Source organism: Nomascus leucogenys, chromosome 19 (genome assembly GCF_006542625.1).
Source record: "Nomascus leucogenys isolate Asia chromosome 19, Asia_NLE_v1, whole genome shotgun sequence".
NCBI lineage: Eukaryota > Metazoa > Chordata > Mammalia > Primates > Hylobatidae > Nomascus > Nomascus leucogenys.
Window position 1 is genome coordinate 36280108 of NC_044399.1, and position 123288 is coordinate 36403395.

At 41.4% G+C, this 123288-nt stretch overlaps 2 protein-coding genes across 4 annotated transcripts; one reads left to right on the forward strand and one right to left on the reverse strand.

The window, feature by feature from the left end:
• Positions 1-6031: 6031 nt before the first annotated feature.
• SLC6A4 (solute carrier family 6 member 4) lies at positions 6032-36259 on the forward strand. Its single transcript, XM_030799808.1, has 14 exons — positions 6032-6129; positions 6866-7332; positions 10007-10141; positions 10600-10819; positions 11628-11766; positions 12760-12894; positions 13262-13365; positions 16140-16267; positions 17558-17670; positions 18331-18462; positions 19753-19852; positions 21143-21243; positions 25595-25762; positions 30635-36259. Exons 2-14 carry the CDS (start codon positions 6990-6992, stop codon positions 30707-30709), a joined length of 1893 nt encoding a protein of 630 aa, XP_030655668.1. The 5' UTR covers positions 6032-6129; positions 6866-6989; the 3' UTR covers positions 30710-36259.
• Positions 36260-42356: 6097 nt separating this feature from the next.
• NSRP1 (nuclear speckle splicing regulatory protein 1) lies at positions 42357-115219 on the reverse strand. Of its 3 annotated transcripts, XM_012503543.2 has the most exons (8): positions 115169-115203; positions 114701-114731; positions 113873-113966; positions 57138-57194; positions 51230-51358; positions 50130-50337; positions 48408-48516; positions 43396-44525 (listed from the first exon to the last, which is right to left on the reverse strand). In XM_012503543.2, exons 4-8 carry the CDS (start codon positions 57144-57146, stop codon positions 43466-43468), a joined length of 1515 nt encoding a protein of 504 aa, XP_012358997.1. In that variant the 5' UTR covers positions 57147-57194; positions 113873-113966; positions 114701-114731; positions 115169-115203; the 3' UTR covers positions 43396-43465. The 3 variants fall into 3 exon arrangements, with proteins under 3 accessions (XP_003277127.1, XP_030655975.1, XP_012358997.1); XM_003277079.4 differs by lacking the exon at positions 114701-114731 and having other exon boundaries at positions 42357-44525; positions 115169-115212; XM_030800115.1 differs by lacking the exons at positions 113873-113966; positions 114701-114731 and having other exon boundaries at positions 42670-44525; positions 115169-115219.
• Between the last annotated feature and the right edge of the window lie 8069 nt (positions 115220-123288).

Genomic DNA, 123288 nt, shown 5'->3' on the forward strand with positions numbered 1-123288 from the left:
CCCTGAGTGCCCACGTGGATCTCTTGAATTAGAATCTCTGGGAGAGCAGCCCAGGAGTCTGTTTCCCAGGTGACCCCAAGCACTGATTGAGAGGAACAAGCATGACCCAGTGAGGCCCGTGCTGGGAGCCACAGATCACTTAAGTCCCAAGTCTTGTGGGCCTCAGTTTCCCTGGCTAGGGTGTGAAGTAGAAAGGTAGAATGGGTTGCGGATGTGTGGTGGTGACAGTGACATCAACTCACTGTCATTTATTGATGCTTCCCTGTGCTAGACACTGAGTTAAGCATGTGTCATACTTTAATTCCCACAACAGCCTTTAGGAAGTAGCCGTTTTAACAGTCTGCTTTTACACAGGAGGAAATGGAAGCTAAGAGAGGTTAAGTGACCTACTCAAAGTCACACAGCCAGTAAGTGGTGGACCATGGATTCCAGTGCAAACCTGAAACAGAAAGGAGAGCTATGGGTTGTGAACACAGGAACTAATGAAGGATGACTCTGGAAGGAAGTTAGTCTGGGCTTGGCTGTTTATGTTCACTGGAGGAGGGCTGTTCATGTCTGCTGTGCTAAATTCATTTCTTTCTAGTAAAGTCAAAATGAATAATCCAGTATCCTTTTGGCCAGTCTCTCGGGGGGACCTTGACCCCATCACAAGGGGCATATCCTCTAGATTTTATACTCTGTGTAGAGAGAAGCCCAGGACTAGCCTCTCCCAGGCAGGGAAAGTTAGGGACAGAAATTCTTTTTTTTTTTTTTTTTTGAGACAGAGTCTCGCTCTGTCACCCAGGCTGGAGTGCAGTGGCGCAATCTCGGCTCACTGCAAGCTCCGCCTCCCGGGTTCACGCCATTCTCCTGCCTCAGCCTCTCCGAGTAGCTGGGACTACAGGCGCCCGCCACCACGCCCGGCTAATTTTTTTTTGTATTTTTAGTAGAGACGGGGTTTCACCGTGGTCTCGATCTCCTGACCTCATGATCCACCCGCCTCGGCCTCCCAAAGTGCTGGGATTACAAGCGTGAGCCACCGCGCCCGGCCTATGGACAGAAATTCTTTTCCTTTCTCATGATAACTGGCCCAAATGGCCCTGAGGATTTTATTCTATTTAACTCCTCTCCAAAAAATTAAACCAGGCTGGGTGCAGTGGATCATGCCTGTAATCCCAGCACTTTGGGAGGCCAAGGCGGGAGGACTGCTCATAGGCCAGGAGTTCAAGACCAACCTGGGCAACATGGTGAAATCCCATCTCTGAAAAAAAATACAAAAGATTAGCTGGGTGTGGTGGTGCACACCTGTAATCTCAGCTATTCGGGAGCCTGAGGTGGGAGGATTCCTTGAGCCCGGGAGGTTGAGGCTGCAGAGAGCCGTGATCATGCTACTGCACTCCAACCTGGATGACAGTGCAAGACTCTGTCTCTTAAGAAAACAACACACACACACACACACACACACAAAGAAACAGAAAAAACACTAAACTGTTTGACTCTGTCATATAAGGAATCCTTTGGATAAGGAGATGGCTGTGATAGTGGATTTCATTTCTACCCTTTTTGTCCAAAGAAAAACAAGCAGAGTTTCTCTATTCTCTTCATTTCTATCATGAAATCTCTTCAATTCATTGGAAAGGCAAGCCAGTAGTCCCTATGGCTTCCGACCTCTGCCCCCATGACCCTGCACACTTCGAGAACACAGCAGTGCCTTCAGCAGATGCAAACGTGAGCCCCCATTTTACACTGCAGAGCCTGCAAGGAAGGATCAGCCAACAGCCAAGGTCCTGTGACAGAAACTGTGCAACAGCAGCAAAGGAAGACTTGAAGCCTGGGGGCAACTGTGGTGCAAAACATGTGAGCTATCTAAACACGCCGCGGCAAGCCAGCGGCAGCCTCCGTTCACCACGGGATGTGCGGCAGCACCAGCCTCTCCAGAAGCATCGTGTTTTTCCTAGCAGTTGGTCTTCTTTTTCAGATTTTAGGCTTGGCCCGTGAACTCCATGACTCCATGCAGGCAGGGCTGTGCCTGCCTTGTTTCTTTTTTCTTTCTTTCTTTCTTTCTTTTTTTTGAGACAGAGTCTCACTCTATTGCCCAGGCTGGAGCACAGTTTGGCTGACTGTAACCTCTGCTTCCAGGGTTCAGGCGATTCTCATGCATCAGTCTTCTGAGTAGCTGGGATTACAGACATGCACCACCACGCCTGGCTAATTTTTTGTATTTTTATTTATTTGAGACAGAGTTTCACTCTTGTCACTCAGGCTGGAGTGTAGTGGCTCGATCTCGGCTTACTGCAACCTCCGCTTCCTGGGTTCAAGCAATTCTCCTGCCTCAGCCTCACAAGTAGCTGAGATTACAGGCACCCACCACCACACCCAGCTACTTTTTGTATTTTTAGTAGAGACAGGATTTCACCATGCTGGCCAGGCTGTTCTCAAACTCCTGACCTCAGGTGATCCACCCGCCTTGGCTTCCCAAAGTGCTGGGATTACAGGCGTGAGCCAGCTGGCCCGGCCTGCCTGCCTTGTTTCTGAGGAGCCTAGCACATGTGGGCCTACGCACATCTTTGCTGAGGGAGTGCTTCTCCATGGAGAGGGCCAGATTCCATGTTTACTGCTTCGGACGGCACCAGCGTTCCATAATTCCCATCACTCATGGGAGATGCCCTGGGAACTTCAGCCTCCCTCTGAATAGAGAATACGAACTGCCAGTTGGCTCCATGACCTGTAACTAATCCTATCTCAGCGTTAAACCCACAGTTCATTTGTTTTTGTTTGTTTTGAAAAAGAAAGTTGAGTTTCCTGAGAAATGAACTCACTTTGATCTTGACACATGAGGTCAAAGTTCAACATTTCTGTGGTGTCTTTCTGCTTAGAAGGCACTGATAGGCACCAAGTAGATGGAGCGTCACAGGCATTGCCAAAGGGCTGGGTGTTTATGACCAATCGTGATAATTACATGCTTGTTCAGGTAAGGGTTGCTCCTGGCTATAGAGACAGAGCGTGTGGAAAGAGGAATGGAGATTTGATCAGGAGAAGTTTAAATAGAAACAGTCCTTTTTTACTTGGAGTCAGGGATTGGGGGAATGGAGTGCATTAGCTTCAGGAGAGTTAAGAGAAAGTCAGCCACTCCCATTGGCTGGTCAACCGCACCCCTCATGTGCAGAGACCTAGGGGGACGAGGCTCCTGTCTACCAGCTGTCATCCCACAGCAGAGATGGGGTCCGTGGCACCACCCTCAGCCTGTCACCAGCTCAGCCTGGAACAATAGCACACATCCAAGATGCAAAGGAAGGCTTCCTTCTGGGGCTTTTTCTGGCCATGGAGAAACTCAAAGGCTGCCTGGAGAAGGTCACAGCTGTAATATTGACCTCGTTTGTAATCTTTCCACCCAGCAGGATAAAAATACCTTTTAAAAAAAGAAAGCTTAGAAGAGGGCATTCTCAGAAACCAACCTTCTTAACAACTCACACTTCTCTATTCCTGGGCCAGCTTGTTTTCAGCCATTGTTATGTGCAAGTCTTGATAGAAAAAGCCAGCCAGCACTCTGCAGAATCAGAAGAAATAGGAAGAGAGTCTGGGGCTCCACAGGCAGGAGCTTGCAGGCAGAAAGGGCCCCGGGCACATGGCATCTGCTCCTGGCAGACCTGATTAGTCACCAAGAGGAGTTTTCCTCTACCTGGCAGAGGCAGAGGAGTAAGTTAAGAAAAGATGTGTGTCTCCTTTGAGTGGCTGTAACTTTCTGTTTGCACCCCAGATTCTATGATGAGGGGCGGGGGCTCAGTAGGAGAACCCCAGAAAGCACAGCTGGATAGACAGAGACAGCCTGTGGGGAGAGGCTGCCCGGTCATGAGTTGTCTGAGGAATGCTCTGGGTTTTCTTGCACTGGGGCCATTTCAGCCTGTTGATATAAAATTTTTTAATTAAAAAAATTAGAAAGAACTAGGGGATATTTCAGGAAACAAGACCTCTGTAATGGCTCAGAACACAAATAGAAACAGCGTATTACTCTTCCAGGAGCTGCTCACCATAGTTGCCAGGAATTCAGGACTGGATGCCTTTGGGGCTGAACCCCTGAGGGCTCCCGAGAACACACGTTGCCCCCAGAAATCTACCTACCTGCACACACTTTCTACCCGCTCTGCAGGACGCCTCAAGGGAGAAAGTAAACAAGATCCAGAACAAATCATTTGGCCCCTGAGGCAGGAGGGTAACTGCTCACTGCTGCGGCTAAGTGTCTATTTCCTCTCCCCAAAGTACTGCTTCTGAGATGGACCGTGTTTCCCTTCCGTAGACCCTCTGGGCCTGGGTAGAGAGGCCAGGGAAGGATTGGGTGATGCAACTGGAGCTTCTATTTAAGTGAGAGGAAAGTGGCAGTACTGAAAATAGAAGAGGTTCTTGCAGAAAACTGTGGGGCCAGGCTGGGCATGGTGTCTCACACCTGTGATCCCAGCTCTTTGGGAGGCCAAGGCGGGTGGATCATGTGAGGTCAGGAGTTTGAGACCATCCTGGCCAACATAGTGAAACCCCATCTCTACTAAAAATATGAAAATTAGCCGGGCATGATGGAGCGCGCCTGTAGTCCCAGCTACTCGGAGGCTGAGGCACGAGAATCGCTTGAACCCAGGAGGCGGAGGTTGCAGTGAGCCAAAATTGTGCCACTGCACACCAGCCTGGGTGACAGAGCAAGACTCTGTCTAAAACAAACAAACAAACAAACAAACAAACAAAAACTGTGGGGCCAGTGGGAGGAAGAGCAAGGGAAGGAGCAGCTCTGTCAACTCGGTGCCCTCCAGCCGCACAGGGAAAAGCTCTTCCTCCCTGCCATTTGGCCTTCAAGTCCGTCAGTTGTTTAACGTACAAAACATGTCATCGATATAGGCCGGAGGGAAGTACAGAGGCCTTCTTAAACAACACAACCATTGACCACCAAGTTCAGGTTTAATTTAGCTGAATATTTAAATATGTTGACATCTCATCATGTAATAAAATAATAATAATATCCCTTGGCCTGGTAAATGGTTACCTATGGTGGGTGAGAGGATGTGTGGTTATTTTAAAAGCCTATCAAGCCTAGTTGAGGGCCCAAGGAAGGGGGAAGTGGGGGGAGGCCAAGGCCAGGCAGTAGCATAAATGGTGAGCAGGGTGAGGTTATGGAGATGGCTCTTGTCAGAATTCATCTCCTCTGAGTGGTGTTTGCATCCTTGAGCCTGGGGTGGGTGGCGGAGGGCCCAACCAGTGCAGTACAGCCCAAGACATCTACCTCCCCTTACACACACACACACCCTAGCTACATGGAGCTGATTTATCTCTTGTTGCTGTAGATATTTTTGGCAACAGTCGATCCCTTTAAAATTTTTATTTTCCACTTTACAGAAAAAATGCAGCAAACGCAGAACCCTAGTGACTGACATTCCCTGGCGTTCATGTCTAATCCTTGCTTGTGTTTATAGATATAGTCATCCATGTGAAGCTACTATTTTGTGTCCTGATTTTTCACTTACTGTGTTTTTGTCTTCACATGTGTAGATACCTAAGTTGCAGTCACCGAAAACCCCAAATAGGTAGGAGACATCCATGTGCCATTTCTATTAGCCAGTTCCTAGCCATCCTCCTAACTGTTGGATCTGGAGAGTTGGCCTCAGATCATTGCAGTTATAAATAGTCCATTCCTGGCTATCTTTTCCAGAAGGGTCCAATGTCATCCTAGCTAGGCAGAAATTTCAACTCAGCTAGTATTTCAACTCCCAAACTGTTTCAAGAATTTGAAAAGCTCAGGCCCAGAAGAAACAGAGTGAGCAGTTGAACAGTCTTACAACTGCTGCTTACAACTTTATAACAGGCCATAGGTTTAAAGTCCAAAAGGGCTCAAATTTCTACCCCATGTTTGACGACTCAGACCTCAATCCAGAGCTGAGCTGACTTCCCTGCACCCAGGCCACGGCGGTGAAATGAAGGCACAGCAGCCCCGGCCGGGCCCTCCCAAGGGAGGCGCAGGGGGACAGTGACACCAACCACCCCAGCATCAGCAACCTGCACGCTCTTCTCCCTGGGTCTCCTGGAGGCAAGGTGACCTTGCTTGCCTGCGATTGCAGAATAACAAGGGGTTTAGCCACAGGAGTTGCTGGCAAGTGGAAACAAGAACAAATGGTGAGCAGCAGTGCCGTGTAAGGACCAGTCGGGCTTGCAAATGCATAATGGGAACGCAGAAAGGCTATGTGCAGATAGACTGGACGCAGCCAGAGGCAGCTCAAATCTGCCCCAACTTTCTTAGGGGCTAAAAGACGAGTGACAGAGTCCGTAGCTAAGGAGCTGGGGTGCCTCACGAAGGGTGGCCTTTTTACCTCTGTCCTTTGCTTTTTTCCTTTTAAAATCATATCTGTAGTTGATATAAAATATAACTTCGGGTGTGCAGCTTAAATGATGGCGAGGACTGTCTTGCCTGCTAAAAGGCAGAAACGCCTTTGCTTGTCATTGTTTCCCCAACATAGCATCCAAGACAAAGGGGGTGCTCTGTGACGCTTTGGAGCCTCTCTCACGTTCTTCTGAGCTCTGGCAAACCACAAGATGAGAGTCCAGTGGCTCAAAGGGAAGCGAGTGCTTTGCTCTCCAGTCCAGCCTGTGCAAACCTTGGTGATTTGCAATCTATTTTTGTTGGTTTTATTGTTTCCTTTTGAAATTACTTGATTGTAATTTGATGCCCTGTACAGGTTGAGAAATTTAGTTGAATTTATGGACTGCCATGTAGCAAATAGGATGTCTCACATTTAACAGATGCATTTGTAATCCCGTTAACTAATGTAGTTTAAGATGTATGATGAGTTAATACCAAAGACGAGTAAAATGTCTAACTTTATTCTCCTTCCTCTGTGTGTCTTTCCAACAGAGTCAATCCTGCACGTGTCAATCGTGACGATTGAGAGCTCGGAGGTGATCCACAAATCCAAGCACCCAGAGTTCAGTTGGGATCCTTGGCAGATGGACATCAGTGTCGTTTACTAACCAGCAGGATGGAGACCACGCCCTTAAATTCTCAGAAGCAGCTGTCAGCGTGTGAGGATGGAGAAGATTGTCAGGAAAACGGAGTTCTACAGCAGGTTGTTCCCACCCCAGGGGACAAAGTGGAGTCGGGGCAAATATCCAATGGGTACTCAGCAGTTCCAAGTCCTGGTGCGGGAGATGACACGCGGCACTCTATCCCAGCGGCCACCACCACCCTAGTGGCTGAGCTTCATCAAGGGGAACGGGAGACCTGGGGCAAGAAGGTGGATTTCCTCCTGTCGGTGATTGGCTATGCTGTGGACCTGGGCAATGTCTGGCGCTTCCCCTACATATGTTACCAGAATGGAGGGGGTCAGTATCACAGGCTGCAAGTAGAGGCTGTGACCCAGGGTGGGCTGTGACCTGGGGTGGGCTGTGACCCGGGTGGGCTGTGACCTGGGTGGGCTGTGACCCAGGGTGGGCTGTGACCTGGGGTGGGCTGTGACCCGGGTGGGCTGTGACCTGGGGTGGGCTGTGACCCGGGTGGGCTGTGACCTGGGGTGGGCTGTGACCTGGGGTGGGCTATAGGTCCCCTTGAGAGGCCAGAAGACAGATCATGTCTTTTCAGCCTTCACTGGTGTAAGTCTAGGAACATGATGACTTAGACTTTCGAGCTGGCCGAAAAGTCAAATCTCGCCACACGTGGTGGCTCATACCTGTAATCCCAGCACTTTGGGAGGCTGAGGCAGGCGGATCACCTGAGGTCAGGAGTTCAAGACCAGCCTGGCCAACATGGCAAAACCCCGTCTCCACTAAAAATATAAAAATTAGCTGGGTATGGTGGCGGACACCTGTAGTCCCAGCTACTTGGGAGGCTGAGGCAGGAGAATCACTTGAACCTGGGAGGTGGAGGTTGCAGTGAGCCGAGATGGTGCCACTGCACTCCAGCCTGGGTGACAGAGGGAGACTCTGTCTCAAAAAAAAAAAAAAAAAAAAAAAAAAAAGTCAGCTCTCCAGCAAGCCAAAAGCTGAAGGCAGCGTGTCTGAGGCTCTCCGGGTTGTGAGGCTGGGTGAAGCCCCCCCAAACCTGACCTCACAGATCTCCAGCATCATTAGCGCTCCATTTATTGAAGGGCCTCCTTCTCATCCCGCATTCTCCAGGCTCTGTCCTCCCGCAGCCAGAAGTGAGGGAATGGCCATCAGCCCTGTGCTGAGTCCCTTCACTCCTGCTGGCAAGTTGTGCTGGGAAGAGTCCAGGAGGGTAGGCCTGCGTAAGGGAAAATTCGAAGGTGGCTTCGGAGTCCCAGATGCTTCTGATCCTTTGGACCTGTGTGAGGTCAGAGAAGGGCATCAACGTAAGTCCTGAGTCTTAATTACCAGTCTGGGCAGAATTTAAGCTGGATTAGATTCACAGCATGACATTAATGCCATCCTCAAACCACGCATGGCTGGCCCTCCTATCTCTTCCTGGGATGTTAGATTTTTGAGGCCAGAGGCCCTATCTTGTTCCTTGTACCCCTAAAGCCTCTCAAGTAGTTGACTTGTAGATTATAAAAAATAGTAGCTGACTGTAGGCATGAAGATGGGAACCTGGGGGAGAGCAGAACAGTGGGGAAAAGTGAATGGGTTTGGGGCCTCTGGACTTGTTTTCAGCACAGGAAAATAACAAGAAGTGGGTGTCAAATGAGTCAAGCTTGATTTTCATGGGAGCTCTGACAACAGATTTGGGAGGGCAGCTACAAAGAGGTTTGGGGATCATCCATTTATGTCACCCTCACTTCTCCCGTGACCTAACAGAGAGTGGCCTGGATTTACTCTCTTTTAAAGATTTCTGTCCATGCAGCTGCAAAGGTAGTTCCAGGGGGCCCCTGGGAAGCTCAGCGCTTCCTGCCTAGGAGGAGCAAAAGTCATAATCACCTTATCTCCTGCTCCAGAGGACTCACCTTTAACCTGAGTGTTATGTAAGGGGCTGGGTCACTGGTGACGTTTCCCCGACACTCATTCCCCAGTGTAAAGCTGATCAAGCAAACTCTTTGGAGGAAGGCCATCACGAGAACACATGGTTTTATTCTTGAGCCGGGTTTACCCAGTGTGACTGTAAATTACGTGGACCTTTCTGACTTGCACAGACCTCAGGTTTCTGGGTTCAGAGCATTTTACAGCAGGGAAAATTAGGGAAAATCACAGCTGATCCACCCTTTAGGCTAAAAACTCAGGCTGCAGCTTAGCATCCCCAACTTGGTATTTTTAAATTCAGCCTCAGCCACAAGATCCAGGAGACACCAGCATCTCCAGTTAGGTAGCAGCTCTGTGCTTTCTTGTTCTGTGAAAAACTACCCTGTCCAGCCACTTCTGCAAACGGCGCTTGTCAGGGAGCATTCTGGCTCAGTGGAATTATGGAAGTGTAGCCAAATATCAATAATCATGTGTCTGGAGCCATGGATAATACTGATGAACAAAGATACTGATTTGGTGACTCACAGAGGGTTGCAGCTGTTGCTACAGATTGTCACAGGTGATCTGTTCCAAGGGTCCCAGGTACTGGCTGCATCGGAATCACCTAGGGAGCTTGAACACAATTTTTGTGTTGTGCCCATTGCTTGGAGATTCTGCTTCAGGAGGTCTGGGGTAGACCCAGGAATCTAGGTGACTATGATGTGTGGCTACATTTGGGAAACTCAGCTCTCCTCAACTGTGTTCTTTTATAGGGAGGAAATTGGGGCTCAGAGAGGGGAAGTGGCCCAGGGTTCTCCAGGTAGTCAGAAGTGGACGTGATCCTGCCTGTTCTGTTCACTCCCAAACCTGGCTTTCTTCCCAATTGCTCTCTTGGCCTCCTCTGAAACCTCATTTTAGTCATGGTGCTCCCCCTACGACTGCTTCTAGCAAAGCACTGAGACCAGAGGAGCACAGCATGAGGCCACTCAGCGCAGGGTGGCCCCGTGACACTCACATCATCTGGCGAATGTGATTCTCAGAGTCACAGATTGGTTGGGCTATCCTGGGACAGATGTGGGCAGGGAGTGAAATTGTCTTTCATCTGCCTCAGGGGCATTCCTCCTCCCCTACACCATCATGGCCATTTTTGGGGGAATCCCACTCTTTTACATGGAGCTCGCACTGGGACAGTACCACCGAAATGGATGCATTTCAATATGGAGGAAAATCTGCCCGATTTTCAAAGGTAACCGAAGGGCTCGGTGGGGTGGGTAAGTGGAGCCTCTCAGGAAGGGATTCCCATCCATGGGTGGGAGCTGGGGACCTTCTTCTGGAATCAGTCAGGCCTTAGGCATCCCTGGGAGATGGCTTGAGTAATTAAGTTTTGACTGCGTAAGTGGTGTGAAATTGTTAAAGAGAAACAGAATAAACGGCAATGAGAAGTAAACTAATGTAAACGTTTTAAAGCATTAACAGGACACGTACACATTTTCTAAAACATGTTACCTTGCAAATACATATGAGTGACTTACGGCAGGGCCGCTTTTCCCACGGTGGCCTGGAGTCCTTGGAATGGAATGGAGGGCAGCACCCACCTGTACCCCTCTGCTGGGCTGTGGGGCTCTCCGGTGCCCCGTTTCAGCCTTTTGTCATTGGGCCACCCTTAAACTCGGCCTCTGTCTCCCCGTCTCACCCACTGCCCAGGGATTGGTTATGCCATCTGCATCATTGCCTTTTACATTGCCTCCTACTACAACACCATCATGGCCTGGGCGCTATACTACCTCATCTCCTCCTTCACGGACCAGCTGCCCTGGACCAGCTGCAAGAACTCCTGGAACACTGGCAACTGCACCAATTACTTCTCCGAGGACAACGTCACCTGGACCCTCCATTCCACGTCCCCTGCTGAAGAATTTTACACGTAAGTGCATGTAAGTGAGGTGTTGGCCTGTTAGGGGCAGGCCACACCCCTGGGGTTTGGCTTCTTAAAAAGAAGGCCAGGGCCAAGGGCTCCTCACCCCTTTCTGAGAGATGAAGCCATCAGGGGTGGGAGTAGCAGAATTCAGAGTTGGGAAACTCTACCTCAAATGCTCCACGGCCCAGCCCTGCTGTGCCTCCTCGCACTTTCTCACGCGCCCAGCCAGGTTGCTCCAACGTGCCCAAGCCCGTCCCTCCCTTCACATTCCAAAATTACTCTCCTTCCAGGGTCCTCCTCTCAGCCAAATGTCATGGAGGCAAAACATCCTAGTACTTTGATAGTTCAAAACTATTCAAATGGTTTAATGTGTCAACTTCGTAAGTGGGATCTACCCTTTGGAAGAAGACGCTTGAGGAAGGTAGTATTCTTTAATGCTGGAATTTCAGGCAATGCAGCCCAAAGAGAGAGCTACTTTGGGGTAGGGAAGGGAGCCGACTCCCCACACTTACACATCCCTCATGTTCCCAAAAGCCAGTCACAGTTGTCAAAGGAGTTCAGGTCCCAGCCAGCAAAGGAGAATCCAGGAAGTCTGCCTTTAGGTTGAACACTCTTCCCAGGGTGTTGGCCAAATGTGCTTTGTGGTCCTTCAGGACAGGCAGGGCCAATCCCAGCTCTTCCTGGGCCTCAGTGACCACTTGGTCCTAGCAGCACAGTGTCCATTTGTCCTGGGCACCCTCAAAGGAGCAGCACAGATGTGTGCCCAGGTCACTCTACAGAGCCTCTCAGGGGCCTTCCTTCTCCTTCACCCCAGGCGCCACGTCCTGCAGATCCATCGGTCTAAGGGTCTCCAGGACCTGGGGGGCATCAGCTGGCAGCTGGCCCTCTGCATCATGCTGATCTTCACTGTTATCTACTTCAGCATCTGGAAAGGCGTCAAGACCTCCGGCAAGGTGAGGAAGGCTCTGGCTGCTGATCCAGGCCTGCCCAGGGGCCCACAAGCTCTCAAACTCAAAACCCAGTAGCCTGGACAGACAGCACTGTTTCCTTCCACACCAAACACATTCCATGATGCACCCTCTCTCTCTTCACCACATTTGTTAGAAAATTCTAGAAGTGGGTTGGGCGTGGTGGCTCACACCTCTAATCCCAGCACTTTGGGAGGCTGAGGTGGGTGGATCATTTGAGGCCAGGAGTTCAAGACCAGCCTGGCCAACATGTCGAAGCCCCATCTCTACTAAAAAAAAAAAAAAAAAAAAAATAGCCAGGCATGGTGGCAGGCGCCTGTAATCCCAGCTACTGGGGAGGCTGAGGCAAGAGAATCACTTGAACCTGGGAGGTGGAGGTTTCCGTCAGCCAAGATCATGCCATTACACTCCTGGGCAACAGAGCGAGATTCTGTCTCACAAAAAAAAAAAAAAATGAAAAGAAAAAAGAATATTTTCTAGAAATGGGCCAATGCCAAGAACCATTACATGATTTTTTTTTTTCAAGATTCCTTTAACCCACTGGTAGTACCACAATTAATAATCGTGGCAATAATTTACTGGAAACCCATCATGGACCATGTTCAGTGCTTTTTATACACTGGCCAGTGCTATTGTTTATTGCTAGATACTCCCTCAACCTTACAGATGCGTAGTGGGCTCAGAGGTAGTTCTACTGGACAACCTGAATCCGATCCCTGTGTGATTCCAAGGGCTGTGATCTTTCTGCCACACCACCTCGCCCTCCTTTCTCAAGGTCTTCAAGAATAAAAGACACTGACATCCATCCATCCACCCACCTCCCTCCCCTCCCCTCCCCTCCTCTCCTCTCCCCTCCCCTCCCCTCCCTCCCCTCCCCTCCTCCACTCCCCTCCTCCACTCCCCTCTTCTTCTCCCCTCCCCCACTCCCCTCCCCTCCCCTCCCTGGAACAGCATGGTGACAACCCTTCTTCCTTACAGGTGGTGTGGGTGACAGCCACCTTTCCTTATATCATCCTTTCTGTCCTGCTGGTGAGGGGTGCCACCCTCCCTGGAGCCTGGAGGGGTGTTCTCTTTTACTTGAAACCCAATTGGCAGAAACTCCTGGAGACAGGGGTAAGATAATGAGGGAAATATGTGTACCTGTCTGTCATTTTACTAAACGAAGCCGGTCCTCCTCCAAATAGGACAGTAGGGACAACTGAAATGTGGCTTCAGTGTGCAAGTCTGCAATGATACTTTAACCAAGAAATACAAGCATTAAAGTACAGTTGAGGCCACTGGATGGGCTTATGCCTGAATGATAGGAAGAGAAATCACATTTGTTGGCACTTGATTTATGACTATGCCTGGAATGAGCCTTAAAAGCTGTTTTTCTGCCTCTGCATTTAGCCACATGGAGGCAGGAGAGGTGACCCTGTTGGTGCCAGGGTCAGCCTGTGTCTCCCCCTCACCCCATGCCCTTACCCCTGCTGTGTTCCAGGTGTGGATAGATGCAGCCGCTCAGATCTTCTTCTCTCTTGGTCCAGGCTTTGGGGTCCTGCTGGCTTTTGCTAGCTACAACAAGTTCAACAACAACTGCTACCAGTGAGTATCTGGGGTCCCCAAGCAAAGCTTGAAAGTGGCGTGAGTGAAAGTCAGCTAGTGTGGAGGAAGGTGATTGGACTGACGGCCTCGAATCTGGCCAGGCTTAGGCCTTGATGCCACTGCCCCTCAGGTGTGCTGCAGGCCCCTGACCAGCTCACCCATGGCCAGAGCACTCATCGAGGCCGTGGCTTCACCTAGGCCACTCAGAGGCTGAGAGGGGCCCCAGGCCCTTCGGTTTTGTCAGCGCTCCTGTATATAAAAATAATAAGAGGCTGGATGTGGTGGCTCACGCCTGTAATCCCAGCACTTTGGGAGGCCAAGGCGGATGGATCACCTGAGGTCAGGAGTTCTAGGCTAACCTGGCCAACATGGCGAAACCCTGTCTGTACTAAAAATACAAAGATTAGCCAGGCATGGTGGTGGTGCACACCTGTAAGCATAGCCACTTGGGAGGCTGAGGTACGAGAGGCTGCAGTGAGCTGAGATCTTGCCACTGCACTCCAGCCTGAGTGACAGAGCAAGATTCCAGAAAGAAAGAAAGAGAGAGAGGGAAAGAGAGAGAGAGAAAGAAAGAGAAAGAAGAGAGAAAGAAAGAGAAAGAAGAAAGAAAGAAAAGAAAGAAAAGAAAGAAAGAAAGAAAGAAAGAAAGAGAGAGAGAGAAAGAAAGGAAAGAGAGAGAGAGAGATGGGGCACGGTGGCTCATACCTGTAATCCCAACACTTTGGGAGGCCAAAGTGGGTGGATCACAAGGTCAGGAGATGGATACCATCCTGGCTAACACGGTGAAACCCCATCTCTACTAAAAATACAAAAAAATTAGCTGGGCGTGGTGGCGGGCACCTGTAGTCCCAGCTACTCAGGAGGCTGAGACAGGAGAATGGCGTGAACCCAGGAGGTGGAGATTGCGGTGAACCCAGATCGCGCCACTGCACTCTAGCCTGGGCGACAGGGCGAGACTCCATCAAAAAAAAAAAAAAAAAGAAGAAAGAAAGAAAGAGAAATTACAAAGCAAGTTTACAAAAAGCTGCAACATACAATTACGTAGTTAGGTTTAACTAGTCAATGTGTTTAACAACAAAAATTGTAATGTGATTATTTGTATTATGTATAAACAAAAAGTATGATGATCACATTATTTTGACTAACACAAAATACCATAATTTTTCTTTTCTTTTCTTTCTTTCTTTCTTTTTTTTTTTTTTTGAGATGGAGTTTCACTCTTGTTGTCCAGGCTGGAGTGCAATGGCACAATCTCAGCTCACCACAACCTCCACCTCCCGGGTTCAAGCGATTCTCCTGCCTCAGACTCCTGAGTAGCTGGGATGACAGGCATGCGCCACCACGCCTGGCTAAATTTGTATTTTTAGTAGAGATGGGGTTTCTCCATGTTGGTCAGGCTGGTCTCCAACTCCTGACCTCAGGTGATCTGCCTGCCTCGGCCTCCCAAAGTGCTGGGATTACAGGCGTGAGCCACTGTGCCCAGCCAAAATGCCATAATTTTTACAACAAAATCCTATTTCAGAAATTTTAATAAAACAGGAAGTGTTACACCAATTATGGTTTTAAATATCACCCACTGGGCCAGGTGCAGTGGCTCACACCTGTAATCTTAGCCCTTTGGGAGGCTGAGGCAGGAGGATCACTTGAGCCTAAGAGTTTGAGTCCAGCCTGGGCAACATAGTGAGATCCCATCTCTACAAAAAATTTAAAAATTAGCTGAGTGTGGTGGTGCATGCCTATGGTCCCAGCTCTTCAGGAGGCCCAAGCAGGAGGATTGCTTGAGCCCAGGAGGTTAAGGCTGCAGTGAGCTGTGTTCATGCCACTGCACTTCAGCCTGTGCAACAGAGGGAGACCCTATCTCAAAAATAAATACATAAATAAATATCACCCATCATCTTTAGACTTAATTTTGATTGATCACAGATGGCAGCATCCAGCAATCTCTTTGTGCTATGCATAAGATAAATGCAGAACTGATTTTTTTAAAGGTGGGAGGGAGATTCACATGTACCCTAAGCAATGTGGCCTTGCACTGGGACACCACCCTGCAGTTGTATGATGAGGCTGTCATTTAAAAGTGTGAGGTCAGGAGTTTGAGACCAGCCTGGCCAACATGGGGAAACCCCATCTCTACTAAAAATATAAGAATTAGCCAGGCGTGGTCGTGGGCGCCTGTAATCCCAGCTACCTGGGAGGCTGAAGCAGGAGAATCACCTGAACCCGGGAGGCAGAGGGTACAATGAGCTGAGATAGAGCCATTGCACTCCAGCCTGGGCAATAGAGCAAGGCTCTGTGTCAAAAAAAAAAAAAAAAAAAAAAAAAAAAAAAAAAAAAAAGAAAAGAAAAATATGAGGGTATCGCTCTGGCTGGCAGTCTGTGACTTAGTTTGAAGTCAAAGTTTAAATCTGAGGATCTCACAAATGTGAGGCTCAGGCCCTGTGCTGGCTCCTACTCCAACCCGGGCCCTGCTCCAGAATAAGGCTGGTTTGAAATGGAGAGGTCTGTGCTGGCAGGATCGCCTTTTACAGCACCCCTGACTGCTCTTCTCCCTCCACCACGTGTGGTGGTCATGGCAGTCAGAGCTTCAGGCCTCGGCAGCTGGGTTCTGGGAGAAGGCGAAGGGACTCCGGGACAGGCTTGAGGTTCCTTGAGTTCAGCCTGCTTGTCCTTGCTGTGGCCGCCCTATCTAAGGCAGGGCAGGCACACGGACAGATGCTCCTTAGACCCCTGATCTTGGAACTGTCTCAGGCGGCCCCTTGGGTTTTCCCCTCCAGAGATGCCCTGGTGACCAGCGTGGTGAACTGCATGACGAGCTTCGTTTCGGGATTTGTCATCTTCACAGTGCTCGGTTACATGGCTGAGATGAGGAATGAAGATGTGTCTGAGGTGGCCAAAGATGCGGGTATGACCTCAGGTTCTGGGCAGGTCCCTTGCTCCTACTGAGTTGCTTTGCTTTGAATCTTTTAAAGATCTAACTTTTGATTTATTTCTAAATGTTCCTGACATTTTCCAAAGAAGGCTGGGCATGGTGGAGTTCAAGACCAGCCTGGGCAACATAGTGAGACCCTGCCTCTATAAAAAAATAAATGAGCTGGGCGTGGTAGTGCACACCTGTAGTCCCAGCTACTCAGGAGGCCGAGGTGGGAGGATCGCTTGAGCCTGGGAGGTCAAGGCTACAGTGAGCCATGATCACACCACTGTACTTCAGCCTGAGTGACAGAATAAGACCCTGTCTCCAAAACATTTTTTATTCAAAGATTTGAGAGAAGCTCGATGCCTTGGAGATCTTTCCATGTGTTCAGGCCATGCAGGGACAGGGCAACTCCCTTGACACCCAGTTCTGGGGTCTCTGAAATCTATGGGGTTGAAATGATGACTCTGATGATGGCTTTAAAACCAGTGGGTTTGCTTCCTGTGATGGCTCAGTCTAGTAAGCAAATAATCATTTATCCTTAGAACTGCCCCTTGCAGAAAAAGAAAATCTAGCCAATATGACCACTCTATTTTACCGTGAAGTTTTTGTGGAAAAAGAAAAGAGCGACAGAGGTAGAAAAAACAGGGGATGGCATCTAGTGGGCGAGGTCCCAGGGCCTTCTTGCCAACACGCTTGTATCTTTGTCCTGATTCGGTGCTTTGACCAACCCCATACCCCAAACGACGGCACCCCTAGCTAACCCATGAGAGGCTGAAGACATGTCCCTCACACTATCAAAAGAGACTTTAAAATAGAAAGAGGTCTTTATTCCAAGGCCTCTGTGACTCTACGGAAATCAATTTAACATTTCCTACCGTTCTGCAGCTGAAGACATCAGAGGGGCTAACTGCCATGGACTTCAGAAATATCAGTCCTGGTCCTGAAAAATCCCATGGAATTGTTACATGGTGGCAACTCTTATTCTCGTGTGCAGCTTTGCCAGTCTCTGGGTCTTGGGTCTGTTACCTACCCCCAGGGTTAATGGAGGGCACACAGTTTTCAGGATGGAAGCCCCACCCTTCCTGCCTCCCAGGAACTGGGGTGTCCACGTCAGACGGAGTAGAGTGTGAGGAAGCACTTGGTGTGTGTCAAAACCTGATTCACGCATAAGGTCTTGTGATGAGAATTGTAACTGTTGCTGTGGCTGAGTTTTCCTCTGTGACATCTTTGTAGGACAGGTCTTGTCAACCACCTTCTCCTCTCTCCCCTCTGTCTCAGGTCCCAGCCTCCTCTTCATCACATATGCAGAAGCGATAGCCAACATGCCAGCGTCCACTTTCTTTGCCATCATCTTCTTTCTGATGTTAATCACGCTGGGCTTGGACAGCACGGTGAGGAAATGGGAAGGGGAAATGGGCTGTGGGAGGATGAAGAGGAAAGGAGGAGGACACAGCTGGACTCAATTCCCTCCCATCCCTGGCCATCCCAGGCAGCTTTGGCTACTCCCTTCTGGTGCTCCAGACCCCCGGCTGACTCCTCGGCATTTACCACCCTCTGGTACATTCGAGTCATTAATGGGATAATGTGGGTCAAGCGCCTGGCACAGGCCCAAGGCTCACATATGTGAACTGTTATTAAGCACTGTCCCTTGGCCCAATTATGGCGCCTACAGGCCAGGGCGAGGTCTCTCCTGGGTCTCTGCTTTGCCAAGGGTTCAGTTCAGGGCCTGGAATTATTAGTGTGGAGTGAGTCTCAGCTTTGAGTTGGCCTTTCTGGTGCAAACAGAGTCTCCCTGAGAGACCTCATATATTGAAGTTCTGTCCACGTGTGCTATTTTGTTTCCTGGCTCTCCTTAGTGATGGCCTTTAAATGACAGTGTAAAACAGGGAAATACTCATTGAGATGCTTACATGGTCCAGTGAGTCGGGGAACTGGTGATGATCAGCTTGACCAGTCACTTAGCAACCTTACCCTTCCCTCCCGTTCACTGTCCTGAAGGCCACAGCCTTGTCCCAAAGTCTCCACCGTGACTGCTTGCCTGTACCTCTCAGTTTGCAGGCTTGGAGGGGGTGATCACAGCTGTGCTGGATGAGTTCCCACACATCTGGGCCAAGCGCCGGGAGTGGTTTGTGCTCGCCGTGGTCATCACCTGCTTCTTCGGATCCCTGGTCACCCTGACTTTCGTGAGTATCACGCCCCTCAGCTTTGAGTTGGCCTCCCCTAGGGCAACAGAACGCTGCAGGAAGCTGTTCCCCTCTTTCCATCTCACATGGTGCCCTGGCTTTGGGACCAAAGGAGGGGAGGTTGTTACTCCCATTAAAAAGTTTGTCATCAAGGAGAAGAAAAGTTGTTTCTTGCACATCTACTTGTAGACTCCATGCATAGTATCCAGGGGCTGTCAGCATTTTACAGTAGATCCCACTAGATTTCAGGCTTCAAAAACTATCTGGAGAAAATTAGGATTTGCTTTTCCAGCCTATTTCCACTCTTTAGAGCTGCTTTCATGGGGTTACTGCCCTGATGTTCTGCACGTCATGTGTGTAATGCCGCTTGGTCTCCTCCAGAATTTGCAATGGTAAAGAAGTCACACCCTCTCTAGAGATCCTTTTTTTTTTTTTTGGTAGCTGAAGCAAATACTCTAAGGCAGATTTTGCAGATGTGCATCTTTAAGCCCTGACCCCGATGGCCCTGGAGTGGGGGTCAAGGGGACTGAGTGGAACCCCAGTGAGTCATGATTTAGGACAGAAAAGCAAAACTGTGTCCAAGGCCCTTAATGTGTCTAGTATCCTGGGCCCTTCTGGATTCAGTCTTTAGAGGCAGGGATTCTCCAGGGTCGTGTCCATAGCAGGTGTTCAATGAGTTGAAGAAAGTTTAAAATAGATCCCAAGGCCGTTTGGAGTTTGTCTCTTAAAATTTAGTGGGGAGAGGAAATGAGAAGAATGAACTACATAGGATGGGAAGAGGCGTCTGAGTGGGTAAAACCTGCCCAAACTGCCACTGCAAAGGCCAGTCCAAGAAGCAGTTTCTTTTCTTTTTTTTTTTTAGATGGAGTCTTGCTCTGTCCCCCAGGCTGGAGTGCAATGGTGCTATCTCAGCTCACTGCAACCTCCGCCTCTCATGTTCAAGCGATTCTCCCACCCCAGCCTCCTGAGTAGCTGGGATTAAAGGCGCGTGCCACCACGCCTGGGTAAATTTTTTGTATTTTTAGTAGAGATGGAGTTTCACCATGTTGGCCAGGCTGATCTCAAACTCCTGACCTCAGGTGATCCGCCCGCCTCAGCCTCCCAAAATGCTGGGATGACAGTCATGAGCCACTGCACCTGGCCTAAGAGGCAGTTTCTGGGGTACTCACGTTCGGTCCCAGGTGGGATTTTTCCAGAATGATTCTAAGTGAGGAAGCCCCTGCAGGTCTCTGTAGTTGGAAGGGGTGGCTCCTTGGAGGGCCCTCACCCAGGCTCTGCTCTCCCCTCCAGGGAGGGGCCTATGTGGTGAAGCTGCTGGAGGAGTATGCCACGGGACCCGCAGTGCTCACTGTCGCGCTGATCGAAGCAGTCGCTGTGTCTTGGTTCTATGGTAAGATGCTTCCTTCAGCCAGCTGGATCCCTGCTACACCATCAGCCAGCACAATAGCAAAGGGCTGATTTCACCAAAAAAGGCTGTGAGGGGCAGTTTACAAGATGTGACCTCCCGATGATGGGTCTGTAAAAGAGTCTCGGCCAGGCGTGGTGGCTCACGCCTGTAATCCCAGCACTTTGGGAGGCTGAGGCAGGTGGATCACCTGAGATCAGGAGTTCGAGACTAGCCTGGCCAACATGGTGAAACTCCATCTCTACTAAAAATACAAAAAAAAAAAAAAAAAAAATTAGCCAGACATGATAGCTCAGGCCTGTAATCTCAGCTACTCAGGAGGCTGAGGCAGGAGAATTGCTTGAATCTGGGAGGCAGAGGTTGCAGTGAGCCAAGATCGTGCCACTGCACTCCAGTCTGGACAACAGAGTGAGAGTCTCAAAACAAACACAAAACCCAAAAACAAACAAAAATAAACCACTTTTGCACGTTATTTGTTACATATATTATCAAGCAGGGGGCACATTTTGGGTTGCACACAGGCCCGGTTTTTTGTTTGTTTGTTTTTAAAGAAGAAATCATTCAGCAATTCGGAGGACCAAGTTCAAGTGTGTGAATCTCCACAGACCTGCCCTAGGAACTGCTGGAACCTCTCGGGGAAGCAACCACAGAGCACCTTCCCCTTCTCAATTTCTCACTCTTCTTTGGGAGTTTTCAGTTCTCACTTCCTTACCAGTTACTTTTTAAAGAAGAACCTTGATCTTGATCTGGCATATGAATGGGCAATATTGTGGTTAAAAATTTCCCTTGAAAGTTTCCAGTGTCATGGTCAAAGTCAGTGTCTGTTAGGCGGGTTCACCATTCCTGGACAAAATTCAACTTTTTAATAATAACAATGAAATCAGATACACACTCAGCTCTCAGGAAGGTGGTGCGGCACCAAGAAGGGGGTGTGCATCTCTTCCCAGATGCCCATCCATCCTCCCAGATGTCCGTCCATCCTTCCAGATGCCCATCCGTCCTCCCACCCTATGTAGAAAGAGTCTTGCTTGCTATAAAAATGGAGTTTTGTGACAAGTCCCCCAGCCCCACTTTCGGACCAGATTGTCGCTGCACTCCTAGAGAGAAATTCCAGAGCTACCCTGTGTGTCTGGGGCAGGAATTCTGGCTTGTCATTTCCCCTTGTCATTCCCAGTGCTGATCCTGTGACTCTGACTCTCCCAGAGAATCAGGGCACAGCAGCACAGCCCGTGTCCTTTCTCAGTCTCTGCCTCTCTTCCTCTTGGGCGGTTCCAGGCATCACTCAGTTCTGCAGGGACGTGAAGGAAATGCTTGGCTTCAGCCCAGGGTGGTTCTGGAGGATCTGCTGGGTGGCCATCAGCCCTCTGTTTCTCCTGGTGAGTTGCCATTTCCCTTCTCCTCCTTGCCCTGGCGAAAGACTTGCTCCCAGACACATAAAAAATGAGTTGTAACGGCTGGGCACGGTGGCTCATCCTTGTAATCCCAACACTTTGGGAGTCTGAGGCAGGCGGCCAACATGGCAAAACCCCGTCTCTACTTAAAAAAATACAAAAATTAGCCGGGTGTGGTGATGGGCACCTGTAATCCCAGCTACTCAGGAGGCTGAGGCAGGAGAATCGCTTGAACCCAGGAGGCGGAGGTTGCAGTGAGCTGAACTCTCACCACGGCACTCCAGCCTGGGTGACAAAGCGAGACTCTATTTCAGAAAATAAATAAATAGTATTGAAGAATAACATATACAGAAAAGTATTAATATACAGCTCGTAAGTGTACATCTCAAAGAAATGTTATAAATGGAGCACAACTATGTAGCCAAAACCATACCAGGAGACAAAAACATGACCAGCACTTCAGAAGCCCCTCTTGTGCCCCGTCCCAGCCACTATGCCCACCATGGTTCCGCACCCTTCTGACTCCTAACACCATGGAGTAGTCTGGGCTTCAGTCACTCTGGCAGTGATAGTAGCGCATAACATTTATGGAGCACTAAATGCCAGGCCAGACTTCAGGCTCAACTTACACTCACTGTTCTACACATCCTCACAATAGTTCTATGAAGTGGTTATAGTCCTGGCACTCCCATTTTACATTTCAGGAGATTGAGGCTGGGTGCAGTGGCTCATGCCTGTTATCCCAGCACTTTGGGAGGCTGAGGTGGGCGGATCACCTGAGGTCAGGAGTTCAAGACCAGCCTGGCCAACATGGTGAAACCCCGTCTCTACTAAAAATACAAAAATTAGCTGGGCGTGGTACTGGGTGCTACTCGGGAGGCTGAGGCAGGAGAATTGCTTGAACCTGGGAGGCGGAGGTTGCAGTGAGCTGAGATCGCACCATTGCACTCCAGCCTGGGCGATAGAGCAAGACTCTGTCTCAAAAAACAAAAAAGAAAAGAAAAGAAAAAAGGAGATTGAGGCTTAGCAATGTAAAGTGAAGGGTCCAAAGTCACATAACCAAAAGAACTGTTCAAGACCAGGGAAGGATCTGCTATGCTCTTCATGGGGGCCCTGGGTGGGGTACTAGTACTTTTGTGTTTACAATTTTGTATGCATCTTCTTGAAGATGATACAAAGCTCTCTAAGCAAAAATCCACGTCAGAAGTAGAATCCATTTATTACCAAAGGACCTGGGTGAGAAAGTTGAGTCCCAAGGGTTGTCCACGTGTTGAGATGTGTTCACATGTGTCCTTGGTTCACATGCCCCTGTCCAAGATGGATGACAGCCTGCTGGCCTCCCAAGTGTGTGCTGAGGTAGCCTTGGGTAAACTGATGTCATGCACGCCAGCAGGCACTATTCTTCAGTTCTTTCATTTATCTGTAACTTTGTTTTTGTTTTTGCTTTTTTATCTTTTAGAGCCAGAAATGTTGTTAGATTGTTCCTTCAGTCCACCTGCAGCTTATTAGGAGTATATGGGCTATCCCATTTTGTTTTAGGACATCTCTTTGGCATCCAGCTGTTCTGTGTCCCCTTTCAAAACAGCTGGGTGCAGTGGTTCACACCTGTAATCCCAGCATTTTGGGAGGCCGAGGCAGGTGGATCCCTTGAGGTCAGGAGCTCAAGACCAGCCTGGGCAACATGGCAAAACCCTGTCTTTACTAAAAATACAAAAATTAGCAGGACGTGAACAAGACTCAGTCTAAAAAAACAAACAAAAAAAACAAACACGAAAACAACCCTTTTTGTATTCTGTGTGCTGACTTTCTTGGGGTAGCCCTTTATTTTTTGTACTTCTTTTGTACCCACACATCTTGACGTTAACTTATCTATGATGGACAACATGCTTGTTCTTGCTTCTGTGACACTGCATGTGTCTCTCTGTACCCCAGAATTCCTCTTTGACTTCCTTTCCCCCGGACCCTGGAGGTTTCCAAAATCAAAGCCAGTGTTTGCACCAAGCAGCACATGTTCCCAGGCTGCAGTGACTCTGGTGCAAGCTCTGGGCTCCTGAGATGTTGGCCTCAGAGCTCCTTATGACCTTATCCACTTGCTGATGCATTTAGGCACATTTAAAGTGCATGTGTTTTTAAATCCAGAAGTTTTAGTTGTTTTCAGTGAGAGGGTTGTTGGAAATCGCCTAGCCCATCCTACCAGAAGCAGAAGCCCTGACATAAATGGGTTATTAATTTATATTATTACCAGTACTTCTCAATAATCTACTTAAATATTTTTATTTGTTTTTCAAAGGAAGAAGAGTCATTGGATTAATTCCTTGAGGGCAGAAAGATGTTTGTTTGTTTGTTTGTTTACTTCCATATTTATTCCCCACACAGTGAGGTAATGATGTCTAGGGGAGACTTGAAGGCAAGTGAAACATTCACTGTGGGTATAAAATTTAAGAAGGCACCAAAGAGCTCAGGACTCAGGATAAATATTATTTTCACACAATATTTTTTAAAAATAAAAATTAATTCAAAAAGATCCATGATTAACAAAATATCAACATTTTCAATAAACACAGGAGTCAGCCCTGTGCTTGTACGTCTTACTTCACTCGCTTTACCCTAATCTGGCCCTGTTGGATCCTGTCTTTTAAAAAATTGTAATAAAATATTATTCATTTTGATTTTGGCTCCTGCTTAAATGTTGTGCCTGAGGTGAGTGCCTCCACGTGCCCTGGAGCTTGGGTCTGTTCGTTTCTGTCAATTTCTTGCTGTCAGACTGGGTAAACTCTTGGTGCACAGTCACTGAGTTTCTTTGCCCAGGAAAATCCACGTGCAGCTTTGGATGTGGGCGCACTACTCCTAATTCCCATGATGTTTGCCATACTCACCCCTCTACAGCCAAGTGCCCTAGTGCCTGAGAGAGGCAAATCTATCTTCCACTTCTACGTTTACTTAACAGATCCCCTGCCCTGGGCTTCTTAAGGCTGCTTTAGGTAAGCAACAAGCAGCTTACTAAAAATATTCTTTTTCACTGCAGCCAAGTTAAAAAAAAGAAAGTACTGTGTATGAGTAGAGGCCAGGATGTGTGAGGGGGTTTCTGAAGTAGCACTTGTCCCAACCGGAGGTTGAGCCCCCCGATGACTGAGTGGGAGTTCACACACCTGACATTAAGACACAAGCGGCCGGGATGGCTCCTAACCAGATCCTCTTTCCCTGTTCCCAAACCATCTTTCTTCATAGCTGCCTCTGGGGATGAGGAGCCTGGGTTAGGAGGAAGGTTTGCAATTGACCAGGCTCCTGTTTTGAAGGCTTCCTCCTAGACTTAAGATAGCACCGCTCAGAAGACGGATGCGTGTTTAGCAATTTCCCATTTTATTACCTGCAGACAAAGAAAAAACAGATATAAATAGATGTTTAACCACACAAATAATTCACATTACTGTCTTCTTTATGACTATGAAATAATAAAATAAAATTAAATCAAGAGCAATAACAATTTCAGCACAGTGGTTACTAGGCAAAATCTGGAAACCAAATTGAAATAAGAAAACTCATAAACTGGATGTTGGGAGCACACTGTGGAATTTTTCTTGGTCAAAATTCTCACAGAGTGTTTGAGTGAAAGGTGTTTAAGCTGCTTTTTTTCCTTCCGTAATTCCCTTCATGATGAGGACCTGTGGCAGGCAGTCATTCATTGTCGAGATGCCCAGTGGCAGAGCCATCCTTGTTGAAACTCCAGGCGATGCAGCTTAATGCAGAAGGCAGAGAGCTCAGGAAAATGGGAGAAGGGCACACCACCAGGAGCCTGAGTCCTCTCTGGGTCTTGAGAACCTTCTTATCTTTCCTGGATGTCGGGCACCTTCCGTCTGACCAAAAACAACCACAGCCAGAAACGCAAGGCAATGAAAACAAACCAGAGAAATATGAAGCCTGGGGCCTGGCGGGGGCTGCGGAGACATCACCCAGTTTATTCCTCTGCCTTCTGGCAAGACAAGGCCCAAATCGCTCTCAATGTTGCCAGTCTCTTCGCCTGGGCAGAGGCCTGTGCTGAAGCGGGAGCTGCAGGCTTCAGCCCCGACTGTAGGGGCAGCTGTAGGGCTGCTGCAACATTCCCCTATAGGAAGTGAAGGCTGGGGAGGAAAATCAGGGACGGCACCTGGCTGGTGTAGTCTTGCAGCTTGGGTACAGAAGTTGGTTATTCTGTGTGTCAGAGTTCAATCCAGGATATATCACATCTTGGGAATTTCCTGAAAGTAGCTTTAGCATTTGGTGTTTGTGGTATCGGAAACGTCTCTATCTGAGTGGATATTGTTAAGGTTTTTAATGTTTCTTGGAATTTCTGTTTTAGTTCATCATTTGCAGTTTTCTGATGAGCCCGCCACAACTACGACTTTTCCAATATAATTATCCCTACTGGAGTATCATCTTGGGTTACTGCATAGGAACCTCATCTTTCATTTGCATCCCCACATATATAGCTTATCGGTTGATCATCACTCCAGGGACATTTAAGGAGGTACGTGCTAGTTAGTGTGTATATGTGTGTGTTCAGACTACTAATTGTTTTGGGAGAAAAGGATTATCTTGTTATGCTCTATTCAAAATGAGATTCACCAGGAGGCACGCAACCCTATATATGTATGTACCTGCGCCATGGCGAAGACCTCTAATGGCTGTCACTGTTATCTTAAGGCATCTCCCAAAGCCTCAAATGGCAAAAGAGTGAGCTGATCATTTGGGTGCACCAGAGCCTTCAGCTTGGGCTGTGCATAGGTTTTCAAACTTATCAGACAACTACCCTGCCTCCTGCTTGCCACTGGGCATGGACATCAGATCTGTGATGTCTGGAGCAATATGCAAATTTTCAGTGGCGATTATGGTGGGAAATGTCCATGGTCACTTTTCTAACAGCAATGTGACAAGTACTATTTTGAAAATCATCACAAAATAAGGATGTTGCAACAGTATCATAGTTTTAGATCAAAATTGTTAGCTTTCTAACAATAGCATGATTTTAGCTCAAGCCATTGGAGTAAAAATGTTTTGCCAGGATGGCAAGATTCATTTCAGTAATGAATGTGCTGTAGAAACGTTAATACCCGTACCTTACAGTTTGTATGAATGCCATTTTCAAAGCATCTGCATGTCGATTATCCTATTCTGTTATCAAAGTACCTTGGGAGGTAAATGGGCAGGCATTATTACCAGACAAGGACACTGAGGTGGGGAATAATCCTGCTCGAAGTTTCCTTATTTCCGGCTGGGCACGGTGGCTCATGCCTGTAATCTCAGCATTTTAGGAGGCCAAGGCAGGCAGATCACTTGAGGTCAGGAGTTCAAGACCAGCCTGGCCAACATGGTGAAACCCTGTCTCCACTAAAATTACAAAAAGTAGCCGGGCATGGTGGCACGTGCCTGTAGTCCCAGCTACTCAGCATAATCTATAATAGCCTGAGAATGGAGGTGGGCTAATTTGAGATCTTACAGCAAAATTTAGACATGAGACCATCACAGTAGTCATCCTAAGACATTTCATAAGAAATGAGAAGCAAGAGATCATAGGCAATTACACATCAGCACTTTCTTTTTTTCAGACAAGGTCTCACTCTGTACCCCAGGCTGGAGTGCAGTGGTGTGATCATGGCTCACTGTAGCCTCAAACTTCTGGGCTCAGGCGATCCTTTCACTTCAGCCTCCTGAGTAGCTGGGACTACAGGCACCTGGCTAAATTTTTAAATTTTTAATAGAAACAAGGTCTCACTATGTTGCCCAGGCTGGTCTCAAACTCCTGAGCTCAATCCTCCTGCCTCGGCTTCCCAAAGTGCTGGGGTTGCCGGCATGAGCCACTGCACCCAGCCAAATACCAGCCCTTTCTGAGAACAACTGGTTTCATTTCTTTTTTGAAACAGGAAGACTGAATTCTGGGTGAACAGAACTCTGAGCTCTGTAGTTACGAATTTCCTACAGCCAAACCAGCCCTCTCATGACCGCACTCCCCCTAAAGAGCCTTGGGTCCCGTGCTGCTTCCTGCACACTCTCCTACCCAGAGTCATTGAACGCATTCCTTCCAGTCGTCCGTCTTGGCAGTTGTGATGATCCATGAGCTCTGTTGCTTCAAATGCAGAGGCCAAGGTTGGAGGTGGGAACTGTGTTAGGTTAATAAATGTCATTCTTCAGTCACAGGCTACACCTCAGATCCTGGCCATCTTTCTCACAAATTCCCCCAGTTAGTCACAAGGGAATGCCACCCAAAAGTGTGTCACAGAGCTCAGGTCTGTTAGCAATAGAGGTAAGACTAATTGTAGGCAGGGCATCTTCACGAGGGGCCACCAGACAGGGAGCAGCGGGTTACCCGGAAGCAGTGTGATACACCCCTGTCGGTGAGGACCATGGAAAAGGCCCTAGTCGGCTCTGGCAGATACTCATCTTATCTGGGCCTCGGTTTCCTCCCTTTCAAATGTGCTCATTTGACTATATTAACATTTCCCAAAGTGTGTTCCAGGGGCTGTCACAGGTATTACTGCTGGAGAAAAAGTTTACGTAGTCAGGTAATTTTTGGAGACTGCAGGACTAAGGCAAGTTAAACAGGTTTCTTGGCTGGGCACAGTGGGTCACACCTGTAATCCCAGCACTTTGGCAGGCCGAGGTGGACAGATCACCTGAGGTCAGGAGTTCGAGACTAGCCTGGCCAACACGGTGAAACCCCCGTCTCTACTAAAAGTGCAAAAATTAGCCGGGTGTGGTGGCGGGGGCACCTGTAGTTCCAGCTACTCGGGAGGCCGAGGCATGGAAATTGCTTGAGCCTGGGAGGCACAGATTGCAGTGAGCTGAGATCCTGGGCAACAGAGCGAGACTCTGTCTCAAAAAAATTAAATAAATAAATAAACAGGTTTGTTTACCTCAGGACTTCTCAAAAAAACTTTAATATGCCCATGTGCATGTTTAATCTCTGAGAAGAATAAAGCATGCTGTGTTTTTTTGCCAAAGGTCTAGAATTCTTCACAATTCTTTATGAATACCACACTTGCTAGTCTGTAACTTTCTGTGTGTGAGGGAGGGAAGCCTCATATGAAATCCTTTTGGGCCCTGGCCATATGCAAGGTTGGAGTTTGTGGAGTGAGCCACCGCTTACTGGTGTAATTTGAAGGGTACCACACACACCCACAGTCTGGAAGTCTTGCGGTTGGAGTCATCCACTGGCTTAGGTCATTTTTGCAGAAACTACTAATAATCCATCCAAAGATACTGGAAAATGGTTCCTAATGAGTACACGTTTATGAAGATATCAAGAGGAATCCATTTCTTAGATTAACATGTTATCATCTTGCAGAAGGCCAGGGCCTGGCAAATTTTGAGAGCAACAGTAGCCTGGCAACTAGAATGCTGGCAAAGCACGGAAAACAGACGTGGGCCTGGCATCCTGGGTGGTCAGTCACCAACAGGGCGGCAGCCCATGTGGGTAGGTTAGGGCACAAAAAGCAAGTGTTTGACTTCATGAGGTTGTTCATTGCGGGCCTTGCCCCACCAAACACCTCGGTGATCTCTTCTCTCTCTGAGCTATGGTGATAGCTCCACTTAAGACAAGTTCTTTTTTTTTTTTTTTTTGAGACAGAGTCTCGCTCTGTCACCCAGGCTGGAGTGCAGTGGCGCGATCTCGGCTCACTGCAAGCTCCGCCTCCCGGGTTCACGCCATTCTCCTGCCTCAGCCTCTCCGGGTAGCTGGGACTACAGGTGCCCGCCACCACGCCTGGCTAATTTTTTGTATTTTTAGTAGAGACGGGGTTTCACCGTGGTCTCGATCTCCTGACCTCGTGATCCGCCCGCCTCGGCCTCCCAAAGTGCTGGGATTACAAGCGTGAGCCACCGCGCCCGGCCTAAGACAAGTTCTAATAGTCGAGCATTGTACCATGCACCTGTAGTTCCAGCTACTTGGGAGGCTGAGGCAGGAGGATCCCTCGAGCCCAGGGATTCAAGACTGCAGTGAGGCATGATTGTGCCACTGCACTCCAGCCTGGGCAACAGAGCAAGACCCTGACTCTTAAAAAAAAAAAAAAAAGGACTCATTATAGTGATCTCTGTCTAGTTCTCAACTAACAAGCCATAATTCTGTTTAATCAGGTATAGTTCACATGTTAATCTGTGGGAATGTGTGGTTTCTGACAGGTTGCTTTCCATGACTCAGCATGCTCTGGTAGCTGATGAGCCCTGCAATGACTCCTTTTTAAACGGATTTCTAGTGTGAGAGTTCAGTTCACAGATACTAAGGTCATGAGGAGCACAAAATGTGCAATTTTGTGCATTTTGCCCTATAGTGCATTTCATTAACTGTAGGACTGGAACTTTTTGAATTCTACAGGCCCTATTCCTTAAAGAACAAACTCCCAGAATGAGAAAATAGAAAAGCTTGAAGGCAACTCCAGACGTTTTCAGTCCAAAATAAAAATGACAGGAGCAGAACTTCGCCTAAAGATCAGTAAATGAAAGGATGCTTTCAGATCCAAATTGTCTGCTTATGATACACACAGACTTTTGGCCAACAAAGATTTTATTAAGCAACTTAATAAAGATTTTTCGAAGCCTCTGCAGTGCGGCTGTTTTTTTTTCTCTCCATATCCCTGAGCTGCTTTTTGCCACTCTGATGCTGAGTTTTACAAGGCCGGTTGTATATTTCATACCTAAGCCCAAGTATATTTCAGATCCATCTTAAAGCTTCTGTGTACCTCAGCTGTTTCTATAGTAGACCTTCTCCGCCACTTCTCTGTGATGAGTACTACATCAACAAAATGTTGCATTAGAAGTGATGATTTCAATAATCGCGTCTTTTACAATTTAACTATGTGATAATTTACACTCTTGTATGAACTAACCAGTATTGCTTTACAGGTGAATTCATTAAATTAGTAACATCCTGGCTGTTACAGTGGCTGATAGCACTGGGCAGTATGGCTGCAGTGTGTCTGCAGGGGACAAGGAGCCTGGGTGAGGGGATAGGGGCCAAAACCCAGCAATTACTCTGCTCCCCAAGCCCTGTGTGGCTGCAGAAGTCTCCTCTGTCCAGAGAAAAGGGTACCCTTTCCCAAGTCCTTCAAAAGCATGTTATTGGCCAGCAGAGATTCTATTGAAGGCTCATCATTTTCTTCCATTAGTGTTACAATGATTTTCTTAGTTTACAGATGTGTATAGTTTCTGAATATACCATTTTAATTCATATTTGAGAATAAATAAATCGGGAAATCTTTTCCTAAGGAATGTCAATGAGACTATTCCAACTTGCTCTTAGATGTTATTAAAGTGTTATTTAAGCTTTGTTTTAATATTCATGTTGACTATTTTTGCAAGTTTTAAAAATTACAAGGATGATTATAACATTGTATTTTCTTCCCAATAGCGTATTATTAAAAGTATTACCCCAGAAACACCAACAGAAATTCCTTGTGGGGGCATCCACTTGAATGCTGTGTAACACACTCACTGAGAGGAAAAAGGCTTCTTCACAACCTCCTCCTCCAGTTCTGACGAGCCACGCCGGCCTTCTCCCCTCCAAGTGAATGAGTTTCCAGCTAAGCCTGATGATGGAAGGGCCTTCTCCACAGGGACACAGTCCCAAGAGACGATGGTGCCCAGACTCAAGGCCTCCAGCCACTTATTTCCATGGACTCCCCTGGACATATCCCCACGGTAGACTGTGACGCAGCTGAGCTGGCCTATTTTGGACGTGTGAGGATGTGAATGGAGGTGATGAAAACCACCCTATCATCAGTTAGGATTAGGTTTAGAATCAAGTCTGTGAAAGTCTCCTGTATCATTTCTTGGTATGATCATTGGTATCTGATATCTGTTTGCTTCTAAAGGTTTCACTGTTCATGAATACGTAAACTGCGTAGGAGAGAACAGGGATGCTATCTCGCTAGCCATATATTTTCTGAGTAGCATATAGAATTTTATTGCTGGAATCTACTAGAACCTTCTAATCCATGTGCTGCTGTGGCATCAGGAAAGGAAGATGTAAGAAGCTAAAATGAAAAATAATGTGTCCATGTAACCTTGTGAGTCTGTGTATATTGTTGTTTCAGTGTATTCTTATCTCTAGTCCAATATTTTGGGCCCATTACAAATATATGAATCTCCCCAAATTTTTCTTACATTAACAAATTCTACCGACTCAATTGTGTATGGAGGTTATTATTTGAAGGGTACAATCACTACGACATGCTCTGCCACCACTCCTTTTCCAGCAACACTACTTGAGCCACACACTTTCCTTTACAGGCCAGCCTCTGGCGTTTGCTGCACCTCATTGCCACCTTCCTGTCTCTCTGTGCTAAACATTCAGGACAGTGTTCCACAGGCAGATTTGGCCTATTTCATTAGTCACCGTGGCTTGGCTGTGAAGTACGTTGAAGGTGGATCTTGTCGCATGCCCCTGCAGTGTTCACCTGGCCCTCTGGTTTAAGCTCTGTCTGCCTCACGTGACTGAGTTTGACTGTCCAGGTTGTTTTGCTCGGTGAAGAGAGGGTAAATCGGATTCTCGCTTAGCCCTGGGGTATACAGATCTGGCACCCTAACCTAAACCAAGGCATTTTCACTCCAAGAGCAGTTGGAGAGTCTGGGTTAGCCTTACGTGGACCTCGCCGCTTACTGGTGGTCACGATTGTGAGCCCTCCAGATAATTTTTAAGATTGAGTCTAAGTAAGGCTGCTTGGGAAATGGTCAGCTAAGTAAATCACCTTTCATTTCACATAAAGCCCTTAATATAGATAAGTAAACTGGCCTTTGGTGTCTCGTGACTCTCAGAGGCATAGGTAGAGGAGCAAATTAATATTTGTAGCATGGGAATTCCTTATCAGAATTTCGAGGGGAATAAATCCTCATCAGAGACAAAAGGACTTTATCATCTGGCCACCTATCACTTCAGTTCTCTGTATAAATGAAATTTAATTCTAACAACCTTATAAAAAGAAGGTCCAGACAGCAGAGGAAACGTCCTGTCCAATTCTAGGTATCCCCCCGCTTGGCCTCCTTTCCCCAGCATTGTCTACCCCGGCCCACTTCCTGCATTCTCCCCACACCCTGCTATTTCTGATTCTTTGCTTCTCCTAGCGAGATACTTTCCTTATATGATAGCTGCTGAGAAGTTTCCCAGAATTGCTAGAGGAAAAGAAGCGGGGAATTTAGAAATATCCCTCACTGATCTAACTCCATTATCTTCACTCTTTCATTCTTCCTGCCGCCTCATGCCCATTCTCTTTACTGTCTAGCATGCTGAAAGAAGGAAGTGATCTAAATGCCAGCGTATTCAGTGGTAAATACTAGTTGGTGCAAAAGAAAAACCATGATTACTTTTGCACCAACCTAATAGCTTTGCAAATTTTAAGAACTTGCTTTATGAAGATATTTGGATATGGATTCTCCCCGCCCCACATACTTAGACATTGTTCAAATATACTACTTTTAAAAAAACACCTTTTCAAACAGAATTAGAGTTTGCCAAGCCTGATATTAATGGAATTGTACAGGAGCTTTGAAAATTTTCAAACTTTATTAAACTAAAAAAAAAAAATTGAAAATCTCTGTCTGTTCCGCATAGTATGCATTTATTTGACCCCTATTTATCAATACTACTATGGGTTTTTTTAAAAAAGAAAATTTAAGAGTAGGTAGGTGGATTTTAAAATAATATTTTAAAGATCTTTTACATCTGTATGTAGCATTTATAGAAAAATAAAAACTAAAAATAGAATTGAATTGTAACATTATTTAAGGACTGAAGTTAATTTTTTTTCTTGTAATTGTATCAGTAAGAAATACCCAAGAGGCCGGGTGCGGTGGCTCACACCTGTAATCCTAGCACTTCGGGAGGCTGAGGTGGGAGGATCACCTGACATCAGGAGTTCGAGACCAGCTTGGCCAACATGGCGAAACCCTGTCTCTATTAAAAATACAAAAAATTAGCTGAGTGTGGTGGCAAGCGCCTATAATTCCAGCTACTTGGGAGGCTGAGGCAGGAGAATCGCTTGAACCCAGGAGGCAGAGGTTGCAGTGAGCCAAATGTTCCATTGCACTCCAGCCTGGATGACAAGAGCGAAACTCCGTCTCAAAAACAAAAAAAAAATTGCTATGCTTAGTTCCATGGAAAGCATCTTCTGAAGCTTTAAGTCTTCATTTTCTATTTTCTGTAGTATTGCCCTTTCCCTGCTTCATTGCTTAACTGTCTCTAAATTTTAATGATACAATATTTTAAAGGTCAGATAATGCCATTAGAGGCAGAGACGAACCTGGGGACCAAGTTAATTTCTCTGTTATTGAGAGCGCTAGAGACAGGTGAACTGGAGTTTTATTTCCCCTGCTAGAATGAAACAATACCCTCTCCACCAGGCGCAATGGCTCACACCTGTAATTCTAGCACTTTGGGAGGCCAAGGCGGGCAGATCACTTGAGGTCAGGAGTTCGAGACCAGCCTGGCCAACATGGTGAAACCCCATCTCTACTAAAAATACAAAAATTAGCCGGCCATAGTGGCATGCTCCTGTAATCCCAGCTACTTGGGAGACTGAGGTGGGATAATCACTTGAACCCGGGAGGCGGAGGTTGCAGTGAGCTGAGATTGTGCCGCTGCACTCCAGCCTGGGTGACAGAGCAAGACTCCATCTAAAAAACAAAAACAAAAAAACCCCTCTCAATTGGTTTAATACCACGATAGAAAAGATAAATATTTTAGGATGGAATCTTAAATATGACTGTCCTTTTGTTTCATATAGTTGAAATCAATTCAGTATTGTTTCTACATTGGGTGTTTCAAAAACAGTCACCTTTGCAACAGAAAAGCTCTTTTGTTGAAAATGATTCACAATATATTTCAGTTGGAATGTCAGGTGGTATTTCCCTTACCAACACCTCACAGAATCTATGTCAAGCTGCTCTACCACCAATGCAAATATTTTTTTAAAGCTACTAAAATAAACTTTCTTCACCAGCCAACTCTAATTTGGAGACAGTGTGCACTGGTGAAGGACTTCATCAGAATAAGTTTGAATGTCTACTGAACTAAGAAGAACTTTGTCATTTGGGGGAGAGAATAGATGGCATCAGTCCTTCAATTCTGTAACTGAAGACCCCAGTTATAGTAGATAGGAATTGTGTCTAGCAATTTTTAAACACTGACAGTCCAAACAAAAATATTTGGTGAGGAAGGATGTCCCATATTTTTGCTTAAATATCATAAACAAATATGAGCATTTACTAATTTTTTAAACCGCATTTTGAAAGATTACTCTTATTTACACTCTAAAATTAAAAGTGTACTTTATTTTAAGAAAATGATATATGAAAAATTCATATTTTAAAAGATAAAATTGGGGAATTTACAGTTATTTTGTGAATGTCATTTAAACTATGATTTGATTTATATACAACTTTTCAGAATACTTTTGATTGTGTGCTGGACATATCGAAAGTTAATTTTATCTGGCAGAATTAAACCTAAATTTATTTGTATAAAAGAGTCCCCTTTCTAAAATTCATATAGTGCCCTTGTATTCATTTATGCAGTGTTTATACATATTTCAAGTTAGATTGTGAGATATTAATAAATGATTTATGCTGTGAACTGTTACTATAATAACTCTTAATATCATGATTTGTTGTATCATTAAAAAAACACAAAATTCTAAACTCTTAAGGTTAAAAATCTTAACCATATAGTCAAAATATTTAAACATCTCCCTAAACATCACTGCACAGCTCTTACAAAAACTACATTTAATTAGATGTATTCAACTTCCGTAAAGTTAAATAAGTTAATATAATTCTTTGTAATTTGTGAAGAACTTTAGTTTATAATGTTCTTCCCCATATATTTCATGGGATCACCAGAGGTCTAGGTGACAGATGTATTTTCCCAGGTGAGGATGGGGGTGGGATGAGGAGCCTGAGGCTCAAAGAGGCTGATTGATTTGCCCAAGTTCACACACTTGGAACGTTCCAGGACAGGCTTTATGCCTATAGGTTTTCTAATTCCAACCCAAAGGTTATTTACATGTTTAGCTTTAAAATTAGCATCCATAGAAGCTTGAGAAATCCAAAGAGTATTCAACTGCAGAATGGGTTTTTTTCTAAACTGCAAGGATGTTCTATCTCATTTTAAAGTGTGATAGGGAAGAATAATTAACACAGGGGAAGAAACTGTTACTGATCTATCGTTACATGTGCGCGTATCCTACAGCAGCAGTCCCCAGCCTTTTTGGCACCAGGGACCGGTTTCATGGAAGATAATTTTTCCATGGATAGTGGGGAGCAGAGGGGTATTTCAGGATGAAACTATCCCACCTCAGTTCATCAGACATTAGATTCTCCTAAGAAGCACACAACCTAGATCCCTCGCATGCATAATTCACGACAGGGTTCACACTCTTGTGAGAATCTAATGCTGCCACTGATGGGACAGGAGGTAAAGTTCAGGTGGTAATGAGCTGTGTGGCCCAGTTCCTAACAGACCTCCTGCCCTACAGTTAGACTCTCCGGTTACCATCACCACACTAAATCTAATCCTTGTACTAGATTCAAATTAATTGATTTACATTGACTTGTTTAAAGACGTATTAAGGTAGGGATTCCCAAAATAAAGGATAACATAAGCCAAAGACGGGTGACAAAAAGAAAGAAAAATAAGAGTGAGAAAATAAAATGGGACCAGAAATGAGGCTACATGTCACACCAGAATGACTTTCACATGTGCTGTTGGTATGCCACAAATCTGATCCTAGGCTTCGTTAGAGATAACTGTTTCATCCAGATGTGAGATGCCATTTATTATCACTAAGGCTTAGTGGTCACTCTGGGTGCTGCTGCTTTTCCAGGGATATTGTTATTATTTAAAATAAATGCTAATGTTGTCAATGCTTTATAGAGAGTTAGGGCAACTCCAGTATTAAAGGGTAATATTTCAATTACAGGATTCTCTTTGGAATCTCAGCTCCAGTTTTGGAACATATCACTAAGTAATAACTGAAGATCTCAAAATGATTACCAGTATTTTTTTTACACATTTTTTTCTTTCTTTCTTTTTTTTAGACAAAGTGTCCTGTCACCCAGGCTGGAGTGCAGTGGCGTGATCTTAGCTCACTGTAGCCTTGACTTCCTGGACTCAAGTGATCCTCCCACCTCAGCCTCCTGAGTAGCTGGGACTACAGGCATGCACCACCATGACTGGCTAATTCTTTGCATTTTTAATAGAGACCGAGTTTTACCATGTTGCTCAGGCTGGTCTCATACTCCTGGGCTCAAGCAATCTGCCTGCCACGGCCTCCCAAAGTACTGGGATTACAGGCATAAGCCACTGCACCCAGTGACATGGTTTTTATAAACTAAAAAATTCAATATGTAAAATGATGGAAAGGATAGTTAATGCTGAGATCTGAATAAACGGACTTGAATAAAGAGTAGAATATATCTTAAAGTATAGATTCTAACTACAAAAATGAAAATGAGGGATGTGTTTCTGACAAATGAAGACATTCTCTTACGTAACCACAATTAAACCATCATAGTTAGGAAAGTAACACTGCTACATGACTGTCAACTCATCTTTAGACCCTGTTCAATGATCTTTAGGAAAAAGGATCTAGTCCAGAATCATTGTCATTTAATTTCATGTCTCTTTTGTTTTCTTCAGTCTAGAACCATTTTCCAGTCTTTCCTTTACTTTCACGACCTTGAAGGCTTTGACGTTAATAGGCAAGTTATTCTGTAGAATGTCCCTCAATTTGATTTGTTTGAAGATCAATTCCTGCTGATTAAATCCAGGCTATGTATTTCTGGCAGGACTATCACTGGAATGGTGCTGTGTTGTTTTCCCTGCATCCTACCAGGTGGAGCGTGATTTTGATTTGTCCCCTCACTGGTGATGTTAACTTCAATCACTTGGTTAAGGTGGTGTCTACCGGGCTTTCCACTGTAAAGTTCCTTTTCTGTCATTAATATTTTGGGGGATGGAGTTATTCTGACACTGTGCAAATATCCTGTCCTCATCAATCCATTTATTTTTAAAAATAGATTCCTGTTTTATCCAATGGATTATAATCAATTTTATTCATTTATTCATTCATTCATTTTTTTGAGACAGGGTCTCGCTGTGTCGCCCAGGCTGGAGTACAGCGGTGCAATCAGAGCTCACTACAGCCTTGACCGGGCTCAACTGATTCTCCTGCCTCAGCCTCCTGAGTATCTGGGACCACAGGCGCATACCACCATGCCTGGCTAACTTTCGTATTTTGTGTAGAGACAGGGTTTCACCATGTTGCCCAGGCAGTTCTCCTGTGCTCAAGCAATCCTCCAACTCTGGCCTCCCAAAGTGCTGGGACTACAGGCGTGAACCACAGCACCTGCCCCCATTATTAATTTTGATGCTCAATTTGTCCTATATTTAGCCAGTGAGAGAGTCCCTTCAAGCTGGTTTCTGTGTGCTTTTGACATGTCCCCATCATTCTTGGAACAGTTCCTTGTTTTCCAGAGTGAGATGTTTCAGGACCAGCTTGTACTTTCTCTGCCACAGCTCTGAAATCAGCTATATCTCCAAGAAGCCCTGGTTCCTTTCAGTCAAGAGCATATTTAGAAACCACGATCTAGGTGTTAGGTATTCTATGGCTACTGAGTTGTCACTGATCCTCAGCCCTCTCACTGGACAGAAGTGTGTGTATACATAATTTGCATTTAGTAGTTATTTCTCTATCTTAAAAACCATGAGGTCACACCAATATCTCCAATTCCAACCCAACACTACAAAGTTCATTCTGATTTTCTTCCTTTCCATATTTATAACCCCTTTTACCACCTACCCATGTATTTTTAATATAGTTTCGCCTTTTTTCCCCTATATATATATTACCTCTTCTCACAAGACTGAAATTCACCCAAGTTGGGTATAGCTCTAGTGTATTCATTTAACTGTTGTATTGCCTGTGCGTGTATATATATAAATAATATAGATATATCTATATCATATATTATATATATATATATATTTTGAGACAGTCTCCGTCGCCCAGGCTGGAGTGCAATGGCGTGATCTCAGCTCACTGCAACCTCCGCCTCCTGGGTTCAAGTGATTCGCATGCCTCAGCCTCCTAGTAGCTGGGATTGCAGGCATGCACCACCATGTCTGGCTAATTTCTATTTCTTGTATTTTTAGTAGAGACAGGGTTTCGCCATGTTGGCCAGGCTGGTCTCGAACTCCTGAGCTCAGGCAATCTGCCCACCTTGGCCTCCCAAAGTGCTAGGATTACAGGCGTGAGGCACCACGCCTAGCTATATATTCTTTACTACTGATGGAGATTTAGGTTGTGTCATTTATGAAAAATGTATTATAGATATTCCTGGTGCAACTGTGGAACACGAGTTACAGGAAACATGCAGTGTCAGTTACTAGGTAAAGCCAAACTTTTCCCAAAAGGGTTGTGCCAGTTCACCTATTACTAGCAGCACACAAAAATTACTGTTGCTGCTGGGTGCAGTGGCTGACGCCTGTAATCCCAGCACTTTGGGAGGTTAAGACAGGCAGATCATATGAGGCCAGGAGTTCAAGATCAGCCTGGCCAACATGGCAAAACCCCGTTTCTACTAAAAATACAAAAATTAGCCGGGCGTGGTGGTGTACGTCCATAATCCCAGCTACTCGGGAGGCTAAGGCAGGAGAACTGCTTGAATTCGGGAGGCAAAGGTTGCAGTGAGCTGAAATTGCATCACTGCACTGTAGCCTAGGCGACAGAACAAGACTATCTTAAAAAAAAAAAGAGAGAGCCGGGCATGGTGGCTCACGCCTATAATCCCAGCACTTTGGGAGGCTGAAGAGGGCAGATCACGAGGTCAGGAAATCGAGACTATCCTGGCCAACACGGTGAAACCCCGTCTCTACTAAAAATAGAAAAAATTAGCTGGGCGTGGTGGCGGGCGCCTGTAGTCCCAGCTACTTGGGAGGTTGAGGCAGGAGAATGGCGTGAACCCGGGAGGCGGAGCTTGCAGTGGGCTGAGACTGCGCCACTGCACCCCAGCCTGGGCGTCAGAGCGAGACTCCAACTCAAAAAAAAAAAAACTGTTGCTTCGTGTCCTCATCAACACTTCGTATTATGACTCTTAACATTTTGCCATCCTTGTGGATGTGTAATGGTATTCACTGTGGTTTTAATCTGAACAAATTGTCATTTGCTGCTGAGTCCATTTGATATCCATATGGAAAAAAAGTCTTAACCCCTATCTTACACCACAAACAAAAATTAATTCCAAGTGCATTGTAGATCTAAATGGGAAATGTAGGCAATAATGCTTTTAGAAAATGTTGTCCAGTATAACTTTCTGCAGTAGAAATGTTCTATAAACCTGCACTGTCCTATGTGGCAGCCACCAGCCACATGTTGAGCATTCGAAATGTGTAATGCAACTGAAGAACTGTATTTTAAATTTTATTAATTTTAATTAACTTTGTAAAATTAGAGATAGCTGTTCATTAAAAATACCATTAAGAGAGTGAAAAGGTAAAGCCACAGAGCAGAGGGAGAAGTTCCTTACAAACAACTCATACCTAGAATATCTGAAGAACCTGTACTGGGGCCAGGCGAGGTGGCTCATGCCTGTAATCCCAGCATTTTGGGAGGCCGTGGCAGGCAGATCACCTGAGATCGGGAGTTCAAGACCAGCCTGACTAACATGGAGAAACCCCATCTCTACTAAAAATACAAAATTAGCCAGGTGTGGTGGCAGGCGCCTGTAATCCCAGCTACTTGGGAGGCTGAGGCAGGAGAATCGCTTGAACCTGGGAAGTGTAAGTTGCTGTGAGCCTGTGAGCCGAGATCGTGCCATTGCACTCCAGCCTGGGCAACAAGAGCGAAACTCCGTCTCAAAAACAAAACATGTACTGGATTAAGGAAAAGGCAGATAAGTTCCCCTCCACCCCCCGCCCCCCAAAAAAGCAGGGAGTGGAAAGGTAGTTAATGCCTGTAATCCCAGTACTTTGAAAAGCTGAGGCAGGCGAAATCGCTTGAGCCTAGGAGTTTGAGACCAGCCTAGACAACACAGTAAAACCTCGTCTCTACAAAAAATTAGCCAGGTGTGGTGGCATGCAGCTGTAGTCCCAGCTACTTGGGAGGCTGAGGTGGGAGGCTCACTTCACCCTGGGAGGTCAAGGCTGCAGTGAGCCATGATTGCATCACTGCACTCTAGCCTGGGTGACTGAGAAAGACCCTGTCTCAAAAACAAATACCACCCCCCGCCAAGATACTCAAATGTTAAATGTTAATAAAGATGTTAAGAGCCATCAGGGAATCACAAAATAAAACCATGAGACACCACAACACCTACCAGAGTAGCTAAAAGCCAAAAAGCCAAAAGACAAATACCAAGTGTGAGCAAGATGTGGGGCAACTGGAACTCACACACATTGATGGAGGGAGTGCCTTTTAGTTCAAATATTTTGAAAAACTGATTGGTAGTTAACTACTAAAGCTGAACGTGAGCACACCCTATGAATCAGCAATTCCATTCCTCAGAATTACCCAACCAAAACATACATGTACGTACTAGAAGACAAGCGCAAGAATGTACCTAGAAAATACATTACCTAGAAGATATTATTATTCATAACCCCCAAAAGAAATAACCAATGTCCATCAACAGAATGTAGTAGTAAAGAATCTAGAAAACAAGCAAAACTACTCTTTGGTGCTAAAAATCAGAAAGAGTAGGCTGGGAGAGGAGTTTAAGGAGAGCTTCTATGGCACAGGTAATGTCTTTTTAAACTACGTGTACTGTGTGAATCCATTAAGCTTAAACTCCATGTGCAATTTAAACGTTATACTACAATTAAAAAAATTTACTGAGTGTTCTGGTAACTTTTGGCACAGAGCTATCAGGAAAGGAACCTTGTATCAAATAGGACTTTTTGGGTTGTGACAGCAGAAATCCAATTCAAACTAACCTAACAGAAAAAGGGAAAAGTATTGGTTTAAATGTCTTTAAAAAAACAAAGCTACACTACAGCCAGAGATGCAAAAGCCATCATCAGGTTTTTTGTTCTTCTCTGTCTGGCTTTCTTGTTGTGGGCTTTTTTTTCTGCCAGGCAGCAAGGCACTCTCCATGAAACTCCAGACTTACCTCATCGCCATAATCAGCAATGACAACAGAAAACATCTTTCTGTAAATTCTGACAACAGGACCAGCATCAGCCTAGCTCGAGTCACGTACCTTTCCTGTAGGCTATTCTGCCCCATTTGAACCCGTGGACTAAGAGTAGTAAAGGTGTTTTCTCAAGGGAAAATCCTGCTGTTACCAGGAAAAGAGGGAATGAATGCCAGAGAGGCAAAACCAACATTCTGTATATTTGGAGAAGGAGACAGAAGAAAACTCTTCATTTGCAGTCTCTCATCCTGATTTATGTCAAATTAAGTAGGTTAATAAAAGTAATTTATAGCTTTCCTATCTAAGGATCCAAGCTGCTTTGTAAAAGTCTCTGAGCTTTTCCCTCTGGGAGAGGGAAACTGAGCTTATCATCAGATGTCTCTGACATCAGTCTCTCCTCCTAGACTACTTTGCACACTATGATCAAATTAATCTTCCCAATGCATGGCTCTAGTTATAAAACAATCCTAAGAAAGAAACCATATTCCCCACCAAAGTTAAAGACTTTGTCTGTCACTCATGGTCCTTCCATGATGTCACCCTTTTACCTTTCCATACTGATGTTATGTTGCTCCCTTTTTGTACACCAAGTCAGTGATTTTGGGGGTTTGTCACTGTCACTGATTGACTTCAGAGTATTAGGATGTAACTGACATTTAATGTATCAGTCAGAGATTTGGGCGTTAACTTTCCTGTGACTTTTCCCTTCTGGTTTTAAAGGTACAATAAAATGGTTTACAAATTCTAAATCTGACCCTTAATATATGTTTTTCATCTAGTCAGCATTCTTATTAAACCAAGTTTATCCTTCTAAAAATAAGAAAGTGCTCTTTATGATAAAGTATTGTGAGATATATGAACAGCATTTTCTTAATGGGAAGACCTAATAGAGAACTATTTTCTCCACAGCATTCATCTTTCCCCATAAATAAAATATTTACAGTGTATAATTATTTCTCCTGCATTTCAAAGACTCAGAAGATACTAGTTTTATTTTTATACACAAGTGGAACTTGTAATAAACTGCACTATCTTTTTCAGAGTATGTGAAACAAGACATGTTTAGAAATAGGCCACCTGGATCTTTAGCTAATTTCATTTAGGCTAATGTATCCACAGCTTCACTTTTAACTAAAAGTGATTTACATACATAACCAATTTACTAACTTGTCAAGGTTTCAGAATTACAAATTAATTTCTACTAAAAGCAAAAAGATGAATTATGACATGAGTAAAATTACTTTAAAATAAATGCATAAATAAAATGTATAAGCATATCATTTTATTTTCATTTAAGCCAACTATGCTGTAAGCTATTTAGACAAGATGATTCACATTTTATACTTTAATACAAATTTCAGAACATAAAGTATATTTTCTATTTTTCAAATCCATATTTTATCTGAAATACAGCTCCTGCAACAAAACATTATTAGAAGAGTTAAATTATTAAAAAAAATTTTTTTAGAGACAGGGTCTCATTCTGTTGCCCAGGTTGGAGTGCAGTGGTATGATCATAGCCCACTGTAATATCAAATTCCTAGGCTCAAGTGATCTTCCTGCCTCAGCCTCCCGAACAGCTGGGACTACAGGCATGCACTACCACGCTAGGCTTTTTTAAATAGAGACAAGGTCTCATTATCCTGCCTAGGCTGGTCTTGAATGCCTGGCCTCAATATCCTTCTGCCTTGGCCTCCCAAAATGTTGGTATTACAGGCATGAACTACCACATCTGGCCAAAATTATTTTTTAATGGTTGTAGTGGAGCCAATTTTCCTCATTATGTACCTACAGGGAATTAGCACACTCTTACGGTTCTTGAATACAATAAAGAATGTGATATTGGTGAGTACATACTATATATAAATTCAGCCAAACATCCACATCCAAACATCCAAGCTGTGAGACTGACTTTTGATTTTAGCTTAAAATTTTGAAAATAACTTTAAAAATGCCCTCCAAACTACTGGTAACACACTCCTTTATGGTTTTACACAGCAGGTTCCAGGAATTACAGTTTTCTGTGCTTCCTTAAATCTTTCTCTTGGGGTAGCCATCAATCATCTTCTTTCTCAATATAGGTCTTTGCATTAACCCGCGCCATCTGCCTGGCCAAGTACCTGTCTCTAGCTGACATTACAGTTTCTTCGTTGTTCCGCTTTGCAAACTTGCTCACTGCCTCAGGTGGTCTCTCTTGTTCTTTACCCTTCTCTTGCCTTTCCTCTGTGAGTCTGTGTTTTGCTCCCAGTGATGATTCAGAATTAGAGGGTTTCTCCTGGTTTCTTTCTTTGTCCTTTGCCATGTTTCTCATTTTGTTGGATCTTTCTTGGTCAAGAAATTTATCCTTTGCCCTAGAATCTGGGCTGCTTTCCTTTCTGTCTCGATTTCTTTCTGAAGATTGAACACTTACTTCTCGTTTTTCTCTATCTCTGTATTTATCATTATTTTCATATCTTTCCTTCCTTACTTTCATATGCTCTTCCTTTGCTTTGCTTTTCTCTTCCTTCTCTCCTTTCTCACTGTGTCGGTTCTGATCATTTTGTTGTCTATCTCTTTCTTGTTCTCTTTGGGAATATTTCTCCCTCTCTTTCTCCCTTTTCCATACTCTGTCACTTCTTTCTCTTTGGTCCCTCGCCCTTGGTTTATCTTCCTGTTCATGCCTCTTCCAATAGGAATCTCTATGACTGGCCTCTCTGTGCCTATGAGAATCCCTTTCTTTCCGGTAATCACGGTCAGTGTAATGGTTCTCTTGGTCTCTGGACTGCTTCTGTTGGTGCTGATCTTCCCTTTTCTCGTGTCCTCTCGACGTTCGTGATCCTTTCGTGTGGTGTCTGGTACTGTGCCCTCTTTCTTCACTAGGTGACCGAGAGTGGTTTTGATTCCTGTGGTGCTTGGAGTCATTCTCAGGGGTCTCTATGACCTTTTCCCTTCTGCAGTTCACTCTAGTTTCTTCTATTTCGTCATCCTCACTGCTCTTAGCATCGAAGTCACTGTCTGCATCTGGGTTTTCCTCTACTTTCACATCAGTTTGAAGAATGCATTTCTCTTGTGGTATTCTGTTTTTTGAACTTACTTCATTGGAGTAGCCCCTTGATTTTTCTTCCTTTATACCAGATCTTAGAAACAAAAAACAAAAAAGGGCAGAAAAAAATGCCACATTATCAGTTGTAATAAGCAAATGAAGCGTTCATATAATTTTTATCAATACTCAAATCAATACACCTATAGTGATATATATTGTCTGATTATCCAAATGCGAAAAGGTCCTGATATCTATGCAAACTAGTATTTTCAAATTCATACCATTCAGAATATTTTCAATATTTGTAGAAGTGAAAAAAGAAAATTAGCCCTTGTCTACTATACTACTAGAACCTACAGGCAAGGGTCTGTACAGGTCTTCATTTTTTGGTAAGCCTAAGACAAAGAATAATTGGGAAAAGTAATATATGTTCTGAATCTAAGTTCTATTTTCACAACATGAAGCTTAAGTTGTGACTCTTGGATTTTTTGCTTCCTTTCTTATTTATTTATTTTGAGACATTCTGTCACCCAGGCTGGAGTGCAGTGGCACAATCTCGGTTCACTGCGACCTCCGCCTCCCAGGCTCAAGTGATCCTCTCACCTTAGCTTCCCGAGTAGCTGGGATTACAGGCCCGCACCACCATGCCCAGCTAATTTTTGTATTTTTAGTAGAGACGGGGTTTTGCCATGTTGGCCAAGCTGGTCTCAAATTCTTGACCTCAGGTGATCCAACCACCTTGGCCTCCCAAAGTGCGGGGATTACAGGTGTGAGCCACCATGCTTGGCCTTTTTCTTTTTAAAAAATTATAAAAATAGTCCTAGAAATACATGAAGATAATCTTTGCACAGCAAAACAGTGGCAAATATAATCTTAAATATTTACTCTCTCTCATGAGTGTATCCTGATACACTCCTTGGCACCTATCACAACAAAATGGAAATATATTAATTTGTCCATTAGAATCAACAATACTAAAATTATATTACCTTCATTGTTCCAGCTGGCAAGTACAGTTAACTTTATACTATGAGTATAATGTAAATAAGAATCACTCAGTGATTCTTACTAATCACTTACTAATCACACTAATGGTGCAACAACTTTGGTTCTCCAGGAATTACTGGCAGAACTATCTTGGCTAAAGGACCCACTAACAGGAATTCGATTATTAGACTCTGAGAAGTACAACTATGTCAACGACATTACAGAGTTTTATGGCAGCCTGATAAATATTCCAGATGAAACTCTAATACAAAGATATAATGTATTATAATTTCCATTCAAAACCTGAATCTTCAAATACATTTTCTTAGGTTCATACATCTCACCAATTTTATAATCAAAGCCTAGCAGCATAGGGAGGGAGCGGGGCATATAGGGAGTAGGGCACATAGGGAGGGAGTGGGGCATAAACCTCCTCTCCTCACCTTAATTCTATTCTCCTACCTCTTCCCTTCCTTAGCAACACAGACTCAGATCTACCCAGAGCATTCCTGTTAAAAATTTTTTTTTGGCCGGGCGCGGTGGCTCACGCTTGTAATCCCAGCACTTTGGGAGGCTGAGGCGGGCGGATCACGAGGTCAGGAGATCGAGACCACGGTGAAACCCCGTCTCTACCAAAAATACAAAAAATTAGCCAGGCGTGGTGGCGGCCACCTGTAGTCCCAGCTACCCGGAGAGGCTGAGGCAGGAGAATGGCGTGAACCCGGGAGGTGGAGCTTGTAGTGAGCCGAGATCGCGCCACTGCACTCCAGCCTGGGTGACAGAGCGAGACTGTCTCAAAAAAAAAAAAAAAAAGTTTTTTTTTTTTTTTTGCTTAGGACACACTCTTTTACCTTCAACTACGTAATTATGGCATAATCATCTCACCATTCCTATAATACCTTATAACTGTATTCAAAAATCCTCTAATCCTTTACCTTCTAGATCAGCATTAATAGAAATGCCTCAAGAAATGGTAATGTTCATATGTGAGCTGTCCCAGTATGGCAACCACCAGCCAAATATGGCAATTGAGTATATGAAATGTGGCCATTGTGATTAAAACTTTAATTTTTATTTACTTTCTTATTATTATTTTTTGAGACAGAGTCTTGCACTGTCACCCAGGCTGGAATGCAGTGACGCAATCTCAGCTCACTGCAACCTCCGCCCCCTGGGTTCACGCCATTCTCCTGCCTCAGCCTCCCAAGTAGCTGGCACTACAGGCGCCTGCCACCACGCCTGGCTAATTTTTTGTATTTTTAGTAGAGACAGGATTTCACCGTGTTAGCCAGGATGGTCTCGATCTCCTGACCTCGTCATCCGCCCACCTCGGCCTCCCAAAGTGCTAGGATTATAGGCGTGAGCCACCGTGCCTGGTCATTTTATTTTTTGAGATGGAGTCTGGCTCTGTCACCAGGTTGGAGTGCAGTGGCGCTATCACAGCTCACTGCAATCTCTGCCTCCTGGGTTTAAGCCATTCTCCTGCCTCAACCTCCCGAGTAGCTGGGATTACAGGCATGTGCCACCATGCCGAGCTAATTTTTGTATTTTTAGTAGAGACAGGGGTTCACCATGTTGGCCAGGATGGTCTCGATCTCCTGATCTCATGATCCGCCTGCCTCAGCCTCCCAAAGTGCTGGGATTACAGGCATGAGCCACTGTGCCCAACCTACTTTATTTATTTTAAATTAATTTAAGTAGCTACACATGACTAGTGCCTACATACTGAACAGTGCAGTTCTAGCCCCGATATGTAAGTCTTACATTTTATGAAGGCTGGGTCTTATTTATGAAAATAAACCACTTTCCTTTTAATATACTATCTGAACACGTATATAAGACTTACATTGTAGACACCTAATTCTTTCCAACTTTCTCCTTAATTCTGACAGCAAAATCATTTTAAGGTACCAGGCAACAATCATTTTAAGGATCATGAGGAATACCTACATTCCTATTTAAAAAAAAAAAAAGCAGCCAGGTGCAGTGGCTCATACCTGTAATCCCAGCACTTTGGGAGGGTGAGATGGGGGGATCCCTCAAGCCCAGGAGTTCGAGACCAGCCTGGGCAACATAAAACCCCATCTCTACAACAAAAATACAAAAAGAGGCTGGGCGTGGTGGCTCACGCATATAATCCCAGCATTTTGGGAGGCCGAGGTGGGTGGATCACCTGAGGTCAGGAATTCGAGACTAGTCTGGCCAACATGGTGAAACACCATCTCTACTAAAAATACAAAGATTAGCCGGGCATAGTGCATGCGCCTATAGTCCCAGCTACTCAGGAAGCTGAGGCAGGAGAATCGCTTGAACCTGGGAGGCAGAGGTTGCAATAAGCAGAGATCGTGCCATTGCACTCCAGCCTGGGTGACAGAGCAAGACTCCATTCCATCTTAAAAAAAAACAAACACACACACACACACACAACAACAACAAAAAAAAACACAAAAAGAAAATTGGCTGGGCATGATGGCTTGCACCTGTAGTCCCAGCTACTTGGGAGGATCATTTGAGCCCATGAGGCAAAGACTGCAGGGAGCTATGATTGAACCACTGTACTCCATCCACCCTAGGCAACAGAGTGAGACTCTGTCTCAAAAAAAAAAAAAAAACAACCACAATTTGATTTTGCTTTCCCTTGAAGATTTTGCTCTCCCTTGTTAAGACCCGTAAATCACTTAAAAATTCAGAAACTTTATATATTAAAAGTCTGTTTTTGGTTTTACAATAATATTAAACTCAATCACTAACTATGTTTTAATGTAACAATTTCTGTGAAATGCAGAATAAAAATGATCTTAAACTAAATCTGTAGGTTTTAAAATCAAGAAACTGCAAATTTCTAGCCATTCATTCAATTAGGTAAGGCTGGCTGACAACACAATATGCAATGCTGTAATCTTCCATCTTTCAGAGGGTTAAAATGACCCCACAACCACAGATTATTAACAGTATCTTTCTTCAAAATATTTGATACACGTCTCCTCACCTGGCTTCACGAAAGCTGCATTTAGGTACTTCCTCTTCACCAACTGCTTGATTTAATAGGTGCCTATAAAATCCACTGAGATCTTTCTGCTTGGTTACATCCAAACATGCTAACACAGGGAAAGCAAAAATTAGAATATATTCAATAAGGCACGGTGCAGTTTCATTTTACAGACGTACAGTATATAACATACAGTGTGTAAACTATTCACTGGATCAGGAGTTGGCAAACTATATCCTGCAGGCCAAATTTGGCCTGTTGCCTGTTTTCGTAAATAAATTTTTATTGAAACAAAGCTCTGTTCATTTATGTAATGTCCAAAACTGCTTTTGTACTACAAAGGCAGAGCTCAGTAACTGTGACAGAGATCATATATACAAAAAGCCCTAAAGTATGAATATGATCCGGCATTCATAAATATGAATTTATAAATTTAAAGTCTTAAAATATGAATACTAAAATACTATCTGGTCCTTTACAGAAATTTTGCCGACTGGCACTCTAAACACATAGTACAAGCTTAGACAGAATGTTATAGACTTGGTTTTCTTCTACTTAAAAGCTGAAGAGGACGGGCACAGTGGCTCATGCCTGTAATCCTACAACTTTGGGAGGCTGAGGTAGGTGGATCACCTGAGCTCAGGAATTCGAGACCAACCTGGCCAACATGGTAAAATTCTGTCTCTATAAAAATATAAAAATTATCCAGGTGTGGTGGTGCATGCCTGTAATCCCAGCTACTTGGGAGGCTGAGGCATAAGAATCACTTGAACTTGGGAGGCAGAGGTTGCAGTGAGCCAAGATCATAAGACTGCACTCCAGCCTGAGCGACAGAGCGAGACTCTGTCCAAAAAGCTGATGAGCATTTGTCAATTAAAGTATTTACAGGGCTGGACATGGTGGCTCACACCTGTAATGCCAACACTTTGGGAGGCTGAGGCAGGAAGATTGCTTGAGCCCAGGAGTTCCAGACCAGACCTGGCAACATAGTGAGACCCCGTTTCTACAAAAAATACAAAAATTAACCAGACATAGTGGTATGTTCCTGTAGTCCCAGCTACTCAAGAGGCTGAGGTGGGAGGATCACTGGAGCCTGGGAGGTCAGGGCCGCAGTGAGCCATGGCTGAGCCACTGCACTCCAGCCTGGGTGACAGAGACCCAGTCTCAAAATAAAAGTATTTTATAAATACATATTCTACTTAGATCTTGAGAAATAATCATGAGTAGAAAGCTCTAAAGTATTAAGATATTCTTAATTCATCCAATTTTTATTCTTTCTTCAATTAATGTTATTCTTTTTCTAATTGCCTCATTGATCCTCCTTGAGTGGTGTTACTCTAGTTATTTTCTCATCCCAGAAAAATATAACTAGGGCTTAAAATTATATTTATATTTTTTCTGACAAATGCTATGGTGTTATACTTTGTAATAAATGTTTTTACATTTCAGATCATGTTCTAAGGCAAAAGCCACAAAATGAGAACTAAGAGAAAAGTCTAGTAGAAATAATAGTTACTGAAGAGTTCAACTGTGTTTTTAGTTAAACTTTCCTTTCTGTTTTATACTACTATATAATACCATATTCCTTGTGTCTTGAATTCCTATATATAAATTATGATCACAAACTCATAACCCAAAAGTTCAGTGACAGAGCAAACAGCTAACCACAGGGGAGAGATTCTGCTACTGTTTCCTTGTGCCTTTCCCACTCTTTCATTTTACCTTCCAGTGCAGCAGCCCTCTTTTCTTTTTCTTCTTCTTCAGCTCTCTCTTGCAGTTTTTTCTTATATGCAGATGTCACAAATGCTTCTTTATCATCAAACTCCCCCTTTTCCATTTCTCGTTCTCTCTGTATTTTCTTTTCCATTCTTTTTTCCTGTTCCTTTTTTCTGATCTCAACTGCTTTTAGCAAGTTGTGAATATACTTGGGCTAAGGAAATAAAAAAGATTTAGGAAAAGAGTAAAAAAATAGTAATTGTTAATATTATAATTTTTATAATGAATTCATTAAGATAGAAATGATCGGCCCAAATAAGATTGTCTTCCCTACATTCAATATAATCTTACTAGCAAGATTAATATTGAAACTGTATTCAATAAAAATTTAGGTGTAGCAGAGACAGAAATTGTTTATAATGCGATTTAACTTTAATAAAACATCAAACTAAATATAAATTTTTTTCTCTTTTTTCTGGTATTCTCTTAATTTAAAAAAAAATCAGAAAAGTTCCTGCTAGTTTTTCACATTTAGTAGAAATATGACTATTTAAAATAGTAGCTTTAATATAATTTTATACCATCACTCTACTAGTACATAACTGTCAGATGCAAATGCTCTTAAAAATCAGCCTGTGCTTGTGAAAGAACAAGAGTTGATAGAAAGAAAATCTGAACTTATTTCAGTTTTTACCCCTCCCAAATTTTTTTCTCACTGAAAATAAAATCGTAATAGGTGCAGGCAGATGATTCAGTTACCAGCTAGGAAGAAATAAAAAAATGAGAGGGTAATAAAACACAAATAAACATGCACAGGGCAGGAGCAGTACAAATTTGGTACATTAGAATTCTAAGGAAAAGTTTTCAAAAAACTATTTGCAAAGGTTTCAAAGCAAAAAACAAAATCGTTAGATAATTCACTTGGCCTATTAGGACAATATGTAGTGTTTCTTGAGTCCTACAATCAAATTTGTAATATCTGGAATTAGGGACTCTTCACACCTCACATACCTAAAAGCTTTTTCTCAGATCATTCTCATGTTAAAATAAGATTAAGACACAAAATGTAGGTCAAGGTCAAAGAAAGTTTATTTCAGCTTACAAACCTTTCTGTCTTTCCCCAAAAGCAATCTGGGATTATTTTCCTCCTTTTTTTTCTGCATTTCATCATAAATACTGTCATATTCATACACAGTAGCATCTTCTGCAAGGGCCTTCTGGATTTCCAGTTTGGTCTTAAAAAATAATTAAACATGTTTCAAAAATATGAGCCAGCCAATAGATACAACAAAGTCTATGTTTTTTTGAGAATGGTTCATAAATTGAAAATATATCATAAAAATTGCAATCACATTTTTAGATAGGAAATACGAATAAACTCTGGAGCCAGGCTGCCTGGGTATGAATCCTGGCTCTACACTTACTAATTACTCTGGGCAAGTTTGTTTATAATCTTTTGGTACCTTAATTTCCTCATCTAGAAGAGAAAGAATAATGATTATATTTACATTCTAAGCTGTTATAATTAAATGACTAAACTTAAAACACTTAGAGCCTGATAGAGAATAAGTATTCAATAAACATCAACTATTATTATCATCTATTCATTTGTATATAATTATCCCCATCAAAAGGCCAAAAGGTACGATGGAAACACCTAACCTTGGTTTTGAGAGGCCTGTATTATATATTAAACTTTCATTATCATTTTTAGAGTTGTTAAACATAAAGTCTCTGCCTTTATCATGTTCCTTCCATCTTAAATGATGCTTTTTTCTCCTCTTTCAAGCTATCAAAATCTTATCCAGTGTTTCAGGGCCAGCCCAACTTCTTCTATGAGCCCATTTCTGAGGCCTCTAACTACCCCAATGATCTTTCTTCTAAACTCTGAGGAACATTCTATTCTGCAATATTGACACTAGTTTTTTTTTGTTTTTTTTTTTTAAAGGGACGGGGTCTCGCTCTGTCGCCCAGGCTGGAGTGCAGTAGTGTGATCTTGGCTAACTGCAACCTTTGCCTCCCAGGCTTCAAGTGATCCTCCCACTTCAGCCGCCCAAGTAGCTGGGACTACAGGCGTGTGCCACTATGCCTGGCTAATTTTTATATGTTCTGTAGAGACAGAGTTTCACCATGTTGCTCAGGCTGGTCTTGAACTCCTGGGCTCAAATGATCCACCCACCTCAGTGCACCCCAAAGTGCTGGAATTACATGCATGAGCCACCATGCCAGGCATGGGCGTTTTTACTTCCTGTTTTACAAATCTTAGACTTTTGCCCCCGGTTGTAAATTCCTGAGGTACAGAGTCTACACACTTTGATTTTTTTCTGAATTGCTAGATTGGCTAATGTAGAACCCAAGAGGGATCCTTTTTAAGTGATAGGATGATATAATTATTCAAAAGAATCTATCTGATAGATTAGGGTTTTTACATACCAACATTTAAACTCTGAATAATGCACATGCTAACTGAAAAAAACTTTTTTTCTCGAATATTGTTTAAAATACTAAGAAATTCATTTTTTTCACTTCTCAACCTTTAGAAAGTGAAAGATTCTCCTGCCTAGATGTTGAATTGGCACTCCTGCTCCTTCCCCAAAACCAGCCTGGATAACACAAAGAGGAAAACATGGAATCTAAGAAATAATCACCACTACAATAATAAAAAGCAAGGGAAAAGGGAGACCGAGGGCTGTTTTTCTGGGGGGCGGCGGGGGGACGAAATCTTGCACTGTTGCCCTGGCTGGTGTGCAGTGGTGAGATCTTGGCTCGCTGCAACCTCCGCCTCCTGGGTTCAAGCGATTCCCCTGCCTCAACCTCCTGAGTAGCCAGGATTACAGGCACCTGCTACAATGCCTGGCTAATTTTTTGTATTTTTAGTAGAGACGGGGTTTCACTATGTTGGTCAAGCTGTTCTCGAATTCCTGACCTTGTGATCTACCCACTTCGGCCTCCTGAAGTACAGGGATTACATGCATGAGCCACTGCACCCGGCCAGGGCTGTTTTAAACTGATGACATGCCTTTGTATATGTTGGGAGGAGAGCTGTAGAGGAGCACTTGAGTAGATATGTTACTATTAAATATGTTGCAACATAAATAAAGCAAAAATTGAACAGATATCCAAGGAAAAATGGACAAATCCACAATCACAGTGGGAGATTTTAACATGCCTCTCAGTAACAGAATAGACAAAACAAAACAAACAAACAAACAACAACAAAAAAACCAGTATGGATATATATGGATTAACACAACTGTCCCAATGGACACATACAGAACATTTTCTTTTTTCTTTTTTTTTTTTTTTGGGTTCGGAGTCTTGCTCTGTTGCCTAGGCTGGAGTGCAGTGGCACCATCTTGGCTCATGCAACCTCCACCTCCTGTGTTCAAGTAATTCTCCTGCCTCAGCCTCCTGAGTAGCTGGGACTACAGTTGCACACCACCATGCACGGCTAATTTTTGTATCAATACAGAACATTTTCAAACACAGAGGAAATATTTATAAAAACTGACTATATACTGGACCATAAAGTAAACCTCTACATGTTTTAAAGGCATGAAACAATACAGTGCAGTGTCTTGGAATCCAAAATAATCATGTTAGGGACTGGGTGTGGTGGCTCATGCCTGTAATCCCAACACTTTGGGGGGCCAAGACGGGTGGATCTCCTGAGGTCAGGAAAGCAGCCTGGCCATCTAAAAATATAAAAATTAGCCAGGTGTGGTGATGCACACCTGTAATCCCAGCTATCAGGAGGCTGAGGCAGAAAAATCGCTTGAATCCAGGAGGTGGATGTTGCAGTGAGCCGAGATTGTGCCACTGCACTCCAGCCTAGGCACAGAGCAAGACTCCATCTCAAAAACAAAAACAAAACAAAACAAAAAACCCCAAAAAACAAACAAGCAAAAAACCAAAGTAATCACATTAGGAATGAATAACAAAAAGGTAATCAAAAACCTCTGTTATGTTCAGAAATTAATAATACATGGGTCAAACAAGAAATCATAATGCAAACCAGAAAATGTTTTGCATGAAACAACAAAAATACTGCCTATCAAAATCTGTAAGATGCAGCTACAGAAGTACTTAGAGGGAAACATATAGCCTTAAATGTGTATATTAGAAAAGAGAAAGAACAGAAAACAGAGAGCTAGGCACCAATCTCAAAAAGTTAGAAAAATAACAAAATAAACCCAAAGAAAACAGAATGAAGAAAACACTGATCTGTCAGGACAGAAAACGAAGTCGAAACAAACAAAATGTATACAGTATCATATTAGCTTATTGTATAAGGCTCGCCAAACCTTGTTATCATCAGACTTTTTCAATCTGGATAATTACAGCGAAAGAAAAGGAAACCATCCTATTCTGCCCAGTCTCACTTATGACGCAAAAATCTTCAATACTTAAAAACTCTTAATGAAACCTGAGTAAGCCAAATGCAACAATATATGAAAAGGGTAACATTTTATGCTTATGTTAGGTTTATACCACTTATGTGAAGTTACAAGGATTGATTTTCTAAAGTTAAGCTGACTTTACATTATTGGTATAAAACCAATATGGTCATGAAGCAGTATCCTTTTTGCATATAGTCACCACTTAAACAAATAAACAAACAACAAAACCCTCAAACTAAGAAAATAATTTCCTTAGATTAGCAACAAATATCTACCAGAGACCTACAGCAAATGTTTTATTTACTGATGACATACTGAAAGTTTTCCCAATGAAACAGGGAATATGACAATAATGTTGCCATCATCAGTTCTGTAAACTTGAGGCCCAGATAGAAGAAAAAAATAGTTTAAAGTACCCCATTTTGAAAACATTTTCTCTAAGATTTAGTAAATGCAATCAAGCTAGTATTCTTCATAGTAAAATGAAAGACAGTTTCAATTCGTATGGATAAAGACATTCGACGAGCTGAATCAATCAAGTGGGGAACAAAGGGAAAAGTATGTAATATAGGTGCGAGAAAAACTCAGCAGAAAGCAGGTGAAAGGTATAAGAGTTGTAGCAGCATTCCTAATTTCCAAGCAAACTATGAAAAAGTCCCACTAAACAGATAAAGTGGCTTGAACAAGACAGAGTTAAGAATAAAATCAGATTTGGGATTCATGCTTTAAGTGAAGAAAAAAGGCAGCACAAAAATGTTAAAATAATCCTGGAAAACAAGGTACCTGTATTACCTTGGATAAGTTACCCAACTCTCCAGAACTAAGTCTCCCATTTATATAGTGAGGAAGTTGAACTTAATGGTCTCTCCAAAATTCTGACTCAAAGCACTCCAGTATTTATGTTAAATAATCACTGTCTCTTTTATGTTTTTTTCTTTTGTTTTTTTTTTTTTTTTTTGAGACGGAGTCTCGCTCTGTCACCCAGGCTGGAGAGCAGTAGCGCAATCTCGGCTCACTGCAAGCTCCCCCTCCCGGGTTCACGCCATTCTCCTGACTCAGCCTCTCTGAGTAGCTGGGACTACAGGCGCCCGCCACCACGCCTGGCTAATTTTTTGTATTTTTTAGTAGAGACGGGGTTTCACCGTGGTCTCGATCTCCTGACCTCATGATCCGCCTGCCTCGGCCTCCCAAAGTGCTGGGATTACAAGCGTGAGCCACCGCGCCCGGCTCTTTTATGTTTTATGTGTATATTAAATCATTCTGAGGCTGCTGAGTTACACATTATATTTCACTGTGAAAATCTGACATTATCTTAAAATGACTAAATATATCCTTCTGTGCCAATTCCTCCGAGAGGGTGTGAAACACAGTGGTTAAAAGCCTAGGTTCTGAGGTTTCACGGTCTAGTTTTGAACACAGCCCTACCATTTATGAACTATGTGGTCTCATGCAAGTCACATAAATTCTTCTTGCCTTCATTTCCTTAACTATAAAATAAGGATTATAAAAGCATCTATCTCATAGAATTATTGTAAGAATTAAAGATCATTCTTAAAACAGTTGTCATGATGCCTGGCACGTAGAAAGTGCTTAATAAACTCATCTTTATGCAGGTTTCCAGTTAGACCAAGAGGAAATAGGACCAAAAGTTATAAAGCTAATGGGGAGGATAAATAATTCAAAATGAAAAAGAAAGGCACCTTGCTATTGTTTAATTTCATTACATTCTATAGCAGAAAATCTAAGGTATACTAGTCTATAACAGTAGAAAAGTTAGTAAACCTTCAGGCCTAGTTCGATAATTAGTAGTATGATCTTAAGGAGCACTTTATCCTTTCTGAGTTTCAGATTCTTAATCAGAACTATGGGCAAGTTTGTGAGAACTGTAAAAGATAAATGTATGTAAAAAGCACTTGGAAACACTAAGGTACTAGCAAGTCTTTTAAAAATTATCGGGCCGGGCACGGTGGCTCACGCCTGTAATCCCAGCACTTTGGGAAGCTGAGGCGGGTGGATCACTTGAGGTCAGGGGTTCCAGACCAGCCTGACCAACATGGTGAAACCCCGTCTCTACTAAAAATACAAAAATTAGCTGGGCGTGGTGGCATGCGCCTTTAGTCCCAGCTACTCGGGAGGCTGAGACAGGAGAATTGCTTGAACCCAGGAGATGGAGACTGCAGTGAGCTGAGAGTGCACCACAGCACTCCAGCCTGGGCAACAGAGCAAGACTCCATCTCAAAAAAAAAAAAAAAATCTATATATCTATATATTTATATCTATCTCTGATATTCTTCTTTCTTGGCAGATGAGTTTCAAATAATTATAAGTTTGTGAAACCATTTTGGTTGTGAAAAGGTTTTTTTTTTCCCCCAAGTAAGCTCACTAGCAAGAATTTAATAATAAATAACAATAGGCCAAACAATCCATTATTAGACTAATGAGTCATCTACAAGAACTGGTTTCATCTATAGCACAGCAATAAGGAGCTAATTCTTCATTATGTTTTTCCTTAAATCTATTCTGTTATAGTCTCAGCACCTAGATACCAAAACTGATGCTTAAAAATGAGCCAGAATGCTTCACTGAATGCACTTATCCCACTCTTCTACCTTACCTGTTTCATGGCCTGCTTCTTAGCAGCTTCTCTCTGAAGGCTTTCACTCACAGAGGTCTGTAAAACAGAAATATATTGTCACTTTTTAAACAAATTTAAAATTTCTTTTCCAGTACGAGTGTCCCCTATCTAAAATACATGGGACCAGAAGTGTTTTGTATTTCAGATTTTTAAAATACTTACTGGTTCAGCATCCCAAATCTGAAGATCTGATATCTGATGCTCCAATGAGCATTTCATTTGAGCTTCATATTAGTGCTCAAAAAAGTTTTAGATTTTAGAACATTTAGGATTTTCGATTTTCAGATTTGGGATGCTCAACCTGTTTTCTGGTTGGCAATGGTGCCTTACTTATAGTTAAAAGTAAAAAGATAATAATATGAATTAAACTAACATTTTCAGGGTTTGTTCCCTAAACTTCAGAAAATAAATGAATTTGCATTGTAAATCCTCAGAATAGATTATAAGGTATCAGAGAAAATAGAATGGTACAGGAAAAAATGAGGAAACATGAATTTTTAGTCCTAAATTCACTACTGTCATTCAACCTTTACGGATTTCAATTTGCTTCATGCGAACATGTGAGAGAGAAAGAGAGAGAGACAGTGTGTGTGTGTGTGTGTGTGTGTGTGTGTGTGTGTGTGTGTGTGAGAGAGAGAGAGAGAGAGAGAGAGAGAAATGGGGAAAGACTGGTCTAGATAATATTTCAGGTACCTTCCAACACTAAAATGGTATGATTCCCAGCTTACAAAAAGCAAATTATTTTAATATTCACCACTCAATATAGTGTATCAAGCTCTCAGTTTATGTTTAAGGCTTAGGGACAGCAGTAACTATTCATGGCAATAATCAAAAACTACGTACCGAAAAGCATGTTTAAGTCCTGAGGATAGTGAAAAAGCAAGAACAGTCTCTGTCTTAGGACACAGACTGAAACAAGATGTTGTTTCAGATAAACAGTCTGAAAGGGAAGACAATTAAAGAGATATTACAATATATGGCCAGGCATGGTGGCTCACGCCTGTAAATCCCAGCACTTTGGGAGGCTGAGGCGGGCGGATCACTTAAGGCCAGGAGTTTTGAGACCAGCCTGGCCAAAATGGTGAAACCCCGTCTCTACTGAAAATACAAAAATGAGCCGGGAGTGTTGGAACACACTTGTAATCCCAGCTACTTGAAAGGCTGAGACACGAGAATCACTTGCACCCGGGAGGCAGATGTCGCAGTGAGCCTAAATTGTGCCACTGCACTCCGGCCTGGGCAACAGAACCAGGCTCCATCTCCAAAGAAAAAAAAAAAAAGACAATTACAATATAAATGTGATAAGCAATATAATAAAGGAATAAACAAAGGGCTGTGGGAGCCCAGGGCAGAGAAGACAACTAAATGTATATGAGGAATCAAGAATCCCTTTCCAAAAGAGATATGACATTAGACCAGAACCAAAGAGAATAAAAATGTAAAAGAATGCAAGAGGAAGATAGGAAGTAGTCATCACATGGGCAAAAGTAAAGATTACATACAGCTAAGAAAAAAAAAAAACTTAAGCAAAATATGTTTCCTTAAAAGTACAGGCTTTAATCATCAGGCAAATGTAAATCAGAACCACTAAGAGATAACACCTCACACCTGTTAGAATGGCTATTATAAAAAAGTCAAAAAATAATAAAGGTTAGCATGTGTGTCAGAAAAGGGAATTCTTATATACTGCTGGTGCAGATGTAGGCTGGTACAGTCAACATTGAGAACAGTATGGAGGTTTATAAACAAATTAAAAATACAACTACCATACAGCCTAGCAATCCCTCTTGGCATATAGCCAAAGGAAATGAACTCACCACCTGGTAAAGGTAGCTTCACTCCCATGTTTATTGCAGCATTATTTGCAATAGCCAGGTATGGAAACAACCTACGTGTTCATGGACAAATGAATGGATAAAGAAACTGTGGTAAATACGTATGATGGAGTATTATTCAGCCTTTAAAAAGGAGATCCTGCCATTTGCCACAACATGAATGAGCCTGGAGGACACATGGTAAGCCAGATACAAAAAGAAAAATAGTACCTGACATCACTTGTAAGTGGAATCTCTCACAGAGATAAAGAACTTAAAAACAATGGTTACTAGGGGTGGGGTGAGAGGAAATGGGGAGGGGTAGGTATGTAACAAGATGAACAAGTCTAGAGATCTAATGTACCACATGAGGGCAATAGGTAACAAAATTGTGCTATATATGGTATTCATGCTAAACGAGTAAATTGTAGCTGCTCTTGCCACAGAAACAAAAAAAGTATGTAAGATAATGGACATGTTAATTTGCTTTACTGTAGTAAACTTTTTACCATCTACATCCCATAATTGTTATATACCTTAATATACACAATAATTTTTTTTTCAAGTATCAGGATTTGCAAATATACTGACACTGAATTGTATAAAAGGGTGAATTTTATGCTATGTGAATTACATCTTTTTAAAAAAGCCAAAATAAAGCTACTAATGAATTTTTAATTCTTTCATTTGTGGGGGCAAGGGCTACATGGGTTATCTCTGTCCGTCTCAATTTTGCTGTCAGTCTAAAACTGCTGTTTAAAAAAAAAAACGAAGTCTTAAATATACATAAAAACATATGTGTAAGTTTTAAACATATATATGTACATAAAATCCTCAGCTCTAGAATTATAGTAGTCCAGCCTATTAACACTTGCTATCTTCAGTTGTATTGTATCAGCAATTGGTGCTTTTTTTTTTCATGGTAATAACCAGAACATTGGGAGGCCGAGGTGGGCGGATCCCGAGGTCAGGAGATCGAGACCACGGTGAAACCCCGTCTCTACTAAAAATACAAAAAATTAGCCGGGCGTGGTGGCGGGCTACTCGGAGAGGCTGAGGCAGGAGAATGGCGTGAACCCTGGAGGCGGAGCTTGCAGTGAGCCGAGATTGTGCCACTGCACTCCAGCCTGGGCGACAGAGTGAGACTCCATCTCAAAAAAATAAAATAAAATAACCAGAACAAAATAGTTCTCTATGACCACAGACAAATCCATTTAATACACAAAGGTCATATAATACATATTCAATAAATTAAATAAGTATGCAAAGAACTAAAGACATTTTAGATGATGGTAAACTGACTCTAACTGGGGGAAAGATGTTGATAACAAAAACAGTAATAGCTGTTAACATTATTGAGCTAGGTGCTATGCTAAGTATACTAGTTGTGTATTACATGTATTACTAATTTAATCCAAATTTGTTACATGTAATATGAAACTTTCATTCACTAGAATATCAATTTTAAATACCAAAACTGAAAGTAATAGTAAATATTTCCAATGTATTTTCATGTCTGTATTTCTAATTAGTATAAATGAAAAATATTTTTCTTGACCACTGAGTTAATGATGTCTTCAGGACTGACTGAGAAGAATACATCTCCAAATGCTGGATGTTTTCCTTTTTTACTTGCTTTTATTATTTTTTCCTATCTCCTCCTTTAGTCTGTCAGAGTTTACCTGCTGCCTTTCAAACTGGATGCTTCAATCTAAACTATGTAACTTGGTTGTTATGGAAGATACTCAGAGAAATAAAATAACTTTTAAAAAGAAAACTTGGGAAAGAAAAACACAAGGCTATACCTTTTCAGGCTTTTATAAAGTATAGAATAAGCAGACTGGGAAAGGCCTTTCCAATGTAAACTATATCTATTTTGAGACATCTCAAAAGATTTTGTTTCTATGTTTATAGCTGTTTAGAAGAATGAAGTATGACCGTTGAAAAAACAAGCTGTTACTACTTACACAGGAAGGTAACATAATGGAAGGAGTGCAATAGTTTTACAAATTCTATTCACAAACTTATATCCCTAGAATTCAACAGCATCCGTGGATAACTCTGAACCTAACCTGAAAAAGTCAGCAAAGATTGATGATCTCCTTTTGAAGGTCATTTGATTCTCAATTTTCTAAATAAAGGTACTTTAACAATGACTACTAAGGATGACGATTAAAATGCCAAAAACCTGTTTAAACAAATACAAAAAGCTTAAAAGAGTAGCAGTAAAACCTTTACTTTTTTCTATAATAGTAACCCTACATAAAAATATATAAAATGATCTTCTATATAACATGAAAAAACTCATCTAGATTCAGATCAGACAGAAAAACAACTACTACAATTAAAAACAATTTCCTCTTATAAAAGAGCAGATACTTCTTTTTATTTTTATTTTTTTATTATTATTATACTTTAAGTTTTAGGGTACATATGCACAACGTGATTGTTTTCAGATAACCATAATAATTATACTATGTAATTTTAAGACTGAGAACAAAAATTGGCACATGTATTGTGGCCTATTCTGTGTCTTTTTGAATCTATAATTCTGCTAAGAACTGTGCAGAATATAAAAGGATGTTGCTTGTGTTTAATTTTTATGATTCTTTAAATATATTTTAAATGGAAATCTAGAAAGGAAATATATTAATCTAAAAATAGTAACAACAACAGTAGTTACAATAATCCTAACAACTTCAGAAATAATGGATGCCAAGTAAGCTAAATGACATACAGAAGTCACCTTTAATTGTTAAGGCTACAGATTACCTGAGAGAATTTAAGGACAAACAGCTGGTGAATGGCAAAGCAAGATTCCAATTCAGGTACTCTTATTCCAAACTTTAATAACTTTCCTTTAAACACCAGTACTGAATATACACTGAAATGCCTCAAGACAACACAGAATTAAAAGGCATGGAAAGGTACAAATAGCCTATAGCATAAATCTGATTTAAACTTTATAATATTGAGCGGTGTCCTATGTTGCTATTATTGGAAATTCACCAACTGAGATGATTCCTCTGAAAACATAAAGCTGAGGTATGATTGCATCTACTAGAGTAACAAAAGTATTATTATAACTCTACATATACTATTGACCATCAGAGTGGAAAGTCACATAAAATGAAAACACAGAATGTTATTAACATTAAAGGAAAAACGAGTCTATTTAGTATTTGATATTTTAAGTATTGTTTCTACATCTACCCCACAACATCAATGAAAAACAGATTCCTAGCTGGGCGCGGAGGCTCACATCTGTAATCCCAGCACTTTGGAAGGCCGAGGCGGGCGGATCACGAGGTCAGGAGATCGAGACCACGGTGAAACCTCGTCTCCACTAAAAATACAAAATATTAGCCAGGTGCGGTGGCGGGCGCCTGTAGTCCCAGCTACTCAGGAGGCTGAGGCAGGAGAATGGCGTGAACCCGGGAAGCAGAGCTTGCAGTGAGCTGAGATGGCGCCACTGCACTCCAGCCTGGGCGACAGTGAGACTCTGTCTCAAAAAAAAAAAACCAGATTCCTTCAGATACATTGTAGTCCTATCATGAATGGGAAAATATTTTTCTTTTTAACAAATATCTTAAAATAAATACATATATTTATGTGTGAGAAAAAACAAACTACTACAATTAAAAGCAGATCAGTAAGATCTTATTTTTTTTTTTTTTTTTTTGAGACAGAGTCTCACTCTGTTGCCCAGGCTGGAGTGCAGTGGCGCCATCTCGGCTCACTGCAACCTCCGCCCCCTGGGTTCAAGAGATTCTCCTGCCTCAGCCTCCTGAGTAGCTGGGATTACAGGCGTGTACCACCATGCCCAGCTAATTTTTGTATTTTTAGTAGAGACAAGGTTTCATCATGTTGGTCAGGCTGGTCTCAAACTCCTGACCTCATGATCCACCTGCCTTGGCCTCCCAAAGTGCTGGGATTACAGATGTGAGCCACCACGCCCGGCCAGATCTTATGTTTTTAAAGGTCAAGGCTTTTTATGTTTTTAGTGGTATCCTTAAAATACTAATACAGTATACATACACAACAGAATAGTATTTGGCCATAAAAAGAATGAAATCATGTCATTTACAGCAACATGGAAGGAACTGGAGGTCATTATCTTAAGTAAAATAAGCCACACACAAAAAGATAAATATCGTATGTTCTCACTTCCATGTGGGAGCTAAAATAAAAAATTTGATCACATGGAGGTAGAGTGAAAAGGTAGATAACAGAGACTGGGAAGGGTAAGTGAGGGAAGTGGGGAGGATGAAGAGAAGCTGGTTAAAGGGTACAAACATACAGTAAGACAGAAGGAATATATTCAGTGTTTGACAGAAGAGTAAGGTGACTATCCTTTTTGTTTGTTTAAGATGGAGTCTTGCTCTGCTGCCCAGGTTGGAGTGCAGTGGTGTGATTTCAGCTCACTGAAACCTCTGCCTCTCGGGTTCAAGCGATTCTCCTGCCTCAGCCTCCCAAGTAGCTGGGATTACAAGTGTGCACCACACGCGTGGCTAATTTTTTTTGTATTTTTAGTAGAGATGGGGTTCTGCCATGATGGCTAGGCTGGTCTCGAACTCCTGGCCTCAAGTGATCTGCCTACCTCGGCCTCCCAAAGTGCTTGGATTATAGGCATGAGCCACTGCGCCTGGCCAGGGTGACTATCCTTAACAAAAACGTGTTGTACTTGGGTAACAGACACTAATTGCCGACTTGATCACTAAGCATTACATTCATGTAACAAAATCTCACAGGTATTCCATAAATTTGTATAAAATTTTTTCAAATACTAACACAAATTTTAAGAGAACTTTTAATTTAGTCTGGTTTTCATAAAAAGAAAGGATATTCAAGAAGGTAAACATGACAAAAGCAGATCCTCTTGCCATAAATCAGGGAAGGGTTGATCTTATTGAACTCAGCAAGAGAAAAAATAGATTTCATATGTGCCCTGTGAATAAAACAAAACTTATATAATAACTGCAAAGATTATTAATCTCTAACTTCAGAGTTCCTATACTGTATAGCATAAGGAGAACTTACAAAATAACGTTCACAAGTGTAGACTCAGAAACAGTCTACAACTGTTCTCTCTCTTGCTAGCTTGTTATTCTAGGTATGTTAATTTCTTCCTGTTTCAGTTTCCTCCTCCATATATTAGTACCTACCTCACAAAGGTTAGCTACCATTTTTGTTATTATTATGTTCCTGTGTTAAAAATATATGGCTGAAGAAATGCTTATATTTAAACAAATCAAAACTAAGTTATGAGAACACAGTAGCTGTACTTTTTTTTTCTTGGAGTATTATAGTTAAAATTATTCACCAGAAAAGCATGCAAACAATATTCCTCTTTATAGTATATTTATCAGTGTGCTTAATAAAATGTAAGGTTGGTATTTATTTGAAGTGACATTAATATAATATTTCCATCCACTGAATTAGAAAAATCTATTCGCTGAATATTTAAAAGGCTGTATATGTTTTCTTTTGTGTTGATTCCTTAAGGTTTTATATTCAGTATGTCCATAAACAGGAAAATGTAGGATGCATACATTTCAATCCTTAATTAGCCATGGGAGCTATAGCATAACTAGAAATGGGTTTTCTAGAACTGATAGTGGCTTTAGTAGGAACTATTCATGAACAAAAATACACTGCCCCCAAAACATGAGTAGATTAGAGAGTATCCTCCTTTGAGGGTATCCTCTGTTGTGCGCTATAATCAAATAGCAAGATACCAGGGACACACCAAATGAACAGATGTTTGTCTTTAATAATTGTCCTGGTTTGGGGTGAGAAGGGGAAGTGCTTGTTTAAAAAAGCGTATTTTTAAACTTCAAAGAAATGTACAGTTAAGTACTGTGTACCCTTTACCTAACCTCTCCCAATGTTAGTAAGTTGCATAGAGTACAATATCAACACCAGGGAACTCACACTGGTACACCCACACTGCTTATTCAGATTTCACAATTTTTACACATACACATCTGTGCATGTGTGTGCATAGTCCTATGCCATTTTATAACATAGAGCTTCAAGTAACTATCACCGCAATCAAGATACTTAATTGTACTAGTCACCACAATACTTCTTGCACTACTCCTTTATAAGCCATACTCATCCTTCCTCCTCCATCTCTAATCCCTGGCAACCATTATCTTTGTGTTCGATGAATGTTAAATAAATTGAATTATGCAGTATACCGTTTTGAGACTGGCTCTTTTCTATCAGCATTACTTTCAAGGATATTTTGTGTTTTGCTTAGTATAAATATTGCAAAAACATTTCGTTCTTGCCACAAAAATCTTAGCTTACAAGTTACCTAGGGAAAAACAGCTGTTTAAAAAAAGATTAAGGCTGAATGTGACCAAACCACACAATAAAGTCATTGACTCATTTCAAAATTAGTAGGTAGACAATTATTCTAATTCTATGCCTGAGGACCAGTTTGCAGTGTAACACAGGAGAATATTCCTTAAAACTGGCTTCTTTTTTCTTTTTTTTGAGACAGGGTCTTGCTCTGTTGTCCAGGCTGGAGTGCAGTGACATGATCACAGCACACTGCAGCTTCGACCTCCTGGGCTCAAGCAATCCTCCTGCCTCAGCTTCTGGAGTAGCTGGGACTACAGATGTGTGTCACCACATCCAGCTAATTTTTTTATTTTTTTGTAGAGACAGGGTCTTACTTTGTTGCCCAGGCTGGTCTCAAACCCCTGGGCTCAAGCAATCCTCCCGTCTTTGCCTCCTAAAGTGCTGGGATTATAGGCATAAGCCCCATGCTCAGCCAGTGGTGCCTTCTAATAAAATCGTTAGTTTTAAATTTAGGGAGACAAAATTTACTTCCTATAAGGGACTTTATCTCGAAGGAAAAAAAAAATCAACTTATAAACAAACAGGTTCAAATGCAAACATTAGAATTGTTCTAAAAGTACAAAAAACACACTAATATTTCAAGATAGGTTCTTTATCAAAATCTCAGGAAAATACCTTTTCAAAAACCTGAAGTAGTAGCTCCTTCCAAATATTTTAACTTAATTCAGTAAACATGCTGACAGCCTAATATGTGTACAGCATTTAGGCTAGGTGCTACAAAAAGATTATAATCTAGTAGGAAAGCAGCCTTATTTGGTCAACATATGTCTGAGAGTTGGTAGGTTCCAGTTAGCTTTAATTCCAAATAAGAAAGGAACCCACAAAAAAGGTAAGAAAGTGGCTGGTCTATTTTACAAACACAAATAACATAAAAGAATACTTCGCACACACGCACATATACGCACACACACATACACATTATAAGGGGTAAAAATGTGGTCATTGGCCGGGTGCGGTGGCTCATGCCTGTAATCCCAGCACTTTGGGAGGTCGAGGAGGGCAGATCACCTGAGGTCAAGAGTTCAAGACCAGCCTTGCCAACATGGTGAAACCTCGCCTCTACTAAAAATACAAAAAAAATTAGTTGGGCATGGTGGCGCATGCCTGTAGTCCCAGCCACTCGGGGAGGCTGAGGCAGGAAAATTGCTTGCACCCAGGAGGTGGAGGTTGCAGTGAGCGGAGATCGCGCCACTGCACTCTAGCCTGGGTGACAGAGGGAGACTCTAACTCAAAAAAAAAAAAAAGTGGTCAAAGTATAGGCACCATAAACTGTAGAATTAAGAAAAACATTGCAACTAGATTTCTTAGTTTTTTTCTCCCTCCATTGTTCCGTGTAGAGAATAAAAATTATTTAATCAATCTAATATTTGCTTCTTTTTTTTTTTTTTGAGACTGAGTCTTGCTCTGTCACCCAGGCTGGAATGCAGTGGCACTATCTCAGCTCACTGCAAGTTCCGCCTCCTGGGTTCACGCCATTCTCCAGCCTCAGCCTCCTGAGTAGCTGGGACTACAGGTGCTCACCACCACACCCGGCTAATATTTTGTATTTTTAGTAGAGACAGGGTTTCACCATGTTAGCCAGGATGGTCTCGATCTCCTGACCTCGTGATCCGCCCGCCTCGGCCTCCCAAAGTGCTGGGATTACAGGCGTGAGCCACTGCGCCCGGCCATATTTGCTTCATTTTGAATAGCAGTCAGATATGACCTAAAAGGGAGACATACAAAAAAATAAAAAATCTTTACGGTTAGCTCAGATAAATCGAAGAGAAAATACATGACTATGTACCTTTGTTGCATCACTATACAAGTTTAAATCGATTACCTCCTGGGCAGTAGTAACCATCAGAAAAGAATTAGGACCAGGCACAGTGGCTCATGCCTGTAATCCCAGCACTTTGGGAGGCCGAGGAGGGTGGACTGCTTGAGCTCAGGAGTTCGAGACCAGGCTGGCTAACATGGTGAAACCCCGTCTCCACTAAAAATACAACAACAACAAAAAAAAATTAGCCGGATGTGGTGGTACATGCCTGTAATCCCAGCACTTTGGGAGGCCAAGGCAGCCGGATCACTTGAGCTCAGGAGTTCGAGACCAGCCTGGCCAACCTGGTGAAGTCCCGTTTCTACTAAAAATACAAAAAAAAATTAGCCAGGCATGGTGGCATGTGCCTGTAATCCCAGCTACTCAGGAGGCTGAGGCAGGAGAATCGCTTGAACCTGGGAGGTGGAGGTTGCAGTGAGCTGAGATCGTGCCACTGCACTCCAGTCTGGATGACAGAGTGAGACTCCATCTCAAAAAAAAAAAAAAAAAGGAATTACGTCTGTATTATTGGTACTCCTTCACCAGGAAACAAAATATAGTCTAATGACATTGAAAAAAGTATAGGTACTAGACCATTATTTATATTATTAAATTACCTTCCTTCAATCATAAATTTATTTTAATATAAAAATTTAGTAAAGGGTTCTGAATTTTTTCTTTTTGCAGAAATAATTATTCCATAACTAATAAAGCACAATGGGACATATGAGATTCCTTCTTAAATAAAAGTTGCACCTACCCAATTATCCAAAATGGCTCTTAGCTAAACAAAAACAGTTCAAGAACCAATCTTTCTTTCAAATGGCTCACAGCTAAAATTTTCTGTCGTGCTCTGAGAACTTCCTGTTCTTTTTTTCTTTTTTAAACTTAGCAACAGATCATTTATTAAAAGTCTTACAACTCAGCAATCTCTATTCGGGGCTTTATTTGTCCACATTCTCACAACTCTTGTAAGTACAAAGTTTAAGGGCTGTGATGAGTACCTCACATTTTCATTATATAATATAAGCTCAGACCTAAGACAAACACTACAACAGAAAAAAATAGACATGGCTGGCTGGGTGCAGTGGCTCATGCCTGTAATCCCAGCACTTTGGGAGGCCGAGGCGGGTGGATCACGAGGTCGGGAGATCAAGACCATCCTGGCTAAAACGGTGAAACCCCATCTCTACTAAAAATAATAAAAAAAAAAAATTAGCCGGGCATGGTGGCACGCGCCTGTAGTCCCAGCTACTCGGGAGGCTGAGGCAGGAGAATCACCTGAACCTGGGAGATGGAGGTTGTAGTGAGCTGAGATTGCACCACTGCGCTCCAGCCTGGGTGACAGAGCAAGACTCCGTCTCAAAATAAAAAAAAAAAAAGAGGCTATGAAGAGAAAATTTAGAAAAGAGAAAATATACATGACTCTTAACTATATTAAAAATGTTCAATCTTAGCAATAACTAGAGGTGAAAATAAAAATGTTAACTTTTATCACCTATCATGTTGGTAAAGATCTTAAAAATGGTATTACTCAACCCTGGCAAGGTATACTGGCAAGCAAAGACATACTCTTACAACATAAAAATGTGACAGAGAAAATGTTAGAGAGATCATTTCATCCATAGCTGTTTTTTTAGAATGGTTCTAAATATGAACAAAAGAAAAATTATACTTCCTATCCAAAAGGATCTGAATGTATCATTTTTGACAAGTCTTATTTCAACAGTTCACCACTGATGACTCAAATCCCATACACAGGACAAGATTCTCATAATCTAATTGTCTTACAATACTGTATCTCATCATAAAAGGAAAATTTTCTGTTTTCCACATTTTTCTTTAATATTCAAACATTTAGGTTTTGAGGAATATGCAAATAAACTAAAAATGTGTTTATTTGAAACAATTCCATAGGAAAGCAACAGCATAAAAATTTTCCCAAAATATGCATTAGATATATTATAAAGCCACAGAAATTAAAACAGCATATATAATAGTGCTAATACAGTGCAAAGCAGATCCACAGACAAGAGCCAAAAATGAACACAAGCATATATAGAAAACTAGTATAAGAAAGAAGTGACATTTATAATAATTAGAAAAATGACTATTTAAACAGATACCTTAAGCGACCCAGCCATTCCATGCATAGGTATTTACCTAAGAGAAATGAAAGCCTATGTACACATAAAGAATTGTATACAAATGTTTATAGCCAGTTTACTTGTAATAGCCAAAACCCAGAAACATATATACTTTGTATGGGGGGGTTATCTACTTCTTTCAGCATAATTAGCTTGAGATTAATTCACATCATGTATCAAGTCTGTTCTTTCTTGCTAAGTAGTGTTTCCACTGTATAAACATGGCACAAATTGTTTATCCATTCACCTGTTTATGGTCTTCTCAAAGTAAGGCTGTCTTTTATTCCTGGTTATGCAATGAGAAAAGGCCCTAATCCTAACAAAGCCCCTTAGTAGCTTCTGAAATTTTAGCTTCTCTCAGAAGTGAAGATATTTTAGTTTTAACTTGAATTATCTATAAATTCATTTTCATAATGTATAATAAATCTCCTTGAGAGCACAGATCTGTCTTATTCAGCCTTCTACTTATTACCAGTAGTATCCAGTACAGTGTCTTCTACACACCAGATGATCAAGAATGATGGTTCAAGTGTTTAACAAGAAAACCATTTTACAAAATTATGTTTCTAGACCAACCAAGAACTCAAACAAAAGCAGAAATGAAAAAGGAGACATTACAAGTGATACTACAGAAATACAAAAGATCATCAGAGACTACTATGAACAACTATACACCAACAAACTGGAAAACCTAAAGGACATGGACAAATTCTTGGACACATAAAACCTACCAAGATTGAATCAGGAAGAAACAGAAAACCTGAACAAATAACGAGTAATGAGATTGAATCAGTAATAAAGTCTCCTAAAAAAGAAAAGCTGAGAATCTGATGGCTTCACTGCCAAAGTCTACCAAACTTACAAAGAATACCAATTCTCCTCAAACTATTCCAAAAAATAAAAGAGGAGGGAATTCTTCCTAACTCATTCTGTGAAGCCCTGAAACCAAAACCAGACAAGGGCACAACATTAAAAAACAAAACAAAACAAAACAAAAAAACTACAGGCCATAGTTGAACACAGATACAAAAGTCTTCAACAAAATACTACCAAACCAAATCCAACAGTACATCAAAAGGACAATATACCACAATCAAGTGGGATTTATCCCTGAGTTGTAAAGATAATTTACCATATGCAAATCAATAAATATGATATATCACATCAACATAATGAAAGACAAAAACCATATGATCATCTCAATAGGGGCAGAAAAAGCATTCAATAAAACTCAACATCCCTTCATGATAAAAATGCTCAACAAACTAGGCACAGAAAAAACATACCTTGGCCGGGCACGATGGCTTACACATATAATCCCAGCACTTTGGGAGGCCAAGGCGGGCAGATCACTTGAGGTCAGGAATCTGAGGGCAGCCTGGCCAACGTGGTGAAACGCCATCGCTACTAAAAATACAAAAAACGTTAGCTGGACATGGTGGCGCATGCCTGTAGTCCCAGCTACTTGGGAGGCTGAGGCAGGAGAGTCACTTGAACCCAGAGGGCAGAGGCTGCAGTGAGTTGAGGTTGTGACACTGCATTCCAGCCTGGGCAACAGAGCGAGACTCCATCTCAAAAAAATAAATAAATAAATAAAAATAAAAAGAAAGAACATACCTCAACATAATAAAGGCCATATATGACAAACCCATAGCTAACATTATACTGAACAGAGAAAAGCTGAAAGCTTTTCCTCTAAGAACTGGAACTAGACAAGGATGCCCACTTTCACCACTCTTATTCAATACAATACTGGAAGTCCTAGCCAAAGCAATCAGGTAAGAGAGGGAAATTAAAAGCATCCAAACTGGAAAAGAAGAAGTCAAACTGTCCCTCTCTGCAGATGACATGATCTTATATTTAGAAAAACCAAATGACTCCACACTCCACACACACACACACACACACACACACACACACACACACAAAACCTCTTAAAACTAATGAACAAATTCAGTAAAGCTGCAAGACACAAAATCAACATGAAAAATTAGTATAACTTTCAATATACTAGCAACAAACTAGAGGAAAAAGAAATCAAGAAAGCAATCATATTTCCAAAAACTAAAAACAAAACCCAAAACCCTAGGAATAAATTTTACCAAGGTGAAAGACCTCTACAAGGAAAACTATAAAACATTGATGAAACAAATTAAAGAGCACACAAAAAAATGGAAAGACATCCCATGTTCATGGATCGGAAGAATTAATATGGTGAAAATGACCATTCTACCAAAAGCAATCTACAGATTCAATGCAATCTCTACCAAAATACCAATAATACTTTTCACAGAAGTAGAACAAACAATTCTAAAATTTGCATGAAACTACAAAGAGCCTGAATAACCAAAGCAATCCTGAGCAAAAAGAACAGCTGGAGGCATCACACTACCTGACTTCAAAATATACCACAAGGCTATCATAACCAAACTAGCATAGTATTAATGTAAAAACAGACACATAGACCAAAATGCAACAGAATAGAGAATCCAGAAATAAATCCACATATTTATATCCAACTGATTTTCGACAAAGGTGCAAAGAATGTATACCGGGTAAAGGACACCCTCTTCAATAAATGCTGCTGGGAGAACTAAATATCCACATGGAGAAGAATAAAACTAGACCCCTGTCTCTCACCATATAAAAAATCAAAACAAAATGGATTACAGATTTAACATAAGGCCCCAAACTATAAAACTACTAGAAGAAAACATAGGAGAAATGCTCCAGGGACATTGGTTGAGGCAAAGAGTTTATGGCCAAGATCCCAAAAGCACAGGAAACAAAAACAAAGATAGATAAATGGGACCATATTAAACCAAAACACTTCCGTACAGCAAAGAAAACCCTCAGCAGAAGAGACAACCTGATGAATGAGAGAAAACATTTACAAAATATTCATCTGACAAGTGACTAATATCCAGAATATAGAAGGAACTCAAACAACTCAATAGCAAAAAAAAAAAAAAAAAAAAATGCCATTAAATGTGGGCAAAGGACATGAAATAAACATTTCTCAAAAGACATACAAATGGCCAACAGGTATATGAAAAAATGCTAATCACTAATCATCAGTGAAATGCAAATCCAAACCATAGTAAGATATCTTACCCAGCTGGAACCTCTATTATTAAAAAGACAGGAAATAACAGATGCTGGTGAGAAAAGGGAACTCTTATACACTGCTGGTGGGAATGTAAATTAGTACAACAACCCTAAAGAAACCAGTATGGAGATTTCTCAAAAAGTAAAATTAGAACTACCATTAAGACCCAGCAATCTCACTATTGGGTATCTATCCAAAGAAGAAATCAGTGTATCAAAAGGACACTGTCACTCATATGTTCACCACAGTATTATTCACAATAGCAAAGATATGGAATCAACCTAAATGCCCAGCAACAGATAAACGGATAAAGTGTGTTAAACAATAGAATACTATTTGGCCATAATGAAATAATGTCATTTGCAGCAACATGGATAGAAATGGAGATCATTATTTTAAGTGAAATAGGCCAGGCATAGAAAGACAAATACTGCATGTCCTCACTCATATGTGGGAGCTAAAAAACTTGATCTCATGGACAGAGTATAGAATAATAGATAACAGAGACTGGGAAGGGGAGGAGAGAGGGGATAAAGAGGGGAGAGAGACAAAGACTATAAGAAGTATAGTCACCCTAGTCTGCTATCCAACACTGGAACTTATTTCTTATGTACCCAAACACAGTTATATAGAAGAAATAAGTTCCAATGTTTGACAGCAGACTAAGGTGACTATACTTAGCAACAATAATATGTACATTTCAAAGTAATTAGAAGAGAGGGCTTGAAATGATACCAACATACATAAATGATAAAACATTCTAGGTGATGGATACCCCAATTACCCTGACTTGATCATTACATATTCTTTGCATGTAACAAACACTCACATGTACACCATAAATATGTAAATTATATATCAATAAAAGGGGAGAAAAGTGGGCAATAGAGATTTCTCAAAATACATATAAGTAGCCAACAGGTATATAAAAAAATGCCCAACACCACTAATTATCAGGGAAATGCAAATCAAAATCACAATGATATCATCTTACCCAGTTAGAATAGCTATTATCAAAAAGACAAAAACTAACAGATGCTGGCAAGGATGCAGAGTAAAAGGAGCTCTCATACACTGTAGGTGGGAATGTAACTTAGTATAGCCATTATGGAAAACAGTATGGAGATTTTTCAAAAAATTAAACACAGAACTACCGTAAGATCCAGCAATATCACTACTGGGTATTTACTCAAAGGACAGAAAATCAGTATATCAAAAGGATACATGCACTTTCATGTTTACTGTAGCACTACTCACAACAGCCAAAATATGGAATCAACCTAAGTCTCCATCACATATGAATTGACAAAGAAAATGTGGCATATTTACACAGTGGAGTACTATTTGGCCATAAAAAAGAATGGAATCAGCCGGGCACAGTGGCTCACACCTGTAATCTCAGCACTTTGGGAGGCCGAGGCAGGCAGATCACATGAGGTCGGGAGTTCGAGACCAGCCTGATCAACAAGGAGAAACCCCATCTCTACTAAAAATACAAAATTAGCTGGGCACGGTGGTGCATACCTGTAATTGCAGCTATTTGGGAGGCTGAGGCAGGAAAATCGCTTGAACCCAGGAGGCGGAGGTTGCGGTGAGCCGAGATTGCATCATTGCACTCCGGCCTGGGCAACAAGAGTGAAACCCCGCCTCAAAAAAAAAAAAAAAAAAAAAAGAATGGAATCATGTCACTTACAGCAACATGGATGAAACTGAAGGTCATTATCTTAAGTAACATAAGCCAGACACAGAAAGACAACTATCTCATGTACTCACTCATATGTATGAACTAAAAAAAAGTATTTCATAGAGGTAGAGAGTAGAATGATAGTGAACAGAGGCTGGGAAGGACTTGGGGGAGGGGAGAGATAAAGAGAGGTTGGTTAATGGGTACTAATAGGTACGAACATAGTTAGAGAAGTAAGTTCTAATGTCCAATAGTAGAGTAGGGTATAGCTAACAACAATGTACTGTACACTTCAAAATAGCTACAAGTGAGGAGTTGAAATGTTCTCAACACATAGAAATGATAAATGCTAGTGATGACAGATAGCCTAAATACTTTGACTTGGTCATTACACATTCTATGCATGTAAAAACATCACATGTATCCTGTAAATATGTACAAATAGTATGTATCAATAACAAAATTTGTTTACTGAAACCCGAATTCTCCACTTTTTGAATTATCACATTTCTAGACCAGTTTACTTCCATTGCCCAGGGACTCTCTTGTGTTCCTCTCCCACTAATAAGAGAACATGTGATGACTAAATACAAAACAACTAGTAAAAGTTTAAATATAATTAGTAAATTTGTGGAAATAAATCTTATGTACTCAAAGGCCAAATATATATAAAAAATTAGTTATACTCAGCTTCCAATTCCTCTTAAGTCAGGCTCCCTCCCTCTGAAGTGGTTCTACAAGTCAGGGAGGCTGGATTTGAGAAGTAAACATAAAACTGTAAAAACCCCTGGGGAGGCAGAAGCTCACTTGTGTAAGTGGATGTAGGGTAGCGTAGCAACCCAGGGTTGAAAAGTACAGGGCACACCACTTGAGGCAGGGGTGAGGTGGGCAGGATGAAAGAGAGCTTTTCAGAAATGTTCTTGTCTCTCCTTAGTCTCCTCTGAGGCAAAAAAGCAACACCAACCTAGTGCTGAAGGTAACATCAGAGCAGCAGTCTAGCCAGGTTGAGGTGGCAGCCCTCATCTGTTTGCTCAATGAACTTCCATGAGGGTCTGTGCTTGATAAACAGCAACTTCCTGATGGATTTATTGCAAGGTGTCCTGATAGACAAGGTAAACAGAAACTATTTGAAATAATGTACATGGAAAATATAGTCAAAATAAAAATATTAAGAGATGGGCTGGGCGCGGTGGCTCCCAGCACTTTGGCAGGCCGAGGCGGGCAGATCGCTTGAGGTTAGCAGTTTGAGACCAGCCTGGGCAACATGGTGAAATCCTGTCTCTACTAAAAGTATAAAAATTAGCCGGGTTTGGTGGTGGGTGCCTGTAATCCCAGCTACTAGGGAGGCTGAGGCACGAGAACTGCTTGAACCTGGGAGGTGGAGGTTGCAGTGAGCCAAGATCGTGCCACTGCACTCCAGCCTGGGTGACAGACTGAGACTCCATCTCAAAAAAATAAAAATAAATAAAATAAAATTAAGAGATGGGTAAACGAATGCATGGATATAGCTGAAAAAAATGTTTTAATAAGTTAGAATACTAGGCTAAGAAACTCCTAGAACACACATGGAAAGGGTAAAAAGCTTAAAAAAAGAAAAAAGCCATATGATGGTGTATGTCTGTACTCCTAGCTAGAGCCAGAAGGCTGAGGCAAGAGGATCACTTGAGCCCAGCAGTTTGAGGCATAGTGCACTATGATCATGTCTGTGAATAGCCACTGCATTTCAGCCTGGGCAATATAGTGAGACCCCATCTCTTAAAAACAAAACAAAAAAAGGTACAGTGATATGAAAGATATTTATGTAACAGAAGACCCAGAGGAAGACATATAAACTAAACAGATTCAAAGAAATATTTGAAAAACTGGTAATTTTCCAGAATTGGAGAAAAATATCATATTGAACAGGTTTTGAATGCAAAAGAGGACAGAAGATAAATAAAACACACACACCTGCATATACAACAACTAGATACATGATAATGAAATTTAAGAAAATCAAAGACAAAAAGAAAATTCTGAGTTTCCAACAAGGAAGAGTAGGTCACCTATAAAGGAGTACAATCAGAATGTCATCAAATACCTCATCAGCAACTTGGGATTTAAGAACAAGTAATCCATATTATGCACCACATGCCTGTACCAAAATATCTCACATATTCCATAAATATATACATCTACTTCACACTCACAAAAAAGAAAAAAAAAGGTAGTAAATCTTAATTAACATTACCCAGATGGAGTAACTTTAAAGTGCTGATGGAAAGCACTTTGAACTAAAAAGTATATATCCAGAAAAACTATCATCAAAACTAAAGATGTTTTAAGCACATAAAATCTCAGGTCTGCCTCATAAAAGCTCTCTTTGAAAATAAAGGAAGTACAGGTTGAATATCCCTAATCCAACAATCCCAAATCAAAAACTTTTCCAGTGTCAACAGTATGCTCAGAGAAGCATTTTGGATTTTCGGATTAGGAATGTTCAGCTGTTAAGTATAACACAAATATTCCCAAATCTGAAAAAATCTGAAATCTGAAACACTTCTGGTCCCAAGCATTCATTTCTTTCTTTTTTTTTTTTTTTGAGACAGGGTCTCACTCTGTTGCCCAGGCTGGAGTTTAGTGGCACGATCATGGCTCACTGGAACTTTGACTTCCCAGGCTCAAGCGATCCTCCCACCTTGGCCTCTGAGTAGCTGGGACTACGGGTATGTACCACTACACACGGTAATTTTTTAATGTTTTGTAGAGACAGGGTATCACTGTGTTGCCCAGCTGTTCTTGAACTCCAGGGCTGAAGCAATCCTCTCGCCTCAGCCTCAGAAAGTGCTGGGATTACAGGTGCCAGCCACCACACCTGGCCCCAAGCATTTCAGAAAGGGATACTCAACCTGTACTCCCAATAATAATATTATGAGATACATGAAAGGTAAATATATAACTTAGTAAAACTTATCTTTTTTTTTTTTTTTGAGACAGGGTCTCACTGTGTTGCCCAGGCTGGAGCGCAGTGGTACAATCACGACTGACTACAGCCTCAAGCTCCCAGGCTCAAGCAATTCTCCCGCCTCAGCCTCCCGAGCAGCTGGGACCACAGGAACCTGCCACTACACCTGGCTTATTTTTTTACTTTTTGTAGAGATGGGTCTCAGTATGTTGCCCAGGCTGGTCTTGAACTCCTTCCTGGCAATCCTCCTGCCTTGGCCTCCCAAAGTGCTGAGATTACACACACCTGGCCCTAATATTATCTTTTAAAATGAGACAAAAAACAACCATAAAAATCCAGGACAAAATCTAGAGCAGGGCTATACAACTTTCTGAAATGACTAAAATATTTTTTACCTATGTTGTCCAATATGTTAGCCACCAGTCACATGTGGCTATAGAACACATGAAATGTGGCTAATGTGACTAAGGAACTAATTTTTAAATTTTACTTAAGCTAAAACAGCCTCTAAGACTACTGGCTATCATATTAGCACAGATCCAGAGCAGGGGTCAGCAAATTTCCTCAAGGGACAAATGATGAATATACAGGCTGGTGGACCATGTGGCCTATTGCATCTACTCATGTAGCACAAAGGAAGCCACAGACAGACAAATGGCAAGGCTGTGTTCCAATAAAACTTTATTTTAAAACAGGATGCCAACACGAGACATAGTTTGCCAACACCTCATCTAGATGATGTAAACACAATGGCAAGGCAAGCAGCAGGTGGAAGAGAGGGAGAGAAGACAACTAGAAGGTAGACAGAGTGTGCCAGGGTACTTATGTTGAAGGCAGTGAGTGATATAAAGATACTTATAACAACAACAAAAGAAACCAAACATATAAATCTAAGCATAGATTGGTTTGGGATAATGACCAAAATTTTAACTGAAGCACAATGAAATGTGTACATTTCAAACTAGGAAAAGAAAATTCAACCTATTAAACGAAAGAGAGAAAAAAAGACGACAAACTTTGGGATTGGATTTTTAAAAGATCTAGAAATAGGAGGTCTACAAAAAGAGCCTAAATACAACAGGATGTAAAAATGCCAAAAATAGGCCAGGCACGGTGGCTCATGCCTGTAATCCCAGCACTTTGGGAAGCTGAGGCAGGAGGATTACTTGATGCCAGGAGTTTGAGACCAGCCTGGCCAACACGGCAAAACTCCATCTCTACTAAAAAAATACAAAAATTAGCAGGGTGTGGTGGCGCATGCCTGTAATCCCAGCTACTCAGGAGAGGTGAGGCATGAGAATCACTTGAACCTGGGAGGCAGACGTTGCAGTGCAGTGAGCTGAGATCATGCCACTATACTCCAGCCTGGGCAACAGTCTCCAAAAAAAAAAAAAAAAAAGCTGACAATAAATGAGTGGGAAAAAATACAAAAGGCAAGTATGAATCAAAAGCTTGATAGTAATTATAAAATCAGAAAAAATAGAATTAAAGAGAAATGCATGTGAAGAACAAAGTAGGGTACTAGATACTGAGGAACAGATCAAGAAGAAATAGCAATCATAAACATTTATGCTTTTAACAATGTATCTTCCAAGTAAATAAAGAAACACCAAGACAATTCAATGGGGAAAGAACAGTCTATTCAATAAATGGTGCTGGAACAACTAGATATGCATATGCAAAAGAATGAAGTTGGGCCCTTACCTTACCCCCTTTGCAAAAAATAACTTAAAATGGAGTTAATCTAAACGTTTACATTTAGCTGAAACTATAAAACTCATAGAAGAAAAAATACAAGTAAATCTTTGTGACCTTGAATTAGACACAGGACAAAATCTGTGTAGCTAAAACCAAAAGTCCAAATGACAAAAAAAAAAAAAAAAAAAAAAAAATTCTTAGGCTGGGCACGGTGGCTCACGCCTGTAATCCTAGCACTTTGGGAGGCTGAGGCAGGCAGATCATGAGGTCAGGAGTTCAAGACCAGCCTGGCCAACAGAGTGAAACCCTGTCTCTACTAAAAAGAAAAATTAGCCGGGCACAGTGGTGCATGCCTGCAGTCCTAGCTACTCGAGAGACTGAGGCAGAAGAATCGCTTGAACTCGGGAACCAGAGGTTGCGGTGAGCCGAGATCGTGCCACTGCACTCCAGCCTGGGCAACAGAGCCAGACTCTGTTTCAAAAAAAAAAAAAAATTATTTCAAATCTCATCAAAATAAATTGTTGCTTCAAAAGCCATCAAGAAAGTGACAAACACGCTAGGTGTGTTGGCTCATGCCTGTAATCCCACTATTCGGGAGACCGAGGCGAGTGGATCACCTGAGGTCAGGAGTTCGAGACCAGCCTGACCAACATGGAGAAACCCCACATCTACTAAAAATACAAAATTACTTGGGCGTGGTGGCGCATGCCTGTAATCCCAGCTACTTGGGAGAATCACCTGAACCTAGGAGGTGGAGGTTGCGGTGAGCTGAGATTACGCCACTGCATTCCAGCCTAGGTAACAAAAGAAAAACTCCATCTCAAAAAAAAAAAAAAAAAAAAAGAAAGTGACAACCCACAGAATGGGAAAAAAATACAGCTGACTCTTGAACAATACAAGTTTGAACTGCATGGGCACACCTATATGTAGATTTTAAGTAAAAGTTATACCCAGTGTGCCTGCCTCACCTTTCACCTCCTCCACCTCTTCTGTCTCTGGCACTCAGAAAGAGTAAGACCAATCCCTGCTTCTCCTCCTCAGCTAGCTCAATGTGAAGATGACGATGAACAAGAAGACCTTTATGATGATCCACTTCTACTTAATAAATAGGAAATATATTTTATTATATATCTTCCTTATGATTTTCCTAATAACATTTTCTTTTCTCTAGCTTAACTGTAAGAATACAATACGTAATACATATAAAAAGTGTGTTAGCTGTTTATCAACGAGGCTTCTGGTCAACAATAGGCTACTGGTAGTTAAGTTCTGGGGTAGTCAAAAGCTTTCAACTGCACGGGTGTTGGTACCTCTAATCCTCATATCGTTCAAGAATCAACTGTATTTGCAATTGTGTATCTGTTATGGAACTTGCAGCCCATAAAGAATTCCTACAATTCAACAATAAAAAGACAAATAAACTAAAAAATGGACAAAGGAGTTGAACACTTTTGTCAAAGAAGAAATACAAATTTATTTCAAAGAAGATATACAAATGGCCAAAAAGCACATGAAAAGGAGCTCAACATCATTAGCCACTGGGGAAATGCAAATCAAAACCACATTGAAATACCACTTCATACCCAACAGGATGACTAAAATAAAAGAGTCGCAAATGCTGATAAAGATGTGGAAACAGCCAAGTGTGGTGGCTCACACCTGTAATCCCAGCATTTTGGGAGGCCGAGGCAGGGAGATCACCTGAGGTCAGGAGTTCAAGACCAGCATGGCCAACACAGCGAAACCCCATCTCTACTAAAAATACAAAAATTAGCCGGGCATGGTGGTGGGCACCTATAATCCCAGCTACTCCAGAGGCTGAGGCAGGAGAATCGCTTGAATCCAAAAGGCGGAGATTGCAGTGAGCCGAGATCACGCCATTGAACTCCAGCCTGGGTGACGGAGTGAGACCCCCCCCCAAAAAAAAAAAACCAACAACAAAAAACGGCCAGGCACGGTGGCTCATGCCTGTAATCCCAGCACTTTGGGAGGTGAAGGCGGGCAGATCACAAGGTCAAGAGATCGAGACCATCCTGGCCAACATGGTGAAACCCCGTCTCTACTAAAAACACAAAAATTAGTGTGGTGACATGCGCCTGTAGTCCCAGCTACTCGGGAGGTTGCAGTGAGCCGAGGTCACACCATTGCACTCTAGCCTGGCAACAGTGCGAGACTCCGTCTCAAAAAAAAAAAAAAAAAAAAAAAAAAAAGATGTGGAAAAACGGGAGCCCTCGTACCCTGCTGGTGGAATTGTAAAATGGTATCGCCTCTTTGGAAAACATTCTGGCAATTTCTCAAAAGGTTAAATGTAGAGTTATCATATGAAGTAGCAATTCCACTACTAGTTATGCACTCAGGAGAAGTGAAACATATACCCACACAAAAATCTGTACACCAGTGTTCACAGTAGCCTTACTCAAGAATAATAATCAAAAAGTAGAAACATCGAATATGACATGTATATCCATACAATGGAATATTATTCAGCCATAAAAAGGAATGAAGTACTGATAAATGCTATCTCATGGCTGAACCTTGAAAACAATAGCTACTTTAGTAAAAGAAGCCATGTTTTGTGACTGCATAAAACCACATATTGGCCGGGCGCGATGGCTCACGCCTGTAATCCCAGCACTTTGGGAAGCCAAGGCGAGCAGATCACAAGGTCAGGAGTTTGAGACCAGCCTGACCAACATGGTGAAACCCCACCTCTACTAAAAACACAAAAATTAGCCAGGGGTGGTGGTGCCTGCCTATAATCCCAGGTACTCAGGAGGCTGAGACAGGAGAACTGCTTGAACCCGGGAGATGGAGGTTGCAGTAAGCTGAGATTGCGCCACTGCTCTCCAGCCTGGGCGACAGAGCAAGACTTCATCTCAAAAAAAGAAAAAAAAAGATCTCTACAACATGTATTGTATTATATTATTCCATTTATTTGAAATGTCCCAAATAGGTAAATCTGTAGAGACATAAAGTCAATTAGTGATTGTCAAGGGCAGAGTAGAGGGAAGAATTAGGAGTGACTGCTAATGATCAGGTTTCTTTCTGGGTGATGAAATTCTAAAATAGTGATGATGGCTGCACAACTCTGTGAATATACTAAAAACCACAGAGCTTTTGGTATGTGATTTTTTTTTTTTTTTTTTTTTTTTTTTTTGAGACAGGGTCTTGCTCTGTCACCCAGGCTGGAGTACAGTGGCTTGACCATGGCTCACTGCAGCCTTGACCTCCTGGGCTCAAGTGATGCTCCTGTCTCAGCCTCCTGTGTGGCTGGGACCACAAGCATGTGCGACAGGCATGCCCAACTAATTTTTAAAATTTTTTGCAGAGACAGGGTCTCACCATGTTTCCCCGGCTAGTCTTGAACTCGTGGGCTCAAGCAATCCTCCTGCTTCAGCCTCCCAAAGGGCTGGTATTACAGGCATAAGCCACTGCACCTGGCCTTGCTATGTGAATTTTATCTCAATAAAGTTGTTTAAATAAATGAATAAATAAAAAGCAGCAACTCTCAGAAATATAAGGATGGCAACCATTTCAGATAGCAATCTTACTCCTCTCTGAAACAAACAGATCAAGAACAAAAATAAACATCAGATAATCTTATGTTCTTTGGTCATAACACAATAAAACATAAGAATAAAAACAGCAGTCAGGTGCAGTAGCTCAAACCTGTAATCCCAACGCTTTGGGAGGCCAAGGTTGGAGGATCACTTGAGACCAAGAGTTCAAGACAAGCCCGGACAACACAGCAAGACCCCATCTCTATTTTTTTAAGTAAAAATTAAATAAAAGCATAGAAACAGCAATAAAAATATCTTTGAGAAAACCAAACCTGTATGTCAAAACTAAAAGTTATACCTGTAAGTCTTCAGGTTAAACAAATCATAAAGGAAATTACAAAATATTTATAAATGTATAACAGTGAAAACGCTACATGCCAAAACTTGTGAGATACAGCTAAAATGGTACTCAAAAAGAAACTTAGGAAGATTGACAAAATAACCCAGGGAAGCAATAAAGATATGGGCAGAAATCAGAGAATAAACCAACAAAATATAGATGAACAAAATCAAAGCCTAGTTATTTGAAAAGATTTTATAAGATAGACAAACTTTTGGCAAGATTAATCAAGAAAAGTAAAGAGATGCAAATAACAGTAGATGAAAGATTTAAGAAATACTATCGTGAACAATTAAATCTGAAAACCTGGGCAGAACAGATACATATTCTAAAAACTGTAAATCAGCCAATCCACAGCCCAAACTTAGAACCCTCTCCTCTGGCCCCTACAAGCCAGGAAGCAATAGTCCTCTGCCTTCATTGCCCAGGGCCGGATACGAAAAAACTGGTGATCACCACTACAGCCCAGAGGCAACTGACAAGATTCAAACTAGCCAATCCTAAACTGTTTCCCTTCCTTTCCCATGAAAAATACAATAGACTCTGAACCACGCTTTTCCTGATCCAAACTGGTTCTTCCCTATGTAGCCCTGAATGAAATGGCATGTCTTCTGTCAGTAAACGTACATAACAATAATCTTCTTTTAAAGGGGATTAGTCTCAATATGTCATTTGTCACCTCCATAAATTAAAATCCTACAGACATTTTTAGACAATAAACAAAGCCTTTTCCACTTATAGACATAGATGTTTGAAAACCCTAAATCAAGTTTTAGTGAATTGAGTTCACTAGCATATTAAAAATAATACATCCTGCTCAAAAGGATTTAAGCCAGAAATTCAAGAATGGTTTAACATTTAAAAATGTATCAATCTAATAAACCATATTAATGAACCACAGGAGAAAAATGACTTAACTAGCTCAATAAATTCAGGAAGGCATTTAGTACCTATTTGTGATTCACAGTGGCTCACGCCTGTCATCCTAACACTTTGGGAGGCTGAGGCGGGCGGACTACTTGAGGTCAGGAGTTTGCAAGACGAGCCTGGCCAACATGGGGAAACCCCAACTCTACCAAAAATACAAAAAATTAGCTGGGCATGGTGGCACATGCCTGTAATCCCAGCTACTTGGGAGGCTGGGACAGGAGAATTGCTTGAACCCGGGAGGCAGAGGTTGCAGGGAGCTGAGGTTGCGCCATTGCACTCCAGCCAGGGGGACAAGAGCGAAACTCCGTCTCAAAAAAAAAAAAAAGTTGGTCAGTGATGAATAGAAGAGTTTCTTAACTTAAAAAAGTCTGGCCGGGACCGGGCGCAGTGGCTCACCCCTGTAATCCCAGCACTTTAGGAGGCCGAGGCGGGCGGATCACGACATCAGGAGATTGAGACCATCATGGCTAACATGGCGAAACCCCGTCTCTACTAAAAATACAAAAAAATTAGCTGGGCGTGGTGGCGGGTGCCTGTAGTCCCAGCTACCCGGGAGGCTGAGGCAGGAGAATGGTGTGAACCTGGGAGGCGGAGCTTGCAGTGAGCCGAGATTGCGCCACTGCACTCCAGCCTGGGCAACAGAGCAAGACTCCATCTCAAACAAAACAAACAAAACCAAACAAACAAACGTCTGGCCGAGTGCAGTGGCTCACACCTGTAATCCCAGTACTTTAGGAGGCCGAGGTAGGCACATCTCCTAAGGTCAGGAGTTCAAGACCAGCCTAGCCAACATGGTGAAATCCTGTGTCTACTAAAAATACAAAAATTAGCTGGGGCATGGTGGCGGGGGCCTATAATCCCAGCTACTCGGGAGGCTGAGGCAGCATAATCACTTGAACCCAGGAGGTGGAGGTTGCAGTGAGCCGAGATCGCACCATTGCATTCCAGCCTGGGCAATAAGAGCAAAATTCCGTCACGAGAAAAAAAAAAAGAAAAGAAAAAGAAAAAGTCTATATACCAAAAGCCAATAACAAAAATCAAACTTACTGGAAAAACTTCAGAAGCTTAGGATATCATTTAGGATAGACAGGTCAGAATGCCCACTAAGGACATTTTCAACATACTACTGAAAACTTGTCTAATAAAGTAAAACAGGAAAAAGAAATAGAGGTATAAGGATTAGAAGAGATGAAGTAGATGGTTTAAACAAACTATTACAGTAAATATGATTAGGCTCAGGTGTGGTGGCTCGCGCCTGTAATCCCAACACCTTGTGAGGTCCAGGTGGGCAGATTGCTTGAGGCCAGCCTGGCCAACAGGGCAAAACTCCATCTCTACTAAAAATACAAAAATTAGCTGGGCATGGTGCTGCACGCCTGTAAATCCCAGCTACTCGGGAGGCAGAGGTGGCAGTGAGCCAAGATTGCGCCACTGTACTCCAGCCTGGGGGACAGAGCGAGATTCTTAAAAATACATATATTCCTGAAAATATGGTACCACTCACAATAGCTACAAAATGAAGTATCTAGGAATTAAACTACAGATAAGGCACAGGACATTAATGGGGTAAAAAATTACCTCATAAAAAAAGTCTAGGAGGGGCGTGGTGGCTCACAACTGTAATCCCAACACTTTGGGAGGCCAATGTGGGAGGACTACTTGAGCCCAGGAGTTTGAGACCAGCATGGGCAAGACAGCAAGACCCTGTTTCTATTTAAAATTTAAAAAGTCTAAATGAAGGAAGAACTATACCACACTTATATGTAGTTCCTTAAAGACTAATATAACTTATAAATCCAAGGCAGTTCTAATACAAATCTCAGAAGAGTTTTAATTTTGAAGGAATTTCACAAACTTTATTTATATATGAATAAAAGTCCACAAATAGTTTGATCAAGTTTGAAAAAGAAGTGTAGAGTAGGGGGCTCACTCAACTAGATATACTAAGTTATAATAATTTAAAAAATGATGTTTCGGCCAAGCACAGTGGCTCACACCTGTAATCCTAGCACTTTGAAAGGCCAAGGAAAGGGAACTGCTTGAGGCTAGGAGTTTGAGACCAGCATCAGTAACATGGCAAAACTCCAACTCTACAAAAATACAAAAATTAGCTGGGCATGGTGGCACACACCTGCAGTCCTAGCTACTCGGAAGACAAAAGTGGGGGAATTGCTTGAGCCCTGTACGTTGAGGCTGCAGTGAGCCATGGTCATGCCTCTGCACTCAAGCCTGAGGAACAGAGTGGGTCCTTGTCTAAAACAAAACAATGTTTTGGCACAGCAACATATAAAAATTAAACAGGAAAGCTTAGCAGCAGATTCATGGATATAGGGAAATACAACATAATAAAGATGACCCACAAATCAGGAAAAAATGCATCCACTATTTGTGGATGGTACTGTAAAAATTGTCTCCAAAAACAAAGATAAATAAATAAAGTGCTGATGAGAAAAAGAACAGTGGCCACCAATGAAATCGTAAACTGATAAAGCCATTTCAGAAAGTGATTTATTAGTACTTAGTGAAATAATTTTTTTTTGAGATGTAGTCTCGCTGTTGCCAGGCTGGAGTGCAGTGGTGTGATCTCGGCTCCCTGCAACCTCCACCTCCTGGATTCAAGCGATTCTCCTGCCTCAGTCTCCCGAGTAGCTGGGACTACAGGAGCGCGCCACCACGTCCAGCTAATTTTTGTATTTTTAGTAGAGATGGGGTTTCACTATGTTGGCCAGAATGGTCTCAATCTCTTGACCTCGTGATCTGCCCACCGTGGCCTCCCAAAGTGCTGGGATTACAGGTGTGAGCCACCGTGCCCGGCCTTAGTGCAATAATTTATATACATAGCCTATGATCTAGAAATCCCACTCCTGAATATATATCCCCATAGAAACTTTTCTACTGGGACATGTATGAGAATTTTTTAAAATAACATCACTGTGGTAGCAGGGAACTGAAGGTAACTTAAGTGTTTATCTCAGAAGGAATGGGATAGATAAAATACAGTAGATGTATATGCTGTAGTTAAAAACAATTAACTAGGTATACATATTGTAATACAGTGTTGACTAAAAAAATGAGATAATGCAGTAACATTTATGTTTATAAAATCATGTACTCAAAACAAAATGTAATTTAAAAGTATACACAGATATCCAAGTAGCACATATATCAAACACATCAGCACATATATCAAACACAGATATCCAAGCAGCACATATATTTATTTAAAGGGGAATGAGAGGGGATCAGAAGAGGAAAATTAATAAAGAAGAAAAGAGCTTTATGCAGGCTAGGCTGATGATAGGAGAGTGCGCCTTGAAATGAGGAGCGGGACTAACAATTCTCTGAATATATGTTTCAAAAAAGAAGTGTATTGTACGCACAGGCATAACAGTCCTTTCCTTTGTAAAAGAGATGTCGTACTTCCAGAAAGATATCTATATAGACATAGGGATGTGTGTGTCTATACATATACATACACATACAGTTGCAAATACACATATAAATGTCATGAAGGATGCAGTTCGAAAATAATCTTACGTTGCTGGGCACAGTGGCCTCACTCCTGTAATCTCAGCACTTTGGGAGGCCGAGGTGGGCAGATCACTTGAGGTCAGGAGTTTGAGACTAGCTTGACCAATATGGAGAAACCATGTCTCTACTAAAAATACAAAAATTAGCTGGGCATGATAGTGCATGCCTGTAATCCCAGCTACTCAGGAGGCTGAGGCAGGAGAATCTCTTGAACCTGGGAGGCAGAGGTTGCAGAGGGCCAAGATTGTGCCACTCCACTCCAGCCTAAGCAAAATAGTAACAATAATAATAATCTTACATGCCTTGTGTGATAATTTCTCTGAGATTAAAAAACAAAAAACAAAAACCATAGCAAAAGGTGGGAGAAGCATAAAGGGGTTGTGAATAGGAGGGTAATTTTAGATTGCTCATAAGGAAAACGGTATAGTTCCCTGACACTCGCATATAGTCTAAGATACTGATTAAAGGGAAAAAAATCAGAATATGGTTTTCAATATTCTGTAGCGTTAGCCAAAAATAGTGGTAGAAAAATATTTATAATTTTTTAAAAATTATTTTTAAAAAGTTTGTGGGTACATGATACATGTATACATTTATGGGGTACATGAGATGTTTTGATACAGGCATGCCATGTGAAATAAGGACATCATGGAGAATGGGTTATCCAGCCCCTCAAGCTTTTATACTTCGTTACAAACAATTTGATTACATTCTTTAAGTTATTTTAAAATATACAAGTTATTATTGACTAGTCACCCTACTGTGCTATCGGAAATGCAAATATTTAATAAGCTTTAGTGAAAACATATATACTAGAATTAATGACATGTTTTCCAATTATTGCTTAATTAACCAATAAAAGAAAAACTCCGTAAGTTCATTTCAGTTAGAAACACAAACTTATTTTCAAAAGGAACATCATTAACTATGTTGGTAACAACTAGCACACTTATAATGAACAGTCAAAGGTCTTATAACCTTTTCTACACAGGGCAAATTTTAATGAAAAACACTTGGTAATGTATTTTTTTCAAGAGACAAGCAATAGTTTGGCACCTAATATATAATCACAATGACCAAGTCAGGTGTGCAGTGTCCCCAGTACAGACTTTATTAGAGTTGTTATAAATACACAATCTCTTGACACTAAAGATGTAGTTCTTGCAGATAAAGCCCAAAGGCAGGAAATGAATCTCCTTCCAAATGCTGCTTCTTATCTTTAAAGTAACCTCAAATTATTACTAAACTAATAAAGTAATTTTGTTTCAGAAAGTGATTTGATCTATTTTATTTTCAGCTTTTGATAAATTCAAGAGTGAGATGAGGGATTATTGCTTTCTGTCTGACAACACACACTGAAACACAACATGAAAATAAAAGAAAAACTTTTTTTTAATGACTTTTATGGTAAAGTTGGAATGGGTAATATCAAAGCCTGTCAGTATATGGAAGCAGATGTGTATGGTTTTGGAGAAACAGAAAGCTAATTTTGTTATTTAACTTCATAAATTTGGAAGTTAAGCTTATATTATCTTCCAATTAGAAATTGTCAAACGGGTTGAGTAAAAAAAGTGCAATGAGATTGTACACAAACCAAATAAAACAATAACTCAAAAATGTAATTATGGACATTACTGCCTTATTTATGGAATTTTTCTAATATAATGGTGCATAGTGAATGGCCACAAACCCAAATTGGCGATCAAGACTATTAAAAGGTCACAAAAAAGCCAGGATATCAAATACGACAGTCAAACACAAAGTGGGATGGAGACAACACAGGAAACTTTCAGACCACTAATGATGAATAGTAATTACTGCACAGATATAATTATTATTGTAACAATATAGCTACCACTTATTGCACTTCTGTGTTATGCACTGGACTAAACACTTAAGATACACTATTTCTAATACTTAAGTCCCAGCACCTTTGGAGACTGAGGTGGGAAGATTGTTTGAGGCCAGGAGTTCCAAACCAGCCTGGGCAACATAGCAAGACTTCATTTCTACAATTTTTTTTATTTTTTAATCAGCCAGGAGTGGTGGCACATGCCTATATTCCCAACTACTCTGGAGACTGAGGTGGGAGGATTACTTGAGCCCAGGAGGTCGAGGCTGCAGTGAGCTATGATAGAGCCACTGCACTCCTGCCTAGGCAACAAAGCAAAACCCACCCCTGCCCCATCTCTAAAAAAATACATTTTTTAAAAAGTAATGAGTCTTTACATATCTAACATAGTTTCGAAATACATAAAGAAAAAACTTATTTCAAAAGAGAGATATTTAAAACACTATAACCACAGTGGAAAACTATCACACCACACTTATAAAAAAATCATGTAGACCAGTGAGAAAGGATATAGATATGAATAACAGAATTAAGGTTGGACAAGAGATACACACTCAAATTGTTTGTAAGGTACAGAGATACAGCCTCTTGTAATACAGTAGGGAGTGGAAGAAACTACAGCTATCAAAGATGAGCATGCCCCACCTAAAGATATTCACATTTAAAAAATTTTTTGAGACAGTCTCACTCTGTTGCCCAGGCTGGAGTGCACTGGCGTGATCTCAGCTCACTGCAACCTCCACCTCCTGGGCTCAAGCGATCCTCCCACCTCAGCTTTCCAAGTAGTTGGGACTACAAGTGTGGGCCACCATGCCCAGCTAATTCTTTGTATTTTTAGTAGAGACGAGGTTTCACCACATTGCCCAGGCTGGTCTTGAACTCCTGAGCTCAATCAATCCGCCCACTTTGGCCTCCCACAGTGCTAGGATTACCAGCATGAGCCACTGCGCCTGGCCAATATTCACATTTTTAAAGTTTTAAAAATTGTCACGACAACCAATTTGCTTGTGACCAATTAACAAAGCACAAATATACACACAGATATATATTCAAACGTACATATGTAAAGGTATATAGTACTTTAAAGAAAACAGGGAAAATATTCATTTCAAATATACATGAATTGTCACAAAATGTGACCATGTATTAAGATACTAAGAAAATGTAAAAAAACTACAAAAAACAGAAGTCACATGGGCCATGGACATGTTTATAGACAAAATGAATTAGGATTAACAGCAAAAAGTGGAGGAAAAAGGCCAAATATTTGAAAATTAAAAGCATAATTCTAAATGTTTTATATTAAAAACAGAGAATCAAAACAAAAATTACAAATTATGTCTAAAAAATATACAATGTGGTCACTAAATAAAAGCCTGTGGCATGCACTCAATGCAGCACTGAAGAAAAATTTATAGCTATTAATAAATTTCTTAGAAAAAAATTAATTGTAAAAGACAATAAACTAATATCAAAGAAAGATTATATGGAGATAATAAAGATAAAAGAAAAAAGTAATAAAATAGAAAACTAAAAGATAGTGGACGATGAATAATCAAAAAGCTGATTCTAGCCAGGTGTGGTAGCTGATGCTTATAATCCCTTTGGGAAGTCAAAGCAGGAGAACTGCTTGAGCCCAGGAGTTTAAGATCAGCCTGGAAACCAGCAAGACCTCATCTCTACAAAACAATTTTTTCTTTTAAATTAGCCAGACGTGGTGTCACATGCCGTAATCCCAGCTACTCAGGAGGTTGAGGTGGGAGGATTACCCGAGCCCAGGAGGTCGTGGCTACACAGTGAGACCCTGTCTCTAAATAAATGTAAATAACCAAAATTAGCTGAAAAAGTAAAATCTGGGGCCGGATGCAGTGGCTCACGCCTGTAATCCCACCACATTGGGAGGCCGAGGAGTGCGGATCACGAGGTCAGGGATTCGAGACCAGCCTGACCAACATGGTGAAACCCTGTCTCTACTAAAAATACAACAATTAGCTGGGCATGGTGGTGTGCACCTGTAATCCCAGCTACTCAGGAAGCTGAGGCAGGAGAATCGCCTGAGCCTGAGAGGCGAGGGTTGCAGTGAGCCGAGATCACGCCACTGCACTCCAACCTGGGCCACACAGCGAGACTCCATCTCAAAAAAAAAAAAAAAGTAAAATCTGAACAATTAAAAAAACATCAGAAACTGAAATAGTGAACGACCAATTCCAAATATATTACCTTTCATTTTAACAAAATTTCTGTTAACTGTCCTAAAACAGAGGTTCACAAATATTTTGGTCTCTTTTATACTCTTTAAAGTTATTGAGGACCCAAACAGCTTTTGTTTATATGCATGGGTTTAGCTGTCAATATTTACCATAGTGGAAATTACAAGAGAAAATTTTAAGTTATTAATTCACTATAAAATAACCCATTTCATGCTAACAACATTCTTATCAAAGGTTATAAAACTTAGTTATGAAAAACAACTAGTTTCAAAAAAATTAGAAAAGTGGGAGTATTTTGTATTTTTGCAAATCTGTTAACAAATGATTGCTGGATTCTCGTATGTGCTCTAAGTTCAATTACAATATCACATGTAAGCAGCCTCTGGAAAACACCGTATACTTGTGAGACTATGAGAGTAAAAAGCAAATAATGTCTTTTTTTTTTTTGAGACGGAGTCTCGCTCTGTCACCCAGGCTGCAGTGCAGTGGTGCGATCTGGGTTCACTGTAAGCGCCGCCTCGCAGGTTCACCCCATTCTCCTGCCTTAGCCTCCCCAGTAGCTGGGACTATAGGTGCCTGCCACCACGCCCAGCTAATTTTTTGTATTTTTAGTAGAGACAGTGTTTCACTGTGTTAGCCAGGATGGTCTTGATCTCCTGACCTCGTGATCCGCCCACCTCAGCATCCCAAAATGCTGGGATTACAGGCATGAGCCACCATGCCTGGCCTCAAATAGTGTCTCAGTATTCCTGTGAAAAAGTTTTTTTGCAGATCCTAAGTAACTCCCAAGGGCTACCCCCATTTCACACCTGTAGAGCCATTGTTTTAGAGGAAAAAAAAAGAGGGAGAGCAAAATCAACACCAGATTAGAACAGCACAAGAAAACTATAGGCCAATGCGACTTAATAGCAAACACACTGTACACAAAAATTTTGTGTCAAAATGGATTAAAGACCTAAACATAAGGGCTAAAACTATAAAACTCTTGAAAGAAAACAGAAAACTTAATGAAATTGGATCTGGCAATGATTTCTTAGATATGACACCAAAAGCAGAGGCAACAAAAAAATTGATAAACTGGATCAGCATAATTAAAAACTTGTGCAGGAAAGGACCCTTTCAACAGAGTGAAAAGGCAACCCACAAAAAGGAGAAAATAGATGCATATCATGTATCTGGATAACGGATTGAAAAAAGAACTCCTACAACTCAACAAAAACAAAAACCCTGATTAAAAAATGGGCAAAGACGGCTGGGCGCGGTGGCTCACGCCTGTAATCCCAGCACTTTGGGAGGCTGAGGCGGGTGGATCACGAGGTCAGGAGATTGAGACCATCCTGGCTAACAGGGTGAAACCCCGTCTCTACTAAAAATACAAAAAATTAGCTAGGCATGGTAGCAGGCGCCTGTAGTCCCAGCTACTCGGGAGGCTGAGGCAGGAGAATGGTGTGAACCCGGGAGGCAGAGCTTGCAGTGAGCCGAGATCACGCCACTGCACTCCAGCCTGGGCGACAAAGCGAGACTCCATCTCAAAAAAAAAAAAAAAAAAAAAAAAAAAGGCTAAGACTTGAGATACCACTTCATACCCCTTAGGATAGCTATTATCAAATAAAACAGTCAATACCTAGTGCTGCGAAGGGATGTAGAGAAATTGGAACTTGTGTGTATTGCTGGTAGGAATGTAAAATGATACAGCCACTGTGGTGGTTCCTCAAGACTGAAACAGTCCTCAAAAACTTAAACACAGAAATTACAATATGATCCAACAATTCCCCCACCAGCCCCCAAAGTATACAGTTGGCCCTCTGGATCTGTGGGTTCCATCTATGTGGATCCAACCAACCATGGTTTCAAAATATTTGGAAAAAAAAAAAAACTGTGCCTGTACTGAAGATGTATAGGCTTTTTTTCCTTGTTATTATTCCCTAAACAATAGAGTATAACTATTTACATAGTATTTACATTGTATTAGGTATTACAAGTAATCCAGAGATAATTGAAAGTATATGGGAGAACGTGCATAGGTTATGTGCAAATACTATGCCATTTTATATCAGGGACTTGGGCATTCACAGATTTTCATATCTGTGGGAGGAAGGACCTCAAACCAGTCCCCCACGGACACCAAGGGACAACTGTACACTCAAAAGAACTGAAGGCAGGAAATGAAACGGTTACTTATACAGCCATGTTCATAGCAGCATTATTCACAACAGCCAAAAGGTCCAGGCATGGATGAACAGATTAAACAAAATGTGATACACATATACAATGGAGAAGGAAATTCTGACACATGCTATACCATGGATGAACCCTGAGGACATTATGCTAAGTGAAATAACCCCATCACAATAAGACAAATACTATATGATTCCATGTATATGAGGTATCTGGAATGGTCAAATTTATAGACACAAAGTAGAATGGTGGTTGCTAAGGGCTGGGCAGGGCATGGGGGAAGGGGAGTTATTATATAATGAGTATACAGCTTCAGTTTGGGAAGATAAAAAAGTTCTCAAAATAGACCATGGTAATAGTTGAACAACAGTGTAAATGCATTTAATGCTACTGAACTACACACTTAATGCTTAAATGGTAAATTTTATGTTATGCATATTTTACAATTTAAAAAACAGCAAATAAAATCCAGTTGCACATTTAAAGAATAATACACCAAGACTAAGTACAGTTTATCCTAGTATTTTAAAGAGTGGTTTCACTTTTGAAAAAAATCTATCAATGTAATTTACAATAGTAACAGATGCGGAAAAAAGAGCTGACAAAATTCAATCCCTAATTAAAACGTTTAGCACCTAAAGTTATTGGTCAATTTTGATAACTGATCCTGTGTTAACAAATATCACCAAAGTCTCAAGGCTTACAATACAAACGTTTAATTCTTGCTCATGCTACATGTCCATTGTGGATGGCTGTGGCTCCTCACTGCCTTCATTCTAGGACTGAAGCTGAAGGCACAGTAGCTATATGCAACATATTGTTCATATGGCCGAGGGGGGAAAAGCAATGACTTAATCAGGCAATGACTCCTGAAGTTTTGCTCAGATACAGCATACATCACTTCCACTGGCTAAAGCAAGCCTCATGGCTAAGCCTGATATCAAGAAGGTAGGAAGTATATTCTCTCACAGGGAGGGGCACCTGGTAGAAGGACTCTATTATGGAGACAAACTCAGTAGAGAGGATTGCCGAATAGTTGTAAATAAGAAGATTTGTGAATGACAAATCTACAATACAGGGAAACTCCCTTAATTTGAAAAAGGATATTTACCATGAACCTAGCGTGAATAGCATACTTAATGGTGAAACATTAGAAATACCTTCATAAGGTCAGAAACAAGAAAAGGATGCCTGCTATTACTACTATATTTCAAGAATACTCTTGAGGTTCTACTCAATGCAATTAGACCAGAAAAAAAATTAGTATTAAAATCATTTTCAGGTAATATGATTACCTATTCAGAAAATCCAGAGGATTTTAACCTATTATTACAACTAATAAAAGAGTTCAGCAAGGTGCTCAGATACTATATCCACATACAAAAAAAATCCTTAGATATATACATAAAATATGACGTATGTACAAATGTGTGTGTGTATAATCACTACTGCTGTGTATAATCACTACTGCTGTGTATCAGCAATAAATGCTTAGAAAATGTAATAACTTTAAAAGATCCCAATCAATCATATGGGTTATTAAGTCAATTAGCTGTGTAATCTCAGGCAAGTTAAACTTTCTGCCCGTTTCCTCAACTGTAAAATGAGAATAATAACATCTTATTTCTCTGATTCTAAAACACAGATTCTTCATATTTTAATCTCTCAGAAATCAGTGACTTATTAAAAAAATGCTGTCACCCAGGAAGCAATAATGATGCTCTGTATGAAAAGTTTTCACTGACACTTTCTGGTAACACCAAGAAAGCATCAATATCAAAGCAGCTTAGATTTGATAAAATATGGTAAACCAATTAACATAATTACGAGATAATTCATATCAAACACATAAAGCCATACCTAACATAAACAAAGTGCTCAATAAACTTCAACTTTTCTTATTCTTTGTCCTATCACATATTAAAAGAGATTATAATGCTAGAGAAATTGAAATAATATGGTATTGAAGCAGGATTAAAGAAAAAAAATCAATGAAACAGAATAGTCCAACGAAACAAACCTACATATTTATGGAAATTTAATATATAATAAATGAGCCATTTTATATCGGTGGGGAAAGCCCAGACTGGTAGTTCTCAATCGTATCATACCCAATACTCTTTTTGTTTTTTGTTTTTAATTTTGAGACAGAGTCTTGCTCTGCCTCCCAGATTCAAGCAATTCTCCTGCCTCAGCCTCCCGAGTAGCTGGGACTACAGATGTGCACCACCACACCCAGCTAATTTTTGTATTTTTAGTAGAGATGGGGTTTCGCCATGTTGGCCAGGATGGTCTCAAACTCCTGACCTCAAGTGATCCATCCGCCTTGGCCTACCAAAGTGCTGGGATTACAGGCATGAGCCACCACTTGAGCCTGGGACATCAAGGCTACAGTGGGCCACGATCACAAAAATAAAATAAAATAAAATAAAATAAAATAAAATAAAATAAGCAGTTTTTCATCTATATGCATGTTCAGAGGGATTTCACCTATATTAATGGGGGCATGAGATGCACAGTATCTACCACCCCTGGTCCTCATCAAAAACTGGTGCCAACACCGGGTGCGGGAGCTCACGCCTGTAATCCCAGCACTTTGGGAGGCCAAGGCGGGTCACTAGGTCAGGAGATCGCGACCATCCTGGCTAACGCAGTGAAACCCCGTCTCTACTAAAAATACAAAAAATTAGCTGGGCGTGGTGGCGGGTGCCTGTAGTCTCAGCTACTCTCGAGACTGAGGCAGGAGAATGGCGTGAACCCAGGAGGTGGAGCTTGCAGTGAGCCGAGATCGCGCCACTGCACTCCAGCCTGGGCGACAGAGTAAGACTCTGTCTCCAAAACAAAACAAAAAACTGGTGCCAACAACACCCTACCTAAGTTAACTCTGATAAGCTCCAGGCATGGTGGCTCACACCTACAGTTCCAGCACTTTGGGAAGCAGAAGTGGGCAGATCACTTGAGCCCCAGGAGTTCAAGACCAGCCTGGGCCAACATGGTGAAATCCTGTCTCTACAAAAATTAGCTGGGCATGGTGGCACGTGCCTGTAGTCCCAGCTACTCAGCAGGCTGAAACGGGAGGATTGCTTGAGTCCTGGATGCAGAGGTTGCAGTGAGCTGTGACTGCACCACTGCACTCCAGCCTGGGAGACAGAGTTAAGACCCTGTCTCAAATAAATAAATAAATAAATAAATACAACAATTATGATAAGCAAAACCCACTCCACAAATTTCTGAATCTCCTCTTGAAGTAGCAATATACCCATTGAAAACCCTTGGGATAGACTGTTTAAAAAAAAAAAAAAAATATATATATATATATATATATAATATATATCCGGACAATGGGATGTCATTTTTGTTGAAAATTAAATATAGCCTAATCTCCTCAAAATATTCCTAGGTCACTGGAAGGCAAAATTGTGTAATTTCACATGATAAAAAGCACATTTGAATACAACTTCTATTTGTGTTCCCTTTCCAAATAATAAATAAGATTGACCCTTTGAAGTCAACCCGATCTTTGCCAGTCCCCTACTAACCCTTTTTCTATTTTTTCTGAATCCATTCTCTGAAACTTTGGAAATTCCATTATGAACAAACTAACTCTCAGAGGGAGTACATTACATTGTTTAAAAGCATGGACTTGAATCAGGCAGACCTGGATTCAAAATTTAGCTCTATTGGCCGAGCGCGGTGGCTCACGCCTGTAATCCCAGCACTTTGGGAGGCCAGGGTGGGCGGATCACGAGGTCAGGAGTTCGAGACCATCCTGGCCAACATAGTGAAACCCTGTCTCTACTAAAAATACAAAAAAAATTAGCAGGGTGTGGTGGCGGGCGCCTGTAGTCCCAGCTACTCGGGAGGCTGAGGCAGGAGAATGGCGTGAACCCGGGAGGCGGAGCTTGCAGTGAGCCGAGATGGTGCCACTGCACTCCAGCCTGGGGGACGGAGCCAGACTCTGTCTCCAAAAAAAAAAAAAAAACAAAAAAAACACAAAATTTAGCTCTATTATCTAAGTACTCTGGGTGTGCTATGGACCAGTTAACTTCTTAACATCCTAGTTTTCTTAGCTGTAAAATCTCTCATTTTTCCTTAGCTGCTTCTCTTTCAGCCAAAACCTGCACAAATTATCTCTATCCTAAGACAACAAAAAGGAAAATTAGTGACTGTACCATTATAGGCATTCCTTGTTTTATTGTGCTTCACAGATGTTTTATTACAAATTGAAGATGTGTGGCAACCCAGCATTGAATAAGTCTATCAGTGCCATTTTTCCAACAGCATGTGTTCACTTCATGTCAGTGTGTCACATTTTGGTAATTCTCACAATATTTAAAACTTTTTCATTATTACATGTTACAATGATCTGTAATCAACAAGCTTTGGTGTTATTAATGTATCTGTTTGGGGAAGCCATGTACCATGCCCAGATAAAATGGATAACTTAACTGATAAATGTTGTGTGTTTTCTGACTGACTGCTCCACCAACCGGTGTTCTCCTCTCTCCTCTCTCCCTCTCCTCAGGCCTTCCTATTCCCTAAGACGCAACAATACTGAAATTAGGTCAACTAATAACCCTACAATGGCCTCTAAATGTTCAAGCGAAAGAAAGAGTAGCAGGTTTCTTACTTTAAATCAAAAGCTGGAAATGATTAAGCTGATTGAGGAAGGCATGCTGAAAGGCGAGACAGGCCCAAAGCTAGGCTTCTTGCAGTCAAACAGTCAAGTTCTGAATGCAAAGGAAAAGTTATTGAAGGAAATTAAAAGTTGCTACTCCAGTGAACACATGAATAATAAGAAGGCAAACAGCCTTATTGCTGATATGGAGAGAATTTTAGTAGTCTGAAGAGAAGATCAAACTAGCTACAATGTTCCCTTAAGCCAATTTAGAAGCTGCAGTAAGTTATCCAGAAAACCTAACCGGGACCATCAATGAAAGTGGCTACACTAAACAACAGATTATCAATGTAGACAAAACAGCCTTCTATTGGAAGAAGATGCCATCTAGGACTTTCAAAGCCCAAGAGAAGTCAACGCTTGCCTTCAAAGCTTCAAAGGCTGACTCTCATTGACAATTTGAAAAACGCTAGGGCCCTTAAGAATTATGCTAAATCTACTTGCCTGTGCTCTATAAATGAAACAACAAAGCCTAGATCACAGCACATCTGTTTACAGCTTGGTTTACTGAATATTTTAATCCTGTCATGGAGACCCACTGCTTGAAAAAAGATTCCTTTCAAAATACTGCTCACTGACAATGCATCGGGTTATCAAGAGCTCTGACAGAGATGTACAAGGAGACGAATTTTGTTTTCAGGCCTATCATCAACACACTATCCATTCTGGAGCAAATGGTTCAAGGAGTAATTCTGACCTTCAGGTCTTATTTAAGAAATACATTTCAAGGCCAGGTGTGGTGGCTCATACCTGTAACACCAGCACTTTGGGAAGCCAAGGCAGGTAGATTGCTTGAGCTCAGGAGTTTGAGACCATACTGGGCAACATGGTGAGACCTGTCTCTACCAAAAAAAAAAAATAGCTGGGTGTGGTGGTGAGTGCCTGTGGTCCATGCTACTCGGGAGGCTGAGGTGGGAAGATCGTTTGAGCCCAGGGAACAGAGGTTACAGTGAACCAAGATCATACCACTGCACTCCAGCCAGTGACAAAGTGAGACCTTGTCTCAAAAAAAAAAAAAAAAAATACATTTCATAAACTCTACAGCTTCCACAGTCAGTGATTCCTCTGATAGATGTGGGCAAGTAAACTGAAAACCTTCTGGAAGAAATTCAACAGTCTAGAAGCCATTAAGAACACTTGTGATTCATGGGTGGAGGCCAAACATCACTAACATGAGTTTGGAAGAAGCTGATTCCAACCCTCATGAATGACTTTGAGGGCTTCAAGACTTCAGTAGATGAAGTGGCTGCAGATGGGGTAGAAATAGCAAGAGAACTAGAATTACAAATGGAGTCTGAAGATGTGACTCAACTGCTCATGATAAAACTTGAATTGATGACAATCTCATGATTAAACTTGAATTGATGACAAACTTCTTCTACTGGATGAGCAAAGAAAATGGTTTCTTTTCTTTTTGAGACAGTCTCGCTCTGTTGCCCAAGCTGGAGTGCAGTGGCATGCTTGACTCACTGCAACCTCCACCTCCTGGGTTCATGTGATTCTCCTGCCTCAGCCTTCTGAGTAGCTGGGATTATAGGCGTGTGCCACCACAACTGGCTAACTTTTTTATTTTTTAGTAGAGATGGGGTTTCACCATGTTAGCCAGGCTGGTCTTGAACTCCTGACCTCAGGTGATTCGCCTACTTCAGTCTCCCAAAGTGCTGCGATTATTGGCATGAGCCACTGCACTGGTTTCTTTTTTCTTTTTCTTTTTTTTTTTTTGAGACAGTCTTGCTCTGTCGCCCAGGCTGGAGTGCAGTGGTGCGATCTCAGCTCACTGCAAGCTCTGCCTCCCGGGTTCATGCCATTCTCCTGCCTCAGCCTCCGGAGTAGCTGGGACTACAGGCGCCCACCACCACGCCCGGCTAATTTTTTGTATTTTTAGTAGAGATGGGGTTTCACCATGTTAGCCAGGATGGTCTCGATCTCCTGACCTTGTGATCCACCCGCCTTGGCCTCCCAAAGTGCTGGGATTACAAGCGTGAGCCACCGCGCCTGGCCTTGCACTGGTTTCTTTATATAGAATCGACTCATGGTGACGACATGAGCATTGTTGAAATGACAACGAAGAATTTAGATAATTACATAAACTTAGTTGATAAAACAGCAGCAGGATTTGAGAGGACTGACTCCAATTTTTAAAGTTCTACTGTGGGTAAATGCTACCAAACAGCATCACATGCTACTGAGAAATAATTCATTAAAGGAAGAGTCAACCAATGCAGCAAACTTCATTTTTGTCTTAAGAAATTGCTATGGCCACCCAGCCTTCAGCAAACACCACCTGATCAGTCAGCAGCCATAAACATTGAGACAAAACCCTCCACCAGCAAAAATATTATTGCTGGCTAAAGGCTCAGATGATCATTAGCATTTTTTAGCATAAAGTATTTTAAAATTATGGTATAGGCATTTTTTTTTAGCTATAATGCTATTACACACTTTAAAAACTACAGCATAGCATAAACATAACTTTTATATACACTAGGAAACAAAAAATTTACATGACTTGCTTTACTGAGATATTTACTTTATTGCAGTGGTCTCGAACCATACCCACAATATCAGTGAGGTATACCTGTGTATCTTCGAACTATCATTTCCATCTCTTCCTCTCTCTCTTCTCTGTCAAACTCTTTCAAAATAAGATTACTAATTAAATTTTAAAAGTTAATATTCAGATGAAAGGACAATAAAAGACAGAAAAACTACAGAGCTAAAGAAAACATATTGAAGACTAAAATAACACCAATAGAGCTAATAAATAAATTAGAAACAGTAAGAAACAGAAAAGCTATAACTGAAACACTGACAAAAGTTTAATCTTAGTTAGTAGAGAGAAAAAGACATAGACTGACTAATTTCCCTAAATACCTGTTTAATTCTCCTTACCCTGCTCTACTTTTTCACAGCTCTGTAACCTTCTAAATTCACGTGTAACTTACTTATCTGTTATGTTAATTACTTATCACCCCCCCCCCCCGCCCACCACCACCTTGAGAATATAAGTGCCACAAAGGCAGTGGCTTTTGTTATGTTTCACTGGCACAGGGCAAGTGATCAATAAATATCTGTTGAATGCATTAATAAATGCATGACGATGATATGAAAGACAAAGATGACCCTCCAAAATGATAACCCAGCACATGGATGACAGTAAATTTCAATGAAATGAAGCAAAAGCTAAATATTCAGAGAAAAAGCAACAATGTACTCCTGGAAAAAACAATTCAACATTATTTGCAGCAAGACACATTGAATTAAAAAGGCTATAAAGAATATACTCTCCAGTAGTCCAAGCCAATTAAAAAAAGTCTAGAAGTAGGGATAAAAGAAATTATAGTGTTGTACTTCCTGATAAGAACATTAAGTACTAGAAAAAATGACTAATGCCTGTAATATTTTGAAATAAATTGTTATTCTAGAAATATTACACCCAATCAAGTAGATATTTAAGTGACAAAAGCAATGGGCAAGCATTCTTTAACAATCAAAAACTTAAGAAATAATGCCCCAATGAGCACATGTTGAAAAACTATGAAATTAAGTCAAAGACCTCAGAAATGGAAAACAATGGTTAAAAAGACTAGTGGAGGCTGGGCATGGTGGCTCACGCTTCTAATCCCAGTACTTTGAGAGGCTAAGGCAGGAGGATCGTTTGAAGCCAGGGGCTCCAGAACAGCCTGGGCAACACAGTGAGACTCTGTCTCAACAAAAAAAATAAAAAAAAAATTAGGCAGGCATGGTAGTGCATGACTGTAGTCTCAGCTACTTGGGAGGCTGAGGTGGGAGAATTGCTTGAGCCCAGGAGGTTGAGGCTACAGTGAGCTGTGACTGAGCCACTGCACTCTAGCCTGGGCAACAGTGAGTCCCTGTCTCAAAATGAAATATTTTAAAAAAGAAAAAGAAAAATAAGGAGGACAGAATTCTCTTGCCATCTCCCCACTTCTAATAGAATTGTCTTAGTTCCATCCTTTTCCTTTTCTCTCTTCTTGCTTTTTCACTCTTAGCCGGTAGGTTAAGGATGAAATTTTAGCAAACTGCACAATTACTTTAAATCCCTCACTGTTTATACTCTGATACACTCGGTACCATGAATTTACTAGTAATTCAGTTTAATAGCATGAGAAAAGTTCACAAATTCTTAGCCATCATTAAAATAACCTAAATTTCCCAACATTTTCACAATATGCTTTGTCTTATCTATGTACAACTGTCTTTTTATTTGAACTATATTAGACTATATCTAGAGAAATAAGGCATTATCTGATTAAAACTGATGAAAAACCACAACTAAAACATATTGATTTGGATGTACTATAATGTTCAGATAGATTAAAATTTTAACTTTTTCTTACCAATAGTAAGCCAAACAGGCTTCCAGCTAAAATAAGATTAATTTTTCATTAGGAAAACCAAACCTTCAACTTATTTTTTCAAGAAAATTTTTAAAAAGATTAAAGAGGAGAAATATTAAGAAATAGTGAAGGGACTGGAAGTGTATACACTTATGTAATCCTGTAACTTGCTAATGCTTCTTACTTTGGGAATACACAATTATGGTTATCTTTTTTTTTAAGCACTCACTTCCTTGTATTCGTCAAAATTATAACAAAATAATAATATGATTTTGGAAAAAAACTCACACTACCATGCTAAAAAGTAACCATTTTCATTTATTATTTTTTACTTATCTGTGCACCTATAGCATTGTACAACCTAAGTATTCAATTTTGTATCCTGCTTATTTCATCTTACTTCATGCTTTTAAAATGTCCCAATATTTTCTCTCCTAGTCTATCAGATAAAATGTGTTATTTCTTTTTACATTTTAATACGATTTGGAAACTAAATACACTATGGGAAATCCTTAAAAGTCACCATAATTTTTCTTAAGAAATAGCTGAAAATATAGAAAAGTATAAAAAAAAAATAACCACGCCAGGCATGGTGGCTCACACCTGTAATCCCAGCACTTTGGGACACCAAGGCAGGAGGAACACTTGAGGCCTGGAGTTCAAAATGAGCCTGAGCAATATAGCGAGACCCCCATCTCTACAAATTAAAAAAAACAAAACAAAAAACCACTCATTGTCTGCCATACAAAGATAACTACCATTAATATTATGAAATGCTTTCTTTATTGTCTTTTTTCCTTTTATCTATAACAAATTTGTCTATTTTTTTCACTAAATGTTATTTCATGATGAATATAATAGCCATAGTATTGCACACACTTTACTTACTCATGCTTTCACTGTTGAAAGTTGGACTGGTCTTAAGTTTTTGCAATCATAAAGAGACCCAAGATAAATGCTTTTGAATACCTAAAAATATTTTGTATCAATTTCTGACAATTCCAAGACAAAATTTTAGAAAGGAAAATATTGGCAAGGTTTCAGTCTCCTGACTGGTAACATTGGGTAAGCCAATAGTCAACTTTTTAAAGATTTATACTAATTTTTGGAATTGCTTTCCAGAAGAGGTCCATCTGCTTCCAAAAATGTGCGTCAATTTATAACAAAAATTCGAGTGCAATTTCACAAAAATCTTGCCATTTCATTTTTAAAAAGTATTTGGCTAATACGATGGCAAAAAATGGTAGCTCACTATTGTCCTAAGTTTACATTTCTTATAGTAAAATTGAGTATTTTTAGTGTTCAGTAGATAGTTCTATTTTTTCTATATTTGTCTCTAAATGTGTTTTCCTCTTTTTTTTCTGCTAGGGTTTTAATGTTTCCCTTATAATTTCTATAAATGCTTAACCTATAAAAGGACTATACCATGGCTTCTGAGTAATTTTATATATATGATTTTATATATATATATATAAAATTTCATATACATATATATACATACTAAGTTCACAGCCAGGTGCAGTGGCTCACACCTATAATCGCAACACTTTGGGAGGCCAAAGCAGGTGGATCATTTGAGCCCAGGAGTTCAAGAGCAGCCTGGGCATCGCAGTGAGACTCTGTCTCTACAAAAAATAAATTAAAAAATTAGCCAGGCATGGTGGTGTGTGCCTGTGGTCCCAGCTACTTGGGAGGCTGAGGTGGGAGGCGTGCTTCGGCCTGGGAGGTTGAGGCTGCCATGAGTTGTGACTGCACAAATTGTACTCCAGCCTGGGTGAAACAGCAAGATCCTGTCACAAAAAATGAAAAATAATAATAATAATAAATAATGTAAATAAAATGTAAAACTAAGTTAATAAATTTTAGCTATCTAAACTTAATACTCTCTTTTAAAGTGGTTAAAAAGTTTTGTCTCTTTATCCAAAAGCAACAACTAGGCCAGTTACAGCAGTTCACACCTATAGTCCCGACACTTTGGGAGGCTGAGGCAGGAGGATCACTTGAGGCCACAAGTCTGAGACCAGCCTGGGAAACAGAGGGAGACCCTGTCTCTACAAAAAATAAACAAATTAGCCAGATGTGGTGGCATATCCCTGTGGTGCCAGCTACTGGAGTGTTTAAGTGAGAGGATCACTTGAGCCCAGAAGGTCGAGGTTGCAGTGAGCCATGATCATATCACTGCACTCCAGCCTGGGCAGCAGAGCAAAACCTTGTCTCCAAAAAAAGTGCAACAATTTTCAGACTGTATACATCGTATCTCTTAATGGCATATAAATTATGTTACAAAACTAGATTTCACAAGTATCCATTGTTTAGAAATAAACATTTCAGTTGCCGACATTAAAAGGAAAATTCATTATGCTCTGCAAAATGGGCAGGCATTTATCATAGATAAACATCTAAAAAGGAGTTCTATGTTTAATCTGTCATGCAACATCTAACCATTTTGGTCACTTAACAACACTTGTTAAATATTTGTTATCAAAAATACTTTTGAGAACAATCATACAGACCAGTGGTCAGCAAGTTATAGGCTATGGGTCAAATACAGCCCATCTCCATTTTTGTAAATAAAATTTTACGAAAACACATTTATTACTCATGCTCATAATTTACATATTGCCTAATGGCTGCTTTCACACTGAGACCGAAGTTGTACAGTTGCCCTGCAAGGCCTAAAACATTTACTATCTGGCTCTTTACAATACAGACAGCTAAAACACCTGAATAAATAATCTTACTGATTTTTAGAAGCTAGCCTAGGCCAGGCATGGTGGCTCGCACTTGTAATCCTAGCACTTTGGGAGGCCAAGGTGGGCATTTTACTTTGAGCTCAAGAGCTTGAGACCCGCCTGGGCAACATGGCGAAACCTTGTCTCTACAAAAAAATACAAAAATGAGCCGAGAGTGGTGTCTTGCACCAGTGGTCCCAGCTACTCAGGAGGCGGAGGCTAAAAGATCGCTCAGGCTGGGAAGCGGAGGTTGCAGTGACCCGAAATCACGCCACTGCACTCCAGCCTGGGCAATAGAGCAAGACTCTGTTTCAAAAAATAAAAACGAAGCTAGGCTAGATGGCCAGATCCCAATTCATAGAGCTCATACTTTATCTAGTACAGTGACAAGGCATGTATGTAAATAACTTATAATGCAAGCTGTTAAAAGCTAAGTGCAATAAGAAAGGTAAAGAGTGTAAGAAAAAGGAAGAGATTCTTTCCAGTGAGGAAAATCAAAGAAGGTATCTTGAAAGAAGTAGCTTTTGCAATGGGTTTTGAAGGATGGCTATAATTTGGACATTAAAAAAATGGGGAGAAGACTTCCAGTGTAAAGAAAAGCAGAGGTGTGAAAAACTGCATGCATGACAGTGTACTTTTTATGGAGGAACAGTTAAGAGAAAATGCTAGTAAGCATTCTAGGGGCAAAGCATAGAGAAGGTTTTCAAAGTCAAGATTAGCAGTTTAGATTTTAAATATAATTACGTTCAGGATCAGTGATTATAACTGTGCTTTAGGAAGATCAATCTGACAATATCATAAACAATTTGAGGAGACAGATAATAAGGAAACTAGTTATGAAACAAAATAATCCAACAGAAAAGAATGAACATGGTGACAGTGAGACCAGAAAAGAGGATGGATTGGAAAAAAAAATAGATTAAATATGTTATTATGACAGCAAAACCACTCACTTATGAACTGACAGCAGCATCAGAATATGCTTTCTTACTCACATGGTGTAAAAACCTTCACCCCCCCAAACCATCTCTTCCACCTTGAACAAAATGATAATTATTTCTAACTTATTCTGACAATTTGAAAAAGAGGATCTACTAGGCCGGGCATGGTGGCTCACGCCTGCAATCACAGCACTTTGGGAGGCTGAGGCAGGCAGATCCTTGAGGCCAGGAGTTCAAGACCAGCCTGGCCAACGTGGCAAAACCCCATCTCTACAAAAAATACAAAAATTAGCTGGGCCTGGTGGCAAACACCTGTGATCCCAGCTACTTGGGAGGCTGAGGCACAAGAATTGCTTTAACTTGGGAGGTGGAGGCTGCAGTGACCCGAGATCGCGCCACTGCACTCCAGCCTGGATGACAGAGCCAGACTTTGTCTCAAAAAAGAAAGGAGGAACTGCTTAAATTATAATTAAAAGATATAGACTACCACTTTCCCACTAAACTAACCCTGGATGCAAGCACAAAATGAAAACAATTCATGTGCTAGGGCTCTCTCTGTTGAACCACTAGAGAGAAAATCTGATCTTAAATTTAAGCTGCTGAACTGATAAAAAGAACAGATAAATTGGCTTCATAGCAGCTCCTTTTCAGGTGTATCAAATGCTCTCCTCAGGAGGGGAATAAGAAATTATCTTTCTTCTATATTTTCCACAGCACTAATAATTTAATTGTTGCTTAAATTGTTGACTAATTATGAAAGAGATTTTAATATATAGTCAAATCACACAATTTTTTTTTAATCTTTTTTTTGAGACGGAGTCTCGTTCTGTCACCCAGGCTGGAGTGCAGTGGCTTGATCTCAGCTCACTGCAACCTCTGCCTCCAGGGTTCAAGCGATTTTCCTGCCTCAGCCTGAGTAGCTGGGATTACAGGTAGCTGGGATTACAGGTGCCCACCACCATGTCCAGCTAATTTTTGTATTTTTAGTAGAGATGGGGTTTCACCATATTGGCCAGGCTGGTCTTGAACTACTGACCTCAAGTGATCTGCCCACCTCAGCCTCCCAAAGTGCTGGGATTATAGGCCTGAGCCACCATGACTGGCCAAATCTCACAAACATTTAAATATACTCAATAAATTTACTTCTCAGTAAAAAGACAAGCTGGAATTAACCGGACTGATTTTTTTTATAGGTAAGGAAATTATTCTAAGGAATGGTTTTATATTCTGTTCACTAAGAAATAAGCTGCAGCTCCCTTGTCCATTGGCTTTGACTGGAAGGTAGGAGAATCTTTCTCTCTAAGACTGAATCTCCCAAATGTTTCTGCTCCTTCTGGACAAGCCCAGTTCCCACCAGGTAACTCTGGTCCCCAGCCTCCAAGAACCATCTCCTACTTGTATCCCTCTATATATCACTACTTGCTTCTTACTGCTGCTAATCTCTCGACTGCCTCATCATCCCCTTTTTGGCATCTCAAGTCTTCCATCACCTATGTTAACAATTCTCTGTATTAAAGTTCCACTACAGGAAGGAGGAAAAGAAGAAGAGCAGGAGGGAAGGAGAAAGCTAGCACAAAATGGCCCAGGCCTATCCTTGCTGACTCTAGTGTACCCACTGGCTAGCTAACACCAGCCTCATTTCACAATGGAAAAGAAACAGCAGTAACGTCAAAAAACTCTCTAGATTACTTGTGTAAACCCATCCTTCTCAAACTGTGGTATGTTGTGGTCATTTCATATTGCTTTTGCTTTTTCTTTTAGAGACAGGATCTCCCTCTGTTGCCCAGGCTGGAGTGCAGTGGCACAATCCTAGCTCACTGCAGCCTCAAACCTGGGCTCAAGCAATTCTCCCCCACCTGAGCCTTCCAAGTACCTAACACTACCAGTGTGTGCCACCACACTTTTTTTTTTTTTTTTTTTAGAGAGACGAGGTCTCGCTGTTGCCCAGGCTGGACTTGGACTCCTAGCCTCAAGCGATTCTCCCACCTCAGCCTCCAAAAGTGCGTGAGGGTACAGGCATGAGTTATCATCCCTGGCCATGATGCTTTGTGTTACACAGTATACCAGTGTGCTTTAATGTGAAATGCAAGATAAGCATGTCCAGTCTTTCTGTTGTATCCATAGTAAGTGATTTTTATAATTATTTGTATATTAAACCACAAGGGTGCTAGAAAATTTAATGGTAAATAGACGATGGACAATTTAATGGTAAACAGTCTTCAACAAAAGGTGCTGGGACAACTGGATATCCATATGCAAACGAATGAAGTTGGACCCCCTATCTCTTATTATGTAAAAAAAATTTTTTTTTCAAAATGTATGAAAGACCTAAACTTAAGGACTAAAACAACAAAATTCTTAGAAGAAAACATAGTGGAAATCTTTGTGACCTCGGATTAGGCAATGGTTTCTTAGGTAGGACACTAAAGCACCAGCAACAGCAGCAAAAAACAGACTTCCTCAAAACAACTTTTGTGCTTCGAAGGATATTTTCAAGAAAAGTGAACAGACAACCCACAGAACAGGAGAATATACTTACAAACCACATATCTAGTAAGATACTAAAGGAACTAATTGAACTCTTACAATCCATAATAAAATGACAACCCAATTTAAAAAGAGGTAAAGCCGGGCGTGGTGGCTCATGCCTGTAATCCTAGCACTTTGGAAGGCTGAGGCAGGCAGATCACAAGGTCAGGAGTTCGAGACCAGCCTGGCCAACATAGTGAAACCCCATCTCTACCAAAAATACAAAAATTAGCTGGGCGTAGTGGCACATGCCTGTAATCCCAGCTGCACCTGTAGTCCTAGCTACTCAGGAGGCTGAAGCAGGGGAACTGGCTGAACCCAGGAGGTGGAGGTTGTAGTGAGCCAAGTTCGCGCCACTGCACTCCAGCCTGGGCTACAGAGCGAGACTCTGTCTCAAAAAATAAAATAAAGTAAAAAGAGACAAATGTGGCTGGGAACAGTGGCTTGCACCTGTAGTCCCAGCACCTTGGGAAGCTGAGGCGGGAGGACTGCTTGAGGCCAGGTGTTCAAGACCAGCCTGGCCAATATAGTAAGACCTCATCTCAATTTTAAATTTTTTTTAAAAAAAGGTAAATGACATGAATATACATTTCTCCAAAACCAAAAAAGTGTCCAACATTATTGGCCACCAGGGAAGTGCAAATCAAAGCCACAATGAGATACCACTGTACACCTTCTATATGGCTACAATAAAAAAGAAATGTTAGACAGGATGTGGAAGTGTCAAAACCCTCATACATTGCTGACAGGAATGCAAAATGGTACAGCCATTTTGAAAAAGTCTAGCAGTTCCACAAAAAATAAAACCAGGCCAGGTGTGGTGGCTCACACCTGTAATCCTAGCACTTTGGGAGGCCAAGGCGGGCAGATCACCTGAGGTCAGGAGTTCGAGAACAGGCTGGCCAACATGATGAAAACCCATCTCTACTAAAAGTACAAAATTAGCCAGGCATGGTGGCACATGCCTGTAATCCCAGCTACTCAGGAGGCTGAGGTGGGAGAATTGCTTGAAACAGGGAGGCAGAGATTGCAATAAGCCGAGATCACGCCATTGCACTCCCAACATGGGTGATGAGTAAAACTCCGTCTCAAAAATATATATATAAATAAAACCAGAGTTATCATATGAACCAGAAATTTATATCCTAGGTACATATCCAATAGAATATCCAATAGAAATGAAAACATATCCACACAAAAAACCTATACACAAGTATTTATAGCAGCATTATTGCCAGAAGTTGGGAAAAACCCAAATGCCTACCACTGATAGATAAAATATGGTACATTCATACAATGGAATATTATTCAGTAATAAAAAAAGAAATAAAGAGTACTGACACGTTACTTGAGAACATCATGAGAACATCATGCTTGAGAACATCATGCTAAGTGAAAGAAGTCAGACACAAAAGAAAGCCTATTGCATGATTCTATTTATATGAAATGTGCAGAATAGGGAAACCCATAGAAACAGAAAGTAAATTAGTGGTTGCCAGGGTTTAGGGGTGGGGAGAATGGGGAGTGATGGTAATGGGTACACAGTTTCTTTCTGGGTGAGGAAAATGTTCCAAACAGTGGTGATGCCTGCACAACTCTTAAAAACCAGTGAATTGGCCGGGCATGGTGGCTCACGCCTGTAATCCCAGCACTTCGGGAGGCCGAGGCAGGTGGATCACGAGGTCAGGGGTTCGAGACCAGCCTGACCAACATGGTGAAACCCCATCTCTACTAAAAATACAAAAATCAGCTGGGTATGGTGGCAGACGCCTGTAATCCCAGCTACTCAGGAGGCTGAGGCAGGAGAATTGCTTGAACCCGGGAGGTGGAGGTTGCAGTTGCAGTGAGCCGAGATGGCGCCACTGCACTCCAGCCTGGGTGACAGAGACTCCGTCTCAAAACACACACACACACACAGAGTGAATTGTACACTTTAAAAGGGTAAAGTATACAGTATGTGAATTATATATTTTTTTAACGAGGGAAAATGATGACCAAAAAAAAAAGATCTTGCATGAGGACTCATCTCTTTCCCATATATTCAATGTGGCTGTCTGGTCCTACTTATTTCTGTGGTATCTCTCACATTTTTCCCCATTCATTCCCACCGACCTCAACCTAGGTTGAGATCTCTCACCTGAACTACTAAAAAAGCCTTCTAACAAGCATTTTGAAACTTATCTCTCATTTCTCCCTTTATTTGCTTTACAATTCAAGAGTTATCCTCCCAACAGTGTGATAATATCACCGAATTACTCAAAAACTACTTGAACATATAAAGTTGAAATTTTATACGAAAAATTTAAGGTACTCCACAATCTGGCCCAATCCTGTTACAACCTCATCTGCAACATTTTTTCCTACATACCCTCTTCTCCAGCCACATTATTCCACAAAAACGCCCTGTACTTGTATGCCATTCTGTATTTCTTGCTGTTCTCTCCCAAACGAAATTATTTCACCTCTATTTTTGCCTATTTAAATCTAAACCAGCCTTGAATGTTATTTAAATGCTTATTCCTGCCTTGATTTTCCTGCAACAAAGTGAATCATTTCATTCTCTACATTTCATTCACATTCTGTAACACTACTGTTAAAACAAGGCAAGACAGAAGAATAGTATAGGTTTGAAGGTCAGATAGGCCTGTGTTCAAATCCCAATCTTGCCACTTATTTATCAGCCACATGTTCTTGAACAAATTACTTAACCTGAGCTTCAATTTTCTGACCTGTAAAATGGGAATAATAATACATCACAGAGTGATCCTGAAGATCAAATAAAGTATAATGAGCACACAGGAATCCTCAGTATATTAGTTTCCTTTTCAAATTTCAGTCTGCTTTATATTCTTGTTCACATGTCTGTCTTCCCCACTAGACTAGACACTGGTTGAAAGCAACACTATATATGGTCCCCAAAAAAACTATTAAAAGGGTACCACATAATAAAAAGTACATAGGCTACAGGTGCAAAACTGATCAACTCTTAACCTATTGTAGGTATTATTTATTAATGCAACAACATAATTAAAAATTCAAAAGTTATAATTAGTAACTTCCTTAATATTCCATTTGAAAATATTCTAGTTGGCTATGCAGAAATGGAGAGTTAACTAGGAACCTGGATTCATTTCTTACGGTCAATTATTCTAATATTTTATGAAGAAATAAAAACAGAAAAATGGAAGAAAAACTTAGGTCACTGTTAAAGGGGAAAAAATCCATTTTAAGAAAAATGTGATTCTACAGCTACATGGATGAATCTGGCATTATACTGAGTGGAGTAAGTCAGACATAAAAGAGTACATACTGTATGATTTTTTTTAATATGAAATTCTGTAACAGGCAAAACTAATCTAGTGATAGAAATACGAGCATTTGTCTGGGGTAGCAAGTGGGGAGGTAGACTGACTGCAGGAGGGTATGAAAAGCCTTTTGGGAGAGAGGGAAATGTTCTAAATCTTGATTGGGGCATATACATTTGACAAAAATCATCAAGCTGTACACTTAAAATCTGAGAATTTTATATGTAAATTATACCTCAATTTTTAAAAACTGTGAGCCATACAGGGCCAATGTCTTCAAAAGTAGCAAAGAAATATCAAATATGTTCAATTATCCACCAATGCTATTATATAATAAAAACTGAAAAACAGCCAGGCACAGTGGATCATGCCTGTAATCCCAGCACTTTGGGAGGCCAAGGTGGGTGGATCATCTGAGGTCAGGAGTTCGAGACCAGCCTGATCAACATGGTGAAATCCCACCTCTACTAAAAATACAAGAATTAGCCAGGCGTGGTGGTGTGTTCCTGTAATCCCTGCTATTCAGCAGGCTGAGGCAGGAGAATCGCTTGAACCCAGGAGGCGGAGGTTGCAGTGAGCCGAGATCGCACCACGGCACTCCAGCCTGGGCAACAGAGGGAGACTCCATCTCAAAAAAAAAAAAGAGGCTGGGCACGGTGACTCACGCGTGTAATCCCAACACTCTGGGAGGCCGAGGCGAGTGGATCACCTGAGGTTAGGTTCAAGACCAGCCTGGCCAACATGGTGAAACCCCGTCTCTCCTAAAAATATAAAAATTAGCTGGGCGTGGTGATGGGGCACCTGTAATCCCAGCTACTCAGGAGGCTGAGGCAGGAAAATCTACTAAATATACAAAAAATATTAAAAATACTAAAAATACAAAAAAAAAATAAAAATAAAAATTAGCCAGGCATGGTGGCAGGCACCTGTAACCCCAGCTACTCGGGAGATTGAAGCAGGAGAATCACCTGAACCTAGGAGGCAGAGGCTGCAGTGAGCCAAGACTGCACCATCACACTCTAGCCTAGGTAACAAAAGCGAAACTCTGTCTCAAAAAAAAAAAAAAAAAAAAAAAAAAGAAAGAGAAAAACATTAAAACATGATGGGAGTATTAGAAAAGCACACATCTACTGGGTGCGGTGTCTTACGCCTGTAATCCCAGCACTTTGGGAGGCTGAGGCAGGCGGATCACCTGAGGTCAGGAGTTCAAGACTAGCCCGGCCAACATGGTGAAACCCTGTCTCTACAAAAATACAAAAATCAGCTGGGCATGATGGCAGGTGCCTGTAATCCCAGCTACTCAGGAAGCTTAGGCAAGAGAATCGCTTGAACCCAGGAGGCGGACTTGCAGTGAGCCGAGATCATGGCATTGCACTCCAGCCTGAGCAACTGAGCAAGACTCTGTTTCAAAAAAAAAAAAAAAAAAGAAAAGAAAAGAAAAGCACACATTTGGGGTTGTTTCTGATATATAACTGTGGGCTTCACAGAAAAAGTTTTGGCTGCTACAATAGAAAATGTTTATATTAGATGTTATTGTAGTACTATCAAGGGTAACTATTCACTAGCACGATTATAACTGAGCAATTACATTTGGCAGACACTGAATTTAAAAAAAAGTAGTATTGTTAAGAACTGTTATATAGTGATGTTAGCTCATGGTTAACAAATTAAAAACTGCTTTGCTAATAAAAATTTGTAGGAAATTGGTGACATCTTAATAACTCATACCTAGGGATCTTTACACGAACAATTTTGTTATGACAATTTCAGTAGTCTGAAAAGACCGTGTATTTGTTTAAAGGTAAAGTTTGCAGCTTTTAGAGGGAAAAAAATCTTTAAAAAATCGGTGAAGCTGCTTTCTTTACACCTTCCTTTTCGACAATTCTGTAAATTATACTCCACTGTATTGACAAATAACAAATGCAAAGGTATCAGAGTCACAAGTTCAATATTTAAAAAATTTACATTTCCAACCATGCACGAGTAAAACATAGGTTTCCTTACCTCATCATCATCATCAGAATCATTCCCAAACACTGATGGTTTTTGCAAAACAGGGTGCAACTGCTGTGTTTTCTTTGGCAAAATAAGCCCATACCTGCATATATTTTTTTTGAAATAGAAATTAAACCTTTATGTTTAAATGTTAACAAACACATCTACTACCTCTTCCACATGAAGCTACCAAATCAAAACATGCCATAAGCTTTATGAACACATAATAGACTGTTTTTGCTTCTCAGTGATCTCAAAACTCTAACATGCCGTAAGATTCTATAATTACTACTCTTAAGTGATCATTTGTGGACACGGGCTAAACTCGAATACCATTTTTATCAGAGAAGTAAATGAAAAGTTCAGAAATGTTTTAAAATGGCGAAGTGACAGTAACATTTAAAAAAAAAATGTGTAGTGGAAAGTTTAGTTCATGTCCACTGAAGATTTTAAAATGCTTTCAACTATCCTTGCGGTCTAAACAGTCAAGAAAATGGCTAGATTTTTTTTCCTACTTTGTACTTACATAGTTTCTAAGAACTGACTGGATAGTGTAACTCCCGAAAATTTTTAAAAGATTAACTGAGAAACCCAAGTAGCCATGGGGCAAGTTCGCATTACACTTTATTAAGATCACGTGCTTTGCCTCGGAGCATCTGAGAGAACCATCCCATCAGATCCAACTCCTTTAGTTTCTCACGTTTTGGCCTTTAAGATGCGGAGATCACGGGAGGCCGCATCAAAAGTAAGGATTACACATCAAAGGTAAAACTTTCAAGTACGTACAGTATTTGTCTCTTTTGCGGCAACGTATACCCCAATTTCCTATATGCCTACCCTTTTTCTGTGGCTTCTCAGAACAATATTCCTAAAACGACAAGGAAGGGCGGGAATCAGGACTTGAGCTTCTGCCAAGGAGAACAAGGCCCTCTAAGGAAGCCAGGAACTGTCTCTCTTCACACTGCCCCTGAGAGCATCCAAGCGGGGAGAAACTCAAGCGCGGGGTAGGAAGCAAGACTGAGGGGCCTCAGACCGAGCTTTTGGAAAATAGAAAAGTCTCGCTCTCTGCCCCTCAGCCTAACTTCCTTTATTTCCTCACAAGTTTCTCCCTCAAACTTCGGGCTTCCATCCTGGAAAATTACGGGGGAGGGGAATCTATGTTCCTCAGGACTTCTCGTTTTTTCCCGTCTCTACCCCTGACGACACAGTCCCTTCACTTCCAGCGCATTTAAAACTCCTCGGCCAAAGACACAGTCGCCGTAGTTTCTCATCCCCCAGCCTGACCCTAACTCCCGGATCACTCACTGCCTGCCCGGAATCGCCATCTTGCTCCCGTGTCCGCTGAACGCGGCCGACGCCTCCGTGACGCTGACGCCGATGACGTCACGTAAACTCTCGCGCGGCTTTGGGTGGCCCGGATCCTGCTTGTCGGTTGAATCGCTGGTTTGAGTCACTTCTACGGTGCTGGGAATTGGATCCAGTGACTTCTGTTTTGTTTCGGAGCCCACCGGCTGCCTCAAAATCTGTAGGAGAAAGGAATGACAACGTTCTAGGCCAGTTGTTTGCAGTGTGTGGTTCTGGGACCAGCGGCATCAGCATCACCGGAGATACTGTTAAAATGACACATTCTCGGGCCCCGCCCCAAACCTGCCGAATCAGAAACTTTGGAGTGGAGCGAGTTATCTGAATTTTAACCAGCGGGTAATTCTGATAAAGCTTGAAAACCACTGCCATGGCTATCGATAATCCCCTTACCCCCTTCCAAGTGTTCACTTTAACTGGTTCAGGATAATTAGGCGAAAAATGAAAATCTGTGTATTAATAATACCTTACATAGGACCAAAATTATTATTTAAATAAAAAAATTTTTTTTGAGACGGAGTTTCGCTCTTGCCCAGGCTAGAGTGCAAAGGCGCCAACTCGGTTACCGCAACCTCCGCCTCCCTGGTTCAAGCGATTCTCCTGCCTCAGGCTCCCGAGTAGCTGGGATTACAGGCATGAGCCACCACGCCCGGCTAATTTTGTATTTTTAGTAGAGACGGTGTTTCTCCATGTTGGTCAGGCTGGTCTCGAACTCCCGACCTGAGGTGATCCGCCCGACTCGGCCTCCCAAATTGCTGGGATTACAGGCATGAGCCACTGCGGCCGGCCCAAGGACCAAAATTATTAATAATACTGTTCATGGGCCATTGGGTATAGGAATCAAGATCATATATGATACTTTTTTTTTTTTTGAGACGGAGTCTCGCCCTTGTCGCCCAGGCTGGAGTGCAATGGCACGATCTGGGCTCACTGCAACCTCCGCCTCCCAGGTTCAGGCGATTCTCCTGCCTCAGCCTCCTGAGTAGCTGGGATTACAGCGTCCGCCACCATGCCTGGCTAATTTTTGTATTTTTTTAGTAGAGGCGGGGTTTCACCATGTTGGCCAGGCTGGTCTCAAACTCCTGACCTCATGTGATCCACCCGCCTCAGCCTCCTCAAGTGCTGGGATTACAGGCGTGAGCCACCGTGCCTGGCCCATATATGATACCTTTTTGAAAACTCTACCCACATCTGTGCACTCATTCACTCTTGGTTCATTCCCAACCAGTCTCAGAGCAGCCAAAGAGATCAATTACCGAGATAAAGATGTTGAAATCTCCAACTATAATTGTGAATTTGCTTCTCCTTTCAATTCTATCAGTTTGTGTCATGTATTTTGAAGTTAGGTATGTAAATATTTAGGATTGTTACGTTCTCTTGCATTAACCTCTATTGACCTCCATAGCATTAAGAAGTGGCCCTCTTTATTCCTTTATTCTTATTTGTCTGCTTGGTCTGCTATCAAATATTAACTAGCTTTCTTTTGATTAATGCTAGCATAGTATATCTTTTTCAACCCATTTTAATCTATTTGTGTATTTATATTCAAATTGAATCACTTGTTGACAGAAAATAGTTGGGTCTTGCTTTTTTATCCAGTCTGACAGTCTCTTCCATCTAATTTGGATGCTTAAAACATTTTCATTAAAGTGACTATGATTGCAGGCTGGGTGGGGTGGCTCAGGCCTGCAGTCCCAGCACTTTGGGAGGTTGAGGCCAACAGGCATAACACAGCCAGACCCCACCTCAAAAAAAAAAAAAAAAAAAAGTATGATTGCTATTTGTTTCCTATTTTTCCCAACTGTGATTCAGCTTATGATTTTCATGCTTCAGCCTCCTTTGTTGGTTTACTGACCATACTTCTTTGCTTGTTATTTAAGCTGTTGCTTTAGGGTTTCTAATAGATGTCTTAAACTTATCACAATCTGCCTTAAAGTAAGAATCTACCACTTTGTGTATAGTATAAGAAGCTTAGAAAAGTATACTTCCATTTTATCTCCTAGTTTTGTGCTATTGTCACTGTCATAAATGCACAATAAATTGTTTTTGCTATAAATAGTAACTTCAGTTTTAAAAAGATTTTTTTGAATAGGAAAAATATGTTTACCCACATATTTATCATTTCTGGTGTTTCCATGTCTTTGTATAGATTCAGATTTCTATCTAGTATAATATTTTTTTAAATATTTTTAAAAAGTTTTATTGAGCTATAATTCACATATCATACAATTCATTCATTTAAAGTGTACAATTCAGTGGTGTTTAGTATAGTCAAGTTGTATGTTTAGTATAGTCATAGTTGTACTACCCTCACCACAATCAATTTTAGTGTTGTTTTTTTTTTTTGAGACAGAGCCTTGCTCTGTTTCCCAGGCTGGAAAGCTATGGTGCATCTCAGCTCACTGCAAGCTCCTGGGTTCAAGCCTCCTGGGTTCAAGCGATTCTCCTGCCTCAGCCTTCTAAATAGCTGGGATTACAGGCGCTCGCCACCACACCCAGCTAATTTTTGTATTTTTATTAGAGACAGGGTTTCTCCATGTTGGCCAGGGTGGTCTCAAACCCCTGACCTCAGGTGATCCACCCGCTTCCGCCTCCCAAAGTGCTGGGATCACAGGTGTGAGCCACTGCGCCTGGCCAATTTTAGATTATTTTTAATACCCAACAAAGAAACCATGTACCTATTAGTCACTCCTATTTTCCTCCAAATCCCCCAGTCCTAGGTAACCATTTTATGTCTATAGACTTGAAGTTCTATCAGTTTTAGCTTCATGTATTTTGAAGCTCTGTTATTAGATTTAAGATTGTAATGTCTTCTTAATCGACTTTTCATTATCAAATACCCTTTATCATTATAATATTCTTTGCTGTGAAATCTACTTGTGTGATATTATAGCACTCCAGTTTTCTTTTGACATTAACTCTAGGGAAAGCAAAAGGATGTACAGGAATGGAAAATAATTGTAATTTACAACATGGCTAAGCTCTAAATAGCATACATAATCATTATAATATAAACACTGAATATTGATCTATTCTGATTAAATTACCATGTAATAATATTGGGAAGAATGGATGGGAAGCGTGTGTGTATGTATGCTGAGGAAGGAGCTAAATCTTTGTATTGTATACTGGGAGATTAATAGATATTGCCTAAATCGGAAAAACAAAAGTAGCCACACAAGCATGTCATTTAACAATATAGAGGTAAATGTCAAAACCACAGCTAAAATAGGGGTTGGCAAACTTTTTCTGCAGTCAGATAGCAAATAGTTTAGTCCATGTGACCCATACGGTTTTTGTGGCAACTACTCAACTCTGCCCTGGTAATGTAAAAGCAGCCATAGACATGGGCATAGCTATTCCAATAAAACTTTATTTACCATACCAGGCAGCTGGCCAGATTTGGCCAATGGGCTGTTTACCAGCTCCTGAGCAAAAAATTGAAAGTAGCTGACTCAGAAGCAAGGAAAATAGAGGTAAGGTGGGGCTGGGAAATGCTGTGGTCTCAACAGACCTTGTATAACTGAATGACTTTTTACGAGTGTGTGTTACTTTGCTAAAATAAAGAGTAAAAAATAAAGCCCCCTGCCAGGGCTGCCTGCCTCTTGCTTGAAGAGACTGAATGGGGAATTGGTTACCCATAATTACCCAGGGGAGAACTCAATATCCTAGATAATTTGAGTTTTTCAATTGGTATATTCTGTATTCTTCTAGTGCCTTTGGGACATTTTAATGAAGCGGTCATGGGATTTTCCCTAGGCTAGAAGGGACAATTTCTCAGATGCAGTGTTGTAGAGTCTGCAGCAGTGGTGGTAACTGCAGCGGTGAGTAAGGGCACAGAGAAGCCTCCTAACATTTTAGAACCCAGCTTTTGAAACTTTAACAAGAAATGCTGTAAGGACAAGCTGGGTAAACCAGTAAAAGATATCATCACTACCATCCTCATGGTTGTTATACAACAGAAATTTCCAATCATCTTAAACTTCCAGAACAGAACAGTTGACTAAATTGGATCCATTACCGAAACCCTTGGATCTTCCACTTAATCTTTTGACACTAGTGTTACTAATGTTAACTTCACTAGTTTCAGTTTCTTCTCTTTGCACCCGATCTTTTCCCCAAACAACTACTCACACCTTTTCTCTACCTATAGTTTCTGCTAACTTGTAGCATCTTGAAGGCAGTATGCACCAACTTCCTTCAAGGCCTGCCATGACACCTTTGGCCTCTCTAAGCACTTAATTTCCTTTTATTTTTTTAATTTTTATTATTATTTATTTATTTATTTATTTATTTATTTTTGGAGATGGATTATCATTCTGTTGCCCAGACTGGAGTGCAGTGGCATGATCTTGGCTCACTGCAACCTCCACCTCCCAGGTGCAAGCAATTCTTCTGCCTCAGACTCCCGAGTAGCTGGGATTACAGGCGCGTGCTACCACACCTGGCTAATTTTGTATTTTTAGTAGAGATGGGGTTTCACCATATTGGTCAGGCTGGTCTCAAACTCCTGACCTGGTGATCCACCCGCCTCGGCCTCCCAAATTGCTGGGATTACAGGCGTGAGCCACCGCGCCCGGCCTTAATTTCCTTTTAGACACTGCTGCCATTGCTGTTTCCCAGTTTGGCTTGTCCATGGTTTGGGTGCTTTTTATATTAGGCCATTTCACAAATTGGTCTCACCTTGGTAAGGGGTCACCCCTAATTCAAACAACTGTAGCTACAGAGTTAGTCACGTAATGGCCACCTAGGGTTGCCTCATCACTTGAAGTCCTTGGGCAGGACAGTCTAAGCTCAGACAGTAGATGGAGGAGAGGTTAAATACGGTTAATGACTAGGAGATGGTACACCTACTGAGGGTAATAACCAAGTTTAAGGGCAGAGAAATTAGGCAATATTTATTTATTTATAAATTTAACAAATTTGACCAAGAAAAAGATTATGGGACTGGACAGCATTCTAGACCAAAGATGGTTCACAATGGCCCTTCTTGCAAAGTGGTGAGCTATATTTATAACCAGAAAACAGGTGAAATAGGCAATATTTAATTCACTGATCTTGTCAATTGAGAGAGGTTTTTTAATTAAAATTTTTATTTTTGCTTTAAAAAATTTGTTTTAACTTTTAGGTTCGGGGGTACATGTGCAAGTTTGTTATATAGGTAAACTTGTGTCATGGGGGTTCACTGTACAGATTATTTCGTCACCCAGGTACCAAGTCTAGTATCCAATAGTTACTTTTTCTGATCCTGAGAGAGGTCTTTGTAACAAGATTCTGTGGAAGGAGAGTAAGAACATGGCATTGATGATGTGGGGCAAGGTTTTGTGGGAGTGGCATTGCATAAAACCTCATATATGAGAGGAATGCACATTTTTTTTTTTTTTGAGACAGAGTTTCACTCTTGTGGCCCAGGCTGGAGTGCAATGGCGTGATCTCGGCTCGCCGCAACCTCCACCTCCCGGGTTCAAGTGATTCTTCTGCCTCAGCCTCCCGAGTAGCTGGGATTACAGGCATGTGCCACCATGCCCGGCTAATTTTGTATTTTTAGTAGAGACAGGTTTTCTCCATGTTGGCCAGGCTGGTCTCGAACTCCTGACCTCAGTTGATCCGCCCGCCTCAGCCACCCAAAGTGCTGGGATTACAGGCATGAGCCACTGTGCCCGGCCTGCACAATTCTTAAATTACCTACAAATGGTCTTCTAAGTTAGAAGATTGAGAATGTCTAGAAGTTCAGGGCATCTGGTCACTTAAGCATATTTAGATTAAGAGGGAATTGGCTGGGTGCACTGGCTCACACCTGTAATCTCAGCACTTTGGGAGGCTGAGGGGGGCCAATCACTTGAGGCCAGGAGTTCAAGACCAGCCTGGCCAACATGGTGAAACTTGTCTCTGCTAAAAATACAAAAATTAGCCAGGCGTGGCGGTGCATGCCTGTAATCCCAGCTACTTGGGAGGCTGAGGCACAAGAATCACTTGAACCCGGGAGGCAGAGGTTGCAGTGAGCCAACATTGCACCACTGCACTCCAGCCTGGGCAACAGAGTGAGACTCTATCTCAAAAAAAAAAAAAAAAGAGAGATTAGGAGGCCAATTACAAAAGACCACATGTTGTATACAAAATGTCCAGATGGGCAAATCGGTAGAGAAAAAAAATTAGCGGTTGCCTAGGGCTGGGGGTAGGGGAAAGTGGGGAGTGACTGCTAATGGGTATGTGGTTTCTTACTGGGATGATCAAAATGTTTGGCGGGCGCGATGGCTCATGCCTGTAATCCCAGCACTTTGGTAGGCCAAGGTGGGCGGATCACGAGGTCAGGAGTTCGAGATCAGCCTGGCAAACATAGGGAAAACCCGTCTTTACTAAAAATACAAAAAATTAGCCAAGCGTGGTGGCCGGCGCCTGTAATCCCAGTTACTTAGGAGGCTGAGGCAGGAGAATCGCTTGAACCCAGGAGGCTTGAACCCAGGAAGTTGCAGTGACCCGAGATGCACCACAGCACTCCAGCCTGGGCAACAGAGCAAGGCTCTGTCTCAAAAAAAAAAAAAAAAAATCTAAAGTTGATTGTGGTGAGGGTAGTACAACTCTGAATACACACACACACAAAAATTAATTCTACACTTTAATGGGTAACTTTTATGGTGTGTGGATATGTTAGTAAAGCTGTTTAAAAAGGCAATTGGAGCTTTTTTGAGATTCCATTGTCATTATCTTGATACTTCATGTTGTTCCTGAGTCATGACAAGCCAAAAGTATAAAAGAAAATGAAGCTGGGCGCAGTGGCTCATGCCTGTAATTTCAACACTTTGGGAGGCCGAGGCGGGAGGATCACTTGAGTCCAGCAGTTTAAGGCTGCAGTGAGCTATGATCAAGCCACTGCACTCCAGCCTAGGGGACAGAGCGAGACCCTGTCACTTAAAAAAATAAAAAAGAAAGCAAAGGAAAGAAAGTGGTCTGGATGGTCTACACTGTACAGTGTCATTGTTACCTATGAGCTATGAGGAAAGAGCCAATAACAAATTCAGTTAATCAAGTCCAAGCTTCTGAAGCATATGTAAGTAAATAAATAAATCTATTAACAGTGAAATAAATGGATTTAGATATAAATCTGTATCTAACCTTTGTCAGGTATAAATAACATCTTCCTCACTCAAAATATAACCTCCTAAGGTTAAGGGACAATATTTTACTTGAATGATTATTTAATAAATTTAACCAATCTGGCTTGTTGGCTGCAAATTTTAAAGTAGTTTTCAAAAGACTGACAGCATGGTCATTAGCCTAGTAAGAAAGTTGGAAAGTGTTAGTGAGATTTCTAGGGTGCTGGCAAGGGCAATAAACCAGAAATTAGGTGCTAGGTCCGCTCTGCCTCTTATGCCTGTTGTGAACTGGGCAACTCATTTATAAAATAAAATAGAGATAATATCAGGACTACCCACTTTATAGATTATTGGAAGAATCAAATAAGCTAGTATGTGAAAACACTTCAAGTTAAAGTGCCATGCAAATGTATGATATTTTTTATCAAGCTAGAAGTCATTTAGTTAATTTAATTTCCAGGATAATGGTTACAAACATAGTATTCTGCAAAATCTTTCCTTCCTTGCTACCTAAAATGCCATTTGTGTTCACAGTGAACTCTCAACTTGCTCTGAAGCCATCAGGATTTGTGGTTATCAGTTTAATATCTTCTAGAACATTGTTCCTTGAAATGTTGCTGTGAATGCCCTAAAAAGCCCTCTTCCAAATATGAAACAGGCATATAGGTTAAAACTGGCATGTGACCATCCGAGAGGGGAGGACTGGTAATAATACTGCCCTCTTATCAGAAAAGGTTAAAAAGGGACAGCCAATCTCAAATTATAAGATATTTGGACACATCATATTTTGTCAATCTAATAAAGAAAATAAAGTTTAATTTCCCAAAATTTTATTAAAACTGGACTCTGTCATCAGATATCTTATTGCAAAGATGAAATCTCACCACAGAGCAGTAAAGTTTGTCATAAAAACAAGCTTTAAACAAATATAAATTCTTTTTGTACTTTTGAACTGAAGAGGTTTTTATC

Excerpts from the sequence above, each read along its gene's own strand:
- SLC6A4 (XM_030799808.1), top strand. The coding sequence starts at position 6,990 with ATGGAGACCACGCCCTTAAATTCTCAGAAGCAGCTGTCAGCGTGTGAG. Across the intron at positions 10,820-11,627 it reads CCTGCTGAAGAATTTTACAC|GCGCCACGTCCTGCAGATCC; the intron begins GTAAGTGCATGT and ends CCTTCACCCCAG. Across the intron at positions 12,895-13,261 it reads AGAAACTCCTGGAGACAGGG|GTGTGGATAGATGCAGCCGC; the intron begins GTAAGATAATGA and ends GCTGTGTTCCAG.
- NSRP1 (XM_003277079.4), bottom strand. The coding sequence starts at position 115,188 with ATGGCGATTCCGGGCAGGCA. Across the intron at positions 51,359-57,137 it reads AGAAGCAGGCCATGAAACAG|ACCAAACTGGAAATCCAGAA; the intron begins GTAAGGTAGAAG and ends TTATTTTTTAAG. Across the intron at positions 44,526-48,407 it reads TGCAGCTTTCGTGAAGCCAG|ATCTGGTATAAAGGAAGAAA; the intron begins GTGAGGAGACGT and ends TTTGTTTCTAAG.